The sequence below is a fragment of the Megalops cyprinoides genome, chromosome 18, assembly GCF_013368585.1.
Source record: "Megalops cyprinoides isolate fMegCyp1 chromosome 18, fMegCyp1.pri, whole genome shotgun sequence".
In the NCBI taxonomy this organism is placed as follows: Eukaryota; Metazoa; Chordata; class Actinopteri; order Elopiformes; family Megalopidae; genus Megalops; species Megalops cyprinoides.
In genome coordinates, this window is record NC_050600.1 from 21,956,682 (window position 1) to 22,070,051 (window position 113,370).

General features: G+C 43.2%; 1 protein-coding gene across 1 annotated transcript; it reads left to right on the forward strand.

Annotated features, from left to right (window-relative positions):
- The first annotated feature begins 13,649 nt into the window (after positions 1–13,649).
- On the forward strand, positions 13,650–87,828 carry LOC118793124 (neuronal acetylcholine receptor subunit alpha-7-like). The gene is made up of 11 exons (XM_036551134.1): positions 13,650–13,722; positions 14,014–14,127; positions 44,766–44,905; positions 59,860–59,904; positions 62,316–62,425; positions 74,978–75,057; positions 75,612–75,779; positions 78,793–78,987; positions 80,135–80,221; positions 84,261–84,370; positions 87,264–87,828. The coding sequence occupies exons 2-11, from the start codon at positions 14,058–14,060 to the stop codon at positions 87,795–87,797; spliced, it is 1,539 nt and encodes a 512-aa protein (XP_036407027.1). The 5' UTR covers positions 13,650–13,722; positions 14,014–14,057; the 3' UTR covers positions 87,798–87,828.
- Positions 87,829–113,370: the final 25,542 nt, after the last annotated feature.

Genomic DNA, 113,370 nt, shown 5'->3' on the forward strand with positions numbered 1-113,370 from the left:
ACGATGAGACGGCCTTTCATCTCCGCCCGTCCTGCCGTTTCATCATCCGTGTCATTTTTTCCCCCCGACTTCAGAGAAGCCGGACTGGCAAATTGTCCCTGTTCCTGTCCAAAGGAAAAGGATGTTTTTCTTTTCTGTAATGTTTGTTTACAACTCTTTTTGATTATTTTATTGCCTTGAGAGAGAAACCGAACATCACAAAGCGCACATAAAAGTCTGAGCACTGCATGCTGTCCCTACAATCAAATGGGCAACAGAGCGTAAAAATAGACTTTGGAAGGAGAGCTCAGGGTGTAAGAATAGCCCCCATGCATTATTGAAAGGGTGGCGAACCCTTCACAAATTGATTGCCTTTTATCTCCACAACTTCACAGGCCCCCAAGGCACTCGGTGGTCAGTTCAGTGGGATAAGCAGTTAAGAAAAGTTCGCCCGCAATAGGCCAATTACGACTGTTTCAGCTACGTTTTTTAAACTTCAAACACCGCCTTCCCAGTGTGAGCGTGTGTGTGTGAAAAAGATTTCACACAAGAAAGAGAGAGAGAGAGAGAGAGAGGCAGAATGGAGGCGGGGCGTTTCATGCTGTAACCGAGGTCGTGCATGTATTCACACTTCATGTTATGTGTGACTGGTTTGATAATACTACTGTGCTTTGTCCTGTCAAAACAGCACCGTTGAACTGAGTCGCACTGAGCTGAAATCACACTGAGAGCTGAGAGACAGAGAAAGCGGGGGGGGGGGGGGAGCACACAGCTGCAGAGAAGCTGTTGAGACGTGGAAGGCCTTTGTAGGTTAACACACTGCAGAGCAGGTGGTGACTGGGCAAACAAACTCAAGTGTCAAGCCTCCCTCTTGCACAGATGTTTATGCACAAGAAAGAGCTGGCAGTCCTCTGACTTCCACTGCTGAAGAAGGCAGTGTTTGTCTTATCAGAGGCACTTACAGCTACAGTGCTTTTGCAGTGCCTTGGCTTTCTATCCTCTGCTTCCTTTATAACCCCAAACACTGTAAATCACAATGCTAAAACTACTAAATACTTAGTATCTGTTTGCTAAGCTAAGTAATTTCTTAATGCAGAATGTTTATATATATACATATATATATATATATATATATATATATTTCTCCAAGATTGCGAAGGGATTACACCTTAATGTTGGGAGTTTCCTTAGAAAACATGATCTTAGGGTTACGACTGGGATATGTGAAATAATAATCTCCCTGTCTGTTATGGGAGAAACAGGGAACTGTCCAATGTTAATAGGAAAACACAACAATGCACTGTGTCCAATGTGAGAGACATACGGAGACCCACTCTGTCCACTGTGAGAGACATACGGAGACCCACTCTGTCCACTGTGAGAGACATACAGAGACCCACTCTGTCCACTGTGAGAGACATACGGAGACCCACTCTGTCCACTGTGAAAGACACACAGATCCATTCTGTCCACTGTGAGAGACACACGGAAACCCACTCTGTCCACTGTGAGAGACACACGGAAACCCACTCTGTCCACTGTGAAAGACACACGGAGACCCATTCTGTCCACTGTGAGAGACACACAGAGATCCACTCTGTCCACTGTGAAAGACACATGGAAACCCACTCTGTCCACTGTGAGACACACACGGAGACACACTCTGTCCACTGTGAGACACACATGGAAACCCACTCTGTCCACTGTGAGAGACACACAGACCCACTCTGCCCACTGTGAGAGACACACAGAGATCCACATGGGTTCCTACTCCATCCACCATGCGAAAGAAACATAGGCACCTCTTCTGTCCACAATGGGAGACACAGGGCCCCACTGTGGGGTCCAGGAGAGGAAAGTAAATGCATTAGAGGTAAGCCTCATGAACACAGTGCTGGTCTTCACAGTCTCTGGGAGCACCAGGGTGCTGAACACTGCTATTCTCAATCCTTTTACAGTGGACTAGTTTATATATTAGACCAAGGCAGAGAACAAATGAAGAATCAACCATTCACAAATGAGATACCTGAGCTGTCCCTTGTAGATCCCTTTTTTGGTTAGGGATTTGCCTTCTTTTGTGACAAAGGTCAAAATTTAATTTTGTAATGTGCATTGTTCTGGGCTGACATTTTTGGTAATAACAGCATGAATATGTATTCAAACTGAGGAAATGAAATCTAACAAATTGTGGGTTTGATTGCCATTAGGAAGCACCAGTGTGCTCAATATCTTGATCTACATATTTGAATTTAATAAACTCACAAATCATAGCTTAGCCTGGTCTGATTTTTATTCGTTTATGCATTTTTAATCATTATTAACTAAAGGATGTCTGCTGAATTATGAAACAGAAGATTAATCAGCGTAATCAAGGAAAGGGCCAATTTAATTATCGTCTGCTAGACCTTTCTGATAACGTGGACCATCTCCCACAATCCTACAAGAAAGCAATTTAAAGCAAATCAGAATAAGTAATGGGGAAAAAAAAAGCACCAATGAACTTTTAATTGTGAGGAATGAAATTAAGCATATCATGAATTTGCAATAATATGGAGTCCAGAGTACCAGTCCACTTCCTCCCTGAGGCCAAATTAGTTCATAGAACATAATGGGTGTTCAATGTAACCATAGTGGTGCTTTGTACCTATCTTTTAGTGATGACATACGGCAAACGTTACCTGAAATGAACAGGTAGTGACTATTAAAAATATAATTCTTGATCCGGCTTATCGCTCAATATTTAGAACTAAGTGCTGCAAAAGCTTGACTGATTGTTGCCTGGGTTTAGATCTGCCTGAAGAACACAGTGTGTGTTGATTTTACTTGTGTCCTGCAGATTTCATGTTCTCATTTGTTGTTTTAATGTTCTGAGCCATCGTTACCATGCCTTTGTGCAGTGAGTATACAGTGGCGTGAAAAAGTATGTGCCCCCTTCTTGGTATTCTGTATCATTGCCTATTTGGAGCACTGAATGGATGAAATTTTCAAACAAAATTTAATATTACACAAAGGGAACCTGAGTAAACACAAAATGCAGTATTTTAATGTTTATTTTGTTCCGTCAGTGAAATCATATAACATACACCTATATCACCCCTGTGAAAAAGTAAATGCCCCCTTAAACCTAATATCAGGTTGGATCACCCTTAGCAACAATAACTGCAAGTAAACGCTTCTATTAAATGGACGAAATGATTTAAAAACTATGTTTTGTGTTTTCTCATATTTCTCTTGTGTAGTATTACATTTTATTTGATGATATGAAACAGTGAGATAAGATTATCAGTGAGATAAGCACGCAATAAAATAGGAAATCAGGAAGGGGGGAAATAATTATTCATATCACTGTTCCTTGCTTTATTCTATATTGCTGCTTGCTTGGGGTAAGGGCTCACTTGAAAAGGTTCACTTGACCAGCTTGAAAAGGTTTTGTTTGTGTGTGTGTGTGTGTGTGTGTGTTTGTGAGTGTATGTGTATGCTTGTGTGGTTATATATGTGGCTATGTGTGGGTGCTTGTGTGATACAAAGCTTGACACACTGCTAGAAATTCCCAACACTGCTCTTGTTTTTCTGTATGGTATTACACGTGACTGATAGCGTGTTTCACATAGTGCTGTCCCTAAAAGGCAAACGCCTACCTCTTGCTTACAGAGCTGTGTAGGGCACCTTCCCCAAGGTGACACACCTGCAACGGAGATGCTGTCAAGTCAGATTGGTGCTTCTCCTCTCCTCCCTACAGGAGAGGATGGAGTCACTGCATGCATACCACACCTAACACAATTTTACAATTATGAGTAAAAATGATATCAATTGGGAAGCAAGTTCAGATTCTGGTGATTCACAATCTTGACGTTTACATTGGTCTGTTGTAATGAATAAAACGCACAATATGAGATAGTATTCAACTTGCACTGCCTGTTATTATTGCATTACAATCATACTTAATTGTCCCAGTAAACAAAAACACTACAAAAATTTAAGACCTCAGAGCTCCATTTCAACCACAGGTGAGGTAATACCTTTTGTTGCCAGTAGGGTGCAGCAAAATTCCTCTCTTAGCAGTTGGGTTCTTGAACAAAATGAAATAAGATCGGGGGATCCTGGCTCCAAGGGTGATAAGAAGTATGAGGCCAACAGACGGGGTGGGTAGCTGGGCACTACTTAGCCTCTGCGGTGATTTAATTCATCCTTAATTCATCAAATCATTCCTAATTTATCAATTCACCCCTAATTCATCCTGCATTTTCCCTGTGGCACAGACCATTGGACGTCAGGCATGTTGGACAGTGCTTCCAGTCTGATGTTAGAACCAACTTCTGCCACAGACTATTCCTGCATGACTTCAATGACAAGAGTCACTGAAGGGGGAGGGGGGGGGGGGGGGGGGGGGTGATCCAGGTATCTGTGTGTGAAAGAGGATACTTCCATTTAAATAACAGACACTGGAGTCTTTAGTATTACACAATACCCTCATGCAAGAGGAAGAAATAAATGCACTGTATTACAAACACTTCTATCCATATACAAATACCCAAATCGAAAGAGTTATTATTTTCAATCTTAAAACTTGGCAATATTTGGCCCATATTTCGACATCATCAGAAACAAAGACATATTTGCAGTATGACTCCCACAAATCTTGAGCACTGCTCAGAAAAGAGAGATAGCTGGTCTTTCTGGCTGCACTTCTTTTATCTCAGCTTGTTGAATTGTGATGCAAATAATCACAACAGCTGTAAGAATGGGAAAAAAAATAGAAAAGGTAAAACAGATGAGGGAGCCTAAACTTTGACCCATGATACTTTGGTATGGTAGCAGCTAGCTACGATGTCCCATGCTCCTTGTGGAGTAAAGCTTTGACAACATTTAACTCTGTCACAGCTCAAAACGACCAAGGGATCCCATGCAAGAGAGGATGCAGTAATTACTCTGTCCACGCTTGGGAAACCCTAGCGGGATTTAAAAAGACATGATGGCAAGAAAGAAAAACCCAACAATTTGCTGAAATGTTTGGGCTGCCTATCATTGTTAAATTATTCTGACTAATTCAATGTTAATGTTAAGGCCCAAATAATCATCATAGTTAATTATGAAATTTGAGGCATCGCTCCATAGCAAATTATTAACACATGTGAAACTACCAGGGTCTGATGATGGTGATGTTATCAAGACAAGCACATACAGCGCTTGTCTTCCTGCACCTAAAGCTTTTGTGTATTGTTCTCTTCTCTTATCATACAAAGGGAGGACCAGGGTGGTGACATCATACCTCTTTTGTATAATTTAGCATTATAGATTTGATTGTGTGAGACAAGAGAGCTTTTTCTATTCTTCTTCAGCTGATGCTGTTGTCTGGTCTTCCACCCCCCTTATCCTTTTAATGGTTACCATTTTTAATAAAGAATTCCTTCCTTTCAAGAAATCATTTATATTTTATGAGTCCCCTGAAATGGCATCATTTTTAGGATGAGGACCATTATTTCAGTTGGTGGTTAGCCATGTGTACAGCTATCTGAATCTCAGCTAGTTATAATTTGAGCTTTTTTTATGCAGCATTTATGTTGAATCAAGTACTATTCCTCTAACAGCTAGTTCAGACTAATAATTGGCCGATTTAAAGCAATTATTTATTCAGTCAGCCGCCTATTGAAGTAGAATCTATACCGGAGGATGGCTGAATTAGTCCGAACTCTGTGGCTCTCCCAGCGTGGCGCGGTGAAACCTGCCTGCGTCAGTGTGAATTCCGGACATGAATTAAACCGGATTATCATGATCGCATTTGCCATAAAGATTATCATGTTTGTGTTTGCGTGCAGAGCACTTTCACGGCGCTTGATTTGCTGATTTCCTGTTATAAGCTTAATTGAAGATCATCTGCAGACGCCTTATCTGCAACGGCGCAGCGCTGGGACCTCTGGACTCAAAAAGGCGACGGAGAACAAGCTGAGATCAGCCCCTGGGGGAAGGGGGTGGAATGTAGTTATTTCAATTGGTCAAAAACACAAAAAGGTGCAAGAATGCACAGTCCTGTGGTGCATCATAACATAATGGAATACCATTGAACTGTACGTACAAATACAGTTACATTGTAAATGAAGAACTTGTTGCTTGGTACCTGCGCTCACAGAAAACTCCAAATCCCATCTGTAAGCATTCTTCCCTTCTTTGTGGAGTGTCCAGGTTAGGTGACTATGAAAAAGCTGATTGGGTCATCAGGCATTCATTTCTCCACTGTGATGTCATCTTCCAGCTGTGAATTGACCCAGTGTGGCTTCACAGATTTTGTGCTGGCCAACAATGAAAAAAATCTTGTGCATCACCTCCTTACTGTTTATTATAGCAGGGACTATTACCCAGGGTGCTTTGGCGGCCTGAAATATAACACCTTTATATAGCTGGTTACTGAAGCACTCCGGGTTGCAGTGCAGTAGGTGCACTGTGCAAGGACACCACAGCTGTGCCCCACCTGGGAATTGAATCCGCACCCGCTTGGATTCAAGCAGATTTCTACCACAAGACCATGCTTCACCTACTTATCACACCACCTGGAGGAACCACACTGTCAGGATTAATGAAACTGGATGTGCGCTTATTGTTACATTTCTCCCACATGAGGAGCCTATGTAAAAAGATGCTGTATTAGAAATAAACTGCATTACAGATAGGGTTCACAGAGAATACAATTCATATTCACAAGTTTTCTGAGGCAGATAAACACACTGCACTTCATCTTTTAAAATAAAACGCCCACATTCAATCTACAGGTGCCCTAATGCATCCCATTCTAATTCCATTTTTACTGTAAAGACCCTGAAAGGAGTATTCATACATTGTCATGTGCAATACAGTATAACCGGAGGGCAAAAAGTAATAATTATAATTAGGAACGTTCACTGCTCCCTCACACACAATAAAAAGGCATACAGGGAAAAGAGAGAGGGATTAAAGAGACATCTGATCCAAAACAATCACAACATGTACATAAAAATACCGCACCAAAGAAAACAGTTTGTGATACCAGGGTAAGAGGCAAATACGCGTCTTACATCTTCAATCTTTCCGCCTTTCGGTACAACTTCTAAAAGACTGCAATGTTTATGTGAACTTCAGATTTTCAAAGAAGTCTCGCTCCCCGTCCCTGAGCAGCTTGCGCGAGTGATTTTGCTGTGGTATTGTTAGATTTTCTGGTATCGGGCTCTGCTTGTATTGGGAGCCGTCCTCTGTGATGCCTTTTTTGGTGCGTTCCACCTCGATTGCCTGCTCCCCCGGGAATTGAAATTCTATCAAAGTGCATCTTCGCTTTGAGACGCTGCATTATTTCGAGTGTCTGTTTCCAGTCAGCACTGTGGAAGTCTGTCTTATCTTCTAATGTCTTTTTGGCGGGAAGAGAAAATGGCTACATTATCCAGGAGGTGAGTAGCTCCCTGGCCCATCGCAGGTAAATGTATTTCCAAACTGTATCAAGGCTGGGATCTTAATAAAGGTATCCTGTTGTATGTTTTGTGGGTAGAGTGTTACATTTCTTTGTTTTCGAGAAGCAGCATAAAATTATTGAAACACATGATACAGGGTCGCAGTACTGAGTCCCATATTTGTCACAGAAAATGTGTGGTCTGCTGATAAGTTACTGCAGGAAAGTTCCGTGACCCCAATGAATAGTTCATGATGTAGAAACTGTCTTCACAAATAGTATTATTGAACGCATTATCCTTTTATTTACCCATTGACCATAAGGTGAGGATCTGAGAAATTATATATATATAATATCAACCAATGTGTACATTTTTGGACCTGTTCAGGAGCAATGTTTGCACCAAAAGATGTGCCTTACAGTGGCTTTGTATTTCTCGGACATAGTTCTACCATGCAGAGTAATAATCAGGCTCAATGAGTCCCACCAGATGGCTTCCATAACAGATACCCATGTTTAACAGTTGGGAACAGCCAATGTGGATTGAAGGCTTCCTTTGGCTTTCTCCAAAGGAAAAAAAAAAAAAAAAACGTGCAGAGGTAGAAAAAAAGAGTAAAATACAAAACATCAGACCATATTACTTTCTGCCAGTGCTCAGTGTGGGTTTTGTGGTCATTACAGCAGGCTGTCTTGCTGCATATTAGCCTTTGCAACAAGTGGTTTAATCGTGGCAGCCATGTGTGTGTCTGTGTGTGTGTGTGTGTCTGAGAGGGAGAGAGAGAGAGAGAGAGAGAGAGAGAGAGAGAGAGAGAGAGAGTGAGAGAGAGAGATTTTTAAATCAAAACAGTAAACATTGCTGTGGAAATGGAAGTGGAATCATATCACTTTGGACAGCAAATATACAAGACGAAACGGAATCATCACATTTTCCCCCACCTCAGCACAGTCATTTCGAAAACACATTCCCCTCTGAGCTTTGTGACACACAGGAAAACAAGGGCTCTCCACCGGACATTTTGCACGCCTGTGACAGTCAAGCCAACACCAAAACACACTGCTCTACCCTCACAAGGTCAAACGACAAACCAAATCAAAGCCGAAGAAACAGGACCAGGAGGACTTGCACAGACAAAAGGGGCGACGTTGGAGCCCTTGCCGTGTCATGCTGGGGGGGACGATTTTCTTACTTTTGTCAGGTGTGCTAAACACCACACGGCTCCAGTGGGCATTTCGGCGGCCCTTGGTGGAGGACGGACATGTCAGCAGCGGTCATTGCCGAGTGGACTCCTTCACCCCTCGGTATTGGACGGGTCTGTGAAATGTGTCAGTGGTCATCATCGGAGGTCCATCCTTTTTCGAATCCTGAGGTGATTCAGCACCTCCAAGGACTGGCCGGCTGCCAAAAACCGTCCTGGTGCCTGCTCGTGCTGTTAGGCTTGCTCTGTGTGTGAGAGCTTCCTCAGGTGACACAGTTCCATCCCTTTAAGTACTAGATTTCTGTGAAGTTTTTTTGTGTGCCATTTTATGAATAGTCAGCATTACATTTCCAGCCGACTAAATCTGTCAATACAGCTATTTAGAACTGCCAGCAAACGATGTGAATACATAAATATCCAATATAATAAGGCTACAGTCCAATCAACAAAGTGATTACAAGTCATAATGCAGGTGACATGACTTCCCTTTTGGTGTACTCTCATCAGTTTCATTACTCTCGGCAGATATAACAGCATGTTTACAACCATAGAATCTTTGCCAGCTGTCCAATGCAAGTCTGTGAGCAGCTCACCAAGGCCTCAAAAACATCTTAAGTCCTTCCTAAGAAGATCACAGGAATGTGAGGGTCCCTCAGCTTAGGCAATGTTCATGTCGGCCCATCTCCATGAAGTTATGACTTAAATCATGTGCAGACTTTCGCTACTGAGACTGGGCTACGCACACATTTGGTGCCGTTTGAATAGTTCGTGTCTCAGTATACGAGTACTACCCACCATAACCTTCAGAATCAACTCTGAGAATATCCTCTCATTCTTCCAGTTCTTCTTTGGGTCTAAAACTTGAGAATGGGGTTCTGTTCGCGCTGTTTTCATTCACTGATGTGTCATTGGAATTCACAAGTTAATGAGCAAGAAAGACTATTAATGTACTCTCTTTGTAAACTAGTTTTACAGCAAATGGCACATATGGAGCTTCATAATGTTATGATTTTCTTATCACATTCTGTAGAGTTTGACTTGAAATCTTAATTGCTCTGCAACTCTGTCTTTATTTGACCCTTAAAGCCAGACATCTTACTGCATGGTACATTGAAATCTGAGTCCAAAGGCAAAAGGCAGCAGTACACAAGTTCAAATTGGCATTCTGACCAAAACTAATTTAAAAAGACAAAAAAAAATGGGAAAAAGTCTGCAAACTGAATTTCAAACTCTTATGGACAGTAACAAACAAGTCAGACAACTGAGGAGACACGTGTGTGTGTGTGTGTGTGTGTGTGTGTGACTCGGCACTCCATCTTCCAATAGGCAGATGACCAAGCTCCAAAGTTTCTCTCTGACATTGAACTTTGCGTTTTTGTGAGGGAGTTTGGCCGCCCTCCTCTGTTGGAATCGTCTGATTACTCCATGTGTGTCAGTGCATCAAAGCTCAGACTCTGCCTCTCCTTTTTATCTGCCACATTAATTATGATTCAAAGACTTTGGTTATGGGTCTGGGCACGTTGTCAAAATCAGTGTCGGTTCATCATCTTGGACATTAAAGCTCTTTTATATGCCATGTCTCTTCCACTCTCTCATTAGTTACCTGACAGCTGTGACCAAATGTTCGCATTCAGGGCGGAGAGTGAATGCCACAACGTTCTGCTCAAGCAGTCAAACAGTCAACACGTTCATTGTTGCTAACTGCAAAATAAACAGAAGACAAAAGAAAAGATGTGGTGACATCCAAAACCGAAATGATATGATACAAGAGATCAAAACATGGTTAACGGCTCACAGTGAAATACTCATCATCTATGTCATCATCATCACCATCATCTATATCATCATCATCATCATCACTTTTACCTCCCATTTTAATACAATCTGACATAAACAATCAACAATCCATGTGCATGTGTACAGTCTGAGAGAGATTGTGAGTTCTGTCAAATATTGCCTCCTCCTTTGGGACGCATACATGTGACTAATTTGATCTCTTGTTTAGAGCAATGTCTTCCTGTTACCACAGTTATAATGATGTTCTGAAGTTTGCACGGCTTTATATTCAGCACCGACAATGACAACATTTGTTACAGTAACTCAGTACTCTGGAAAAAAACTGAACAAAATGGAATGACATTTCTGCCTTAATGTCCATCACATAAGCCTTTCAATTCAAATCTTAACCTGGAAGCCATCAGGTGATCTTGGTTGTTGCTGGTGATCTTGTTTTAAACATGCAATGGGAAGATCAATTGCTGTGTTCTCCTGAGTTCATACACCCCCAAAACTTTAAAGATATACTCCACCTTTCTTTGGAACGTGCTTCTCTCTCAAAGACTTCAAGTGGCCAAAGTCACAAACATTGGTTATAGAGTGGCTCTATGTAAGGTACAGCCCTCTGCCTCTGTTGATATCCCTGCTTGTACTACTTCCTTTGGGTATACAATGCACACTTGGCAAAACTAGAGTTTTCTTCCATTTTTCCCAACAAATACACTGTGAATAATCACCCTGGCAAAGAGTCCTGTTCTAGGAACATGGAGTCTCTTGCTATAAGATACACATTCAACAGCACAGGCTCATGGAACCAGGGAGCTTCAATTTTCCTTCAACAAAAGGAAAACATAATATCAGGGTATAAGTGGATTCATTTTCAGACATCAAGGAAAGTAAATAGTAAAATTATTACAGAGAATTTCAATCCCATTCTTGACATTGAACAATATTACAGCATGCCATGTCTACCAAAAAACTTGTGATATTGACTAAGCACTTGATGTTACCTGAAATGGTAATTCAGAAAGAGACAGGCTAACAGTCTCTCCCTCTAAAATGCTGTAAGCACAAGAGGTACGAGAACAATATCAATGACTTCCAGGGGATGCAATTATCATCCAATTCAGAAGATATTCTGGGGTGGGCGGGGGGGATGCTGTGAACAGCTGACACAAAAAGGAAGTGGTGAGTGGGTTTTTTTTTATACTTGAGGATGGGATGGGTTTGTTGATTGTGTAGGGATCATCTAAACATTCTCTCTTTGTTTGGAACGTCAACAGTTTTAACCTTTTTTGCATTCAGTCTTTTTCTTGCATTTTCCTTAAAATTATGTTTCCAATGGGGCTGAAGCAAGGATAGATTATAATGTTGTTTCCTTTTCTGATGGTAAAAAAAAAACAGGCAACTGCACGATTGTGAATACTAGTTCTGTACAAAGAGAAACAATCCTTAGAGTACAGACATTTTTTTGGCAAAATGGCATACAGCTTTTGTGTAACTTTTAAGGGCATGAAGAAACTTTTTATTATTACTCTAGAACTGCAACATCATCATCACATATGCTGTGTAGACAGTTTAGAACATATTGAGTAATCTTAGTCACAAGAGGTTTATTTAAAAAGTTATGTCTTTTCTGCTACAATTGTGAAATAAGTGGATTAATACATATTACTGATTAAGAACAAATCATGCATATATATTACACATAATGCTCATTCATCTGCAACAGAATGTTACACTGCATTTTGCTCTCTGATGCTGTTCTGAAATTATTTTTGGAAAACGATAAATAGGTCAGTGGATTATCTGTAAGAATGTTACTGCCTGGAGAAAAAAGATTATTAATATACCAGTACATGCAGAATAAAAGAACAAAGCTTCTAGCTATTTTTCTGAGTTTTGATGTTTGTGGATGCAGTGAGAGGCTGTCACTTTGGCCCATCAACTAAAGGTGATCTCTACCTAAAAGTGCATTTGTAGTGATTTAGGCCTTTATTAATCTACTGCCAGTGTCCATATCTAACAGTTTTATTCCAGCATCTCAACCTTATTTGTATAGATAAGGGTTTTTTTCAGGGCACAGATGGGTAATACTTCCCACTCTTGACCCCCTGTAACCAATTCTCCATTTCCTCCCTCTTGCTTGGTTTCCTCCATTCACACATATCATTCCCAAGATCAAATCCATATCTTAGTGTTGGACATCAGTTTGGGCTCTGGAGTTAAGTGTGCCTCTATATGTAATGCAATTTGCACCTTTACGACACTTGTAAATGGGCACGTTTGAATTTAACATAAGGATTACACAGGGTTAACTGTAATGAATCATGTCTGCTGTAGGTGTTTTCCCTTTATACAAAACAGAGGCCGACCTGAGTCCAAATTATACTCACAACTGTTACTCAGTTCATCTTACTTTGGAGATGGGGTCTAGTTTCAGAACCCTTTTCAGACTTTTTTGTGTGGAATGAGAAAATAAATTGGTTTCATTCATAAAATTGCCATTGCCATGGGATTTTGTTTGTCACGGTTGGAGGAAATAGGACAATCGATTGGGTATTTTACTTTTGAAATAGTTCAGGTACTTGTTTGAGAACAACACCAAAAATGTGACACTTTCCTTCATAGAGAGCAAATTAGTCAATATAAAAACAAATACCTTTGCCATATAGCCATGTATCACATCAAAATACAGTTTGGAAGCAATACATTCTCACAGTTTAGTTGATATAAAAGTCACATATATGTTTTGAACATATAATAATAAAAAATAAATAAATAAATAAATATTTCACAATTAAACAATAAACTCACATTTATCATCGTCTCCGCAAAGGTGTGTGTGTGTGTGTGTGTGTGTGTGCGTGCGTGTATGTGTGTGTGTAGTTTAAGTATTTTCCTTTAAAACAAATTAGAAAGTGTCACGTAAAATATTGACTCTAAACTAATGTAACCCCTCCAACATCGCTTAACGAAGTCTAATAACGAAGGCTACCGGTCATGCAAGATTAATGTATTTTAAGAATTGTATTAAGGTAATAATTTGTCTCCAAGATACAGCTACGCTGTACATACTACGCTCTTTTCACACATTCACAAAAGCCTTACATTTACCAATCATGATAACTTGGTAAAAAAGAAAGATAAAAAGAACATTTTAAAAAAGAAAATTATCGACCAAAGAATAAAACGAGAGGAGAAAGGAGGCATCTGTTATACGAGTTGTAAACGAAATCGGCCAGTCGCAACATGGTAGAGCCGTTGTGAGGGATGCGGTTGCCCTTGCAACACACAGTTGTTTTTTTCATCCACTACCAGAAGCTCCGTCCATTGGAACGCGCTCGTGGAGAGCGCCAGGTAAGAGCTTGAAACTACACCCAGACTGCACTAATAAATACATTTTAGATTATTGAATGGTTATGAGGTGAATTATTACAGCGCATCATGATGCATGTGGAATCATATCAAAGCTGTGATTAGCTTCGGGCAGAGGTTAGCTTTAAGCATCCATGTGGATGTGTCGGGCGCTGGCGGTCTCTGCATGTGAGCGAATTTGTGTTCGTGCGTGAGTGGCGATAAACTGCTATCTCTCTCTTTCTCTGTCCCCCTCTTGTCCCCAACCGAATTCAACGTCTGTTTCCCCTTCAGAACTGAGTTAACACACAGCGGGACCGGCGGATTTCTCTTGGAAAATGCAAGGTCGGAAGTTTTTGGTATTTGTTTACCTTGGGATGTATCTTTGGACGTCGTTCTTCTTTAAAGGTGAGGCATAACGTTACTTTGTCTGAGTTCACTTTCTGCGGTGAAAAAGCTACGTGTGTCTGTAGCTATGATACGTATGAGATCGACAAAGCTCCTGCAGTCTAAGAAGTTGCCTTCCCGTGTGGTTATGATGTATTAATTAGGGCTACTATCAGTTTGATTTTTCCAGAAACTGAACTGTGATTTACTCAGGTAAAGATGCCAAAAAGTGAACCTAGTTAGCCTAACATTATTTTAGTTTGTTTTAAAAAAATATGAACACGCCAAAACCAAAAGCAGCAATGAGGCTGGTATTATTATTAGACTGATAGCCTAATATGCGAAATAAGAACAAGGAGAACGCACCATTACGTTTTATTCGCCTCTCGCAAATAATGACATTTATAAACGGGATGTAAACTCGAGGTTATGGCTTGTTGAATAGTGCGTTCACATACACGCGTGTCTGTATGTAGGCTACAGTATGCACTACTGTTGAATTTTGGGGCATACGTGCTCCTAGCACTCAATTTTAGGAAGTTTTGCTTTATGGTAACAATATTGAGCATTCCCACTGGAAGTTCGTTCAGATTCAGATTAAGTTCAGCTTGACGGTCCAGCTGAAGTGGACAATCTGCTTTGCATCGGAGTGGTATGAACACAGTGCATTTATACACTTCACAATTCACGAATAGTTTTACAGTATACCCTGCTGCTGTGCGTCTTTCTGCCCCTGTTTGGAGCTTCACAGATACTCAGCCCAAACTACAAAACATCTGCATATAAAACGCAGGTACATAATTACTCTTAGATTAGGTCTCTCTATGTATGAGGCGCACTAGATCAGGTGAAAATGCCTTGCAATAAATATATCCAATGGCATAGACACTAATTTATATAAGTCCACCACGGACAGGTAGACCGCAGCGGGTATGCCGGAGCCCTCCACGCGAACGGAAACGTACAGATTTTCTGAAATTACGTGACCGCAAATTGCAGTACTGTGTGGTACACAAGGTGGCGGTATATCGTAAGGGGACCATTTCAGCAGCCGTGCTGTACTTCAGACTAGAGTGATCCGATTAACGCCGGACCAAGTTCTGTTGGTTCGTGGCAGCTTGGAGCTATCAGACAGCATGACTGCCGGTGTCCAGTTTGACCAACACACATAGGGAGCATTTCTTGTTCTTGTTCCTATCATTTGGTTATCGTCCAAATTTAAGAAAACAATTAGGCGTGACGTATTGCCACCTATGGGCAAAGTGTAGGCATGAAGCCAGTTCAGCGCACCCGTCTCCTCTTACTGAAGACGTAACATCAACACAGGTGTTGGTTCTGTGTTGTTCAAGGAATCATGCACTTCAAAAAAATCTATTTCAGTTGACGTGCGCATATCCGTTTGTGGTGGGATGTTCCTGTATGCCAAGGAATTCGAAGATGGATAGGCGTCATTTATGCTGGGGACGCTGGGGACTTGTCCCCACAACTTTTTGTCGTGGTCCTTTTCATTCCCACCATTTTAAAAAGGTGTGAACACGTCGAACCCGTCGTTGTCCCCAGCACTTTTCAAAACAAACTGACGCCCATGTGAAGACGAGAGCGTGATCGACGTTTCCTTCAAATTCATGGCTCAAAAGGGTATGCGATCACACAGTGAGACCCAGGTGAAAGCAGGCAACTTGAGAGAAAGCAGGCAACTGCATGATGAGAGTAAGACAGGAGACAGAACATTTCAAGACATATCAGTTTTTATCCCAAACAATACCTCAGTCCCCATACACGAGTCTGAGAAAAAAAAGAGCTTTATGCATGTATGACAATACAAATGCTCGAAGCTGTCAAATGCTAAAGCTGTTAAATACTGGAGAGGAGTATTGCCCTTTTATAGCCCTTCATCAGTACTGGTCTGCTGTTCAGACTCTATTTTGTAGGGTGCCCGTGTAGCACTATTGGTTCAACAGTTTAGAGTATTGAGAATTGAGCAGTGAGAAATAAAGTAGCCTGGGCATCTATGTTTTTCCGCAAAGAGGCACAATATTAGCTTGCTGTGCTAAATTATCATGTGTTGCATGTGTGTGTGTGTGTCTGTGTGTGGTGGTGGTGGGGGAGTGCTAATGTTATGGGTTGACATTACCTTCAGATCTTGTAGAGAGCTCAAGTATAGGCACTACTTTCTCGCTCCCATCACTACCATTAGACTCATCCTCAAGCATCCACGTCACAGCACCGATATATCCAACATGGACCAAGCGGAGATCATTCTAGCAACCTTTGTGGTGCAGACGCCTCGTCTGCTGGCAAGAGATGTGCGCGGGGAAGACTGCTCAGAAATAGCCCGTATCTCATCATCAGTCTGAGGAGTGACGTGACAGTCTATCATGTGCACTAACGCTCAGCGGGCTCTGCAAAGCACACATCCTCATAGTCGTGTGACAAAGTCATTTATCAAAAGAGCCACCAGGGGGCAGATTATCCCCCCCGCATCTAATCAACCACCTATAGTCGGCTTTTAAAGAAAAGTTAATGGTGTTCGCATCACATTACTAAACATTGTTGAATGAAATCCATCTAATGTTCCTGTGTGTGCTATAGGCAAAGGTTTGTGGGTCAGTGGAACAGTCAAGATACTACAACAAACTAAAGTCCAGGAGTGCCTTGACAGTTAAATCCATGTATGGTGATTGCTTGGATTGATGGGAAATTAGAGGCAAACCTAAATTCCTGTAATGTACACACTAAGGCTAAATGGCCATGCTAAACAAAAAGGGGTTCATTTATTTGCATTATATAGAGGTACAAAGATCAAGCAAATGTAAAGAAGTAGAGAACTGTACAGATAGTGAACCATAGCAATAATGGCACTGTCAACAAAGCTTCTTTGTTTAGCGCTACTGCTAATAACCCAGCCCCAGATGGTAATGAAACGGCAGCAGCAGCTAACGAATAACGGTCATAGTTATACAACAAACGCTGACACAGCCTCCCTCCTGATGAGTCTGGGGATGAACAATTAGCAGCGGAGGAGCTATCCCTGTTGACACCGCTAAGCGTCTTCCACCGACATGTTGCCACAAAGCCTCCCCATAACAGCAGAGCCACCTGACTAAATGTGGAAATGTGAGCACAGGCACATTTCACAGGGTGAATACAATGGAAACAAAAAGATAAATCTTTAGAATGTTTCGCGCCAAAATTCACGTATATCTGCTCTAGGCCTCACAGTGAGTGCTCTAGGCCTCACTGCCGCTAGCTCTCTTGCTTATCCCACATAAATGCATTACAGCTGCGGTGTTCCACCTGAGGTGCTGGCATGCATCTCTCTCATGACATCTGTCTGCTTCCACACCCTGATACACAGTGGCAAACCACGTCGGTAGACGTGAGACAGATGGTTGGCAAACCGGCGGTTTTTTACGCCTACTGTGGTCGTCCTTTTATCCAGCATGAATTAAAACCCGAAAAGAGCATAAAATAACAATGATCTAAGGTAGCATAATAGTTTGACAGCAGAATAAATACACTGCTCTTTCCTCCTTAACTGAGGTCTATTTATTTTCCCTTGATGCGCTCAGATCTTATTTTATATTTGGATACAGCAGGAACAGTAACTGTGTCCTCAGCACAGAATTTACGCTCCTGGCCCTCAGGTCGCGTAGATCATAACGCTCCCACACACAGCTGTCTTAATTAACAGATGCTCTAAACCCCCATAGCACAGAAGTGCACGGGAATGAAATGCTACTTTGTCAAGCACTTTTGGTGCATGTGTTTCTTTTTCTTTTTTTTTTTTCAACCAACGCTGTCCTTTAAAAAATTCACACAGATGCAGTTCTGTTTGCACACAACACGCTGCATCTGCGTTAATTACGTAAGTGGCGCGATCCAAGCGGGAGTTGAGCTTAGGTCCTCAGACCACACGGGATGACTCCTGACAAAAGACACAATTAGCTGGCCACGCTCCTCTTCCCAACTTGGGATGAATCGGGCTCTTTCCTTGATCGTTGCCGTCTTTTATAGTAGCAGAATGTACATGTCAGCTTAACGTTTTGGGAATTGACCATTACTGTTTGCTATTCAAATGTAAAATATGGATGAGATTTGAGATGTGAAGACCATGATTATTATAACTACAGCAGAAGGTGGGTAGCGGGAGGATATTCATTGGTAAGGGTTTGATTCTGCAGAACAGTCTGATCCGATCTAAAATGGTTCCCCAAATGAAGCCTTGTCGGGGAACAGTCTGTCACTTCTGACAGCTGCGTTTGGTCATCCCACCCTCTGTGCTGAGGAGCATGAGAGTGACTGAGTGTCCTGGCATGAGAGGTGAATCTGACTCGTGACAAATTAGGGCTCTTGTGTCCTTCCTTCAATGTTACTGGCACTATGCAAAAAAAAAAAAAAAAAAAAAAAAACAGAAAAAGCATCATTTCATACGTGTTTGTGTGGAGGGAATGCACTGTGATAATGAAAACGCAGTGCTGTAACAGTGATTCACTTGCCTGATACCAAGGAGGGGTTTTGTCTCCGGGGTTGCGGGTATGTCAGTTGCTTATAAATGGCGTGACGCGGTGGTGGGCGATTTGACTGCACAAGCTAATAGTTTGACATTGGGGTCCCCACCACACTGGCTGCACATTAGCTGCCATAAAGAAGTAATTTGCTGATGTAAACGACTTATTGGTCACACATAATCTTGTTAAGACTCTTACAGTCTCCTCTTAGGAGAGCGGGGCAGCACAGACGAATTATGCTCTGTATTTTGAAGTAAATTTTAAACGGCTCAAGAATAGTCTGTGGTAAAACATAACTGAAGTGGAAGGGTGGAGGCTGGCTGCAGATTCCATTGGAAAATCTGTCCAAATAAACAAGAAAGTCTGTCCACAGACATAACATCCCTCAAGTTATCCTTTATGAACTCAGTTAGGGTCAGGGAAGGGACAGGAGGGTTATGGATAAGATAAGAAATGTCACATCTCAGGGTGATAGACCTCCTTTTTTATGGAGACCAGCATGTTCGCAGCCAGACCAACCCAGGGAGACTTGCCTGCCTGTCTTTGGACTCTCTGACTGGACAGAAGCCCTGCATTCTAAACAGACACCTGTTCTGAGTGAGGAAGCAGCCAGTTCATTTCAGATCTTGGCCCTGAGCTTGTAGAGGCACATGTGAACACGTGTGCATAATAGCATGTAAATCAATGAGATGCAGAGATTATTTGTAATGTAAATGGTCAGATAAGAAACGAAACAGGAGAGTCTAAATGGCTATTGATTGGGTACTAATTAAAGAACTAAAAAAAGAGAAAACAGCATTCTATGGTATAATGAAAATAAATGAGTCTGGCTATGTTTTCATTAGCTTCAAAGTGTCGGAGTGCCACATTAAGAAATCACCCAGCTACGGCCACACTTGACTGACAGGAACAGAAATGTATACACGTAGAAACAAGTGGTTTAGTAAAAACAGCTGCACTGACATGTCATCAGCTTGTGGGAGGTTGCCAGGAAGCGATGAAGTTGATCAGGGTAATGGTAGCTTTCCCTCATTTGATAAATGATAGCAATTACACAGCAATTCCTTTTCAGAATGTTGCATTGTGTTTCAAATTTGACACAGTTAAATAATTGTAAACAAATACTTACCTGGAAAACATTTTTCAACATTTTAACAATATTCCCAAGTAAAAGCTGTCCATTTTAAACAGCAGTGGCAATGGGGTTGGTCATCTTTAGCTATCCTCTCTCGATTAAAATGGGAGATCTCAGCCATAAGGACAGATTGTATAGCTAGTTAGACAGTGTTACAAGAGATGTAATCAATATAGCTAGAATGGGTGCAGACCTTCAGGTGAAACGTTTTTAGAAGGTTTGACACATTACACATTAGAGTATCAACCAGTTGCCATGTGTGACTGTGAAGTGGCACATCAAAATGAAAGTCCACATTTTCAGATATGTTCAACATGCACGTACTTAAGGATGTTTTCCCTTTAAAAAAAAGTAGTGGTAAATTTTGATTCTGTGGTATGTTTAAGTTGCAACACATTCCCTTTAATATCTGATAAGGGTGTATTCTGTCCACAAAGACAATTACCTAAGTAATGTGGCAAAGTTTAAAGACCATGCGGCCACTTAAACAATATGCCGCAGTAAATTTGACTGAAGAAGAACTTGATGAAAATCCCACAATGCTTTATTCCCTAAGCTATAAATGTATATATAAAATTCAGAAGGTTGATTGATTTGCCAAACAGGTGCCGAACAGTTTTTATGAGACATGTGGCTGTTTATCTACGAGACGAACACAGGCTTCTCCTTTGCCACCTTGTGTACCTGCCAGCGTAAGACTTACCGTGCACCGTCAATGTTTATGTTAGGGCTTGCTCTTGAAGGAGCATTGATCCAGGCGATGGTGCTAGTAGGGAAAATAAAATGTGAAGGAACAGGTGCCATCAAACAAAGGATGTCAACAGACTGTAAAACTGAGGATAAATTTGTTATGGGGGAGCATCATGGCAGCCGGCGTGTTTATTGTTCCGACTGCCTGCTGTTTCTGTCTGTAATTGATGTTGTTTTTTTTTTTCTTCTTTAGCGGTAGGTTTTCTCTCAACTTTTTTTTGTGTCGTGCTCGTTGTGTCTGGCAGACGAATTGTTAGCTGTGTAGGAGTTGCAGACGGTTTCCTTTTTATGAAACCATGACTGTAGATAATGTAAGTTTTGGCCAATTGGTTCAGCCTCCGAATTGCAGCACTCCATAACAAAGGGGAGCTATTTTCTCTGCGGTTTTTAGAAAACTACCTGCTGCTGATTACTGCTCGCTCACAGATAGGCAACATGAAATTTCCTTTGAAAATGCCTACTGACCATATCTGAGATTTTTATGGATATTTTTATTGCCTCTTGTTATTGCCTGTCTCAGTCTGACTAGCTACAGTAGCTAGATCAGTGCACTTATGACTCCAGCTAGCACAAGCCAGGTAGCCAGTCTGCTGAAAGGTTCAACCGCTACTGTAGTTAGTAGCAGATAATTAGTTATGTTTGAATTATTGAGGACAATGCTTCTCTTATTCTGAAAGATTGAAAACACTGTGTGCATCAGCACGTCATGTTTTTATGAAAAAAATATGCAGCTTGCCCACCAGATATCAGTAAATTTACACTATAATGTATATAATATGGTGATCCTATATCAATGTGCCGAAAAATGTCAGATGTCGAATGTTTTTACAATGTCTGCCTCAGATTATACATAACTGTACTATTTTCATCTGTTGACTGGTGTCCTATAAATGGGACTGTGACCTGTTGAGGTCACTCCCAGAAGTCCCAGGTTTAAAGCACAAGACATTTCCTGCTGCAGTTTGTCACCTTAGATTTATTACTATGTGAAGACCTATATTCAATTTAACTGCAATGTTTCTGAGTAACAAATTTCTTCTACTTTTTCCACACTTTTAATGAATATAAGTGCTGAATTCATGCTAACACCAAGGCTATGCAATAAACACATACATTATCTCGTTTAAATTTTAAATCAAAGTGGCAGGACTGGAATCTCTCGTGTTGTCTCCTGTTTGATAACGCAAAATATAATTGGCAGTGTGACATTGATGGATGTACAACACATAAAGCTGGAGATGTTTTTTTAACGCTCCTCTTGTCCAGCAAAATATGAGCTATTAAATTAATGCGTTTCGACTGGCTACAGTTCCCTCTAATAGGACATGCTGAATCTCATGTGCTGCATTGAAATGCAGACGCAGTTAGTCCAGTGGCCACTTGTTAGGAAGTCTACGGAATAGCTAATGGCAGCATTGGCAATGAGGCAGAGTTGGGTCCGGCCTCTGTATTCTGACAGTCTGTCCTGGCTAATTTAATTCAATGAAGCATCCATCACCCCGTCCCATGAAGATATTCCGCAGCCTTGGGGCAGTGAACACCACTGGAGGAAGACCCATAAATAATAATACAGTGAGCATTTTTCACACAGAGAATAAGGAGCCCTTCAAGGCAGAAAAGGAAGAAAAAAAATCCTGGGGGTGCAGTTAGTCCTCAAGCACGCTGACACAGAGGAGCAATTTTAGGGACTTATAGACCAAACCTAGGGCCCTGTGGACCAATTCCACGGTCGTATGGACCAATTCAATGGACCCATGAAATCCACTTTGTGGAGAAGAACAGACCATAAACTCATCCTTAAAAACAACAAGTAATGGCATTTTAATTATAACAAGAGCTCAAATTTTAGAAACACACAGGCATTGAATTGAATTTTATAGTGCATTTTAGCTTTTTGGCTGGTGTCACCTCTCGTCTTGGCTGGGGCGGCGTCCTTCCATTTGAACACTCCCACCATCAGCAAGCTAGGTCACCACCATAACTGTAGCTGTATTCTCAAAGCTGTTTGTACCATAGGGAGCAAAAAAGTGAAAATCTTTTCATCTTTTAAGATATTCATGGTTCTGTGAACAGGACTGGTATACCATGACAGCACAATGTAAACTATGGTTGACTGGTACAGTGGGTATAGTCAATATAATGGAATAATACCCTATTGTCAATATTCTCTAAACTACTTTTAAAACTTTGGGGGGCTTGTTTCTTTGTAAATTTCCTATTAAAAACACCCTGGTGAAGCTGAGAGAGGTACATTTGTATGTTGTCAGAAAGCTTGAAATCAAACTATGGCACATGGGAGTTTGCAGAAGATTTTGTTTCCATTTGTTTTGCAGTTATGCTATTATGTAAAACAATAATAATAATACCAATGATAGATAGCATTTGCAGTTCTATTTTTGCTCAGCTGTTTCAGTTTTAGACATAAATACAGGGGTGGGTACAGAGAGGAACAACATGTCTAGTTCCAGATGCTAGAGAGAACATATGAAGAGTCTTCAGTCTCAGTCTCTTTGGTAGCAATGCCAGGTGGGGTTGAATGAAATACTTTAATGCACAGAACAACCAGCTGGGATTTGCAGTAGAGTATACCTATACAGACAGCCTATAGACATTAGAGCCACTCTACATTACAAATCACTGATGAGCTAAAATGGACTTAATAGCCTTTCTCATTATTATGCTCTCTTTCGTTCATATGTTCTGAATGAACACCCAAGGGCACAGAGACATACGTCTTAGTCAGCTATACATCAAATAGCTTCTGAAACTTAGTCTATGTCTGATACACAGACATGTATACGGCTTGTTATTCAGCAGGGGTGAGCAGATAAAGGTTTTCAACATGAACAAGGGGAATTATTGCATAACATTGTTAGGCATCAGTGGCAAGGTATGGGATGGCATGAGTTGTTACTGTTGATTTACACTAGGATGCCAATACGTCATAGAATTTAAACGTATAGAAAAGTCCTGAACTTTGGTTTATTTTGATTCATATAATTTTGGCCCAGTCTGGTCACTTTCTGCAATTAAACTAAATTAAATTTCGAAAACAAAAATCAAAGACAAATGAACTGTGCATATATATTAAATTGCTGTATATATGCCCTGAATAAATCCATATATCTTTAACTTTACTGTGATCTTTTTTTCAATATTTTTTGCTTGTTTTGTTTATTTTCTATTATCTAACCTTTGCAGTCTGCAAGCTATAGAATGGGTATTGAAAGGCAGTAAAGCAAATGTTTCATTCGTGACTGTTTCAAAGCAAACGCTAGAGAACAAACATTTTTTACAAGGTCAGTATTACTTCAGGGACATCTAAATCTGTCCTATTGAAACAACAACAGCAGTTTACCATGCAATCTTCATCTAATGTGTAAGGGCTGTTGAAGTAGAATGTTCTTTGGTACACCCAACTAAACATTTTCCTTTCGGACATTTTGGCATTTGGCAACACTTATTGGCATTTCCAATATTTTTAGTCATTTTGATGGTGAATAGCCTTTTAGCCACTTTATTTTGTGAGGTAAGGTAGGCAGTTATGTGTTAATGGTTTAAAAGTCTGTTGCGGCTGTCCAACGTGATCCTCTGGGTTTTTGGGGAAAAGCAGAATATAATTACAGAGAAACATCATTCCTATCTCTCTTCTGAGTTGCTGTGTGTGTGCGTGTGTGTCTGTGTGTGCCTGCATGTGTGCGCTCATGTATATCTCTGTGTATTCTGCCCTTCATGTGAAATTTGTTTTGCCGCTGTGTTTGACTAAGCTTCACAGACACAGCCACTCAATCATAGCTAAGACCAAGTGAAAACATTCCACACATGTATCAAAAATGAGAACAAAGGGCTGACACTAGGGCTGAGGAAAACTGTAGTATGTATTTACAGTCAAAGCTTGGCTGTGGTCTGCAAAGCACGATGCTCAAACCAGAGAGAAGGAGCAGCAGGGTCGATTATGATAATACTGGAAATATAGATTTAAGCAGTGTTTCTTCTGGGTCTCTACTGTGCGGAATAGCAGCTACAGAGCAAGTACGGCCTAACTGAGGTGCTACATTGACTGTGGACAATGACACACACACATAATGTGATGTAAAGTTTCACATCATTGCTTTCCTGTCTGCAGCCCTGGACCGGCATGTTTGTGTAACCCCGCTGACCGAGACTGACCACTATTAGAGTGTGTGGTGGTGTGGGGGCGTTGCAGCAGGCAGTGCTGGGGAAACCAGGTGGTGTGTAATCTTAGCGGGGAGGTGAGGGAGCCAAGAGATTAGAATCGCTTTTGTGTGAAGGACAGAGGGATGGAGCCGCTGCGGAAATTTCCCAATTTAGGCATGGGATTCACCCTCTCGCTCACCTCTCCGCCTCCACACGTCTTTTTTCGGATAAGGAAAGAGTGCATCCCCTGTCCCGCTGGAATTCCTTCGTTTCTATGATTGACGTTTTCTTGTTTTGTTTTTGGGAACAATTGTTTTTATTTGTTTTTACTCTACCTCTCCCGTAAGACAGAGGGAATGAGGATATATACATTACTGCAAACACAGTAGAAATAGTTTGAAGATATTAAAACTGTTTTATAGATATAGTTAGATCTTAAATCAATGATGGGTCATTAGATTAAAGGGAATTTAGCCCATCTGTAAAAGTCAGCTCTGTTATAATACAGCTAAGGCCTTTCATATATTTTTGTTGCTTGTTCTGAAGGCAGTCCTCTCTCTCTCTCTCTCTCTCTCTCTTATTTTGTTCCCCTCTCCTTCTCCCTCCTGCTCCCTTTCTCATTCCACTCAGCTCTCCCTGCCTCTCGCTCGTTCTCATATCCCACTCCATCTCCGTTTCATTGTCTCCCCTTCTCTATTTTCCATTACTTTATGAATTCACGGTCTCTCTCTCTCTCTCCCCCTCCCTCCACAGTTGTCTGAGTCAGGGTGACACCTGTCAGGTGCATGTTAAGTTGACCTTATACCTGTGAAGCTCTACTTTAGCAAGGGGTTTGTAACAACACACTGCTCCCAAACAGTGACATAGTAACCATTGTGGAACAGAATCACTGCAGTCAGTGCAGTGTGCAGTTATAATTACATAAACCGCCCAGCCCTGCTGTGCATTCTTCACAGTGTTATGTGGTTATGTAAGATTGTTTTGCAACAATGCCATTCTTAAAAAAAACGTTGCAATATGGCTAGGCTGGTATTCAGTCAACCTAATAGAAAGCATTACCACTATGTCACTTTTCTCCACTTGTTTTTCATCCTGAATCTGTTTTTACGGGTGAGCTCGTGTTTTTCTCTGTAAAAACAGAACGCCGGATGCTGCATCGTAAGCGCTGATGAGCTCAGCTGTTTCACCATTCCATCTGCATAGCTGTATATCATAGCGCGGTGATACAGTATATATTCGGCTCTGGATGGTGTTCCATAAAGACGGCAATAGGGAGCATCTGTGCGTCGCTGTTGCGAATGCGACGGCAGTTAAAAAGAGAAAGCCTATTCGGGGAAGGCACGCGGTGGCTGTGAGGTCGGACGGGAAGGAAGACAGCCCTGAAAGGTGGCAGTTTAGCTTGGTAGGCGGCGGTGCACCATAGTAGCAGGGCTCATATTCGAGAGGTTGCCAGTTTGCCAGTTGCACTGCCATTGTACCCTGGGGCAAGGTACGTAACCCACAGCTGCCTCAGTGAATATCCAACTGTGTAAGTGGATAACATTTAAAAACTGTAACCTGTGTAAGTCGGTCGGGATAAGAGCCTCTTCTAAAATGACAACAGTGTAATGAAAGGCACGAATGAACGAAGAGCTCAGATCTGCTGTGTCGCCGTGTCGTTAAAGCAGGACGTGCCCTCATCCCAGACGCCTCGCCTTTAGGATTTGGGGCTTCGTGTGAAGGGGTCACGAAGCGTGCCGTTGATCTGAGCTGGGATTTCCCATCCACGCTTCCCGTCCGAGGCTAATCCTGAACCAGGCGCTCTGAGAACCTGCAGGCACATTTCGAAAGGTCACTGCCAACACTAAGGACTGTTTGTTTTGACCGTGCACACCCCTGATGTTGTATGTCTCCGGTTTATGCTGCAGTGGGACGTAAGCAACCTCTTGGGTTTACATCTGTCAGGGAGTGCACAGCATCTCAGCTGCACCTGTCTTAGAATACAGTAGATCCCTAATTAGGTGGCTAGGTGATGGTTAAACTAAATTTAACAGGTATTTATGATTACAATCACAGTCCATCCTGACATCCATTACTAGCAGGGGTAGTGCAGCGGTAGTAAATTAAAGCACTTCAAAATTTAAAGCTAAAGTACTTTAATAATTGCAGTAAAGTACTGTGGTGGTACTTTAATGCAATTATGTAGGTGGATTTACAGGGATTTATTTCATATTAAAGCAATTATATTCTGAAGAGTACATGGAACTCCAGTTCTTTTAGTGTAAATAATGACTCGCCCTATACCTGTCTGCATTCGGCCACACTACCGGGTAGGAATTTGAATTGAGCTAGTGAATTATCTGTTATTTAAGCAGGGTCCTGTAGGCTCTCCTTGAAAATTGAAAATTGATAAAGGATAAAGATCTGGATTTCTTCATGTTTTATTAATTTACAAGTTTATAAGATTAATCCAAGAAATTGACTGTCAGAGTTCTCAAAGTTCAGTCCTCCAATGATAACACCTTTGGTCTCATGTTTACCTCATGTTGTTTGGCTTGTAAAGTCATTTTTATTCGCTGTGTGTTGACTTTCCTGGCTGCCCTATTATCCCTCACACGATGTCTCAACGGACAGGACAGCTCACTATACAATTCAGTTAGTCTTTTACTGCTGTATACTGGGCTTTTCTACAGGATACAGTGCTCTATGGAACCCCTTTCCTGGTTTATTAGGGAGGAAAAACACAAAATCCATTACATAGTTTCTCCAGGGAAGGGTGTGTGAATGGGAATTTAGTTTTAGTGAGAAACTAATGACAAAAAATATATGGTATAATGACTAGGGCAGTCTCCATTTCCACAGGCTAAAAGGCACATGTTCATAAGCATTTATTGTGTCAGAGGCTCTTGGCTGTAGCAGAACCTGTGAAAGACTATGAATAACAGTAAATCTAACCTAACAGAAGACAGTAATATTGTTTACTACATCTTAAAATGATGCAGTTTACATTCCAAGATCTGTGCATAAATGTGCATACAGCTTTCCCATATATTCCATTTCGTATACCGTTTTTCATATTTTAAAATATGAGCAATTTTACCATGTATTATATAATACATGCAAACATTTCCCTCAAAAGTAATAATATTTGACACAGCATATTTACTAATACAGTATATAGAGTATTGTTTTCCATGTGCCATTTATACTCTTTTTAAGTTCATGGAGAGGAAAACCGACTGAGCTACAACAGCCGAATAGTAAAACCTGCTAAGAAAAATCAATGGGATCTAGATCAGGTTGTTGTGGAGAGAGGTTTGGGTTCTTCCAGCAGGGAGCATACCCTGTTTTTTGAGTGCAGAATGAGCTGGAGGTAGGACCCTGTAGAACTCTGTGAGGGCCAACGGTGGGCCCTCAGTGTCACCTGGAGCCTGGCGCAAAGGCCCCGCCCCTTGGATCTCCGCCTCTGCAGCCCTGCATGCGACGGTATTGGCCACAGAAGAGCAGTGGTGGCTGGTGACCAACAGGGAGAGAGAACCACTGGCTGCTGGCTAAACCAATGTCCAATCTCTTTGATAGATCATTGCGATCATGACAATCAAAATAATCAACCGGTGTTTGTGAATTAAAGAAAACGTATATTTAATGTGAAGCATACTTAAAGTGCTGCAACGCTACAACACTAGACAAAGCAAACCTGCTGATCTGTGGTGTTCTTTTAAGTCGGTCAGATTGTTTTACATGAAAAACAGTCAAAAACAGGTGAATTAACAGTTTAAGCGTTAACCTGCATACCTCCTCTATTTCTCACTCACGGACTGCCATTACACCAGCAGGCTCTGGGCACTTTCTCGTCATTGGGGAGGGACAGCAGCACAGTTGTCAGACAGCTGGACCAGCAAACGGGCAGCTCGGCTGATATTTCTATTACAGGTGTCGGGGATAGTCAGTTACCATGGGCATCCAAGAGAATCGGAGTCAGCTGAATCAATCTAATAGCAACCTGGTGTCCTCGTAGCTAGGATACGGATGCCTAGGACCCAAAACTCATTATAGTGCTACAACAAAGTTCTTCTCGTATGTCACACCTTCATTTCCGATTGTGCCTTTGGATCACGCATCATCAGCTTCATGTTTAATGTAACTCCAGTCCATTAACAAAACATCTAGTTATCTCCCATCGGGATGAATCATTCTTTTTTTTTCAAAAAAGAGACAAAACAAATAGAACAATGCTGATTAATTTAGATCACAAAGGTAGCTAACTAGATAGATAGCATCACAACTGAGTAGGAAATTAATGCTATTGTACAACTGCTGTTACAAGAGTTACAAGCAGAGATAAAATCACACAAGCTGATGTCACCTTCCCTTTATTTGTAATTTCCCTGCTATGTACCAAGCAGATTGGCCCATTAGTGGGCGGAATGAAAGGAGGCATGGCATGGCAAAGTACTTTTTTGCTCCACTATAGCATTCTGGGCCATATCACAACTATGTATTTGCCTGGAGACTGTGTTGTAGTCTATACGGAGTATATTAAGGAGAAAAATTGAAATTATGTTCATATATAGCATAGCTGTTTCCCTGAAAGAGACCCTCTCATATAACTTTAATAATACTGTACTGCACTGCTATGCCCTGACTGTTAATGCCTTTGAGATTAATTTTGGCAACAGGTTTTTTTGCTTAAAATATCTTTGTTTGGGAGAGCATGGGGTCATAAATTAATGGGAACTCATAATATATTTTAGCTGGATTTCCATTTTGCCCGTGTGGCTGTCTCTCAGCACCTTATCACACGGCAGACCTGAATGAGAGAGGAAGAGGGGAATGCATAAAAACCGGTTAATAATAGCAATAGCTGACTTTTGTCTTGTCTTTTGAAGTCATCTGAAGCCGCGAAATTCATTATAGTTCAGTGCCGTCCAAAAGGGCATTCAGGTTTATCAGAGCCATCGATTATTCCCACGGGAGCCTTATTTTGTATCTAAATTACAACATCAGTATTTCTTGTCATCTTCATTCTTCACTTGGGGGGCTTGACAAGTCTGTGGTCATTAGCAAGGACTCAGAACTGGAGCTCCTGCATTGGTTTGCATTCGTTACGAGCGCTGTGTTGGTCCGCAGACGTGGAGCCAGTGCTATGCTTCACTGGCCACCAGCGACTGGCAACGGCTGTAAGTTTGTGAGCCTCTTCATCATAAAGAAATACCGAATATCTAAATAAAAGATATGGAATCCGAAATATGAGAAAATATACGTTTTTCTTCTAAACGTGTAAATATACCACAGACTTTATACCATAGTATGTATCAATTATAGATGCTCTCATAAGTGCCATGTGGCACATTTATTATGAAATACACATTGTTATTATTGTTTTGAAATTCTATTTTCTTCAGGAGCAATCGATGTGATGGAGCAGTGTCCAAAGTCAAATCTAGAGTTAGAGTTTTCGAGTCATATCCAATAGAGTCAAAGCCAGGGTCAGTGTCTGTCCCACACAGAGCACAAGGTTAATTTTTTTTCATCAAAACATGAATTGATATTAAAACCATCTTCTCACAGATTCCAGAGGTGCAGCCAGTGCACACTTCCGCCAGAAGATTAGTTACGGCCAGTCATAGTTATGGGCTAATGTTGCTTCGACAGGAAAAAAAAAAAATCAGTTTCTGACTCTCGCACCATTTGTAGCTTGCAACAGCAACATAACAAAACAAAAAAAAACAAATATGAATGTGTATGTGGGCGTAGAAACGCTTCAAAGCCTCCCTCTGAGCTGGGACAGGAAGCTCAGACTACTGTCAACAGCCGTGGAATTGGGGAATGCCGCCCACCCCCCCCCCCCGCTCTGTTCCACAGTGCACGGATTTGGGTGCTGCTGGCCATTTACCGAGGCACAGATATAAAATAGAGGAACGGGCTGCATATGAGTCTGAGTTACTTTCCTTTTAGCGGTTGCTGAGCAACACTTGGAAACAGAACGAGGGCAAATCCAAGTGTGAAATTATGTGCCACAAATGTATTTATAGTCAGCCGTAGAAAAAAGTTTGCGAGTTATTTACATCACAGATGAAACCCCACTCACCTTTAATCCTCCGTATGTCAGTTTTGGAATTAATTATATAATCGTAATACAGTTTGGTGGCTGTATAGATTTGTATGAATTCCACCCTCCAAAGTGAATTATCTGGAGGAAAAAGACAAAATGCTCTAAAGTGACTGTGATAGTAGTTTTTCTGGCTTCATTTTACTACTTCTGACAATGTATTTGGTAGAAAATTATTATAGCATGCAGGCTAGAAAATTAGCAAGAATGTATTTTTCTCTGATATATGAATTATGACATATATAAATCAAGATACATTATTACTCCACCTAAGCATTACCCTTGCATTCATCAAATACAGCACACTTTCACAAATTGTTTTAAACTTTTCATACAAACCCTTGTTTGTTAATATATACCACAACATAGACTGTTCGTGTCCATGACAACACAATATGAAAAGTTGTTGAAAGTTGAAAAAATTAGTTGTTTCTGCTTTCCAATGACAGGTTCTTGTGCACTCTTCAGTGACCTATCATGGAAGAGCAGAAGAAACTCATATTTTCAAGTAAATTATATTTACCCTAGTATGTTATTTATATTTTTACATGTTTACAAATTTGTATGTGGTCAAATAATATAATCCTACTTAGTATATACATGGATAACAATTTAGCCTTGTTTCAACAATTAGTTTCCTGAGAAATACACAGATATATAAATGATCTCAATAAAATTAAAGCAGTTCTAAATGTCTGTGACAAGCTGGGCACTGTGAAATGCTCTTTGAGCGAGGAACTGTATCTGTGACTCACGTTATTTCAATTAAGTAACATTTCTGCTACTGAATCCTTTGCTTTTTATCCATTTTATTTGTTTCACTCCTTTTTGTAGCCTTTTATTTTTGTTTTTTTTAGGGGGCCAGTAATTTCAACAGAAAATCTTTGAACAAAGAACAGGAAGGCAGTAAAAAAATAAGGCCACTGAAAAAGGTCATTCATAAAAACAGCATCTTGGTGAATCAGGCAGAGATTAGGATGTATTGTCCAGGATAATTGATTGCCCCTTGCCATGCCCCCATCGCTTCAGCTCATCGCTGGTGAACTCCTGACCCCCCTTACTTCTCTCTTTTTTCCCACCCTAAATTTGTCTACGTGGCCCTTTCTTATTATGAGGACACCGAAAGTGTGTTTCAGCTTCCAGCTCTCTGGTGGGAACACTCTTTCCCACTCTTGACGGGGCCGGCAGACTCTCCTGTATTTATAGCTAAACAGCCCCCCGGTGAGAACTTCATTGCGTATTTATCGATCGCAGGGAAACAGCGGAATGATAGAGTGATGGAAGGGGGTGGGTGGGTGGGGGGGGGGGGGCCTTCGGTCTGGCATCATAAATCCTTTCCCCGTTTTATTTTTTTTCTGCGTTGATATTGCCGCTTACATTGTTATTGATTTCCCACCCCTGCCCCCAACGGCAGCGAGCATCCAATTAGGCTCTGATGAATGGAGATAAGCAATGAGTCACATCGAAATCGATACAAATTTACGGCACGGCGCCTCGGCGTGGTCACACCTTCACCTGGATTTTGATTGCTGCGGCCAAGGGCTGCGAGATGCAAGTGAGGCAATTACTGCGGCCTCAATTGTCACATCGCAACAACATTTATTTGGTTGGCAGATGCCGCCCTCCGTTGGAGCCTATTAGGAAACAGCTGTTTAAAGCGGTCGGTCGATAATGCTGTTAGTAATAGGAAAGGTCTTGGCATTTTCGGTGGCACGCGTATCGTGGCACTGTTCAATATGACACGAGCCAATAATATAAAAACAAACTGTCGATAAGTTTCGCATTCAGAAAGCTCCGTGACATCCATAGTTATCACTCTTCAAAGTCAAAGTCAACTTTATTGTCAATTCTCCAATATGCACAGGACATACGGAGGATTGAAATTGCGTTTCTCTCAGGCCCACGGTGACAATACAACAGTTCGACATAACACAGTGACACTGAGAGACAAGAACAAGAATTTTCACAGAAACAAGCTACAAATATTTACAGCAAGGGCATCAAGGTAGGTTTAGAAATATAAAAATATAAATATAAATATATAAATATAAATACAGATTCCACAGGAATATGATGTAGACTGTTATATAAGTAAAGTGACTGAGCAGATCTGTGTGAGTTTGCGTGTGATTAATGTTGGGAGTAGGAATGGGTGGAGAATAGTCCAGGCTTCAGTATGGGGGGGGGGGGGGGATGTGGGGGGGGGGGGGGGGGGGGAATGTGAGAAAGAAAATCTTTGATTCCGTGTTTGCTTCTGTGTGGTGGGAATATAGCTTTTTGTACTGTGGAAAGTCAAGATATTCAATCACCTGAAATCGGCGCAAGTCAGAAGTACTAAATAAGCACGCTTTTGCTCCCTGTGCAATTTCTGTTGCATGTGGCTGCAGTGTTATATGAAATTGCAACATCCATATTGCCAGTGCACCTAAGGATACTGTATACACACATACACCAAAAAGACCCACCAGCTCATGAATAGTTCTTCTGTGTTGTGCACAATGTCAAACAGCATGCACGTTAAATTTCAAAATGGCTACCATCCCATGAGACAGCCAACAAGTATCACTGACATTAGTCCCCTGAGTTGCTTTTTGATGTACTGGGTTTGGGTTCACAGGCGAGTGCTATTTTAGTGACTCACCTGGTTATTTTAGTGACTCACCTGGTTATGGGATACTGGGTGACTTACAGATTGAAAAGTACCTGATGACATCACAGGCAGCTGTATGTGAGGGGTGTATGTGTGCCTTACACTGTAGACTTGCTTAGCACACCTACAGAACTTACAATTTTACATGCTAGCCATTCATACAGCTGAATATTTTACAAAGCCTGTTCATGTTAAGCACATTTTCCAAAGGCCAAGATTATAATATAATCTTTGGGTTATAAACCCTGCTCCTTCCTGCTACGCTACACTGCTGTCTATGACCCATATGGCTTATTCGCCAGTTATTTGTTACTCGCTGTCACTACTCTCTGCTCCACATCACTTGCATTCATGGTTAATGTTACCAAATTTTCCTTTTTCGTTTTTTCCTTTGGAAGGTCCTCTGCACGCGCAGATCTAAATCAGAGAGAGAGAGGGGGGTACAGTAGCATCATTCATACAGTGCGCGTTTGCTGACAAGCTCTGCGCGTTTGGCCATAGCCATCCGATTCGATTCCCTCAGCCTTCAGTCCTTCACTTGCATTAGCCAGCGTGGGCGTGTGGGAGAAGTAAACACATCTAGTTTGATCAAATCCGCAGGCACACATACATCTTCAAGTAGAAAGATGACACCAAAGAGTAATCTCTTTTACTTTGTACGAGTTACAGTTCGCGTTTCATAAAATTTATTGTACACTTTTTCATAAAACAAACAGCCTATATTCAATATCAGTCCTCGTTGTCCTGTTTCATTTATATATTTACCAGGGAGCTTCACAATTTTTCCTTGATAAAATGTCAAAAATATGGTGCATCAAATCTGATTTCATGTGTGCAGCCGGTCTGGAATGATCTCCAGCACATACAGTGAGATAACCAGCGCTGCTTAGCGCTGAGAATATACCAGGTTTTGGCAGGAGAGGCATTGCAGAGGGAAGACAAAGCAGTTTGAGAATTCAATTTCAGCACTATGTAAATGAGACCACACTTCCAAAAGGTAGCCCACTTCCCATTCCAACACCCTCTCTATGAAAGGAGGCACTGAAAATTGCAACAGGGTGACATCTGCATTTTTCTGCTCTGGTGCTGGCTTTCTTGTGCTGGAGAGCAGAAACCTATTTTGCAACTGTGTTTGCCTTCAGGTGAAAACCATTTGCAGAGATAAGACGTTTTCGAAATATTATGTTTTTATTTTTCTTATTATTTTTTCAAATGTAATCAAAAGGCTCCTTAAGGTAGTGTGTGTGACATTTGCTTTATATTTATATTGCATATATTTTGTGCTTCCCTCATTTTTGTTTTATAAACCTGCAAAGAAGGTTTTATGAACCCAGGGCCAGGTGCTGTACAACTAAGGCTGAAATGTTAAATTTAGAGACATTGAGGATCAAAGATTTTTGGTATCAAAGATTTTTGGTTTTGGTATTTTGGTATTTGGTATTGTGTGATTGCATATGAACATCTCAAAGAACTGAAGCTGAGGAGACTAATTGTATTATATGGCAATGGTAAATGATACCATATCAAGAAAGGAACTGGTTCTAAACCTTGATAAAAGGAGTAAAAACTACACTACCTTTCTCTTAATTACTTCTGTCATGCTCTAAGTATTAAAGTGTTTCATTTGTCATGCTTCAACATTTAAGGCTTAATTTCCACTCCTGTTCATATACAGCATATTTAAATATTCAGTTTGCCATGCTTAAAGTGATTAGTTATGTTCTGTGAAATCATGTGGAATTGTTGTGAAGCAGCATTTCTTTAAGTGTCATGTCAAAGTTTTTTATAAGAATAATGGTTGAATTTCTGTTCTCTTCTAATGTATTCTACTCTATTCTATTCTAATGTCATCATAAAAAATAGTGAAGATTTTGGTTATTGATAGTGCATCATTAAACCTTTTCCATCATGCAATGAAAATTTCTATGGAAACTCAGAGAAACACACCTGGATACTGTTTAACCATTTAGATTATTACACAAATGAAATAAATATTACATAGGAAGCACTGCACATATGACATAAAAATTACACAAATAATATTGCACCGATGAACTAAAATTAGCCTGCTTCCATAGGCCCATACCATTAATATCATGTGATAACTGCAACAATTATGAATATATTGGTTAATACACTAGGAGAAGTGCATCTTTTATTGCGTTATTTATTGAATTCCCTGCATGTGTTGGCTGCTTTGGTTCCGATTTAGAGAGCTCTTTTATCTTTGAGAAGCGCTCATTGTCACCGCAGTCTGATATTTGGGAGTTGTCCTCATTAACAATGTAGGAGCCTTTCTGGGTCGCGGCACTCTGCACCACCAACCTTTCTGAACGGGGGGCCTTTTTGTCCCGGCGCACCTCTGTGGCGCCTTATTCACGTTACCCCCCCTCCCCCACAAACCCCCACCCCCGCCTTCCAGGACACGAGGATCCCGTGGCCGGGACGGCGACGTCCTCCGGGACTCGCGCTGACAGATTCGGGCTGACTCATCCCGTTTGCCGCGGTAAGCATCGCATGGCGTCGGAGGCACGGCCTCCGCTGTGACCCGACAGAGCGGCCTGTTGTTCTGCTGTGTCTAACGCGCCAGCCAGGCCGTGCCAAACGCGGGGACGTCTGCTGTCAGCACAGCATTGTTTTTACAGGAGGCCCTGCCCGAATGGCAAGGCAGCAGCACACCGCGGCTCACTAGGCCGGTCCCATTAATAATCAATGGAGAGGAATGAGAAACATCAGAATAGGGTCTGGATTCAATCCTACAGCGCCGCGATTTTGCCCTCACTCTGAATAAGGAATTTAAGGGAAAAAAGAATAAAATCTAAATTTTTTTTGTATGTTGTGAAATATGCATTAGCTGGAATTTGTTCCTCAAAGCTAAGGACAAACCTCAATGTCACGGGACTGCCTGCCAGGCAAAAACAGTGGAATAAGTAATAGAGGATGCCGAACCAGGTGAATGTTTCTGCCGCAGCTCTCCTGATAGTTGATGCTGTCAGGGGAGGGGGAGGGGGAGGGGGGTTGATTCTGGATCTTTTCAGAATGTTTTCTCACAGGTTCTCTGAAACCACAGCCGGCAGAGTGAGTGTCCCCACAGGGCTGGCCCAACTCTACACTGGACTGTCAGAAGATATGCACCGGAGCCTGGTGTGTGATGAGTGATTTGTGGGGCGAGTCAGAGTTTTATTGAAATTCTGGCTGTAGTTCATGAATCGGGAGCATGGCTGTTTGTGAGGCGGCCAGCTGGCCGAATCAGCTGGGATTCAGGCCTGAATCGTTCACTTTCACAGAACATTCTAGAGAGGACAGAGCAGAGAAATTCCCAGGTTCACTAGATCTCAGGGCCTGTGCTGCTCAGTAAAGATAGTCATTCCAATTGATGTGAACAACACAATCATGAAGTTCTGTTTCATATTCTACAAAATCTGTCTATTCCCATCTCTCTCTCTCTCTCTCTCTCTCTCTCTCTCTCTCTCTTTCTCTCTCTCTCTCTCTCTTCATTTGGTTTAATTTTTTATTTGGTTTCATTTTTATGAGTTTTTTCCATATATTTTTAAGTATAGCCAAAGAAGAGAAAGTAAATAAAATTAAATTAAGAAAGTTAGAAGGAACGAGTTTGTCATCAACAAAAAAACTCCCTGTTCAGTGAAAGTTTTTAGATTTTCATTGGCGGTGCTTTCATTTCCCCTTTTAATGATGCGTCACGCTGGGTTTTTTTAGACTGACTTCACTCTAATGTCTGTTTAATCATGTCAACATGAAAGTTGAATGGATTGTACTCATTATAAAAATCCTGATGTGCACCTGTGCATGTTTATTAAACAAGCCCTGTATTTTATGAAAGTAACAACTATAATAACAAACCAAAAAAATGCATTCATGTAAGGCTGTTCCAGAACTTGAAGCTTTCGTTTTCAACCTGTGTGATTGACATCTGTTATTTATTAACTTAGAGCATGCAAAAAGCGTTAAACAAGCACGGCAAGTGAAAAGGGAAGTAAAGGAAGGAAGTAGAGAGAGAGGAGGAATAGAAGAGATTGATGGGAAACACTAGAGGGAGAAAGGCAGAAACATGCAAAAGGTGCATCCGTGCTTAATCACAGAGAAGTAAAAAGGGAGAGATTTGTGGATTGATGTTGGAAGAGACTGAAAGAGAAGTGCAAGATCTTTCAGAATGGATGCATTCCCACGTCACTGACCCTGGACCAGTTTCAGGTTTCGCATCAGATGATTGGGGTCAAGGACCAGAGTTGGCAGTGCTGGGTGGCATCATCTACATCTACCCAGCGCTACAGGAATTCAATATAGGGGGCCTCTGCGTGTGTGTGTGCGTGTGTGTGTGTGTGTGTGTTTATTTTTCTCAAATGTAGAATGTGGAATGTTAGATTAACTCTCACTGCATTCCGAGCTGCATTAGATGTGAAAACACTTCCAAATGGAAGAAATAAATAAAACTTTTTCTCTTTTCCTAATCAAATCGGACACTGCGGTCAGCTGGAATGGTGTTCATTTGTTTTACTTTAGCGCGCTGAGGCACTAACGTCTGCTTTGGATCTTAATTAAATCAGCATTCCTGCATACGCTGTGTGACGTCCCTCTGGACACGTGCATGTCTCCACCAGCCACTGTGTGAGCAAGCGTTAAGCCAGGCACTCAGGCCCTCAGCCAGATATGTGCAAACATGTGCATTACTTTAACACGTACAACCTAAGTGTACCTTCGGACACATGGGAAACGTAAGCCCAGTTCAAGGGTTTCTTCAGCACAGGAGGCTGAGTCGGCGGATCGGAAAAATGCGTAATGTCAGGGCTTTGTCAACAGGAACAGGCCTCTTGCGGTGGTCTCCTTGCCAAGTCGCCCAGGTGCGTATCAAGCAAAACAGAAGTTGCACATTTTGACAAACGCCCGACTGGAGGTCAAAGCAGAAAGTCTTTTGACTGTGCGCCTGGTAATTAGAGAAGGTCAGCCTTGCGAGAAGCCAGCGGGCCTCGGTGCTGTCACGCTCATCCATTCAATACTCTCTCATTTCAGTTTACTGCGCAATCAATGCTGCCAAAATGACAGCATACAATAATGGTGGTTGAAGTAACAAACTTAATCTATTGTCTCTTGTACAAATGACACTTGGGCCTTGTACAAATGACACTCTGGCTATGTCCTCAGGTTCAAAATTACAAGAATAATAGAAATATTAATACATTTAAGTATCAGGTAGAAATATAAATGTTTATATTGATACACATACATATTTGATTTTAAGCAGGGCTTTGGATATGCAATTTGGGTTTTGTATCATATTTTGCTTCCTCAGATAGGGGTTCATGGCTACATGCATAGAAACCTCCACATTACTATCTCCAAAAACAGGTGCTTATAGGTTTATACTTCAGTTGGTCTACATAATGACATGACTTAGACTCCTGTTTCCTGTCCTTAGTGCACAACATCTATGTCCAGCTACAGAGATAAGCTTCTGTTTTTTATGAAGTGTAAAGAAAACTGGAATCAGATTATGTGTAGGAGTAACATGCTTTATAAAAACGCCCATCAGTGGAAACTAAGGGAAACATCCACCCCTGTGAAGTAGCATATTTATGCATGCACTGGCATACATAAATTTAATGGGAGCATCCCCAGCACCTCTCTGTCAGACACACATTATGCACTGAATGTTGCAAATGATAAATAGTGGAGGTTGTGTTTGAGATGCCAATATCGGCAGAGAGAAGCAGCCAGTTTCACAGGTAGACTCCCTCTGGACATGACACCAGCCAATAGCAGGTATGCTACCCCAATCCATCCTCATCACGCAGGGTGTCACTGGGAGAGGCAACCGATACCTCATTAAAGATTTTGTTATGACTTTTGGGTATTGGCTGGGGGTTTGAAGGGGTGTTGTCCACCCGTGATAGCAACGGCTTGACTCTTAGACCACACCGAGGTCTAAGAGTCGAGCAGTCACCAAGGCGAGTGTTCCGTACATCACAGTTAAAGCCACAAAACATCATTAGAGCACTGAAGTCCAATCTCAGGTTAAGCAGTGGCATTTTTTACACTTCAAAAAAGCTGCTCAGCACCTGCATGGCTTCATCAGAATGTTCTATCAGATAAATGTATGCTATGGTATATGAATTGGTAAATATGCAAGTCTCCCTGGATAAGGATAAACAAAAATGTTGTAAACAAAATGCCTATTGTTGTTCAATGATCAGTACTTTCACCAAACGTGTTAGATTGATGCTTGAAGTCAGTTTAGTTTTCTGAAAAAGGGGAGCAAGTGTTTGAAAATGACTTAGTGTGCATAGTTGAACTCAAGCCAGTTGCCCTTAAAAGGCTGACATGATCATGTTATCAGTTCAAACACTATGACTTGCTTTGTCTTTTTGTGAAGACATAATTTCTTTTTTAACGTATGTTACAGGTTAGAATGATCCTTTACATTAATCAGTACATAAATGCCTTTATAATACCTTAGTAAAGGTAAATCATTGAGTATCAGGACAGGGATGCAGACCTTTTTATATAGTTCTGTCACAATATTTTTCATTTCAACAGAGTAACTGAGTTACATCTATAACTATTTGTTTATTACATTTTTAATGTAGTTTTCAGTTAGCATGCTTCCTGTATGGCTGAATGCACTGAATAAAAGAATCACATAGAACTGTGGAAATGTCTGTTCCAGAGATCAGAGCTATTATTTCTACTAAAGACATTGCATTGAATATAAGCGGTGTAGAGGAATGGAAGTGAGTATGTTGTTAAATCAGTAGAGCAGCTCATGTTTTGCTTTGATTCTATCATTCTGGTTATTGATCATTAGATTTGCAATAGTCTCTCGTGGGACTGATCTCAGTGGTGGTGTGAATTGTATGCAGTTTCATCAACAGTGGTGATGAGACGGAAATACTGTAGCCTTAAGGTGTCCAAAAATTTCTATGAGAAGTAAAGACAGTGAGCGTGTGACCAGAAACCTGATGTGTTAGAAATATGCAGAGTCATGGTGTGCTCAGCTTGTGAAATGTGTTTATGTCACCAGCCACAATCACATGCACTGCTCAGCATCAGCTGAATGTTACCCGGTGGGATAGTGTGTGCTTCTGGTGGTCAGTTAGCTGGCTCTATTACATATGGAAATAGCACCTGGAGTGTATTGTAAGCAATGAACAGGGTGTTAAAAATGTGACAATTGTCCTTGGTCACAATCTTGCCTGCCAGCCAGCTATACCAGAGGAATAGTGATATGGAGGATCTTAGGAGACAAAGCAGACCTAGCTAGGCAGCTAACAAGGTCAAGTTAATTTGATACGGCCTAGTGACCTTGCTAAGTAGGTAGCTTGTTACAATGACACTGGCAACATGGTAGCTAACTTTAGCGATTTGCAACAGAAGAGCTACTTGGGAAAGAGCAATCAGAAGCAACACTGTTTTGGTACTGTGTATAACAGTTATGAAGTGTATGGGATTTGTACTGCCAACCACAAAACCTGGCGGATGGCATAACTGTCCTTTAAATATGTTAAAATATTTCAGTGCTATTTAGGAATTTTTCATCTGCTAAACCAAAGGGAAGATTCAGACACATATTTACTGTTTTACTGTTTTTTTTTTTTCTCGACTGTTGCGATGTGTCTTCTTTAATAGTCCTTCGTGCCTCCATAAACCGCACCGCAGTGGCACTCCTGAAATAATGGGCAAACGCGCGAGCTTGTTCATGATGGGGGAAATAACGCTAACGGATGCATATAGTGCACATTCCGCCGAGTGTCACATTGGGTTTTACGGTTATCACGCCGAAACACGGAGCGAGACAGGGAAGCTCATTTCATGCTAATGAATGTAATCTGGCTTTCTTAGATGCCACCCTCCTCTGTTCTCCTGCTGAGATGGACAGGGGCAGCCGCCTTAAAACCATTCCGCTGCATTGTGCACGAATCACCCACTTCAACAATTATGGAGGTATCACTATAAATAACACACTTTATTTAGCGCTGTAATACAGCATAACTATTGCTTAGATGTGTTTATGTGAGACCTTGGGGTTTTTGTGTGTAACATATTATGCTGAGAGAGAAAAAGTCAAATACATTAACCCTACAGGGATTTCTCATGTATGACATTTGGAACTCATTTGAGAAACTGTAGAAACTGAAACTTATTTTTCAAGTAACATTAAATCAATCCTGTTCGCCTACGCTAGGTTTTTCCAGGCCTACCTCTGCCACATGTGCAGATATTAATTTCTGACCTTGATGGCTTAATTTAGTCTCAGTCAGAACTTGTTCCTCTTATCTCTGTAGGAACAGGCAATTAAAACATACTTTAACATCCGGGCCCAAAGCTCAGGACCCTTTCGTGAGATTATTTAACAAGAAGAAGGGCAGCTTTCCATAATCTGGCGGGGGACGGATAGACAGTGACTAAATGAATAGAATGATACTCTGTACAGGTGTTCATGTGTCTGGGGGGGTGGGTGGGCAACAGCCATCTGTGTCTCAGCTCTTTAGACTGTAGCAGAATAGGTTTCCTGACATGATAAAACTCAGTAGTTGGCACAGCACCATTCACAAGGAGGCTATTTTTCCATCCCAGGTGCATCCTGGGAGTGGTTTAAGGACCACAGGAGGGAACGGCTGTGCTGCAAAGCTCCTGTGAGCAGCATCAAGCCATGCTCAGCTAATACCAATGTGATAAGACAGTTATTGAATGCCTCATGGTGTCATTGAAAGTGAAAGTACTGTGAGGAAATGTCTGTAACGAATCTTTCCAGGAAAGACCTGGTCTGCTTTATGAAACTTTGTGTGCTGAAGCTTTATGGCTTACCTGCCTTAATGAATTTCAATGAATACAGTTATTGAGACACTACAAAATATGCAATCCAGAAGTTGAAGAACAAACTTTGCAATATTAGTTTCAATAATATATCGGAAAGTGTTGCTACTTCCTGCGTCTTTATGCATATGTTCAAAACTATCCATTACATATGGGGATGTAAAGTACATTGGGTTATATAAAACTACTTAACTTTTTATAGTAAAAATCTATTGTGGTAGTTTACTTGTAGAAGAATGAAAATGGAGATGCAATATGGTAATAAGAGACTTAAGTCAGAATTTAGATGGCAGCTGTTCGTATTTACTCTATGCATCTGTTCAGTTTAACATTGCATTGAATAATGACAGTCATTACTGTTGAGAAAGTGAGAGTGCAGAAGCCAGTACGCTGGAGTTTATCTTTCACTTTTCAGGAGCAGAAAGTGAGGGATGGAGAGGGATTTGCATAACACATCAGACACATTAAAGTGGGATTCTGACAGTAATGCTTCATTAGGGCATTGTTCAGTGATCAGCTTTTTGGAACCCTTTTCAGAAATAAAGTAAACAAATAATAATCCACTTTTCTTCATATTGTTTTTCTTATTATCAAAAATAATGATGCAGTAGATATGGATTTACATACAATCAAAGCGTGAAGGTCTTGTTTGATGTGGTTGTAGCGGCAGTTTTATTTGGTTTGGAGCCCGACGAAGGGATTGCACCTTGCCGTGGGCTGAGGTCGTTGACCCCCCAGGTAGACATCATAAAGAGGGAAAAGAAAGGGTGAGATGGGGTGGAGGGGGGATGCCATGAACAGCCAACACAGAAAGAAAATGATAAATGGGATTTTTATGGTCCTGGAAAGGACTGTTTTGTCTAGGTTTGGTTAATTGTGTAGGGATTGTCTGACAATTGTCCTCCCAAGTTTTCATTTGGAACTTGGAAAATTTGGAACGCTAGTTGTAACAGTTAACAGATTAACATTTATTCATTTGGCAGGATATTGAGTTATAACAGCTGCAGCTAGTCCTTGTTACCATTATTATTTAATCTCCTCTCAATACTAATCATGATCTTATTGATCTAGGTATCCTTGAAATTGGTCCATCTGTATACTCATTGCACTACACAGTTCATTGTGTTAGTTTTTATTAGCCTGATTGCCAAGCTTTGGCAATGCATATAACAGAGGTGTTACGTCCGTAAAGCACTTTTAATTATGTTAAATGAATTGAGAGCTTGAGAAAAAGAGATGGACATTAAAACTAACAGAGAATATGCAGCCTACGTACGCACGCGCGCGCGCGTGTGTGTGTGTCTGTGCGTGACGGCATTGAGAGGGATTAAAAGAGTGAAGGGAACAATGTGTTGCTTTGTGCGAACCTAGATAAGAGCTGATTCTCTTTTAGATAGGCTGCTGCTACATTTACTCCAGTCAACAGAAGTTAGCAGAAATCAGGCATATAAAGCATTGTCACCCATCTCCCACGAAAAAGAGCAGTGAGCAAAAAAAGGATCCAGTATTGCCACCGGCCTCGTCAACCGTTCCGTGTATAGAGCGGAAAGGGTACAGAGAAATCGTTGCGGCGTCTTTCTCCTCCGGGGAAAAATTATGAGGCGCCTTGTAGTTCGCCGGAGTTACCCGGAACAGCAGTGTTTTCTGCCTCGCACGCCTGGGGCAAGCGCAGAGCCGGGAAGATCTGTGTGAATTCCCCTTCCTTTCACAGTGTCGCGCATTTAGGGAGGAAACGCGGCTCTCGCTTAATGTTCGATAAGAGAGTTCACTGGGCTGCGCATCCAAAAATACCAGAGACCACACATAAAAGGGTTTTATCTCTCAGCTGAGATCGAATTTCGCAGGGTTGACCCAGACAAAGTAGGCGAGTAGGGAATACGAGGGATTGCCAGGACAATCAAATGTGGTGTTGGTGGTGGTGGTGGTGGGGGGGGGGGGGGGGGTTGGGGGTTTGGATTAGCGTCCAGATTGAAAGAGCCTCACTACCATGACGACAGTAGGGTTAATCTAATTTTCACAACAGCTGTTCATCAGCTGCTTTTTAAAATTATGTCATCAGTGTACTGGTTATTCCATGCACTTCCCATTGTAAAACAGCGTTTTCAAAATGGCACTCCCCACAGTGTGTTTGAAGTGATGATAATGTGCCATTAATGTGGTGTTCTCATATTTTCAGTACATGAGTTTTATACACATTATCTAATGTATTTTCTAGCTTGAGCTTTATTAATGCAGGTCAGGTTGAATGTCACACTCAAGGGCTCAACAGCAGTGCCCCACCTAGGGACTGAAACCTTTTCCACTCCTCTTTAACCACTACACCATTGTATCACCCTGCCATACATAAGAAATAGGACATATGAAAAATGCAAGGATACAAATTCAGTTCATGGCAACTGGCCCAACCTAACTTGACAGTTCAGTGAATTGTGTCTTTTATTTCCAATTGGTTTGCATTTTTTGTTAAGACTGGCATGGAGAGCTGGTTCCTGCTCTGTTGACCTCTCTCTGTCTCTCTCCCACACGCACGGACAGGGTCTCTGCAGGGGGAATACCAGAGGAAACTGTACAAGGAGCTGATGGCCGACTACAACCGACTGGAGAGACCAGTCGCTAATGACTCCGCCCCCATCCTGGTGGAGCTGGGCATGACCCTGCTGCAGATCATTGACGTGGTGAGTCTGAGGGGAGATCACTGCGGAAAGGGGTCAAAGGGAGATTCCGTTGGGTAGTAGAACCCATTCCAATCATGTAGCAGTTCTTGCCTTGTAAGGGCTGTTGACTTGGAATATGTTTTGTGCATACAACTTAATTTAAAAATGATGGTCACTCATGTCATAATTTCAGCTCCCTTGTTAAATGATGAGTGGAAGGCCATGATCTCTTCAGAGCAAAGCCTGAGGTGCATTCAGAGCATCCCTGGTTCTTTGAGAACCAGCATCATATCCGCTGCATTTCCGGAAAACATGCTCTTAGTTTCAGAGTAGTCTTTTATCGTCAATCCATTATACGTCCCATTGGCAAACAAAGAATGTTTTTTCACAACTGTATTTCTTTGATGTGAGAGGAATGCAAAATGGACCGGACCAGCAGCAAAGTGAAAATCACACTTTGAAAGGCTCGCTCACTGCTTTTTAAATGTTTCTGCCATTTTCCTCGGGAAAGAATTGCGCTCCGCCGGGTTATCGAATGCAAATGGAGACCGATAAAAAATTCATGCCTTGGTTATGAAAGGGAACACGGCGTCTTTTGGGTGATGCACTTCTGTCGCCATCCTCGCCACGCCTTACGTGATTCGGAAACGCCACACAGACGGACCGACCCTCCGGTTTGTTTGCGCGGTGGTTCGAGATGAGAACAGCACTGCGACCTTTCAATCTTTTGGCCCACTCGGACTGAGTGCCGCCGGCCTTAGAGCACAAATGAAAAGATTTGTTCATGCTTAGAAGTGGACTTGAAAGGACTGTAACCAAAATTCCACTCTCCAGAGTGTGAAGTGTGAAGGGAGCTATTTTCTCCATTCACAGCACATCCTCAGTGTGTGACCCGTAACACAGCCAACTGCACCTTGTCGCATGGAGTTTCGGTGCCAGATAAGGGCTGGCTTTATCTAGAAAACCACAATCAAAATGTTATTTTAGATCTGAACAGATATACAAATGTCGAATGATAACGTGAGATAAGCTTATCATTTTACAGGGAATAGCCGTAGGCAGGATCTTATTTACAAAGAGACCACTGTGTTAAATGGCTGGGCTTTCCTGCTTTAGTCAGTGCGTTCTTTTAATCAGTGAAAATGAGGGAAATGCTGTCTGAGTCGCCCAGCCCCGATTTCCTTTGCAGCGCGCAAGCTCAACACCCCTCCGTCTGTTCCATCATAATCCCTTTTTCTCCTCTGTTTTACTGCCTCTACCCCTCCCCCCCTTCTCTCTGGTTCCCCCTCCGTCCCTCCCTCACTCCTCCCTGTCTCTCTGCCTCTGTTTTTAGGCACGTCTCTCCTGGTCACCGCCTCTGTTCCTTTCGCTCTGTGACAGCCACATTTGCATGGCATAGCTCCCTGGCAGCCATTACACGGGCCTCCGGTTCTGCGCTTGTCAGTACGGCGGCTTCTTAGCTGGCTTTGTTTTGGCAGTCCATGTGCTCTTGTTTACTGTTTTCCCCTGTGTTCCAGCCCTGCCCTGTTCTCCGCCCTGTCTCCGCCCACTTGTGCTTCATCACCCGCCTACCTGCACACCTGCATCTCATTCCTTCATCAGACTCGCCCTATATATTCCCTGTTTGTTGAGTGTTCTTTGCTAGTTCGTCTCAGTTCATCTGTTGCGCTACAAGCTGCTTGTCCTGTTTTGCCTGCCTGTTCTTGCTGATTTTTGCCTGTTTCTCTGACCTTGTTGTTTGGATCTGCTTTTGATTTTGTTCGCCGTGATTTCCCTGGTTTTTTGACTTTGCCTGTTCAGACCTTGTTTTTGGATTTCGATTTGGATTCATTAAACTCCCCTTGTTCATCGTGCCTTCCTGTCTGCGCCTGAGTCCCTGCCTGAGCTCCCTGACAGCGTTCTAACATGCTCGTGTAGTACCTTTCCTGCACGCGGTTCTGAGCAGGCCCACGGTCATCCCTCCTCAGCCCGGTGACTCAGTGTGACAGGGTGCCAGGTGTGGCCACCGTGCCGGATGGCAATCATATACGACTGACACAGAGAGATCAGCGAATTGTCCAGCAGCTATTTACCTCCCTTAACAAGGTATTGCCAAGAAACATGTTTTTTTTATTTTAAAAAGGTAACCAATGAAAAGATAAGCCCAAACTGGGCTTGCTCAACCTGATTCTGTATTAGCTCACCTGCAACTGTACCCAGTTGCAGGTCAAATGATGGGGAAAGCTTATACATACACCAGCCATGTCAGGAAATATGTGGCACCCACCCCCCAAACAGCGCGGGAGCAGTGCCTTTATACAGGCCTGCTGATGAGACAACAAGTGGCAGCTGTAAGTATCAGTGATGAGCTGCATTTGCTGCTATGCCTGTTAGTAGGGCTGACGCTGTCTGTAGTTCTGCATTGCTCCTGTCATTAGGGGGTGGTGCTGTCCATTGTCCTGTAGCACCCCTGTGAGCATGACCAGGCAAATGGAGTGCTGAACAGACAGTGGCTGGAGTGTCCTAGACCTGGGAGTAGCTGCTTCTACCCAGCACGAACCGATTTTTAAGGCACGGTCCCATACTGGAACTAACAACCCGTGTTGTGCTTAACAAAGCCATTCCAACACCCATAAGAAACGCACCATTATAAGGCTTAGGGTAGCGCTCCCCCTCTTTCCCATTCATTTTCATTTATTTATTTATTAATGGCAGGCTTCAGCACTGTTGTTTCAATATGCAAAATCACGTTTTTCCCGTCTGAACAAACATGCACGCACAGATGCAGACACAGACACAAACACACACACACACACAGACACAAACACTGAAAGACACACACACACACACACACACACACACACACACACACACACACACACACACACACACACACAAACACTGAAAGACACACACACACACAGACACAAACACTGAAAGACACACACATACACACACACACACACACGAACACACACACACACACGAACACACAATCATCCGCCCGCATTGCGTGCCTCTGACCAGCCCTCGCCGAGTGCGACCGTCAGACGCCCGCAGTCAGGGCTCCTCTGGCGCCGGCCGCGGCGACGGCGGCGGCGGGGCGTCTGGAGCGGCTTCAGTCGAGTCAGCTGTCTGCGGTGTCCTACATACAGCGGCGCGCGAGCGGGGGCCCCGAGACGCGTCTCGGAGCTTAGTGCGCCCCCGTCCTCTTCACAAGCTTCACAAGCCGCCAAATCAGGGGCCGCCCAGCTGTCACAGCTCATCAGCAGAGCGCCGCTCAGCTCGGACGACATCATTCACTCTTTTGATTCAACGCTCAAAATCTGGCTCTCGTTTTTTCCCATGGTGCACTGAGAGAGATGGCCTGCTTTTTTTGTTAGTTAGTTTTTTTTTTTTTGTAACTCTGATCATCGGAACAGGCCAGACTGTGGCGCCGAGGGTAACTGCTGTCTGTTTTGGCGGGCCCCCGGAGGACGGACAGATCTTCCGCTCTTCCCCTCTTCCTCCTCTGCAGTGAACTCGAATGCCCCTGAAGTTTTGGAACGGCATTAGCTCCATAATCTCCATCTGCAGCGGAGACAGGAGTGAGAAACAGGGAACAATGCTGTACAGAAGCACAGGGGAAGGGATAAGAGAGGGTAGAGGCTGGAGAAAGACAGAGGTCAAACATTCTGAAAGCAGGAGGGGGGCTGAGCTGCAATGGAAAGGGAAAGAAAGGAATCTTGTTCTGCACACACCTCCACCTCTTGCCGTCACTTACATCCAGAGGAGCACGTGAGTTTGCTGCAGAAGGTGACATCGCTGCCTCGAGCCAGGACAAGATCGTGACATCACCGCTCATGAAGGGCTGTGTTCAACCTTAAATGGGTCATCTTGGCTGTTCAAACCCTTGTTTGATATTGGCACTAAATAAACATTGTTAGTGAAGCTACATATTTTTATACTACATACTTTTTGGAGGCGACACCTGCATTTTCTTCCCTGCATGTTTTACTTTTTTTGTAGGTCAAGGAAGTATTTTGAGTTTTGTTGGGACGGTCAGTTAGTATTCCAACGAGCTCCATTTGAGGAAATCAACATTGTGTCCTTGTAGAATCGCAAGCTGGGTGGGCTCTCGCATTTCGGACTCGCTGCACTTTCTCAGCTTGACCTTCTGCACCTTGTTCATTTGCATGCGTGTCATTGTGCTGTGTTTACATGACACTGCCACACATTCTGCCTGAACAGGTCAAAAGCATGCTGGTCCTCTGCTTTAGGCAGTTGCCTTCTTGTTCTTGTTCCACTGAAAAAAGATCTCCTTTGTTTTATGGTGCTTGAATCTGATAAAACCACATATCCGTTGCTGTCAAAAAAGCTACCGCAGAGCGCAAAGTGGAACAGGCTGTGATGGTTATCACCCTTGTAACTCATTCATCAGCAGCTAACCAACACCCAGACTCTTCTGTTGGTAAAGCTTGTTGAAGTTTGTGGGCACGAAAACAGTAGATGACACTTTGTGATTGGATCCAGCAGTCACCAAGCAATTTGCTCTACTCTAATGAGCCCGACCTTTTCGTCTGGTGATTGAAGGAAGCTCACAAGTGTGTCATACTGGTTCATGCCACCTCGAAGCCTGAGACATCACACATTTCCGATATCCTCTCCCTGTCTGCTCCAACAAAGGCTTGGAAGTCTTTGTAAAGTTGCTGCCTTTTTGTGAACTTTTTGAGAAATGATTTTGAGCGTCTCTGGAATTGTTCCACTGCTATCAGAAGCACTTTGCAAGCATTTTGCAAGGGCAACTTTGTGACAGCTGCAGGGAATATGAGAAATATTAGGCTGCACTTTCTTCAAAACATTAAAGAATAGTTTTTTTTCCCCGTTGTTAGATTACCTCCATCTGTTGCGACTGCCATTATGCTTAATGACGGATTGTTTTCTTCTGCAAAGAACAACAATATTTTAGTCAAAATGGGTTCTGCATAAATTTTGGGAACATCCACTATGTGATTTTAAACTTTACTTTTCAAATCGCCTCATCAGACTATGTTAGTACAAGAGCAACCTTAGGGGTTTTAATAGCATCAGTGGATTTATCTATTTGCACAATGGCTTTTTTTAAAATTTTATCCATCAGGTTTATTCTTCTTTGCTGGCATCTTTGTCCTTTTACAGAGCGCGCTTCATTTCTTTGTCTGAAGACCTGTCTGAAACATAGTCATTTAGGTCATTGATGAAACTTAAAGTTGAAATGTGTTGAGGATTTTATCAATAAGGATAGTTTTGTCTTACAAAAAGCCCCTAAGTGTTGCTGAGTGCTGCAGCAAGCTGTGGTTTTTTTATAATCAGACATGTAATCTGACTATTCAAAGCCCTATTCCATACCATAACTCTACCCTCAACCTCAACTTCACCTATGCCCAATGCTCACCCTAAAATAGTGAACCCAAGCTGGTTGAAATTGGTGGACACAAAAAGTAGACAACACTTTGTGATTGGGTCCAGCAGTCACCCAGCTATTTGCTCTACTCTAACGAGCCTGTTCTTTCCGTCTGCCTCCTTTCAAAGAATGACGCAATCCATGTTACAATGTACAGTGACAAAGAAATCAAAAAGCTTTCTGAAGATATGCTTAAGGAGAAGGTAGTTAAGTATGTAACTGCAGTATAATTAGGCTGCTAAACTGCTTACCTAGCAACAGCATAACCCAGTGTTTTTTATTGAAGCTTTCTCCCTCTGTTATTGTCCAACTAAGTGCTGCATTTTCGACAAACACAACCCGGCAGAGATGCACAGGGAAATATTGACCCTGATAGATGTGTGTTGTGTCACAGAGGAGAGCGTGCATCCCTCGCCTGTTCAGTGCAGGCCGCTGCTGTCCTGGAGACCCAGATGGCGGGGAGCCCGCAGCGCGCGGCTGGGACAACTGGGAGAGCGTGAACGCATCACTACCCCCTAATCGGTTCACGGGCCGGGACAGCTGCCACGGGTGGGGGCGGAGGGGGGAGATGAGAGAGAGAGAGAGAGAGAGAGAGAGTCCTCGGTAAACACGCGAGGTCGAGCGGCGGCGGAACAAGCCGCTTGGGTTCGGCTGACCGGGCGCTGGCACTGTTCGGCGGTGCGCCTCTCCCGAGCGGGGGCGGGCCGCCTCCCGGTGACCCCTCAGAGGGAGACCTCGTGTGTTCTGCAGCCCCGGTGCACAGCCTGGCAGGGGGACAGAGAGCTCTCGCTCGGTGACCTTCTTGATGGCCCGTCGGCTCTGTTTGGGGAACTCACTGGAGGCGTACCGTCAACAGCCCTAAACATTACCCCACGTGGCTTCCTAAAATGGGATCAAGTGCACAGCACTGGGAAAGGGATTCTTATGAACTAAGATGGATGCTGACATGCCGGCTATGCTGGGAAGTGGTAAAGCCTAACTACACAATGGCTAATCGTTCTGTGATGTGCTTCTGGGAGAGAAAGTGATCCTGGGTGTAGCGACAGAACAGCTGGCTGCCAACCCTGCGACCCCATGACCCCGTGACCCCAGCACCGCCTGACCCATAGGTACCGTCCACAGGGGGAGCGGCACCTGGGGATACAGATTTGGGTCAGAGGCTACCGCCTGGCGCTGGGATAGGGGGCTGGCCTCCGCACGTGCATGCTCCGCCATTTATGGCATCACAAGTATGGTAAACAGACAGCTCAGGTTCGCCGGGTCACCGGATGAGCATCGGTGCGGTGTAACAGCCCAGCTGTTCACGGTCCCTTAATGAGGTCAAAGCGCGGTTGTGCCAGGCTGTCAGGAGTTCCTTTCACTTTTGCTTTCACTGTTACGTAATCTGTCACGAGCAGAGCACGCTGAAGTCAGCTCTGATTAGTTGCATTGCCTTTTGAAAGAAGGTAACTCCAGTTAAGAGTTTCCTGTCGCAGGAATACTTAGTAAACTGAGTTAGGTGCCATATAGCCCATCTGCATTTGATTGGCCTTTCAAAGATACCCTTCTTCCATATGTATGCCATCTCTTTTCTTTTATTGTTTTTAAGATAAGAGACCTCTAATAGTATTCATGAAGCCCCCAAGCGTAAAAAGACATTTCCATGGTTACACATATGAAGTCAGTGCTTCATATGAGACCATTGTCTCACACTATACTGAGTTATGTACAAACCTGTCTTAAAGCAGATTTGCGTGCAGGTCTGTCCTAGTTACACACTGTGGGGCAGCACTCATGTTTTCATTCATAAAGTCATAAATCCTAACCTGTGGGTCAGGGTATCAGAGAGGTATGTCCTGAATTAACATACTGTTTCTCCATATGCATTACTCTATGTTACACTGGGACAGTTGTTCCCAATTGGAAGGTTTTGAGTCAGCCAACAAAAACAGTGGTGGATGGATGGTAGTTACCTGTACAGCACACGGCTGCCTCCTTCCCGAGGTGGGATTTCACAAGATGAGGAAGCAGAAGTGTGCAAAGTTTCATCGATTTATTTCCAGCCATCTTCTGTAGCAACACCATCTACTCGGGGGACATTTTGTAAATGTGTCCTACTTTATGAATGGAAAATTACAAAATTTCTAAACATGCTGCTTAGGTTTTAGTGCACACTGTGTATATTTTATTTCTTAAAATGATTACAATTTACTCATAAGTCCCACACAATGCAGCATTAATAAATAAATTGTAACCGTTTTAAGAAACTTGTGGAAATGTGTAACTTCCCATCACTAGATAACATATTATGTATGCATATTTTCCAGCTGCAGGCTTATGTGTTGTGATTAATTTTATTGCATTGAATTATACAGAAATATCTATTTTATGGTTATGGCAGTAAATTTTATGTTAGATGATGTGCAGAGTGCATAATGTGACCACGTCAAACCATCAGGAAAAGGCAGGGGGCAGCAGTAGTGTCACACAGCCATATCAAAAACGTGTCGGGACCTCTTCAGATGTTCACAGGAATCAGTGTCCGATGCGGCCAATGATCAAACAGGCTCCTTTGGAAGATCAGACAGGAGAGGGGCCACTTCTAAAAGGAGTGCTCAAAGCTGTCCATACTCAGGACAGATCAGATCTGACAGAATGCATTGCAGTGACTGGAAGGTCACTGTAGAGACAGTGTATTATCTCTACATTTGCTTGAATTAAAGTGAAATAAAAAAAGTATTTTAAAACAATGTACAATGGTTGCTAAGACCATATGCTAACGTGGAAAGCAAATGGATATGTGCTCACAAGGACCAAAGCACATTTTCTGAAGAGTTTTTGTTGGTTGGTAATGAAGTTTCCTAAGGAGGCCCTAGTGAGGTGACCCTGTGATGTGTTGTTCCTTTCTTGACTGGGGTGATTGCGCTGGCTGCTTTGAGATGGTAAAAGCCAACCAGCAAAACAGAAATAAATAGAAATATGAATTAAATAAGAGCAGATTCAGAGCAGTACAGTAGCACACACCAGCTTTCAGGTCTAGAACATTTCATGACTGATCAAGCAACAAAGGAGTCTCTTAACGATATAACATTGTATCAAAAAAAAAGTCGTGGCCATGTCTCTGTCACATATCTGACAGGAGGGTTGGACACAACTGGAGTTTAATTAGAAATCAGTGATGCGTTGTGTCCCTGGGAGTTTGGAGGACACATGCCGGACAGATGCTGGAATGTAACGCAGCATCAAAGCTTCATTATTTCCCTTGATTAAAGCAGTAATGTGTATGTTTCCATTAAAGCTTCCGCATTACATCTGAAAATGACTGGATTGCTGAAGCACATCGGAGTAAACATGTCGGGTAAACTGAATAGGTTTCCAGGTGCACTCTGCCTTGAGGTTGTACGCTGCGTATTGATCTGATGCATTGGGATGTCCTCTGCATATGTGCTGTGGTGACTGGGGCTGAGTGATCATTAAACTAAAACGCCGTGATGACAGCTGGACTCTTTTACCTCACCTCAGTTTTTTTTTCCTGAGATATTAACTTTGCTGAAGAGTCCGCTGCTGCTAATTGTGTCTTCCCAGTCTATTAACGTACGAAATGGAACACCACTGAGACGGGTCTGTGGGAGAGAACACAGTGTAGTGAGGAGGGAAATGCAGACCGGAGCAGAGGTGTAATTGGCATGCCCTCCACCGTCTGAAGAGGAGATTTTCCACGGCTCCCTTTGATTGGTTGCGCCGAGAGTCGGGGGACCCGGCTATGACTCATCACCCCGGTCGTGGTGGAAAGTCACGCCAGCCTGCAGCCCTGCAATTAATACAGTATCAGTGACTGCTTAATGAAGTCTCCCCGCGGGGCGATTAAGGCCAAGCCGGACCCCCCGCGCCGGGATGCAGTGTTAACTTTATGTCCTCCTTACTTTAGTGTCTTTTTCTTCGGCCGTTTGGCTGGCCGGTGTCCTTGGGAAGTTTGGCAAGTTTAAAATGCAAGAGGGGTTGTGTCTGGCCCTCATGTTAAAATGAAGTCACCCGAAAGGCAAATTAGAATGCAGCCAAAAAGACTTTAGAATTATATTCTGTTGTTCAGATAAAAAAAGAAACTGGTGCTAGAGTATGCTTAGAATAATTTCCAGTCTCCTTTAAAATATTAACATTGATATGACATTGACATAATAACATTGTTATTACTACTACCACTACTAATTAATGGCTGGGTGTCAGGCTTCAGTTTGAGCTTTGTGATTTGTCAGAAATGAGGGAAATACTGTAATATCTATTACAACACATAGAATGATGTATAAAACACAAAGAAACAGAGACACAGACTGAATTCACAGACTGAATTCCTTCCTCAGAAAAACACACACAAGTTTTTACTAATACTTTAATACTGTCAAACTGAAAAGATTTAAATGCTGACATGCAATCTTGATGCTTTGTCATGCCATGTCAAGGCACTGCAGCAAAGTATCAAAATGGAAATTCCAATACTATCTAATTCTACCCAAGATGCAATGCAAATGTTGTTTATCATTCATCTCCTTTATTCAACCCAGTTTTGGGATAATGAACTGTGCATTAGGCTTATTTCACTGCAATGAACTTTGCATGCTTGTAAACGAGATAAATGCAATAGCACTACAAGTCCCACAGTGCATTGCAGTGAAGTGAGCACTCATTGGGGGGCAGGTGCTACTCCCCAGACATCACCTGAGCAACCTGATGAACGACAGGGTGCCTGAGAGAGGTGAGATGGGGAAACCCTGCCTAACCTGCACGCCCCTATCCCTGGCGGAATGAAGCTAATTTTTTTGCCAATGTGGGATCCCGGTCATTGCCAGGAGATGACACGGACAGTCTCAAACCCGGGTCACAGTGTTCAGCCCGCACTCAAGACGAGTGCCTTGTCACCTGAGCCACTCGGGGACCCACAATTGGCAAATGTCGACAGTGCAATCACAGATGACTCAAATGTGGCACATATGGAGCCTACCCAAGGGGCTCCGTCTTGCCTTTCGAGGCAGCCCCGGCTATCTTACTGTAGTCTGCAATTAAGCGCCGGCCCTTCAAGTAGACATTTCCATGATTGTTCTACCATCACTGACATCATAAGCGTGATTCCCCCACAGCAGTGCTTTTGTTCAGCGAGTCAGACTGGCATTTAATACTGTGAGCCATGGTCTGGATTTATGCAAGTGCTTTTTATCACCTACTGGAGATAAAATGTCACCGCGCACCGCTCCGCCATGTCCTCTCACTCGGCGGCACTTAAACTAAGCACTGTGATTAGGCATCAAAGAAAGGATTCTAGGACAGATATATTGATCTCAAAAGTTGAAGTAATTGCTTAAAGGGAGAGAGAGAGAGAGAGAGAGAGCGAGAGAGAGAGAGAGAGAGAGAGAAAGACAGAGAGAAAGACAGAGAGAAAGAGAGGCCCTCACCTATTGCACAGGACTGTACAGGACACGTCTGCCACACAGACCCGATTGGAGTGAAAAGCACAGCCAGGTGTCCGAAGGCACAGCCGGATGAGGGATTCAGCAACCTGAGACTGTACGCATCTTCAGTGAAACGTCTTCCACAGTGGAGTTCGGAGTGCAGAGAGTGTACTGAATCTGTAGAGCGTGGGGCTCACATTTTAAATTCCCTTTGGGGCTATCTTATCCTCTATTCACTCCTTACAAAGCACTCACGCAGCTGCTTCATGCAATGTGCAATGTGTAGTCCCAGGACACAGGACAGTGGGAACAAGATGTAACATGGGCACATTTCCACATGTGTGGCACAGTGCAGTTCCCCTCATATGTATATTGTGAGTTTGTGTGTGTGTGTGTGTGTGTGTGTGTGTGTGTGTGTGTCTGGATATTACCATATGGCCCAGGGCTTTGTTGTTTCACCCATGGATCAAGACACTTTAAGTACCTAAGAACCTCTACGTGCTCTAAGAACTTGTTTTCATTGCTGCAACTATGCTGCATATTGTGTGTTGCTTTGCACTGATTAACACTGCAGCTAATGACGCAATTGTGTACTATTTGTTAGACTATAAATCAGGTATTACACAACAAAATATGATGTAAAGACAGATGGAGATTTTCAGCTTTTGTTGTCAGAAAAGACACAGACAGAAAAAATATGCAGAGCCACACCTTGAAAAACCAAAATTATTCCAAAACTAACAGCATGATCATCTTCACAGCCGCAGCTTCCGTGTTGAGGGTGGGGAGCAGGTCTGACAGGGTTACTAAATGCAGGGAGGGGTGGGATGTGGAATTTAAAGTCAGTGGAGTCAGCTTGGCTCTCCCTCCTGAGCTCATGCCTTCTCAGTGAGGCCTCCTTCCTCTTCAGCGGCGTTGTGATCACCAATCATGTGGATCAGTGCTGCTGACCCTGCGTTTCGGCGCTGGACAGCTCTGGCCCTTCGATATGTCAGAGCTGCGAGAGCCATCTCCTCCTCATCCTCAGGTGTGGGGCTGCCAAGCGATCCAGCGCGAGTCTATCTCCCCTTACTCAAACAGTGATAGGAAGCAGATCAGTGAAGACACCCGTGTATTATTAGCTGAGTCTTCCCTTTGAAATCCCCAACGCTAACGGAGCTGTCAGGCGCGTCAGACAGCTGGAGTGGCGTTCTGACGGGCGATGCGCCGAACCCTGCCTTCAGAAGTCTGAGTGACGCTGTCAGCGCTCCGGCGCCGTGCCGGCATCAAACCCATCACCACCCGAGGAGTCTGAAGTCACAGACTGCTATCCATCCATCTGCATTTCCGACCGATCCTGTCAGGTTTTCGGTGTTTTGACAGCTGGAGAAAGAAAGCGAGTGCTTTTCTGTCTTTAATTTTGTGCAAACAACCTGCCGCTTGTTACAAGAAGTCATGGATCACTACCCAATGGCATTTAAGCAGTTAAGGGGGCCACATCAGGGCTTTCTCAAGGCCTAGTTTACAGAGAACGGGCGTATGCTGTTTTCCAGCCCTGTCGGTTTTGGTTGAGTTTGTCTCCTGGCTGTGAATCTTAATCTGGCTTGACCAGCGTGAGTTCCCATCAGCCTTAGACGAGTCCTTAGATCCACAACGCAGCAGGTTTGTGACAAACAGCAGGTTGCATTTTACCTTTCACGCACAAGAAACCAAACGGGAAGATGATGCAGTGAGAGGAACAGAAATGAAGAAACTCTGGATATAAATGCAAATGTGGCCCTAAATGACTACTTTCTGCTATATTATACAGCCATGAACTTCTGTGTTATTACTGTACCACCAATACCTCCTAGTGAATCACAGCACTATTTTATTGTCATCTGGAATCAGCTGATGTCTGATATTGGAACAGGTCTGGAGAAGTCCTTTTTCCTCACTCGTGATCTTTGGCTTATTCTCAGTCCACGATGAATTGTCAGTATCTGGTCTGGTCACACATTGGTCTCCATACTGTTTGACTGGAATCTTACTGGTCTATACAGGACAATATAGTACTACACAGCTGGGAAAACTGGAAAAAACTGGAAAAAAGCACAAGAGATGAAAAGACAAATATAAATTTTAACTGGTGGGACCTTTGGATTTTTGAACATCACGATGACAGCTAATCCTTGTTGATTGGTCACATTTGAGCTCTCTCTCACCTCTTAGTCAGAGCACAGACTTACGGCATCTGGAATGAGTGGTCAGGTTGCTGTGGGGACGGGGGGAGAGCCATGGATGCCGTTCTCATCACCATGAATCCCTCATTACACTGACAGCTGGATCAATATAGACGCATTCTATAGCACTTCAGAAAATGAAGATTTCACAAAAATCCGTCCTATGGTTATTTGACAGAATTACAATCTGTACATGCCAGTTGTTTGGTTGAGCCACATGATTTTGTAAATGAGGAGAAAACATCATTAAATATATTTTAACAGAGGATGAATAATTGCTATATTTATGACATCGGGGACACAGCTAATTGAAGTGATACATTATGTCATGTAATTTACTTTCCTTATATCCATACTTAATTAGTAATTTCCTCAAACCTAAGCTCAATAAATAATGCGGTCATATATCTTGTAACAGTTTTCATTTCACCAGCACAGCGGCGTTCTAGAAGATCCAGGCTGTGAGGTTTGGGGCTTTGTTACTGTGTGCTTGTGTTGTGGGAATATTCTGACAGAAAGGATGGCCTTTCCTGTATGAGTTGGTATTTTCACTTCATAAATAATAAACCGCCCTGCCACACATCCATCTGCCTTGGAGTCAGCAATAATTACTGCTGAATCAAAATACTTTCACAAGTGGGTAGCAAGTTGTTTTTTTTTTTATTTCAGACTTAATTGGGTCGTTTGCTGATTGCCTTTAAAATGAAGCGTGCGAGTGTTTCTCCATCTTTGAACAGCTGTGCCATTTCTCTAATCAAGTTCTCATCAGCTTTCATGTTCAAATTGTAATTTTGTTTTATTGCAAGGAACTTGCAGCTTATGAAGAACCAGTGAAAAGTTTTAAAATGGCTATTATAATTAATATTGTTATTATTATTTCTTTACATGGAGTTGCTTAAAATGCTGTTTTACCTTTGAATGAGCAACATGGGCTCCCAAGTACCTCAGCTGTGGTGTTTGCTTTGAACTCGAGCAGAGTTCTACCGACCAGGGTTCAATCCTGACCATGTCCCATGACTGGAAGCTCACAGTGGCGGAACAAATCTGCTTCATTCCTCCGGGGATTGGGGATTTGCGGAGGGGAGGGCGGTTGGCCAAGGTTTGTCTATGTCATCACATGCCAGCCACCTCCCGCTGGTCAGTCAGGCACCTAGAAACGGAAAGCTGTGCATGAAGTGTCTTCCTCCTGCCCACGCCTGTGCAAGCTTGGCGTGGGGACCGCAGTGTGAGAAGAGGCAATGCTTGCCGTCACGTATTTTGGAGGAGAGCACATGCTTGGCTGTGATCTCTCGGAGTGTTAGCGGGAGATTTTTGCAGCGAGCAGCATCTCTGTGATACAACTGGGGATTCCAAAGTGGGGGAAAAGTGGGGAAAATATTACAAATTTGTAAATAAAAAGAAAAGAATGGCTACAACATCTGTAATTAGTAAACATTTCACATTTAATATTATTATTATTATTATTATTATTATTATTACTGACAAGAATGGTGAATTATGATATCTGTGATAATGTCAATAACAGATACAATTTCATTTAAAAAAAAAAGTTAGATCATATTACACATGTTAAATGGAAACACCAACAATAATGAAGCAGTTTCATGCAGTTTACATTTACATTTATTCATTTAGCAGACGCTTTTATCCAAAGCGACTTACATAGGTTACAGTTCTTTACAATGTTATCCATTTATACAGCTGGATATTTACAGTTCAAATAAAAAGTGAGGGAGTGACCTCTATTGGGCTGAAGGTTAGTGGAGGGCACTGAGATAATCAACGTTATTAGAATGCTAGACAAGCTCGTTAAAGTTATGTCACACATACACATGCTAATGTGCATACATTAGCATTTTGTCAAATACCACAAAGAAGACTGTAAGTGTCCACTCTTTTGCATTTTTCTCTCTGTTCTCATATAAATTTTTGTTCTTTTCTTTTTCCTCCTAGGATGAGAAGAACCAGGTTCTGATTACGAATGTTTGGTTGCAGCTGGTAAGTCAGACCTTCAGTCTGTTTTGAGATCATCTGCAAGTATGATATGCCTGGTGTTTTCATGCAGGAAGTCAGATATCATATTTGTAAGTCCATGACTGGGAGAATACATACTATTGCACCCCTTGACTTGCTACAGGCAGCATATTTCAGTAGGAGAGAAGCAGAGAGAAACAGAATCTGAAATTTAAATGCAGGAGGCTGTGCCAATATGTCTACTGTTTGAGTCCGCTGCTTATTGACTTTTGTTTCTGTTCCTGCTTCTCACATTTGAATATTTATCTCCCATTCGTTTATTGGGTGTGGGATAAGCTGATGGGACACAATATTAGAAATGCACTGTCCTCAAGGGGGAGCGATAACCCCGGGAGGGGCCGGGCCTCCCCCGTGCGATGGGGGTCACTGCTCAATCTCCCAAACGCACCGTATACGCCAACATCGTTCAGGCTGCCAGCGGGGAGACGTCGGTTTTTGGGGCTCAACAATCCATCATCGAACGGTTCCGTAATGAAAGTGTCTTTTTACGGCGGCGTTTAAAAGCCGGCGTCGGTCTGAAAACATAGTTCAGAGCAGTGACTCTCTTTTGAGAGTGTGCATTCATGGTCTGTCACGTGTTTAGTGCTGTGTGGTTTCTTGATTTGCAGCAGGTTTCTTGTCTCCAGCATTATTCTTGTGGGTGGAGGATCTTGAGTAGAGATCTGGCAACCCTAGTCTCCTTAGTACAGTTTATATACCTTAATGTTTGGGAAAGCACTGCATTTATTCATGATTTTAAGCTGCTATTAATGCTATGTTAATCATTAAAAAGAACACATATGTATGCGTGTGTATGCCTACCCTGTGCATTTCAATCATTTTGTTCCTGTCAAACAAGTTGTACTTCAACCAAAAGATCTATCCGGCCCATCATTTCATTACCATCTCCTTTCAAAGCCGACAAGAAATTTTGTTTCATTTCAGTCACAGGCATTCAGCAGCACAAAAACAAATACAGAATGACAAAAGGCATTCAGTGACAGGGCAAAGAAAGACAAAAGCGGGTTTTTTTTCGGAGAAAGAAAAGAATTCAGGCAGTGCAACTGATGAAAAATCAAAGCGATCACGGCGTGAAGCTGGAGGAGCACTCGGAGGAGAGAGAGAGAGACGGTGAAAGGCTGTCGACTGGAACTAGCATCACTGGCCGTGTGAAGCACAGTGACGCCAAGGCAAGGCAACGGCCGCCGTCAGCGTTCACGTCTGGGCTCCGTGCGGCCACTCCGGAAGGCTGCGACCCCCGAGAGCCCCCTGTTTAGCGGAGGAGTCCCTCAGACATAGCGGCTCGCTGCTGAAAGCACGAGGGCTTCTCTTCAGCTCGCCTCGTCCGCGCCACTGCCGACTGAGGGGACAAAAAAAGAGCACGTGTCATGCCATGCGGAGCTCTCCGAAGACGACAAAACGAGGCTGCTCTCCGCGAGGGAGGAAGTTCGCAGACAGGTGCTAGGGGTGAGCGATGTGTCACAGCGAGAGAGGGGGAGGGAAAGAAGCCACAGAAAGAGAGCACAATCTGTTACTTACAGGTGTAACGGTGTTTAGAGGAGGGGGATTCTGATGTGTTAGAATCTCGTTGACTTGCCAACCCCCCTCGAGAGCTCAGATGTTCAGACTCATCCAGAAATTCCCGCCTGCGCCATATACCCCACAGTGCACTGCTTTGACTAAACTGTTGGCTTGCAAGACCAATAGCATATGTAATGCCCATAATGTTAGCAATAACATAAACCTTTTAAAATGAATTTCCTTGAGTGTCTTTACAGAATGGAAGGCCAGCTGCTACCATTGGATATACAGTATATTACTTGTATAAACTTGTATTACTTGGTACAAAGTACCATTTAGTGTATACAATATGGTATACAGTACCATTTTGTATAAATTACTCCATCTGAAATGCACACTCTCTCTGGCACATTGTGAAGAACTATACATAATAATGTATCATTTTCATTGACACATTGATTGGCTGGCTGACTGATATCTGGGTAATCAGCTGGAAAAGCCCAGCTGAAAAGACGGAAGAAGGGAGTACCGGGTGCTCCATCTCAGAGAGGTAAATCCCTGCAGCACTGCTTCACGGAAACAAAGGAAAGCGCTGCTTTCCAGGAACGCAGTGCCAGAGGCTGAGGGAAATCAGAGCGACTCAAGCCGACCGCACCAGCAACAGCACCAGCGTGTAGAGACGAGGTCCAACCTGAACACAGGCATGGGACCACAGACACCGCTCCCATGGGGCGCCCCCTGTCCCCCGTTCACGCTTCTTATAGGCGTCCCACGTCTGTGTTCGGCTCCCGCTCCCTGCGTTTCATTTGCATGCAGTCTGAAGTAATGAGATGGGCTGTGATGCTGGATAATGACTTTGGCTCTTGTCTCCGCAGCACTGGACAGATGTATATCTCAGCTGGAATCCTGACAATTACCCAGGCGTCCAGAACCTGCGTTTCCCCTCCAATCAGGTCTGGGTGCCTGACATCCTCTTATACAATAGGTAAGGTCATTTCTCATCTCTTCTCACCACTCTCTTCTCCCTCTCTCCCCATTTCCGTTCATTCAGTGTAATATTTCCTAATCTGAACATTCAATGAATGTAAGAATGTAAAAATCTGTGGTAAGGTAGCTGTTACTCTATAATGAGTAATATTTTAATGATGCTTCTGGTATGCAAGGTTTTTCCCTATTTCAATGGATTGCATTCCCTGACTGTTATGTTTAGCTACAACCAGCAGTGACAAGAATTCACCTTTTTCTTTTCAGAAAACTTGATACTGTTACATGTTAGATCTGCTAGATCTGTTAGATCTTTAGATCTGCTAGATCAAGACCAAGCACAGAATCTGCTAGATCTGCTATCTGCATGTCAAATACAATTAAAAGTGTAAGATGAACTGTTGATATGTCAGATAATGGCTTTATCTGACATATCAATTTCTTTTGCGGTTGGATTCCATTATTGGGTTTGCGTTCCAACAGTTGAAACCAGTGTGATTGCCTTGAGGAAACAGGTCTCATCAGATGTTATAAATAAACTATAATTCCCAGCAGGCTCTCCCCTGTACAGCTTAGAGATGATACAGAGTAGGAACACTGAATGATTCCTGAACCAATGTGCCATGTCATTGTGAGGGTTGACTCTGTCCTTCCGGATGAACTGACCCTTTCTGGGATTTACAGTGTCAAAAGCTGGAGAAAACTGTCTCAGTGAGTTAAACCATAGCAGTTCTATATATACACCGGACCTTACTGTGAATGCACCACCTCAAGAAAAATACAAAAAGAAAAAAAAAAACATTACTACTACTCAACTTGCTTGGATCACATTAAGTATTGTGGCAGATAGTAAGCCAAGAGAGATCGATCCTGGACGTGTACCTGGAAGCTATACAGAAAAAGGTTTTATCTCATCTAAAATGGATCATCATTGCAATTAAGTGTTACATTCACACACATAGAGCAGAGTAAACAGAGTACAAGGCCTTGTATCACTGGTTTTGTTTGCTGTTATGAAGTGATCATTTTGAAGGATCCCCAATCCATTTAGGTAAATACTACTTCTACTACTACTACTACTACTACTACTACTACTACTACTAATAATAATAATAATAATAATAAACTGCAAAGATGCTGGCTAATGCTTCTCACAAAAATGAACAAAGGAGCAAGACTTTGCAAAAACAAATAATTTACTTTATTAAAACACATAAAAAGAAACCAGCCTAGAGCTCCCAGCCAGACCCACTCAACAGGCTACTGCTCTCCATCAACACACCTATATTTAATCACTGGCGAATCACACAGGTTTATGTCAGTAACCAGTGACTGTCATCATTCATTTAAACACACCTACATATATACAATTACACAATGGCAGTTAACAATCTAACAATGAACCTGTTTGGGTGTGATTGAGAGGTATGAGCTCAGATACTGAAATTAACAGCAATTGGAAAGATAAGGATTTGAATAAAAACATTTAACAAGTTCGCAATGAAAGAATGAACAGTTTTGGGGAAACGGTACAGAAAAACCTTAGATTTTCCCTGAGAACGAACTGAACGATATGAACATATGCAGGGTAGTCACTAGTGCTGTACGAGGCAGAAAACAGGGTGTTCCCTTTTAAACGTTCAGCTTTAAATTGAATATAACGTCGTTAAACTGAGGACAGCTTTTTAAATGAAACTGTTTTGGGAACAGCTCCCGGCGAAAATGACGCTCATTTTTGGCAGGCTTGCGCTAAAAAGGGAGAATAAAATATTACGGACAGTACGGCTTTCCCATCCTTGCCAAAGGACATTACTGAGGAGGAGACAACCTGTTAAGAACCTCACTTAAACCTGATTTATTGCAGACTCGTTTTACCTTGAAGGTGATTCCGAAATCCTGAACGAATTTACGTAACAGAGCAGATTCGCCGTTTGGCAGAGACGAGGACGGGAGCCCTCGAACAGAGCGAAGATTTGCCGTCTAATGGAAGGACACGCTACATTAAGCGGTTCGCGGCCAGGACGGAGAACGAATAACTTGACGGTTTAATGAGAAACGCGAAAAAGAAAATATGTGGCTATTACTATGATTTCAAATGAGACATACTTAATTTCAATTATTTTGCTCAGTCTTCTTTAATGAGAGTTTAATGAGATGTCATGAATTTGAAAAAAAGTATTTTTTTATGCCAAATTCATTATGTGCATAGGAGGAAGTTCTTATACTAATCTTTATAATTGCTTAGAGACTTTCCCTTACCTTGCATTTCCAGTGTTTTCCCAAAGTGCTATATTAGTATTTGGAATTATATTATATTATTGTATCACACAGTTTATGTTAATTGTATAAATACATTTACATTTATTTATTTAGCTTTTATCCAAAGGGATGTACAAAAGTGCATACAGTACATATAGCGACATTCCTAAACTACATTCCATATTGAGTATTTACAAATGAAGATAATAAAGCATAGAGCATTTAAGGCATTTTAAAATAGCATACTGTACCAAATATAACAAATGTTCCACACTTGTGATTCTGTGATAACAGACTAGCTGTGTGCTGACTGAATTGAGAATTGAGACACACTTATAACGTGCACATTGTCTTTGTGTTCCAACACACTGAATTGTCATTGGCACTAGAATACCTTTTTAGTTAGTTTCTTTCATTTACATTTGCGGAGGAGCAAATGTAATTACAGAGTTGTTCAATAAATGCCCATGCAAGTGATCCAGAATTTTATTTTATACTTATTTACTTTCATTTTACAAGGGAAGAAAGCCTGCTCTCTGGGTTACACAGATAGCAGAGGGAAGTTACAGCAAAGCTATGTTGTGCCCGTGTTAAAATGATAAAGTGCACATATGTCATTTGTGTCAGGTTAAGCAAATTTCCCTTTTATTAATAGTCCTCATGTGTAAATGAACTGTTATAATTGAAGGGCTAATTGTTCCACATTTAAAGCAGTGTAGAACATTAGCTAGGCAGTCGCATTTTACAGACCACCGCTGTTGCCCCCAGATTAAAAGGAACAGTATGGGGGTAAACAAGCCAACTAAGGTCTGGCATTTTGCTTTGAAAAAGAAATTAACTCATGAAAGGACAGACACCTCATCCTAAATGTGTCAATAAATAAGTGTCTGAATTACATCCACACACCTCAGATACCCCCCTTCAAAAAAGAGAGAAATGTGCTGTAATTATTTTCCCAATAATGATAAATAAAATAATAATATTTAATAATTTAATAAAATCTGAGCAGAGAAGAAAAGTGAGTCCTTAGGTTCACTCGAAGCTCCCAGGGATGGAATTGGACACCACTATGTATTACATATTAGCTGTAATATGTATTGTAAGGTAGAGAGGCTTCTGATCTTGATGTTTGGCTGTGGCATCAAGGCAAGAGAAGCACCGAAACATGAAATATAGAGAGGATAATGAAAAGAGGTGAGCAGCTGCTTACTCAAGGGATGCTGCTCTCATTCATTATAGAGGCAGAGTAGAAGGTCAAGCTTTAATTTCCCTGATGATCAGTGCGGAGAAGGCCAGGAAACTGAGCAAACTTTGTTTCATTTATCAGGTTATTTATTTAAAATGTCAAGAGCTGTCTTTTTACATGGTGCTCCCGAATCCCTTATGAAGCAATCTTGAAAAATTGTGGCAGTTGGGAAAATGAAATATTGTACAGCCATCTAATGTGATGGTGCATAAATAAAAAAAAAAAATAAATAAATAAATAAATATATATATATATATATATATATATATATATACATATATATTTTAGCAAATGAATTCGGCACTCGCTCCTCAAAATTCACTGCTTTTGAAGTTACTCCAAATTGAGGCAAATTTTTGGAACAAATTGAAAAACAGGTCTACAGCCTTGTAACCATTAAATTAACGGTAATTAATCATTCATTTTCCACAAACAGTAATGACTCATTGTTCAGCTGCTGTTCAGCATATGTGAATTTCACCTGAGATAATGGGAGTGCGCTGTTTAAATATCAGCCTCAGTGCAAGGGCTGTGTGAATTCCAGTGGCTGCCTCCCCAGAGGTGGTCTACTGCAGCTGGCGCTGTTGGGTACACACGGATTCCATCTACCGGAATGACATGGGCCTCGTACATTAGAAGGGCCCCACACCACAGATGTTGTTGTTTACCGCTCTGGAAACTCCCTGTGAGTTCCTCACTTCAGTGGCTCCTGGGGTGTACGTGTATGTTTGTGTGTGTGTGTGTGTGTGTGTGTTTGTTTGTGTATTTGAGGGCGGGGGGGGGGGGGGGGGGGGGGGGGGGGGGGGGGTTCTGCAGCAGGGGAAATGGAGTTTTCTGCAGAGACATCCCAGGCCCACGCTTGATTACACAGACGCGTTAAACACAGTAGCGGCCTAATGAGGGAGGCTTTTAGGGGAATGCAGCTGGGACAAATCAGAGCGGCAACGAGACGGGCAATTCATTAGCACCAACATCTCCGACGAGTCCAGAGCGGCGGAGCTCTCTGCCGTGTTCCACTTCACCCACAGAGCTCACCCACAGTCACTGGCTGGCACACTGGCTTAGCTGATTAGAAATGGCTCCAAATTACAGGATGAGGGCTTAAGCTAAGCGATGCTGCAGAGGGTGACGGTACAGGTCTACCGTGTTGTTTGCTCGTGTTCTCAGAACATAAACTCATTCTGTGTAAACAAGCACAGCCAGCCAGCAAATGACAGAAAACAATTTTGCCTAAGAGATTATGCTGTAGCGAGACAATCACTTCTGTCTCAGCACATAACAGTTATTACTTTATATTTTGATTCGCACCTCTAATTATGTTTTTGCGCTACTGTTTTGTCAAGGTCATTGAGAATGACATCAGTGAACAGTCTTTTCTGATTAATTCAATGAATATATTGTATGTTGTTTTTTTATTAGCATTCACTTAAACAGATGAAAATATGGCAAACATTAATGGAGATTTGTAGTGTGGTATCTTGGTCCCTGAAAGCATACAGTCTTCTCATAAGTCATCGTCTCCTTTTATTCTCCAAGGGTATTGTATTGGACACATTATCGCTATATCTAGGCCTCTTACCTAACTAACCTGTCACTGGGCTCGAATCTTCAGAGTATCTGACATGACATGAAAACGTCTGGCATGTTGCCTCACATTACAAGTCGTCTGCGATATTTTGTCATGAGCGAGAGGGGATATGACTGCTGCTTGGGACTCTCTTCCAGTTCAGTGGGGAGCTTCTCCCGGGCTCCTAATTTAAAGGGACGGTGTTTCTCAAGGGGAGTTCCCCTTGCGTGTGCTGTGTGATCGCAGGCGGCAAGCCGGCCTCTGTCAGAGGGAATCCAGCCTCCGCCGTGTCTGAATATCAAGCCTGCAGGGAGCAGACAAAGCAGGGCTTGTGTTGTAGAAGGCTCCCGGTGCTCTCTGAATCCCCTGAGACCACTCTGCTGTGTGTACAGTACATTCAGGAGTACCTAGTGCTCAGGAGTATGGAGATGATTGACTCCTCCATGAGGTGGCAGATCAGATTTGCGTTGTTTCTCTTTACTTGTCTCTGGCCTCGCTGTGACAAGACCTCGCTTCCTGCTTCCTGTCAGAAGCTCAAGGCGGGACCCGGTCATGACCTCAGCGCGGCCACCCGGCCTTATCCATCAATCACAAGGGATTGCTTGTGTCCTTTCCTCAGGTCTGTTAGCAAGTCAAGTCTGTTTTTCAAGTCAAGTCCTGAAGTCTGTCATCCACTGTATGTCTCGAATATCTGGCTTCGGTTTATGGATTTGTGTTGCCCCTTCAAAAGGTTTCCAAGGAAGAGGAGTTACTTCCTATAAAGTAACCTGTGGAAGACCAGAACAATGATTTTACTGTTAAATTCCCTTAATATGCATTTGCATGTACCGCCGCTGAGTCTTTTTCACAGTTAATCAAAGACTCATCAGAATATAAATACACTACCTACCACTTTGAATAAACCATTAGAAGGTACTGTAGAGTAACTACAGGTAATCTGTACAAATTGGTTTGTACAGATCTGGCATCACATATGGTACATTCTCTCAAAGACTAAAAAACAGAATAAAGGGGAAGCATTTCCTTAAGCAATAGCTGACACTCTCTTACCTCTTTCCCACTTCTGCTAAACCCTGTGGAAAGACATGTCTGCTCAGTGACAACTGAGTGGTTATGCATCTCATCAAGAAATCTAGGGAGATGCACCCATCTTGTTGCAGTATATTGAACTGAACTGTTTTTTTTTTCTAAATTTGGAAGAGGAAAAAATAACTTTGAACGTATCAAAAAAAAAAGACCAAGTACAGAAATGCAGCAGCTATTGTTTGTGAGCCCAGGACTGGCCGTCCTTGTCATTCCTGAATAGACCCATGAGTGGCTGATGCCCAAACGCGTCAGTCTCATCAGCAGACATCACCATGTGTCATGGAGGATAAGTGACTCTGAGGGAGAATGAATGAATGTGTCAGATTCACAGCCTGCTCTTTGTCGGGTTGTCAGGACCGCATAAGGCTCCGATTACGGGCTGGAAATTCATCCGCTCGCGTCTCTGCCTCCTCGTTCTGAGCACTTTCTCACGGCTCAGGCAGGGAATGCTTAGGAAATGGGTTTTTGCTCTGGGTAACACTGATGGACAGCCAGGGTAAGCTCAATAAGCAAAACAGAGGCTAAGTTTCACATTAGTGCTGAAGTGAGTACAGGCCCGCACTTTGGAGAATGTCTAAAATAACTGTGGACTACATTTCCCATGAGCACTGCTATCACAGAGGTTTGCCTTTTGATTGGCAACTGAAGAAACTGAGAAACTGGCACCGAAAAATGTGAGACTGATGGATAAAGTGAGTCTGCAAAGAGACTCTTAAATGGTTATTTCCTTATATCTGGCAATGTTTTATAGCAGCGCTCACTGCTGACAAGAAGATGTCCTTTTTGCTTAAGTCTTCTTGGAACTTAAAATGGTACCTTGTTCCTATTGTTTAACCAGAAATCAAGGTTTGGTCTAAGACTCCGAAAGGGTGTAATGTGTGACGCTAAGGACCCTGGTCTTACATCAGTAATATAAAGCATCATATCACAGTATAGTTTCCCCCATTCCCACCCTGACTGCAGAGCACAAGCGTGAAAATGGTCAGGAAGGGTTGTGTTTCTGGCTTCTTCTTAAGTGTTTTCTCATGTAGCTCGCCTGCACCCTTCAGGATTCTCACGAGATGACAAAAGAACATGTCACAGTGACCTTAATTTAAAAAACTGGCATATGTAATGAGACATCTTATGGAGTAGAAATAAAGTATGTAGTACCATGAAATGATTTCTGTGGTATACTCTGTACTGAAACTTCCATTGAATTGTCAGGGTTTACTCCAGTTGAACACTAAATGATGTGCAAACTTAAGGCATTCACAGCTGTTTGGTTCTGTTTCTGTTCTGTTCTATTCTGTTCTATTTACCTGTTAACGGGAATTCTGAGGCTGAGAGCCATAAACCAAATCTGAATGTTAGAGGGGTATAAATTATTGTTCATTAATACATGTTTCTGTAAGATTAGGGTAATAAAAGAGGAAATAAAAATTAAAATTTTCGTGTTTGGATATTGTCAAAATAACTGACATCAATTAAAAAGGTCAAATGGGAAAGAAAGAAAAAATGTAGCTTATTGTTTTAATAAACTAAAACTAAAAACATGGTTAAATTAAAAGAAGAAAAAATCACGTAGTCAACCACATTCCCATGTTTTCATGATTATTTTTCACTATTATTTTCATATTATAAGATACCCCATGATTGTCATTATTATTTACTGAGTGTATCATCAGTGATGAGCTCTGCACTCTGATAATGGACAGGATAGCTCTTTTATTAAAAAAAATTATTAATTTATAGTATAAATATAAATTATTACCATTCATAAATTATGGATTCCAAGTGATATATCCAGACACCTAAAGGCTTAAACATGCATTAATTATGCAAAGCCTTCCTCAGAAGTCTAACCTCTTATCAGATCTATGCCTTTGCCCACTACGTGAAGGAGGCAAAAATGTGACATGTGTATCGAACGTGTCCTTCCCCGTCACTTGTCTTTTGTAAGTGACCTCTGTGTTGAATAAAACATGCCCCCCCCCCAGGTCACATTCACACAGATGTGAAGCACTAAAGTCTGACTTTTCACAAGAAAATGTGTCAGAGCCGCAATCAAAATGTTGGTGAGCACCTTCGGCAAGATTCCATATTCAAGCTGTCACCCGCCCCGATCTGCAGCGGTGCGTGTCCATCGGAGCAAGCCCCAACCTGAGGGTCATGGGTTCCAGTCCCATGTGGCATGCTCATCTGGTATCCATGCAAGTAATTACTGCATAATGCATAGAATAATGTATACAAATAAAACAGACTGATTTATACTTCGGGTGTTTAAGTGAAATCAGGTAAAGCTGAGTAAATTAGGTAAAAAAACAAACATTTTAGTGGATGGGAGTTTTCTGTGTCAGAAAATATGAATAAAAACAAGGAAAATAAAGTTAAAGGTCATGTTGGGTGGGTATAATTCTCTGCAAAGCTGAGAGACTAAGGGTGGAATGTGGGAGTAGGTTTAGGTTAAGACTAGCGGTGAGCCCTGAATAAATATTCTATACGTCCCCTATACTCCTCCATTAGCTGGTAATCCAGGTCATGAGAGGTGAAGGTACAGCTAAAATGACAGGAATGAGCCACTAGCTATGGTGAGAATACCTTTCAAAATAACTCACTTATTTTGAAAGGGATGTCACTCATACCATCGCTTGTATCCTTCAGCTTCTGCTTATTTTTTCTTCCAGTTATTCTTTTGTTATTCTCCTCCTCCCTTTCTTTCTGTAGTATTTCCTTTTTTCATCCTCTTTGCCTTCTCTTTTTATCTGTAGCCTCATTCTTTTTCGCCTCTTTCTTTCTGGTCATGTTTAGTCTCCTTGGAGGGCAAAATTACTAAAAGCATACATCGTTTACAGGCGATACTGAATTTTAAAAAGCAAGCATAAAAAGTCTTGAAGGACACAGCGGTTTGTACCCGTCATCCCACTGCTAAATAAATAAATGTAAATGTAAATGTAAATCCCACATTCCACCGCAGATGTCAGCACCGAGGAGGTGCGACTCCGCCCGATTTTCAGCTGGGCACAGTGCCTGGAAGGGCCAGCCAGTAATCGCTCAGGCACTTGAGGCTGAAGACACGACCTTAAAACCAGAACCCCAGCCGCCATCTCATTCTCTGTTCAACGGGATGTTAAATTCAAACCCTCTCACCTTCCTCTGGCTTCCTCTTCTCTAGGAAAACTACTGCAGTCTTGCACCTTCGTCAACCGGGTCTCGTGTATTTATTTACTTATCTAACTGAAAACCTGTGTCAGAGACCAAAGTGTCGATGATCGCACACTCCACATTAAAAAGTGTTATGATGCGAAACGGGCTATGGATGATGCGTTATTTATTTATTTCTTCAAAAATAGCTCTGGGGAGAAGTTGAGGCGACAGACGCGTACTTTGTTTACCTCCCCGGGACTTCAGAACGTGTTCAGAGAGGAGGTGCAGAGCGCAGCGGTTCACGGTGTTCCTCATGACTGTGTGGAAGAGAAGTGCAGGCGGTAGAAATGGACTCCATACCTAATTGTGCTTCACAAGAGGCCGGGTGAAGGAGTGGACTGGCTCATGACAAGTGACACGAGCGCTTTTATGCGCGTGTGTGTATGTGTGTATGTATGTGTGTGTGTGTGTGTGTGTGTGTGTGTGTGTGTGTGTTTATTAGAGGAACTGAACAGGGCAGTAGGTAAATGTGACCCCTTAAGGAGGTAAGGAGTCAATGTAATAACTCTGGATGTAGTCTCTTCTGTGTTTTTAAGTTCAGTGCTTACACAGGGCATCATACAGTGTTTTATTTAGCTGCCAAGCCAAAATTTACCGTGGAATGCTGTGTTAGCTCAAATGTATGATCTTTCTCTAGGTTTTATTGTACAGCTTTTGTTACTCAGCAATTCTAAAGAGATTTTACCCCGTCCCACTGTATTGTGTTGCGCTCCCTTCAGGTGGAATAGACTGCACCTTTTCTTATCTCGTTTGGGATGCTTAGCTCACGCGTGGTTTGAGATGTCTGAGAGCAGAGACAGTCTGGCGGCTCCTTTTCGAGCTCACGGTTACAAACGCGAGGTGAACGAGCCCGGTTTCACGCTCTCTGAGCGCGTAGAAAACAGCGTGCCAGGAGCAGCACAGCGCAACGCTTCTCTCCCTCCCAGACTCCTGTTCTGCAAGCAGTTGCTGAGGTTTGAGCAACCTCTGTCCTCCTCTCAGCTGGGGAACAGGAGACTGGCCTCTCTCAGCATATCCCATGTTTTCTCTCTCTCTCTCTCTCTCTTTCTCTCTCTCTCTGTCTCCTCTCTTTCTTTCCCTCTGTGCTTCAGGTCTGCCGGGGGCACAGCTGTTAAACTGGGGCATCTCTTAATTACAGCCCATCAGGCATGAACCATTTCAGATATTTTTGCACAAAATAAATTAATAAATAAAAATAAAGTTTTGTTTTCAGATTTTTTCCTTTTTGGTGTTGGTTTCTCTCTCTCACTCTCTCTCCATGGTAATTTTGCACAACCTAGAATTTGAAGTAGAAGATGGTACACGGTGTACACGGTGCTTTTATGTCCTGGCTTTTTTTCCTGTCATCCTATGAGCCATAATTCTTCATACTTCAGAAGCAAGAAGCATCTGTTGACTAATTTGCCCAAATCGCAAACTGAAGCAATTAAAAATCTGATTAAAGGGAAAACAGATATCTCTCTTTTGCCTGTGGCTCTTTTATATGCAAAACATTGACATATCAGCCAAAATCTTTTAGACAGTCTGTTTTGCAAAACAATATGTTGTTTGAAGAACACTTCAAATTAAGAAGGCAATTTACGTATGTAATGACCTTGTAACAACTGAGCGTAAGTTATGTGTAAGTACTGTGTTACATAACAAAGATGGAACACAGATTTATGTAATTACTCAGAATGGTCTTCACCCCACACCTAATCTGCATCCAACCGCAATATGAACTCCAAAAATATAACCTCAAGCCAACCTCTAGCCTTTGATGTAATTACATATGTGTAATTACAATAGTGTGTAATTGCATAGCAGTACTAAAACTGGCACAGTATTTTGCAGTTTAATCATAGTTATGCAGGTAGATGCCTGCTTCTTATAAAAGTTTACTGTTATTTGCTTTTGGTTTATGAATGTATGATTGTTTCATTGTGATTGTGGCAACATAAAACAATTGTATAATATTGACAGTGTGTCTCAGAAAATGAGCATAAATACTTCAGGAAGGAATCAACTTGCACTCACCACAAAGCAGCTTGAGCAATAATCTCCTAAATGAGGTTGGATGACATTCGTTTTACTTCTGTAAAGTCAGAAAGTGCTTGAAAATGGACCCCAGGGAAAGTGTTTAAATGAACACAGCAACTGCATGACGGCCAAATGGCCCATGTAGCAGATCTGTGGAGAATGCTTGGCACGTCCAGTCTAAAACTTTCCCTGAGTTTTTTTTTTTTTTTTTTTTCCTTACAGAGCAGCCCTGAGGTACACCAGTAGTTTGTTTGGGGGAAAAAGTTTGGAAATTATTTCCATGTCAAAGCCTCCGTAGTTGGAAAATAAGCTGGAGGAGGCTGATAGCAAAGCTGGTGTCACTGGCGATAACCGTCAGGGCCCAGATGAGCGCCGGCTCCTGGAAATCAAATGTCCCCTCGCCCTCCCTTTCTGACAGCGGCACACCCCCCCCCCCCCCCAAAAACCACACCGCTCAATATAAATATACCACAATACGTCCACAGCCCAAAAAACGCAAGGAGTAAGCATCTGATTGAGTCAGTCTGAAAACTGTGCGACAGCTTAGAATTTTCAGACTCTTTTTCACATGTGTCGGTGTCACCCCGGTGCTGTTTGAGACTGTCAGAGGCAGCCGGTGATGAAGAGCGGGAGATCTGTCTGGCTGTATGTCACCGACTGATGCCTGCACCTGATCAGATCATTGCTGCCGCCTTCCTGGAGCTGTCAGCGGGCGTCGGAATCCTCGTCTCAGTGCGATGGGTGCGGCACGATGTAAAGCATTGTTCCGGGGCACATGTTCTATGTGTGCACCAGATAGGTTGGCTCTGCTGTGGTTGAAGCTGTTGTCAAAGTGTTCTGACTAGCCGGCTCCTTATGGGACATTCTCAAAAGAGTGTGGTTTAAGACTGAACAGACATAGCTAGTACAGCACTGCAGTTTGTTAGGAGGACTACAGACAGCACCGGAGCCCGAAAGATAAAAGAATGAGGATTCAAGGAATGAAGTCACAATATTGAATATCTGTGGTGCCAGCGTCTAAGATGTGGATTAGACACATAAACACGCACACACAAACACACGTTTCTCCATTTGACGTGTCCGGCTTACAAAGAGGCAGAGGGAGGGCGATTGCCTCGTTCACAGCTATTTGATTTTGTCTCGTTTCAATTGGTCTCAGTGTCACTGCTCTCTCTTATCTCCACCTCCAGTGCAGACGAAAGGTTTGATGCCACCTTTCACACAAACGTCCTGGTCAACGCATCGGGGTACTGCCAGTACATTCCCCCAGGTGAGGTCTCAAGAACCTGACAGTGTGCCCAGTTTGCCCTTTTCAGGTTTATGACCAAGAGGTGTAAGTGTTTTGGAGTGAGCACTTTCACTTTAATGATTGCAATGGTGGGGGAGAGGTGAAGAATTTCGCAGCTTAAATGGAAGCACCATCAGAGAGTATTACTAACCTCCAGCTGAAGGTTTTTCCACAGGATCGTGTTTCTGTCTGTGTTTAATGTATAATGATATAGCAATTCTGCAGTTATGTCATTGGTGCAAGTTACATGAATATTAACTAGTATTGTGTCTTGTTAACCTGGAACCTGTTACAATGGAATAATTGTGTTAGTTGTATACAAAACACAGTGCTAATGTAGGTATGCTAATGTACCTAAATCATTAATGTAGGTATGGTAAATGTCCATCAGAGTTTATGAGAACTTTGTGGAGTTACTGCCTCACCTGACCTGTAGCTGAAGTAGTATTTGTAGTGCAGGTAGGAGTAGGTAGCAAGGTGGTCACTGAAAAATATGGTGACGCGTGTCATTCGACGCCTCCCCTCCCCCCTCCCAGGAATCCTGAAAAGCACGTGCTACATCGACGTGCGCTGGTTCCCCTTCGACGTGCAGAAGTGCAACCTGAAGTTCGGCTCCTGGACCTACAACGGCTGGCTGCTGGACCTGCAGATGCTGGCGGTGGACATCTCCGCCTACATCCCCAACGGGGAGTGGGACCTCGTGGGTAAGGCCCGCCGCCCCCCCCACCTCCCTCCCCCTCCCTGTGCCAGCGCCGCCCCGTCCACTGAGCCTGCCCCTCCCTGACCCCGCCCCCAGCACGCTGCCTATTAGCAGGCAGGGGAAAACGCCCTGCCATTGTAGCCTCTTTCAGACATGATCGCATCGCTTTTTTGCGGGATGCGTGTCAGGTTCAGAATCCATCATTTCAGTATTCACGCTTTCTCTCGTGCCCATTTTTTTTTGATGTTTCTCAGCATCTCCATTACGATTACAGACCTTCAGAGTTTGTGCAGCTTGCGCATATGGAAGCGCATGTCACAGCTCCTCTCTGGCTGTACGCTTCATCATGCCCCGATCGTTTAGCGTCGCAATTAAACTCGTGACAGCTGCAGTATCAAGGCTGATTCCTGTATTAGTTATTTATTTTCCTTTACGCGTTTGGGGACAGTTGCGGCTCCTCGCGGAATTCGCAGTCGTCGGCCATCAATAATGCAGAGCCGGGGCGCGCCGGGGCTGGCGCGACGAAAAGGAGATGCAGATTAGATCCGTTTCGTTTTTATGTCTGTCTCCCTGACGGGGACCCTTGTTTACGGGGACCGACGGCAGGGGTCGAGGCATCGCCCCCAACCATATACACCTCTGCCTGAACGGTGCGATAAGGGGAGCCAGATGGCCGCTCAGACGGGGGGGCCTCCCCCTGAATGAGGAGCGCCGCCATCCCCGGGGTGTCTGGGCGGGCTGTTCTGCTCCCCTGCCTCTCGCAGCTGATTTGTGATATTGTTTTTCCTCGTTGTTTCACGCGCTCCATCTGCAGTCTGAGATACGCGGCTCCTTCAGGTCGGCCCAATCTGCTCTGGATTTACAAACCTCTGCTGTTTGAAGGAGCCCTCCCTGTTGGGCTGTACCTTTTCTTCGGGCATTGTTCCTGAGGAAATGCATTGATTTGTAAAGTCAAAATGCATATTTGTGAGTAAACACATAGATGAACTGTTGTTGTAATGAAAACTCAGTAATGTCTTAGCCATTTAGACCATCAAAATGGTACCATTGGCACTGGAAATGATCGATACTTTACCTCACAATTTTCAATCAATGTATAATGGTACTGGATATCAGTCTTTAGGTTACCTCAGAACAGTCACTAGCATTTGAAAATAAACCCTCAGGGAAAGTGTGGCACATTCAATGCCTATGCATAAAAATGGATGTGTCCAACTCAAAACTTTCTCTTGGTGTTTCTTTTCTTGGAGAACGGTCCTGCTTGTTTAGATAAAAGATGAAGGTCCCACAGCACCATGGCGCAGTAGTTGTCCTTATAGCGAGTGACCCTGCTCTTCACACCCTGCCACCTCCCTCCTTTCCCTGATGCTCCTGTCTGGGTGAAGTTAAACTCCAGTGAAGTGACACGGATCAATGCGGGTGGCAGGAATCGATGGCCGTCGACATTAACAGAGAGGTCAGCTCGTGTCGTGCGGCCTCTCCCCCCGGGTCCGGTATCGAGCTTGTGTCAGACCGCAGCGAGGGGAGTCTTACCATCTTAATAAGGTGTCAGGGGAAGCACGCTAAACAAATCACTCCGCCGACAGGCTGAAGAGCCCTTCTCTTTACAGCCGGACCGTCAGTCCCTGTCAGCTTTTACCGTCTCGGCCGCGGGTGGCGCGGCCCCGCCGCTTCCTGGTCGGGGATCTCTGGCCGGTCGCGCTGCTATAAGCCGCGCGATTGGTGCCAGTTAGCTGATTCCAGGGGCCGGGCGCAGATGGCGGAGCTGGCGGTGATCTGGCTGTCAGTGCTAACGCCTGTGCCATTAGGAGAGAGGTCGGCTTGTGAGGTCGGCTGTGTGGACGCTTCGCGGTCCAGAATTAACACAAGCTCAGACTTGAGGGGAGTCCCAGGAGGGAGAAACAGCGATGTACTCCCCACCACATTTGGCAACCCAAGAAACAACATGGCACCAGATGATATTTTACAGTAAAAGCTTTGAAAATAGGCTCTCTAAACAGCAATAATCAGGATATGTGCACCATACTGTGGTAAAGATCAGCAAAAGACCAGTCGCTCTGTGATTGCGGAGTTGACTCATGACTGTGAAAATGGCTGTCAGTGGTAATCCCATCTTCAGTAACAATGCAGTGCAACAATGATGAAATCCAGAGAGGGGTCAATAGAAGTAAAATCAGGGCCCTAACTATGGAAACTGTCAGAAGTTAGACATTGGATTCTGATGGTAGTTACTTACTGGAGATAGCTTAAACTCTTCTCACATTAGATATAAGTGGTCATCAAACATCATTCCATTATTTAATGACATTACGAGGCACCAACTTCACAAAACCTGTGTGACTTTTTGAACAAAAATGCAAGTCTTTGAAAATCTCTATGAAAACTTGACAGGAATTCAACAATGCCATTTTGGAGAAACGGATGGTTCACCACAAATTATCTCTGCTGAACTTTGACAGGAGGGAAGGCATTGATTTCATTTTTCTACAGGCAGCCAAAGAAAACTGGTTTTAAATGGATTAAATGTCAGAAGTAAAACAGCTGACAGGGACATCCGTCAGGAGAATCAGCAACACTGCAAGGCTGAGGCTGATCACACTGTTAATGTAGAGAACAGCAGTATCTTTAGGAATTCACCCTAGTGTTTTAGTATGTTGCAACTTTAACAATTGTCCAGAGAGGTAGAAAGAATACAGTTGGTGCTCACTCCCCAGTCTCATGAAAATCTTATAAATGGCTCTAACAGGAAACATTAATCCTACAAAAATATACACACTATACATTACATTTTTGCTTAACAGCCTCTCTTACCCAGAGTGACTTTTACATTGTCCGTTTACACAGCTGGATATTTCCAAAGACAAATCAGGTTAACCACCAACCGCCCAAGTACACAACAACCCCAGCCCAACTGGGAATCGACCTGGCAACCCTCAGGTTTCAAGCCCTACTGCCCTCACACGTGTATCCATTCAGTGATGACTAAAAACCACCCCTCCATCTTGTGTGGCCTGCAGGAGTCCCGGCCAAGAGGAACGAGCTGTATTACGAGTGCTGTAAGGAGCCGTACCCTGACGTGACGTTCACAGTCACCATGCGCAGGCGAACGCTCTACTACGGTCTGAACCTGCTCATCCCCTGCGTGCTCATCTCCGGCCTCGCCCTGCTCGTCTTCCTGCTGCCTGCTGACTCCGGGGAGAAGATCTCGCTGGGTAAGGCACAAGCAGCAGTGCATTCTGGGATATAATGATGCCTCCCATTATACCTGGTTCATAAGCATTACAAATGCATAGGAGTATTCTGTGTTGCTTTTCTTTTTTTTCTGTGCCGCCTGTCTGTGCTATTCCTTCCGTTATGTTTCCATTATGAGCTCGTTTTCTCCTTCAGTGCACACCTTTGTCTTTTTTTCAGTGTTTCCTTCTACCATATTTACTTCATTTCGGGCTCTCCTTAGATTCAAGTCACAAGGAAAATCTGAGCAAACAATGAAAGGAAGCAAATGAGTCTGAAAATTGAAGTTGCAGTGGATGTGAAAATTTCTCATTAAAAAAACTTTATCAGATAGTTCTTTCATTTAAATCTCATTTAATATAGTCGCAGTGTGTTGAAAGGCAACAGTACAGATATGCAGCAGTGGGCAGGCATTCCAGAGCAGCTTGTACACATAGGCTTCTTCAATTCGCTAGCGCGTTGATGACGTGTGTGACATTCTTCCTTGATTCACTAACTTAAATTAAGCCCATTTAGCCATCAGTAACTTTTCCTGTTGTTCCCAGTTTAAAATCCTTTTGAATTAGATTATGTCAGTCTTTGTTCAGATTGGAGAGATGTTGTTGGGCCAAGGATTTCCATTGTCTGTCTCGAAGACAAAGACAAAGAAGGAGTACAAAGAACTAAGTCAAAATCAATTGTTAAACAAGACATTTACTTTGACTGATTCCTCAATACAAATCAACCTTTAAATTATACAGTCTGAGCTGTGGTTTTAAACTGAAGTAGTTTCCCTCAAGGCTAAAGTACTTATCCACCTCCTCCACCTACTTCCTTTGTACCCATAAGTCTTTGCTTGTCCAAAAGCGCGAACGTTGAAGTGCAGTGGCCCCCTCCCAGCAGTTTATTACCATGGAGGCACAATGACATTTGGCGAGTTAACCTAATGACCCAGTCCCCGATCCGCAATCCCATGAGACACCACCCGTGGAGAGCCTCGGTGCGAACATCGATTGCCTGCCCGCCGTGAACTCAGGGAGATGAATACCGGCCAGGATCAATGCTTGGGAACGTTCGGCCGTCAGGGGAATTGATGAATCGTCTCGGTGTGTGTCAATTCGAGTCCTTCTCCTTTATGTTCTTCCTCAGGAATCACGGTCCTGCTGTCCCTGACTGTCTTCATGCTGCTGGTGGCCGAGATCATGCCGGCCACCTCCGACTCGGTGCCTCTGATCGGTGGGTGAGAACTTCCTGTTTGTCAAGGTGGCCACAGTTGAATGAATCATAGGAGACCATTCCTTTTTTTCTCCGGTTGTCTACACAGCGTCATGAACACAGCAGTCACTGAAATGAAAAAAAAAATATCATATGTAATAAGGTACTGTGAAGTGAGAATATGTAACAGTCACTTGTTATTCAAAATTAGGCACGCTGTAATGGCAAAGGATGAACATGAAAGAGATGGTAGAGGAAGATCTGCCAGCTTAATTTTGCCTTTCTGAGTGAGGCTAACTATTAGGAGAAGTGGTACAAAACATCATTTGCAATAGTGACACGGTGACACAACAGCAGAAGAACTGTTACCATGTTGGGATACTGTATTCCTCAACCCTGCCACAGCCCTTTATAGCATAAATAGTACGCTGGTGTTGCAAACACTTCATTGCACCAGAAAATTTAGCAATGGAATCGCTACAGGTGACAGATGGTGTTATAACATAGGGACGACAGCTTCCTGCTTATGCAAACATGATTTGGATGTCTTTATTGCTGTTTTTCCACCTGCACTGAACCGCACAAAGGAGTTTTCCTCTACCGTGTTGAAGCAGATGTATGGCCATACAGCCGCTCAAAGGAGATTTCATCCACTGTGCTAAAACAGGCACGCAGCCATGCAACCATCCCCTTGAACCATGCAAAGCGATTTTCCTCCACGGTGCTAAAGCAGGTGTGTGACCATCCGTGGCTAAGGACTGGGGGGTCAGGCCGTGACTGAGGCATGCAGGGATATCACACCTGAAGCCTGTCAGAGGGGATCCATCATGGGGGAGCAGGGGTCTCTATCTGGGCAGGCACAGAGAACGCACTACTGGATGTGTCCTGACACATGCTCGGGGTTGCAGAAAGGCCTCATGGGAAAAATCAACGCACTCTGCCATTCAAAGGTGCACATGTTTAAAGTCCATTGGGTCATGGTTGAAAATGAGCGCGTTTTAAACAAATACATTTTTAGTTTTGATAGGAATATTTAGTTTCAATTGGAAATAGTCCTGATCATTATTGCATTTTTGCTGTTGAATATTATGCTTTTTCACAAACCACAAGCTATGGTGTGTGTGTTTGTGGGCACTTTCGAGCATATACAAGTGCATAGCTATGCTTCTCTGACTTCTAAAGCTGACGTGGGCAGCAATGTGGAGTAGTGACCAAGGAACAGACTTGTGACTGCAAGGTTATAGATTATAGGTTCAAATCCCATGTGGAAACTTGGATATTGGAAGAAATGGAAGTTTAGCCTCAGTTAATTCACAGCTGTATAAATGGATGTACAACCTAACCTACATAAGTTATCCTGGGTTAGGACTAAACAAATCGCATAATAATTGCCATATGCCAAGCAACCATCCCTAGTGGCTCTGATCTCTGTACCCATGTGAGAACAGCTCCGACTATACGCTCAACATCAAGCCCGATGCGTAATCAATGTAACGAGCCCCGGCAGAACAGCAAATGTGCAGTGGTGATAATTCATGGTGAATTAGCAGCCATTATTTTAGCGTTTGATTTAATCTCCGTTATTTGTTAGCGGAGCGGCGCTATCAGCTGGAAGCCGCCGCATTAGTCACTGAGGGGGCTGGCTGTGAGCGATGAGACGATGTGCCGCAGACACCACGACGTGGGGCTCGATTCTGGTGCCGCTGCGCGGGGACCCGGCAGCAGGCCTCTCCGGAGGGGGAAACCGGGGAGAGGAGATTGACGGGGGGAATCAATTATCTGCAGCTCCGAGAGCGCACACTTCAAAGGCTTAGAAGAGTGGCGGGGCCAGGAATAGAGGGGGCGCTCCCTGGCGGGGGGTAGAGAGCCCCTCTTTTTTGCCATTACAGTGCTACAGGAAGGTAGCAGGTGGGGTCAGTGAGACTGTAAGGAAATGATGCTTGTTTGTTAGTAAGAGATTGATACTAGTCTGTGGGCATTTAGCTGGAACTGACTCTGTGTGTGTGTGTATTTGTGTATGTATGCATGCATAGTTGACTATGCACTGTTTAAGACACATATAACCAGAAGGTTGTGGGCTTCAAATTTCATTGGACACTACTGCTGTTGTGGTACCCAGTTATACAACTGTATGTGGTCCATTATGACCTACTGTATACTTGCAGCCAGGCCTGGTACTATGGGGGTGCTTAGGCACCTCCAGACAGACCTCAGTGCACCCCCAGTTGTCTCCTTATGTCCCAATGTCTACATACTATGTATGACTTTTTGTGCACCCTTATGGATTGCAATTGCACCCCTCTGAATTTTCTCCTGGTGCCGAGACTGCCTGCAGCCCTGGATTAGGGCAGCTAAGTACTAAAACAGCAGTTCTAAACCAACAAGAATATTGGTCATGATGAATCCATCTTAAACTGAACAGATCCATCCACATTTCACTGATTCCACAGCGTGATTTATGTAATGTGAATCAGGAGTGACGAAGTTCCTCCAATATGTTATATGTTTTCACTTACAATTAATGAAGCTCATCAACCATATATGATAAATATGGATGCACTCTCAAGTAGAGAAGCATATTTCATATCAAATGTGAGTCATTATCTTCACATTTTACCTCAATTTTACATATCTGTCTTTGGAAAAGATATGGGTTGTTATTTATCAAAAATAATGTATGCTATCATGTAGAACTATGTTCACACAAGGCAATGCATACCTTAAATATAGTCTTTAGAAATGTGTGTGTGCTACAATATGGTATTTCAGACACACTTTGAACAGCTCAGTCTTCTTTTACACAAGAACAGAGATGGTCTGAATGTTTTAAAAATGAGCTGCCAGAATAAAAATGATTAAGGGATAAAAACATAATAAAAGCTAATAATTGGACTGGTGACCTCAGCTTGGGGTAAAAGCTGGACATTGGCCAGGATTTAAGTCAAACCAGGCCTCGCTCAGCGGCTGTGTCTGTGCCCTTCACAGGTCTTTAGACGCTGACAGGAGAGAGAGAGAGTGCCGTTTAAGAGAAGAGTTATTCATCAGCTTTCCTCCATGGTGACAATGGCGAGGACTCCCAGGCACAATTCAAAGCCGGTTCAAGCACTGTCACCTAGACAGAAAAAATGTGTCCCAAATGGGGCCGCTGTCAAACATGGCGGTCCCTGCCCAGGAAGCGTTTACCCCCCTGTCCGAAACATTTAGCAAGAGCACGCGTCTGTGGAGCGATATATATCGGCCCCTGTCACCATTTTTCAGACGCTGGGAAGAAGAGCATTTAGGGTGAACGCGTCTTGGTTCAGTATCACCTGTGGTGCTGTTAAACATGGAATCGAGACAGGCCTTTTCCTGTTAAGGTTAATTTGCTGTTATTTCTCTATCGCTGATGGATCTGAAGGATTTTTTTTGTTTTGTTTTTTTTGGGATGGATCGGGGTAGAAAAAAGAGAGGAGGAGAGAAATAAAGAAAGGTGGAGAAGTGCAGCAGGATTGGAACAGAATGGATGGCATATGCTGGAGAAACAAATGCACTGATTGCATGGGAATGGTGCAATCTGCAAGGCTTCATGAATCCTATAATGGGTTTAGGGAACCGTATAATGGCAATAGCAGCAGTGTGGTGTTGTGATGAGGAGCGAGATTCACAGCTCAAAGGTTGGCAGTTCCATTCCAAAGAAGGGCACTGCTCTTGGACTCTTGGGAAAGGTTCTTAACCTGAAATGCCTTAGTAAATATCCAGCTGCTTAAATGGATAAGATGTAAAGATGTAAGTGGGTAGTTGCTGCTAAGGTAAGGGAGTCTAATATAATGGGCAGAAATACAATCTGCCATCAACTAATAACTTTTCTGAACCAAATAAAAAAAACTCTACTGAAAAAAAACAGCATGATTGGCTCAAACCAGCAAGTCACTGACAACATATGACAACCACTCCCAGTTTGGGGTTCATGAAGCCTCACTCTGTCATCGCTAGTAGCTGCTACAGTAAAATATGCTACTTTGTAAAAGGTTGTGGTGCTGTTACAGATGTGCATGCTGACCATGCACTGTTATGCTTTCAGCCCAGTACTTCGCCAGCACCATGATGATCGTGGGCCTCTCTGTGGTGGTCACCGTCCTTGTCCTCCAGTTCCACCACCATGACCCCCACGGAGGAAAGATGCCGAAGTGGGTAAGTCACCCAGCAGCAGAATGGAGGGTGGGAAAAAGACCAGGGGGGTCATGAAATCCATCCAACTCAGTACATGGCCAACGGCATTACTGCTTAACGGTGCAACTAGTCAAGAATTGCATGGAATACAAATTTTATTCTTTATATTCTTTATAAGGCAATATGTCAGTCAAATGCATGATTTCATTTTAATGTAATCAAACAAAGAACATAACCTGTATGGCACAGTCCTATTTAAATGGCATATTTAAGATTTTCTTGGACTTTGCTTGGCCTCATTCGCAGTGTCTAGAAGTAACATTCCACAATGACATAGTCCATTTTAGGATAATGGCAACGAAGACTAGACTAGCCATCATTTCTGATGGCTGAAAAGAGGTTTTAGATGGTTCTGAACAGTTCTATATGGTACATACTCTTCAGTCAGGTATTTCAGGAAAGGAGTCTTCTGCTCAACAGTTACATGTTACAGGCTATTATGTCCCCCCGCTAAAGTGGCCCATAAACGGCTCTCCTGGGGTGGGCTGTGTGAGCTCACAGCAGTCTGCCTTATGTAAGACCGCTCTCCGGCTCGTTAAAGTAGTTGCATTTATAGCCATTTTGATTTTCAGCCTTGTCGCATTGGGGTTTTTTTCTGTGAAATGGGGCTGTTCCATCCCTGTGTGACTCATCATTAACGCAGCTGCTCTCCCCAGCCAAATTTTCCCAGTGGAAAGAAGTGAAAATTTCTTCCAAATTTAAGGAAAAAAAAAAACTGACTACATTATAACAGAGCAGAATCTGAGTATTACCAACTCAGATGGATTTATGCGGATGGTGATAGCAGAGCAGGGAAAAGCACGAGGTGTTCTCTTTGAAACGTTATTACTGGGATCTTTTCATGGAGCCTCCAAGGGCTCTTTTCTTCTGTCCACAGCGTGGTCAGCACAGAAACGCTGTCTTCCACCCACCCCACCCCCATACTCTCTCTCACCTTTGACGGTCACTAGCAGGTGCTCCTACCTGTAGCACACGCTTCCTAATGCACCTCGGTCCTGCAGTAGGCCACCCTTTCTTTGCCGGCACTTTCTACCATGAAAGGCAGAATCAACTACATACTCTAAAAGCATTCTTCAGAATAATCGGTAAAGGCTGGATGATGAAGCTTGAACATCCTCTCTCAGATAAGGTGTTGATGCGATGTGTGTGAACATCTCTTGGCAACGTGTACCGAATTGCTTTTATTAGTAGATTATTTTAAAAAACGTAGAAAGCTACTGTATTGAATGACTGAACATACATTGTGGCGGTGGAGTGGAGAAAAAGAGACCAAAAGGTAAATGGACAGAAGAGTGAACTGGGTTCTCAGAGAGAGGCTGTGTATTTTGCGTACTTGCTCCTGACATCCTGTCCCTGTTGCGTTCGAGTGCACGCACCTGTGAAACAACCTTACATTCTACGGTGGAAACGGGGTGCTGTGACTGGCCAAGGCAAAGGGCAACGGGTGGCAGATTACAAGGTGCTGGGCATAGGTTCTTGTAAGATCGCATGCTACGCTCAGCCGGGGAGGGAAAAAACATACATACTACAGGACTGGGGAGGGGGTGTTACTCATACTTTCTCTGCGTTTCTATTTGAGGCCTTCCTGCGCAAATATTAGCCCAATTTCAGAAACTCACAACTTTGTAGCACAATCTTTTTTAGCCCAAAAGGTATAAAAGCAGCTACGAAGTGTGTATTTTTTTTTTACATCTTTTCCTCTCTTTCTTTTGATTGCCAAACAAAGACGCTTGAGATTCCCGCTCCCCTGTGTGTAGTTGTTTATCTGGTGTTGTCGGCCTGGGTCTTTGTTGTTGATTTTCGTCTCCAGGGTAATGCTGCCCACTTGGTAAATCAGGCTCCTTTCTTCTCCTTTTGGCCTTGCAATAAGCACCCAATGGGCATTAGGACTAGTCCTGCCCTACATCCCATAATTCCCCTCTGGAATACGAGTTTTAGAGCGTGAGATCGTCCTACCTCGGTGGATCCGCCAATGCCAGTGTTCTGTTCTCATTCTAATTTATGTCTCTTAATAAGATTGTTATGTTTTATCACACATTTCATTCTGTGATTTTAATTATAGGCCAAATTGCAAATCATTAATACACTGAAGCTGTTAAGGATTTGTACTGCATGGCACAGTTTTTCATTGTAAAAAAAAGCATAATAATCCTTTTTGTGGAATGCATTTGCAGTTCCAAACCTTGGGAAGACTGCAAAGTGTCATTACTGCTCTGACCTCTTTCTGCCACCTGAGACTGAAACTACTTCCTGACTGGAATTTTGAATGACATACGTACATCTAAAGTGTCCTTACAACTGCTCCCCTTTAGTAACTTTTAAAGAGCTAAGCAGGCTACGTTTGGGCACTTGAAATGCTATAATGAAAATGGAGGTGTTCAATATCAATGCTTAAAAAACAGTAGCCAAAGCAGAAAAGTTCTTTTTGATTCTTGTCTCAATTTGTGAAGCAAATCATGGTGTTTGTATTATGTAGGAGAGGGAATCGGAGGTGTATTACCCTTTTAGGTGTGGTTTCTGTCTCTTTATGCTAGGGGAATATATTCAGTTTGTGTGTGTGTGTGTGTGTGGTTACGGAGCCTATGTTTTGCTTCATGTCTGTGCATTGTTTGGCTACTTATTATGTATCCTACAGCAAGATATTGGGTGAATATCCCACTGTATAAACATGTTTGACAACATGTACAACCAAAACTAGGCAGCAGTGTCACTCCGGAGGAGGGAATACACTCAGCAAAGTAGGTATATGCTTTGAATGTAAAACTCTGTGCCTATGCTCCTCTAGTCCCTCTCCTCCTTATCTTCTCTGTGTCCCTCTTCACTGACCCTGCATAATTCCTGCGTCTGGCCTCAGGTTCGAGTCGTCCTGCTGAACTGGTGCGCCTGGTTCCTGCGCATGAAGCAGCCGGGAGAGGACCGCAAGCTGATCGGCTACAAGTACAGCCACGCCCCGCAGCACCACTGCAGCGCCAGCAGCATCGAGATGAGTGCCATGGCGGGCCAGCCGGGGGCCAGCGCCAACGGCAACATGAACATCTACTTCGGCTACCACACCATGGAGAACCCGTGCTGCCCGGCCAGCAGCGACTCGGGCGTGGTGTGCGGCCGCGCCGGCGGCTCGCCGACCGACGAGCGGGAGCGCCACGGCGCCTCGCTGGCCGAGCACGCCCCGGAGATCGGCCGCATCCTGGAGGAGGTGCGCTACATCGCCCGCCGCTTCCGCGACCAGGACGAGGGCGAGGCCGTGTGCGGCGAGTGGAAGTTCGCGGCGGCCGTGGTGGACCGCCTCTGCCTGGTGGCCTTCTCGCTCTTCTCCATCATCTGCACCTTCACCATCCTCATGTCGGCGCCCAACTTCATCGAGGCCGTCTCCAAGGACTTCACCTAAACCCGCCCCCCCCACCATCCTCCTCCTCCTCCTCCTCCCCTTTTTCCCCCCACCCCCACCATCCCCCAGAAGGACAGCAGCGGGCGGGGCCAGGAGAGACGCAAAAAAAAAAAAAAAGAAGTGCACAGAAAACAAGAGACGCTGCTTCTGGTCCGATCGTGTCTCGGGCGGAAAAACGACATCCACGCATCCTTGTGTATATACTGAAATCGGTGAATATACCGAAATTCTCATTGTAAATGCACATCACGTAAGACAAGCATCGTCCATTCACCTCCTTGACTTGCGTTTCTCTCTCCTTTGGTGTTTCGTAACAGCCGTTCTGGCCAGACCTGATTCTTTTACACCTCACAAAGTTAACCTCATTCTACGAGTTTGATTTTCGTGAATCCCAGCCCCTGACACACCAAACCCTACTGAGTGAAAAATAAATGATCAGTAAGGAGATGTTTCACTGTGAAGTTTTTTTTTTTCTAGAAGGCTTTGACTATTATGACTATCTACTGTCAAAGTCTACTGTAGCAGTCCAAATAAACCTCATGCAAGTTGAAAATCAGCATTTTCCGTCAGGCTTCAGGCTTCTCGTCAGGCTGCTTGTCTTTTTTTTTTGTTAGCACCTAAACGGTTCCAAGGATTCGCATCCTGCTGTGTAAATATAGTGATTCCCAGCTCAGTCAGTTACCTGTCTTTGGCTAAATGTCTTGTGGGATCCCGCTCGCGTGCGTTGTCAGACCTGCTCCTTTTTTCACGCTTTGGCAATGCGAAACGCAGTCACCAGCAAGGTCTCGATGGACGCTCTCTGGAGACGCCTGATTCGCTTCGCTCAATCCCTTGACGCCCCAGAAAAAAAAAGCTGCGCTGAGGCACCGCCAAATTTCACCAACGTCCCATATTTCCAAAATGCCAGTCAATATCAGCGGGCGAGGTCACAGGAAAAAATACCCTTTCCAGTAACTTGTGTCGCAACAAAAAAGAACAACGTTGCGGGATCGGTTTGGACATTGCCGGACGCTGATGTGACTCTGGACATGGGAATACAAGGTAGAAAATCATACACGACAAGCTTGAGACGGCGCACCTGGATGGTGTGTTCTTTTCCGAAAGACAGATGGACCATTCATTGGGGCGAATCCTCGCCCAGATGTGAAATGCTTGGCGCTTATTGGGGGGTTGTGGAGCAAAGGCGGAAAAATTGGGCCTGTCAAATGGACAAAGGGGGTGTCTGGCTGTATTGTGAGGTTTTGCCACAAGTGTAACTGAATCCGTTTAACTTGGTCATGTCTGGAAGGCCCACAATGAAATCAGGGAGGGTGGGGACAATAAACAGGAAATGACAAATGTTCATGCGTTTAGAATGACAGCATTTCATACAGTCATTCCAACCTTTAGCTCATTTAGGAAAATCTCTCTAGACGATTAAGCATGGGACGCTCTAATACAGACCCTGCAAAACTGCACAGTTCGGATATCCTGGAAACAAAAATATGAGGGTTAAATCTCCAGCGAGTGTTAATGTAAAAATAGAGTACATCTATGAATAGGCAAATTACCTAAATCCCCTGTTTTATTTGTGAACGATCAAGCGATCGTAGGTCCCCGATACAACGGCGCAATTTCAATTCCTTGTAAAAAGTACATCTTTCTGATTGTTTTCCATTGTTGTTGTCATGTTCTGCTTCTGAAAGCATACAATTTTCATTAATCTTTTCAAGCCGACACTGCTCGTCAAATTGCGGTTTCTATTTGGGACAAGTGTTGCGTGAGCCGATTGCCGTGTGGTCTGGTTCTTTCACATTTCATAACACCGGGTTGTCCTTATCAACGAAAGCGGACCAGTCATTCGTCTGACGACAAGGAGACTGCTAAGAAAAGATGTGTAGAGACTTGTGTAGAAACTTTGAGTTTACACACATGGGCAGTGTCTGGTGTGTTTAGTGGCGAGACTCATAGGTGCTTTGCCTCTACCGAACGGTAGGAAAAAATGTGCGACACTGTCACTGTCACTTACCCGAATGAATCCCCTGCCTCACGGCTAGGACGCCGCGGGCTTCCTAGCGCGCGGGCTTCCACTTTCCAGGATCGCCAGCCTTATTTCCGTTAAGCTGCGGTCGGGTCACATTTGGTCGGCAAACCGTCAGCAGGCACAATGTATGCGGAGAGCCCCTCCTTTGAAATATGAATCAAATGTTGTTGAGGCGTGTAATTCATCAGTGTTAATTAGCATGCTATATTCAGTGATTTTTTGAAGGCCCGGCGCAGTTCCATTTAATTATGAGCAGAGACGCAAAAGACAAACCCACGGTATGTTAATTATCAGTCGTGTCAGTTAAGGGTTCCATTTCAACAGCGTGACTGTGGTCGATACTAGATATAAAGTTTGTGTTATGAATATCAATTGTGTTTGTAGTGCCCTGGAAAGAGTTGTGCAGCAGTCACCCCTGTGACATTCATTGCTTTAACTGTGTTGTTAAACTGCTGCATACTTATAGTGTTTTCATTGTTCGAATAAAACTTTCGTTTGAGTTGAAATCTTAACCTGACTCTATCCTGTGTCCTGTTAAAATGGAGGTGGTTGTTGCACTTGATTAATTCATAGGTATATTGTATTATATTATATGTTTTGATTCATCATTTCTCAGCATTCCACATACACAAACTGAAAAGGATGGATGGTTTATATTTTTATTTATGCATTTGTTGGAGCTTTGTGCATGCACATACATGGATAATATTAACACAGAATATACAGATTCTGTCAATCCGGTATTGGTCTAACAGAATGTCCACTTTATCAGGTCCCTTTCCCTAATGCTGACTCGCACAGCCCTGCAACAATGAGCAGCAGTGCTGGAAAGCCTAGATAATTACAGGAGGTTATTGCAGTCTTAAAAATTAATTAGTAAATAAAAACCTAGGAGAACATAAAGGTGAATACTACATGAAGATTTAACTTGGTCATGTCGCTTTTGACTAAGGCAGGTGACAACTTCACGATGAAGGTGTTTAGGGGCATGACATGTTGCGGTTCGTTCCGCCTCTCTCTGAGGGACCACAAGAGACACTCACACAACTCGAACAGCTGTGATCGCATACTGTACCAACAACAGACCCCGCCCCCCGCCCCCCGTAAACTTTCTAATTTATTCAAGAGGCCTCAGCTAATTACATACCAAATGCTGCCTTGCCGTAAGGACGTTTGTACGATTTTGCCTGGTAAGGATGCTTCAGTCTTCTCTTCTGGCGCTCAGATGTGCGTAATTAGTCAGCACAGTTAAAAACTCTCGCTAAATTATTTGGGGAAAGCTGTCGTAAAACGAGATTAATTACTTCCTCTGGTTGAAATATGTCAATGAATCATTTTGGTGGGGCGAGTGAGGGGGGTGAGGGGGTTGGAGGGTAGAATCACAATAAACGCAGTACACACCCCCAGTTTCCTAACAAGGTCAATCCGTGACCCCAGCCGCGCCACAACAGTTAGCGCACATGGGCAATTTTATATATAGCATACAGCCACTTTGCTTTAATGCCCGATTATTACGACTACAGAGACAGCAGTCAGAACAGGGATATAACATTCCCATTATTGCCATTTTCTGTCAGAACTACGTTCACAGCACACCAGCGGTTACCTCAATTATGCATTTTAGCTAGGGTGACACGTGACACAAATGTCAAAGAATTACAATTACGTGGAACAAAAACTGAGAATCAACAATGAAACATAACCATGGAGCCTCATTAAGAGGTCACTTAAGGAGGGTAAAATGCCCATCAAATTATCCGATATCAAGCTCGAAACAGATTCCATTAGACTGTAATTGACTAATTACGGCAATTACTAACACATCATCATAATTGACCCCGGTGCAATAACAATTAGGAATGAAGTCCTTTGTTGAATAATAAACAAAGGGAAAAAATAAAAGGCCAATAAAGAGGTCAAATGAACTGAGAACTCTTCAAAAGTGATGGTGATTGAAGTTAATGATATCAGTGTTTCCCGTGTTTAAAGAGTTCGCATTGTACTTCAGATCTCCCTGTGTTCTGCCACCCATGAAAACTTTCACTCAAAGGCTGCGATGAAAAAAAATCACTTCTACTCCCACAATGCCCCTAATGCAACGCACTTTTATATTACTCAAACTGTTGTTTTGCACGTTCCTGTGTGCGTGGGTGTGTTGCCTACAAGAGTTGCCTACAAGAAAGCAGGGAGCATCTGCCATGTTTTGCTCATACACTCTTCCGACATTTTGTTAGTTTCTCAGCTTTTCTGTGTCAGAGTAGAGCCAAATGGCAAACAGATTTTTTAATACTTTTAAATCCCTATTTTAATGAAAAACACTCCCTGGTGGAAAACGGTGACTATCAAGTCTGAAAACTGTCCTTCGCAGCTGTACAGTGTTTATTGCATAGGGTACAGGGGTACAAGTTGTGTGTGTGTGGGGACTCTTTAAAAGGGAATTGTCACAGAGCACTTCGTAGAAATAATGAATATTATCATGAATAAGAGAAATGATGCTTTGAAAATATGAAAGAAGTTGTGATCAAAGTATGCTGCTTGAAGAACACCTTACAGTTATACAGCATGTAGCACAGCACCATGCAGGCATCATGAAAGCAATCTGAGGTGAAGAAAACAAAAAAATAAACAACATATTAATGAGAATTGAAAAAAAATACAGTTTCTTTATGGAAATTGGGCATAAATGAATCTGTATGATCAATTTGCTAAATTTAATAATTCAGCTAAATGAGAAACTATAGAGAAACGGATACACGTGATTGTCAGCTATAGTATTAACAGTTATATCAGAGGAAAGCCGGGCAGTTCAATGCTTTACCATCATTCCTATCTGGTGCAATTGCTTCTTCTCAGCCTCATGAAAGAAACATTTTTATCTACCACAAACCTGCACTGTGCTGCTGTTGGTAAGGGGTCTAGACCAAACTTTACAGTTAATGTAAAACTGGTCTCCAATGTTTTCTGTCCTTCAAACGTCCTTTAACTGCAGAAGGCCTACCGCTCTTCCTCAGTGGCAGTGGAAAGTCCCTACAGCACTCAGAAAAGGCCAGTCCAGTCCAATCTGGCTGGGAGTCCATCGACACCCACTTTGATACCTACCCCACTGCGTGGGTTTGAACTTGTAGTACAGGGAGGAAGGGACAGTGTCTCCAGGAGGTGTGGCTGGGCCAGGGGTGGAGCTGGCAGGTCACCATGAAGCGTGGCAAGCCTCCTCCACCCCGCTGTGTTCTGAAGCAAACAGCTGGCAGCAGAAATCAAGTCACCCCCAACCCGTTGCGGCCATTAACTTCAGTTCAGGCAGAGCAGCTCACAGACAGCATTTCTTCTCCCGGCCAAAGCCATTTCTCAAGGTTAGAAAAGTGTTTTCTTTTTTGGGCCCTGTCTGTGTCCAAAAACTGGTTGAAACAGGATCAGTTCAGGGCACCTTCGGCTTTCCTGTCTTAAAGTTCTGAAATTCTGGGATGTCTCCTCGCTCAGCACCTAGAGTGAGCGCAACCGTCAGCACATATTGCTCTCCACTCACAGAATCTCTCTAGCCTTCTCTCCTATTCAATCCTTCAGTAATGTTCTGTGGAAATGCTTGCCAAAAATATCTTGATACATACTTTTCCCATGTCCCACCACTGCTTTGAGCAAGAACATAGGGTTTGTCAGAATGCCAAAAAATCCTTTAAGGAAAAAAAACCCTCAGTCACTGCTCAGCCCACAGCACACTTCCTGTCTGCTTCCTACCCACAATCCTCCCTGAGAAAGAACAATGTTATAATAAGAATCCCAGATACTGTGGAAATAAGAATTGTCAATACAATCTGGCCGCATAAAAGCTATTATTCTGGCCATAGATAAGTGTTTTTTGGTAAGAGACTAAACTGAAATTTGCCCGAAACACTTCCACTATGGGACTGGACAACTGTCCTGGTAGCGATGGGCTTCTTTGTTGACACAGTGCAACACAGTGGACAGGTTCAAAAAATAAAAGAGAGAGCTTTGTTGTCTGCTCATTTTTCCTACGCACCAGAGTGGACCAGTGGACAATTTGCAACCGTGGCAGGGCTCCAGCCAGCTTATCTTTTACGCGCACCGGAGCCCGGAGCCACGTCGGCCGTTACTTCCTTTACAGGGCGAGTCACTGAACGCAAACTGACACGTCGGACCCCGCGGAGACGCGGTGACAAATGCGACGTCTCCGGATGTTTGGCTTATAATGGCAGCGTGTTTTGTCAAGACGGGGCTCGGGAGCCCCTGAGAAAGCAGGGGCGGTCTGCTACGCTTGACCCGGCACAACCCAACCTGCTCGGCTGACAGAACCGGAAGGCACAGGTGGGAATCGGCTGCTATGAATAAATTTCACACTGAGACTAGAAGGTATTTCTTCATACGGTGTTAGAATGCATGGAACACCTGGCTAGAATTCAGGTGAGTCCTTGGTTTGTTCAACACAAAGCTGGACACAGTGATAATTTCTCTCTGGAGGTATTCTCCTCTTCATGTTTTTTTTTCCTTACATTATGTTCAGCTTTTTTGCATTTATGGCAATTATTTATTCTACTTTTAAGGCATGAGGAGTTAAGAAAGTTAATCATAGTTAATATACATAGTTGCTGTGTAGGCAAAAGGACAAGCCAGTAGGTGTTTGGTGTTTTGTTTTCCTTTGCATGAAGTTCCTTTGTTTGCCTGTTCAACCATGTGACCTCCAACCCCAGGGCATGCCCCTGGCCTGTTCACCAGCAGTGCCCTGACAGCCAGATCAACAAAAAGGATGGAAGCACCTGCCTGGGTCTGTGTGTGTGTGTGTGTGTGTGTGTGTGTGTGTGTGTGTGTGTGTGTGAGAGAGTGTAACTGTGGGGGTCGGGGGCGGTAGTGAGGTGACAGGTCCGTGCAGTGCCACCTCGGCGGAGCACCTTGATGGGACGTGATGGGACGCTGGGAGATGCAGCCTTCACACCTGATCCCTGCCACCTCCTGTCCCGTCATCTGCGCCCCTGACCCAGCCATCCTGCTCATCAGTGTGCGGTCGGAGAGGTGGCAGCAGAGAATGCAAATGTTATGGAATACGAAAAGCAGGACTGAGAAATGATGCTCAAAATTCTGCACGTGTCCCTCAGGTGAGTTCAGATTGCACATTTCGGACATGCTTACAGCTTGAGGATAGTATGTTCACATCTGTCTGGATTGTATGCAGAAATAAATACAGTAATTACATGCCAATGATAGTTTATGTCAGCTGTATGCACTAATAAATATTAATATATACCCCAAAAAAATGGCATTATGTCCAAGTTAAGACAACGTTATGATTCTATGAGCAGCTCAAAAAAAGTGGTGGTTCTAAGGAGTAGGGCTTATACCCTTCCAGGTAGCTGGTTTGATTCCAAGAGGATTTTGTTGAACAATGATCGAGGCATTTACCCCAAATTTCTTCAGTAAATATGTAGCTATGTACATGGTTGTTATGTGCACTATGCAATCTTCTCTGGATAAAGTTGTACACTGAGCTAATAACAAATAACAACAGTAACATCTGTGCCATTAGAAATGAACAGATATAGATGACATATCATAGACATAGAATACTAAACTGTAAGCAATTTTTTTCAATTGTCTGTTGCAATTTTCTATTGGCTGTGTACTCACCTCTCATCACATCCTGAAAGAATGCTCATTTGCAAAACCGTTGCATCAGATTGTAGAGTCCTGATTTTAAATCAGCTGTATAGAATTGCTTTTGAACATGAGGAGCCATTCTACATTTCTCTCGATGAGTATAACCTCTGCATTGACAGAACCACTGAAAATATTTTGCTGTTGCCAGGCTACAGCTTAGATGATCAGAGCCTGAATCAACATTATAATAAGTAACATTTAATGGTAGTTTGCTGCAACATTAAGGGCGCCTAATGACTTGTACAGCTAATTATGACTCAGGTAGACACTGTGGAAAGGTTGTGCAATTAGTCATCAAGCAAAGCATTCTATAAACAGTAAGGATTGAGTTTCTTGGCTAAATTACCAAAGTTTCTCTTGGAAGTTTTACCGTGTACGCAGAGCAGACCAGAGCCAACTTCTCTCTCCCTCTCTCAGACCAGACTGAGCCCAAGGGGCAGGGATTGTGGGCAGAGATGAGTGCTGTGCACTCAGGGGATCATTTTCCCCTCCTGTGGTTACCAACAGCCTCCCCCGCGTCCTGCCCCGAATTGGACAGATCGACCTGCTTGACAGCACCGCCTGTCTGCATTCAACCACTGCGTTCACTGACTGACAGAGGTATTTTCTGGAAATACCATTACCCTTCATAACCACAATATCTAGGTTCCCTGGAAATCCTGATAATCTCATCCTGGTGAGATTGAGGGAAAAAAAGCCATTTTCAATTATAAACAGCTATTGAAGAGGGAATGTTTTCAACAGAAAATCTGTGCCATGCTGCAATGATGTGAGAACATATTAGCAAAATACATATGATATATATCCTAAATGTATTTGTGGTGGAAGGGACCTGAGAACATACTATACTATGCTATTCTGTGCTATACTGATATATTGTACTTTACTGCACTATACTATGTAAATAATTACTGATGGTAAGCAGTCATAGTATAGGACAGGTCTTGGATAAATAGATTTCAATTTAAAAGAGGCGTTTTTTGCCAATGTGGTTCATTACCCATGACAGTATCATTCTGTTTCAGTCCTTCTGAGTCTATCATTTATCACTTTGTCTCAAATCCCTCATTCACACGTCACATTGTTTGATGAGCTGGATCACAGTAAAGATGCTGGCAACCAGGCCTTCAGCTCCTTTGACAGCTGAGTGGCAGCTCTGAGTTGCATGTTCATAACTTCAGGTTTGGTTTCTGTATTCTTAGACCTCTTTCCCTCTGTCGACACACTGTAAATCAGACTCTTGTCTGCGAGATGGTTTAGGTCCCACAGTAAAACAGAGCAGCGCTAACAAATTTGATTATTTCCGATCCACAAACCAGTTTATCAAGCTTGCATACAATCTACAATGCATGCCTGACTAGCTATTCAGCTAATAATTTTTGGCTCAGATCAGTGATGCACCAACATTTTACACCAGGGATGACATTACTTTCATTTGTTCAAACAACCAGCAATCCGGTAAATAGCAGGGAATCAGGATTACTGCACAGACCAAGACAGCAATGAAATCCAGTAATCAAAATAATCACTGCCTTTATTTTGTGCAGTGTGAGTCATGTGGAGTACATCTTGGAGCATTGTTCGGCAAGATCGATGGAAACCAAAACCACACGCCACTGGGTATCACCGTGTGTCGCCGAGCTAGGCACCTCCATCTCTATTACTCCTCTATCAGGGGAGCGCGGTCCTGTCAGAACTACATTATGGGGAGGAATGGTGACCTCGGCGTGCCCGAGCTGGCTCTGACAGCTCCCAACGACGCCTCCGAAATGAACACCTGGCACAGGTACAGCCTGCTTTTAGGGTCAACCCTGCTTCCATCAGTGCGCCAATTCAATTTCCTCATAACCGTTATTATCCTGTGAAGTGATACAGATGAGCTTCTTCCCTTTTTTTTTTGCTTTCACAGCGGATAAATCTGGGTTAGGGGGAAAAGAGTAGTCCTTTTAGGCATTAATTGACACAGACTGTCTACTCTGCTGTCTGGGATGGGGAGAGATTAAGGCAGTTCATTTAAGGGAAAAAAAAAAAAACTGGAAGGACCCTCAGACCTGACGCGTCTTGCGAATTGATCCAAATCATCCAAAGGCTTAACTGAGAAAAGTGTACCTGTGGCAGCTAGTGATAATCTGCATCATTATTCTGAAAGACACCCGTGAGTTCGAGACTTCATTTTGAGATTTACTAGAGATTTAGCCAGATCAGCATTAAAAAAAATAAAAAAGTGTAGCCCTCGTTAGCCCTGCCTTTATATACCCTGCTTGTCTCTGTCTCGTTGCTAGTTCATCTCAGTTTCGTCTGTTGCCTACCCGTCTGATCATTCATCGTGTTGCTCCTGTTCTGACTTTCGCCTGACATCCGACTTCGTCCCTGCCCGCCGTCCTGCCTTGGTTGCCTGTTCTGCCTGCCTGCCCGGTTTGACCCAGCCTGCTCCTGTTTTTGATCCCTGCTCCTTGTTTGTTCTGCCTCGGACTGCCTTTCTAGTTTTTGACCCTGCCTGTTCTGCCATTACGAACCTGCCCTGCGATTTCCCTGCCAATAAAGCATCTTGGAACCTGAGTACGCCTTGTCTGCGTTTGAGTCTGTGCCTGTGCCCTGACATAACTTTTACAATATGCTTATTAGAGGGAGTAATCTACATAATCTGCATTTTAAGTAATATATGTAGAAAATGATGTAGAAATTTTGCTTTTATTTTCCTTTGCTAAGTATGTCAGTCAACAGTACATTGTTTTGAAAGCAACTTCTCACACACTCCTGTGTCAACCTCTTACTGACAATCCATTTCATGGCAGTTTGTGGTTTGACCTATAGGGCAATGGAGGTGTGAATTTACATTTCTGCCAATGTATGTGACACGGAGCGCTAACAATGACTTTGTTTTGTCGAGTACAGTGTTACTGACGAGGTTAAGGGCGAGTCTGAGAGGGAGAGAAACCCAGTCCGGGATGACACACACGGCTGGGCGTTGATAAACAGCTTTGTTTAAAGGGGGGTGGGGGGGTGGTGAGGGGGCTTCTTTCTCCTGTAGCGCATCAACACACCACTGCATCCCAAGCCTCTCAGTCAACACATGCCCATGGGGGGAGGCAGGGGAGACATTCAAAACCAGCAGAACAGGCCGAGCGCCATCTCTGGATGGATGGCAATATGGCCATTCTCCCTTAAACAGTCCGCGCACGTGTGGCTGATTAAATGTCAACATTTCTAATGAACACCATATTCAGCTGCATCGAGGGAATGTCAAACAATGACATCAGAAAAATACTTCATAGCAACCTTTGTGGGCTGACAGATCTAATTACATGTAGCGTGACCGAGGATATTAATAAAACAAATATTGAGGACTGGATGACTGTATGGAAGGATAATTATGAGAATGGCATGAAGAGATGACATGGAATTCTGGTAAAGAGGAACATGGGGTTCAGGAAACGAAAGCAAAAAGCTATTGTAGACACTGCCAGATTTAGGGTTGAAGAACAGGCTTTGGAATAGTTTGAAACATGACTGTTTTCCCTTGCTGGTAGAGTTTTGGTCTAATTTTTGAACTATAGTGTATTGCTGGTATGGTAATATTATTTCTATATGCTCATGGTGTGTTCAAATGTGTTTTTAAATGGTGACTGCTACTACCACCAATTCTAACAATATTACTACTGCTTGTACAGTACTTACTACTACTACATCTATCACTTACTACTCTCATAACTGATACTTTTACAACTACTGCAACTACTACATCTATTACTTACTTCTCCCTTTAGTACTACCATAAGACGGAGCAGGTCTGAACTGTTGTGAACGCTGTGACTCCACTCACATGTCCAGCCAATGGCTGTGCCTTGTCTTCTGTGTCACCGGCCTCCAGCGTGGCGCTGCTGTTATTTCAGTGACATACTGCTGTCTCGACATTGTTCCATTCCTTTCCACCCCATCCGTCTGCCAGCTCAGATACCTCCCCCCGTCTCTCTCATGCAGGAAGGCCATATGCCCAGACGAGGCCCGCATCCATAACCACAGCGCGTGGGATTCATGCCCATTCCTGTACATTAATACCACTTGGCTATTTAACATGCCTAGCAAGCATTGTCGATCCAAGGCAGAGAAGCCAATTATTTATCAGCCTCTGATTCACTGAGGATAAACCCGCGAGTGTCTTCAAAAAGCTTGCGAGTCATTTCAGCCATCTATAAACCCTTGGATTTGTCACCATTGTTTGTAAATGCGATGCTTGCGACTCCCGATAGAGACGTGTGTTAGAACGACCTGTGTGCTTTGGCATGATACAGTGCCATCGGAGGAATTCAGCAAGAGTGCTGGATTGAACCAGAGCCAGAATGAAGATCTGTGTTGCTTTCTGAATGACAGATTCCCTCTTTATACTCTTATCACAGTCATGCATGGAGTTTAAACTCACAGGAGCGTTCTTTCAGTATGTAAATATTTCGGATATGTTGCATTGTCTTCACCATCTTTGTCATCATCATCAAGCTCCATAACAGTGGTGGTAGATGTGGGATTTCTGGTAATACAGTGCTCCGAGTGTCAGTAGAACAACTTCATAATCAGTATGAATTTATTTGAAAGTCTTTACCAGACTGTTGACGTTCTTTCTAACATCATCAAGTAAAAACTATAGGGGACAACACAACTCAACATAGCAGAAGCCCTTATCCATAGTGGCTTATAGTATAAAACTGACATTTCAAACATTATTGTTTGCATATGTATGCATTTATATTTGGATATACTGTATCAACTGAAACAAATACCATGCACAAGCGTACATTAGTAAATTCCCCACCTTGGATGGTCTCATTGCAGTTTCACTTCCTTATTTATTAAGTCAATGTTAGCCGCCAATCCTCAACTGTAAATGAGATAGCATCAGTCACAGAATCCAAACGAATCACTCCTAATTATGTAAACTGAGTGTTTTCTTATCTGATCACAAATTGCAAATGCGGAAGCACTCTCTGGCATTCCGCATCTGACAGCGAGCGGAGTGCCTGCCGGAGAGACCCATCCATCAGGGAGTGTCCCTCTACGAGGAGACGGGCTGCGGCGGTGTCTCCCGGGAGACGGACCTGGCCATTAGCCTCTTGCAGCTCGTTACTCCTGATCGGCTCTCCCGGGCACTCGCAGCATCACTGTCCCGAGGCGAGGAGCCGTCGAAGCGTGTTTACCCCCCCCCCGTGCAGCAGCTGGAAAAGGTTACGCTCCCCAGGTGCGAAGCTTCGCCTTTTAACGCCCCACTGACAAAGTCATCAAAGCAGTGTCAGACGGACAGTTTGTCCTTCCTTGGTTCGGTGATGTCATAACACAAGTGGCTTCCAGCCTCTAAATGCCACTCTCAAGTAGATTCTAACTTAACTGAAATGTTTTCATTGCCATTTTCCAAACCTTATCGATTTTCAGATTTCAAAACCCAGAGATCTTTTGTTGTTTTTTTTTTTTATTATTTTTATTATTCCCGGGCTTCAAGTCTGAAAGTGGTGCATGGATAGTGCTAAAACAATACAAAAATATTTCTATTCTATTTACTTTTATACAGATGGTCATCTGCCTTTCCACTTTATATTTACAGTCTAACAAGTATAGAAAGAAAATGAGAACATTAAATCAAAACTTCCAGTCATTCAATTTAATTTATTACTGTATTGCTTAATCAGTAAGCAAAAGTAAGTTTACCTAATTATTTTCCCCTCTTGAATCATGGGAAATATTACAAGTACTGTTCACAATAGAAGAATATAATTGGGTTATATTAAAGAGCAAATAAGATAATTTAGGCTTAAAGATATTGGATTAAACAAAATTAAGGTTTGTAAACATGGCTTATCTTTTGGAAATTGATTCTCGGAGACCGAGCCGTCTGACTGGCTGATGGTGACGGAGCTCGGAGATCCTCTGATCCTGTGCTGTCCCACTTTCCCCCCACACCTGAGGATTATCGCCCGGCGCCCTGTCGCGAACATGAATGCAGACATCCCGTCCACAGATGCATACTTTCAGGAGAGGTGCCGCTGCTATTTTCAGATGCGGCGTATTGCGAGCGCATCCCGATTTGGGTTACGGTTTCGGCAAACCACTGAACCCAAATTTTTACTCTCCCCATCATAGGACCACTGGCTAAAACAAAGTGCCCTTTTTAATTTAATACTGACTTTATTTCCATTTTTTTTCCTTTTGGATAGGTAAAATTGCTTTCAATTTTTTTCTTTTCACATAAAAGAGTTTATTTAAGTTTTTCATCAGTTAATGGGAAATTTGAAAGCCATGCCTTCATAAGACCCACAGAGAAAGACTGTGTTTTACACCAGGAAGATTCCAAACAGAATAAAAGAGCATGAGCTCAGAGCTTTCCAGAGAAAAAATTGTCACAGGTGTCACATCAATGAATACACAAGCTGGCACGCAGGTTTCTCTTGACATCACATCGACTGAATTAATAAGCATGATGCTCCTGTTAACTGAGGGTGACAGACTTGCACCCTGAAATAATGCTACATGATTGCTCCATCACTGAATCAACAATGACTGCATGCTTTATAAACAACTGCATTACACCATACTCATGCAGGCTTACAAAATGTTTATTTCAGCATTCTGCCAAAATGGAACCTTTTTGATAAACGACATAGAGCAATAGGCCCTCACATGGAAGAAGAGAAAAGTGTTACTCATTTCACATACATTTTACATCGACATCGAATAGTCGCTCAGTGTAAACTGTGGAGTTAACTGCAAAGAGCTGTCCGCTCCACATGTTCGGGAATGAAAGCAGTGCTTTTCATTTTCCTCTCATCGTCTCCCTTCCGCATTCCTCCCCATCCTCCCGCTCTTCCGTTCCCTCTCTCCGCCTCAGAGCGAAAACCCTCCTGGCTAATGAAGCGCCTCCCGGCTCTCGACGTGGGCAGTCCCGGTGGGGTTCCTGCGTAAGCAGTCAGGCCTCTGCGCAGCGGGGCAAATGAGAATGAGGCCTTTATTTACCATCTGCCACATCAGGAGCTGCAGCGTGCGCACGCTACCCGATTTTACAGTCTGGTGACCACTCCCCCAAAACCAAACACCTCCGCGGCGGTTTACAGCTGGATTGCCAGGAATGATATTATGTTGTTTACTTGGGCCATTTGAAGCCACTGCAATCCACGTCCACCCCCTCCTGAAACAGCGGGGCAGGATTCGATTTCCATAAGCGTACATAATACTGATAGACCATATACATGGCTGTGATGGGGGGTAAGGAGGTGGGGGTGGGGGGGGTTCACAGCACCCTGCATCTTGACTGGGTGTTCATGTCTCATGCAGCTCTCCACTGCGTGCTTTATGTCCTAATGCCAGTGTGTTGAAATGCAGTGGTGGGGCGTATTTGCATATATTTTCCAGCTCCTCTATCCAGTGTGAGTCACATCACATTGAGGTGATTGAGGTGAGTCACCCATAATCCACCCCCTCCCCATACAATGCAAATCAATTTGACCCGTTTTGGAAGGGATAATAATAAGGGATAATAGGCACCATATAAATGCAATTCATTATCATTGGCAATTATTTTATTAATAATGGCAATCATTACAATAATTGCCATCGTCATTGCATTAGAGGTACTTAAGTAGATATACATTTTAAGGAACTCCTTCAGAAGCATCTAGCTCTGGTGTACACAGTGCCCTAATGATTGTTACAGAAAGCAGTACTTGACCAGGGTATTAAAAACAATTTTTGCATGTGGAGTGAACACAGATGCCAGAATGCTAAGTGAAAAGTCATATTTATGCCATATTTATGGAAATATTGCAGGGTCAGTAACAGGAAACACACATGTGACACAGACGCCCTACGGGAGTTGGGCCAACGACAGCGTGGAGATCCTAGACTTCTCATTAACGTGTCTCTGGAGACACCCAGAGCAGAAGTCACTGCACTGGGATCAGGTGTCCTTTGCTGAGCTGATATAAGCAGAGACACAGAAGAGGTCACCTCAACATGTTTGTTTGTTGGGTGACGTGTAACCAAGCACTACAGAGTCAGCCATCACACAGAAATGCATTAACCTGGAGAGAAACATTTAAAGCAGGTGCAGACTGCAGTCTTGATAGTCACATGCAACTGAGCGATACACTTAATAAGCACCTTCAGGAGCTATGGAATGAGTAGGCAACTGAAGAATAATCATATCATCGGTCTAAAAAGAAAAAAAAGGAAGCTCCATCTAAGCTCCATCTAATAAAAACCACATGCTTAAACTTAACTGTAACACTTTTTTACTTCTGTGTCCTTCATGTGACAAACTGATGCTGAGATTGAGCAGATACTGGAATCAAAGAGCATGTTTGGTGTTACCATGTCACCTGGAGGCACAGCCTGAAGATGCAGTGATATTGTCTACTGTTCAGTAGTGTAACTGGGTGACTCGTGTCATCTTGAAGGCTTTTGGGCTTTCTATTTAACTGTGATGAAATTTGCTTGAAATGCTATTGTTTGTCAGAGAATCCCAAACACAGTCTGTAACTTTTATTACTGTGTAACTGTGCTAAGAAATTTGCTTACAAGACCAAGCCACACAGAATGTCTTCAAAGATCTTCAAATAAAAATAAATAAAAATAAACACCCAGGGTTGAAAATGTACCGAGTATTTCACAGACCCAACTGGCAGTCTACACGGATCTGGATCTCTGGCTCTTTGCTAGCCTCCTTGGGTATGAATAAGAATGTCATGCTGTCCATATTAATGCAGAGCAATGGTTTCATGTGGTCCCTGGGGCAGTTCCTGGTGGGAGGGGTATGGAACACCAGGCGTTATATGCCTGCCCTCCTGGAAGTAATATCCTAACCTCATACATGTGTCTGCTGGTGCCGTCTGACAAAGTGGGGTATGGGGCAGGGCCCGCGGTCAGAGCCTGGGGGCTTGTGCTGAAGGTCACCACTAGGGGCAGCAGAGAACTGGTCAGCCTAACTGGGGCTTTCTGGTCAAATTTACTGATCATCAAAAGAGGAATATTGTTCTATCCATGCATTTGAGTTGGGTTTTAGAAAAAAGAGCATAAATGGTTTTGGAAGTTTTTGGCAGAGAACTTTGATTATTTGACTGCTCGTGGCTAACTGTGATAGCCTAGAGTGACTTTGTTGTATAAGCAGTGCGTCACCTCATTAGTCAGAGGGGTGGATGGGCACAAGCAATGAGAGCAGGATGGTTTGGGAGTGAAGCTATTTCCTGAAGTCTGTTTATTTTCCTTCACTCTTCTTTTGCAAAAGAGACATTTGAAATAAATAAGGAAACAAAGAAAAATCTCTGTGTTTCTGGAAACAGTGCTGTTCCTTTCCCTGTGGCAACCAATTCTGTAAATACTGTGGTTCTGTGGTTGATTAGCAGACACGCTTTAGCATCCATAGTGACTTGCATGGGTTATGATTCTTAATTTAAACAGCTAGATATTTACTAAGGCAATTGTGGGTTGAGTACGTTCCCCAAAGGTCGCAACAAGAAGTGGGGAATTCAACTGGTAACCTTACAAGCCCTGTTCCTAACCCCTACAACACACTTCTGCCCAACAACACTCAACGGACATGAGAACAGGAAGGAGTCACCTGATTATTTACTCTCCCAGCGGCACTTCAAAGGTTCAGAATGTGAGGCCCCCAGAGCGACATCAATTTGCGATGAGCCCGCCAAAGAGCGGGCAGGCAGCTGGGGTCAGGATGCAATAAAACCTCTTCCTTTCATGTAGCGCCGAAATCCCGTGAACCGGAAGCAAACGGATCAAGGCGTTTGATCCACGCCTCAGTTCACCTCCCCTCCATATACCTCTCACGGGAAATAAGGGCAGGACACGGAGGGTCATATCCTGACAAATATGAGACACAGAGGAGTGGAAGTCCACAAAAGGACTTCCACTGAAGGACAGCTAGGGTTGTGTCTTTGAACGAATCAAACTTAGGGACAGAATTTGGTTGGATTTATTGAAAATTCATTCATTTTCCTTTTGAGTGCAGTTCTCTCACTGTGTGCTTGGCACCAAGACACTTTCCCTCACTTTCATATTCTCATCATCTTCAGTCATACCACAGCTCATTGATCAAGTCCATTTTAAATACAAATTCAAGCTCCAACTGATAAATAAATAAGGAGCAAAATTTGTAATAGGAACATCCTTGGCACTTTTCTTGGCACATTTTGAATGACTGCATTTGAAGGAGAAGGAAGCATGTTTGTAGCTATAATAGAGATTCTAGGGGCCAGGGCCTTGAACTCTTCCAGGGCACAGCATGGAGACCAAGAACCCAGGGATTTAGGTATGTGTGTGTGTGTGTGTGTGAAGGTTCTGACTAGTGAAAAGTGGAGACAGCTGCTGTAGTGTAGAAGAGCTCCAATTTCTCTGACATCATAAGAACATAAGAAAATCATTCAGCAGTCGTTGTTATAATCTAGAGTGCACGTAGCACTGCCTTAAGCCTGATCCGGGAAGCTCCCAGGGTCTCTGCCTCCACTGCGAGTCACTGTTGCATGGGATCATGGCACACCATTTCTTGTTACATTCAGTCATGCGTCACACGAGCTCATAGTGTCATATGTGCACAACTAACTCTACATACGAGTCCTTGAATGGCACAAACCTAGACCTGGAAAAACACAATGTTACGGATGCGGTGACCGAACAGCAACTCGAACGACGAGCGGTTTCAGCAATTCCCCCGACACGGCCACGCACAGCCACAGTTCACAGATCAGAGGCTCCCGGATGATACAGATTTCTCCACCGATCTGTACTCAATCCGCTGGGGCTTGGGGGTGTATCCCTGCAGCTTAGCGCTTTGCGACCATTGGGTCACGTGATGCCCCAAGATGGACAACGCTTGCAAAAGACAGGACGTTCATACCCCTGCAGTGGCCACATTCGGGAGCAGAATTATGTCATGTATGAAAAAGTGGGGTTATCCTGTGCAGTCTCTGTAGATCACTTAATGGCAGTAGTTTTATAGCTGTAAAACTAAATGTAAACGGGGTGCAAAGCCAGCACAGTTTGTGCATACGCTACAAATGGAAAGCATTCGGTGTGGTTTGCAGATTGGCGGTAAGGGTTTTGAAATCTGCATTGCATTGAGCTAATGAGCTACCTGTGCTATGGGCAACAATTGTTCAGATTGCAGAGGTTATCACAGCAGTGCTGTGTGTATAAAGCCTGCTCACAGTTGCGCTGTGTGCGCACCGTCAGACCACAGACAGAAAATGAAAAAGAAAACCCTCCATTGAATGGAGTAGGATGGGGCGTGTGACTATCTGGAGGGTAAAAGTCTCCTGTAACATCTTGTTATTATTGTTGCTGTGTTTTGTTCTTCCTAAAAACTCCTTCAGTCCACCCGTTAACAGGCCTGGGAAGCCAAGGCGGGCGTTTTCATATATTCCGAGTATCGCCGGGTTATGGATCAAAGACAGGATTTCCAATGTATTCCCTGTGATCGCCCAGGTTATCTTCCACATAGAGCACTATGCATCCTTACCGCAAAGGGTCCGGAGCTCATTATTCTTTGTTTTAGGAGACGCTCAAATGTTAGTGTGAAGGTGATTCAGCAGAGCATCAATCTACTGCAACGTGAGGGCAATCTCCCTGCCAAGAATATACTCGTTAGTGTTGGGAGCACTTGAATGAAATGCTCTGCATGCTTTAAAACAAAAAAAAAAAACTGCCCTCTATTGAATCCTGTGAGGGTTTTGTACAAAGAGAATTGCTGAAAAGGAGGAGAACTCCAGGTCTGTGGCATCTGGGATTCGAACCAGCAACAGAATGGTGAAGGCTGCCAGCCCTCCATGTTCAATCTGGTTTCATCCTGGGATTTGGGTTTCAAAACAGATACAGAATAAAAGCCCACAGTGCAGTGCAGAGAATAGATGCTTCTGGGCTGTTTGAGCCGCTTTATCAGAAACTGGTGAAAGTCAGCCCGTGAACAGGAAACAGGCAAACCACATACTGGGGATTATCGCATTCCTTGAGTAGTTGAAGGTTTCTTACACGCAACGACTTTGGCATAAACAAAAAAAAAAAAAAGGCCAACTATCTGTTTCTGTTTACACCAGTGCCGTTTGCCTCCTGTCCCCTTCCCTCTGAAGGGCTGGGTGATTTTGCGGTCTGCACAGCTGTTTCAGCACCGCAAAGCCAATTAGCGCACCCATTCATGCAGAGTGACATAGCTTTATTCATGGAAGATAAACCTCCGGCGTGCTAAATCGCCACAGCCCATCCCCGACAAAGGAGCACGATTCCAGGGCCCGTCACTCCGCTCCCACTGCCGGGAGGTGCCCGCGTGTCAGAGACGCTCAGAAATGCGCCCACCCGCACCTTTTTTCCCGGGCAGATGCGCACGGGGATCCCCCGGGTTTGTTTGTGCTCAGCTGAGGATGGGAGGGAGCGTGACGAGCCTGTCTCCCAGGGTCCGGCTCTCTCGACCCACAGCTGATGGGGTGTGGTGCGATTGGAGCCGGGATGGGACCGCTCTGGGCCCCATGCAAATGGGCCCGTAATGGCAGGAATACAAATGCAGATCAGCGACCTACCCCCCCCCTCAAAGCAGCACAGATTTCCATCATTTTGCTGCTTTTTGATTGACTGACATGTACTGGGGTGTACACAGGTTCCTGTGAGACCTGGAGCTGCAGAGGAATGCACATCATTTGTGAAATAGGGGGGTAACTACGTACGGGAGATGTCATGGAGTTGAAGTGGTTGCTTTGTCTGTTGAATAGAATGATCGCTGTTCTCATATAGCTCTCAGATATCTCTGGGCAAAGCTGAAGCAGTTATTTAGATGGCTGAATGATGAACGCATTTCGTAGCATCAGTGTCAATAATTTATGTGGCATAGGTAGCTTTACAGATATTAAAACAAACAATATCTCCAAATCTACCTAAAAGAATCTTAGCCTCCACTACCTCCAATGGCCTAGAGTAGATAATGAGCTACCTGGCTTGTTAATTAAAATATAAATAACTGTGGTCAAAAGTGATAAAATTGTTTTACTTATTTAGATAAAGGACACATTTTATATTTTAGAAAATATTTTATCAGATTACAACATATTTACACCCACCTGCTTAAAGGTGTCAGTACTTCGGCCCCCTAGATGTTATTTTTGTGTTCTTGTCAGCTCAGCCCTATATATACCTTGCTTGTCTCTGTCTTTTTGCCAGTTCATCTCAGTGTTTTCTCTGTTGCGTACCCACTGCCTACCTCGTCCCTGCCTGCTGTCCTGCCTTGGTTGCCTCATCTGCCCGCCTTGACCCAGCCTGTTCCTCTTTTGATACCTGTTCCTTGTTTGCTCTTCCTTGGACTGCCTTCCCGGTTTTTCACCCTGCCTGTTCTGCCACCACGAACTCGCCCTGCGATTCTTAATAAACCTCTTGGAACCTGACTGCTCCTGGTCTGCGTTTGAGTCCGCGCCTGTGCCTTGACAAAAGGCATGAATTTCCAAATCCATTTCAGATCACATAATCAGAGTAAAATGACGATGTCATACCAACATAACAATGCAATAATTTACATATTTATGTACACAGTCTTTAACACACACTTGTGCGTGTGAAATGAGATGTAAGTTGTTTTGCTGAATATTTAAACCTATTAAAAGAATGAAACACAATTTGCTGTCAATCATTTATATCATATATATCACCTCTTGTGAATCTTAACACTTAGGACTATGACCTAAATTTAACAAATTGCATATTGCTAAATGGATTTGTTTTCACGTACAGTCAACTAACACTTGTTGTAAGTACCACTGCCAAACAATTTGTGGTCATGCAAAAGCCAAATAGCTCTATTAAGGTTTACACTGAGGATTACAAATGACATGTCTTATTTTTCAATGCCACACATGTAGACAATTTATAACGGTGATGGTTAATTGTTGAAAGTTAATTGAGTGTTAAAATGCTGTCAACAATCTGTTGGCACATGATTGCTCCTAATTAAATACATACTTAGGATTTCAATCATTGTTTTATTGTGCAGAAATTTTCCAATGTCACAGGAAAGTGAATTCATTAGTGGGGAAAACATAATGAATGCCAATATACTTCCATAAACACCAATGCACTTTCATAAAATGCCCTTCCATCAACAAACAGGTGAATAGACCTTAAGCTTGACAACGCACTCATTTCAGTAAATTCCAAGCCAATGCTTGTTGGCCGACTCAGTTGAGGACCGTAAAAATTTGGATGATCTAAAGAACCCCCTGACCTGACCTGATCATCTAATTAAAGAGTTTTCAGCTCTTCAGAGTGGGCACATTGGCTGTGCTCCAAACTGTTCCCTCTACATAACTGCTGAACTCTGATGAGAGCTCGGAGCGTCATGCTAACTGCTAATCGTGCGCTCAGATGGTAAATGACTTCTCTGCACATCTGTGCAGGTGGAATGATGAAGGGGATATCAGCTTAAAATGTGTAACAAAGGCGGTGTATCTCACAACCACCATCTGCCATTATCCAGCTGGGGCCACCACAATTGGATGGACAACGTGTTTGTGTGTGTGTGTGTGTGTGTGTGTGTGTGTGTGTGTGTGTGTGTGTGCGCGCGTGTGTGTGTGTGCGTGTGTGAGTGAAAGAGGGATCATCTTTGACAGTCACCATGCGTGTCTCTTATGAGTAAATCACTCATAACAGTGACATAGAGAAACTTAGGTAAAAGAGTGGATTGTTATATACTGTATCAATAATGTTGTGTTTCATGTAATATTCATTAATCCCACATATTTTCATACAGTGCAATCTTTTAATCCATTCACATTTCTTTTCAAATAAATATGTGTGCTTCCCACTCATGAAAAAAGGATTCATCCAGATTATATACTTAGGTTTAAAACTCTAATTTCACAAAAATTAATGAGACTCAGCGCATTATGTATGTATGAAAGTCAGTTGCAGCAAAGTGCTTTCATCTGACTTGGACAGAGGCTGCGGAACACAATAGACCAAGCCTGCATAGGGACGACTAGTGCAAACTAGTGTGTGAAAAGTCAAAAGATCATGTACTACATTTGGAATGTTTCCTGAGAGTAATAAAAAGCTCTCCAGTTAGAAAATAACCCACTGTAAAGAATATTACACTTTCAGATGTGCAAACACAAGGGATTGTGGGATATGGATAAACAGAGACATATTCACAAGAGGCAGAAAACATGATTAATTTTAAGATCTCTCAAGAATGTCAATTATTGTTCTCTGCAGGACTCTGCTAATTAGATTCCTGGTTTATCTAAAACGGAGAAAAACTCAGACTCCAAGTACCTTGTTCAAGGATGCAAAAACAGTACATTTTGGAATTTGAACCCACAATCTTGAGGTTCCAGTCTGGTTTCATGGTACACAGCTATGGTTTAGAGGTGAGGGAGACAATTGTTTCTGCTGGGATAAGCGACAGCTGCTTTGAGACCTTTGAATTTGCAGGTTTATATGTTTTCTTTCAATTCCACGCCTTCTTCTTGCAGAATGCAGTGATGCATATGGAATTGGCCCACAGCACATATAGAGTGGTTGCATACATCACATCTTGTATGTATGAAGAACACGTCTCAGTGATGTACGTTTATGGAGATGTGCATATTTTCTTGACAATCCACACATTATCTACAGCACAGGTATTACAGGCTCAGGGAAATTTTCCTCCATTCAACAGCCTATGCATTTTGACGTAATGTTTATGCATTTGGTGTTAGGTGTGGGATGACAGATTGTTGTGGCCAGCAAGTTCTATGCCCTTTGATCATAACATGTTCCTGGAGTGTTATGGAAACCATATAATTGACATTCACATTCAAATCAGCTTTACTGACATGACTAAGAAAAGGTATTATATCACTGAGAGCACATATATCGTGAAACACACCAAATAATAGACAGAGTACAGGGAAAAACAATTGCTTAATGTCAGAAAGTAGAGTGGTCTTACGGCCAAAGGAGGTGATAGGGATCACACGAAGCCACTGATTACATAACCAAGAATAGTGATAACAGCAACAGTAATGGTTAATTTATGTAAAAAACTGGCCTGTTTCCACAGCAATTGAGGAGTGTTTGAGGGCAAACACCGCACCTGTTCCACCTACCAGCAGGGGGCACCCAGCATTGGCCCCTTCAACCAGTGTCTAAATCCGCCTACAGCGCTCATGCAGCAGTTGAGTTAACATTCACTGCACTCCCAAAGCCAGAACTGGACCTGCCGCACCTTGATGTGTTATTCAGCTGCCGCGATGTGCAAGCAGGAAAACAATATCATGCTTGGTTTGAGCCAAATTCAGTTTGGGGCCTGGGACGCAAAAGCGCCATTCTCTTTCTCCTCTCATAAAGCCATTTTGCAGAAATCAAATCGGTTGTTGATTTAAAAAAAGAAAGGGTAGATGTGTGTTTATTCATTTGCCCGCGTCTTGTGTGTTCCATAGGGGGGTCCCGTCATGGCGTGTGTCAAACTGTAAGAACGGTGTAATGGGGTTGGGAAATAACACATTCATGGGGGAAGGGCTTCAGGAAAGCAATCTTGCTTGGAGAGAACAGCCCATACACACGCTGGCCATGAGTAAAATCTAATCTTTCCCCTCCATTATCATGCCATATGTCTCTCCAGCGGCTCAGTGTCATTTGGTTTGAAATGCTTTATTCGACTTGTTATGTAATCGCAGTAGGCACTGAGCTGCACATGAACAGCGAGGCATTGCATCAAAGCAATTAATAATGCAACTCACAGCACGGTACAGTCTTACCTGATACATTGTTAAGTGTGTCTGGAAGTAGGCTTAAGTCCTGGGAAGAACCAATGACCGTAACAGAAAAATACACTCATGCCAAGTGTCACAACAACAAAAAAAGAATATCATCCACTACCAGCTGGAAGCAGGACGGAGAGTCATAACGGAGGCACAATCTCCCTAGCCAATTTCAACCTCCCATTGTCTGCAATGTATTTCTATGGGAAGACCCATAAGCTGGAATCAGTTTATTTGTGGATAATACCTGTATTTCTGGAGGAATGCCTCATCCACGTTCACAATTCTGCCAAAGCAGGGCTTTAAGGGAGGGAGAGAACTTTGACAGAAAGAGGTTTGCAAACATGAAATTCAATTAATAAAACATTTCTATCTCGTATTTTACCCACGCTGATGGCAAAAGGGGTTTTGTTTGTTATATGTATGTGTGCGTGTGTGTGTGTGTGTGTGGGTGTGCGCATATGTCTGTGTGTGTGTAGAGAGAGGGTATGTGTATAGATATATGGATATATGTATGTATTGTGTGTACATATGTTTTACTTTACACAGATGCCTCACATGGCAAATGAACAAGAGCTGTCATTCTCAGCTTTCTATTAACTTAAGTTTCATGGGTGAGCAGAGCGGAGGGGTGTTACGATGGTTCCTTTGATGTCAGTAAGGGGCGCAGACCAGTTTTTAATACCCACCACAGGAAATTCAGTTGGGAAACTGCGGACTAAGCAACTCAGGACAAGATGCACAGTGCGGGTTTAATAAAATGAATTCTGAGTGTAATAAAGCATGTCGGTTTTATTAGACTGAAAAACTAGCAGCACAGACTGAAGCTGTCATGGCTACTGAGGGCTACGCGATAAAGGGAAAGAGGTATGTCCCATAGCGATCTATGTTCTATCGTTACGTTCCTCTCCACAATATCACCCTTAACAAGAGGTTATAGATACAAGAGAACACACATAAATTATTTGCAATTTTTTTTTTGGTGTTTTGCCCCGGCTGAATTGTACATTCATTATAAGATATAAGAAATACTAAAATAAGAGGGACTCAGGGAATCGATAGGATCCAGTCCAGGGGTCATGCTACAAAAGCTACATGACACTGCTACCTACTTTCTTTC

Coding starts and splice junctions, on each gene's coding strand:
- LOC118793124 (XM_036551134.1), top strand. CDS start 14,058: ATGCAAGGTCGGAAGTTTTTGGTATTTGTTTACCTTGGGATGTATCTT. Junction 59,905..62,315: donor CGAATGTTTGGTTGCAGCTG/GTAAGTCAGACC, acceptor TTGTCTCCGCAG/CACTGGACAGATGTATATCT. Junction 75,780..78,792: donor CGGGGAGTGGGACCTCGTGG/GTAAGGCCCGCC, acceptor TGTGGCCTGCAG/GAGTCCCGGCCAAGAGGAAC.